The following is a 144,179-nucleotide window of genomic DNA, read 5'->3' as shown; positions in this document are numbered from 1 at the left end:
TAATTTTGCACAGGGGTCAATTGGTGTGTATGGGAGTGTGTGGTTAACACCCGGACAATGGTCCTGAACAATGGCCAGGGTTTGAATACTCTATTACATATTCATGACAAATTCCACTATCACAGCTAGTCTTTATTCATCTTGAAATGTAGTATATGCAAGCACTTGAAAACATGTGCTTACTTTTTTCATGAGCATGCATTTTACTATACACCATGAATTCAGACTAGCAGTGCCCAGGGGAATCCATCATGGATTATTAATAAGGCATTCATGTGCCTCTGAGCAAGAGTCCAGAAGCCTAGCCAGCAGAACTCTGAAAAGGTGGTATTCGTGCATGGTATTCATGTCTATTTTTCAGGGTCATTGTAAGCGCACACTCACATACACATCATTGGTTCCTGTATAAAGTTCAATTTTGTACAGAGGGTATAAAACTTGACGAAAATCTGGAACTTAAATTTAAAATTAATCACCTCCAACTAAATTGTACACTTTTCAGCTACTACTCATATGAATGACAATGTTTTCTGATTTATGGTTTTTGAACTATTGAGAATCAAAAGTTGGAAATGTTTTTTGGTACGCCAAGTACCAATAATCATACCCATTATACGTCCTGTAGGCCTACTCGTGTTAAAAAAAGAGAAGCTAAGGATATAGCCAATTCGGCAAACATCTTTGTATTGATCGTGGATACAATATCTTTACCTTGTTTCTCAAATGAACCACGATCAGATGAAGAGGTTTCGACAGCTGCTTTGACTACAACATCCTCTGAAGGTACGTAAATATAGCATGGTTGGATGACATCTTGACCCCCTGCGCCGTTTACGACTTCGTATGAAAATTACTGTCTAATGTTTGTTGGAATTTTTATTTGTTATTTTTTCAGTGGATTTACAGATTTACCAATACGTTAATGGGCACGGGTCGTTTCAAACTTTGGAATTTATATCCACCATTGCATATCCCCCTTTCCCCCTTTAAATGATATGTTGTGTTTCAAAATTGTGTTTGTAATCTTTTTCTTTTAGGTCTGAAATTATTTTCGTCCGTTGTATTCGTAACTGTGAATGAATTATGTATGTATACTGCATGCATGTTTGCATTTCTAATCTGCATGGATCCATCTGAAACCAGTCTTTGGCTGACGAGGGTGTTCTACCCCATGAGTGGAGAATAAAGCTTGAGTTGAATAAAACTGATGTCGAAAGTCGTCATCCCGACGTTCAGTTATAGCCATTTCTCTCATTGTTATACTTTTTGATACGAAGACGTTACTCAGGCGTTCGATGCTCGGTGGACTTGGCCCAATGAAGGTGTTACTCAAATTTGTAAGCTGGCCATTTTCTCTGATGCATTCAGACGTCACTCATGTGTGTGTGTGTGTGTGTGTGTGTGTGTGTGTGGCGTTAAAGCAAGATTATACTCTGATGTCCTTAAATCTTACATGTGTACTCTGACCTTGGGCACCATATCCACTTTTATACGCAAAGTGAAATCGGGTAAAACTACGTTTAATGACGTCTTCGATATGAAAGTTGGCAACCACGGAAAATCTATTGAAATTATCTTTTTATTGAGAAACCAATGCGTAGTATAGGCTAGACCTTCATAATAGTCAAGGTACTAATGGAAGCGGTAGGTAACCTCTGTCTTCTATCTCAAATATGTAACGAATTCTTTGAGATTTTTGAATTAATATTAAAACAGCGTATGAAACTTTGTTGTTGTTGTTGTTGTTGTTGTTATCAGCTTGTGGTGTCCTCCATACCCCAGATGTGGGAACCACACGCCGGTACACTTTTCCTGGATGGGAAATAACAGATGATATGACGACACTAGACTTCGAAGTCAGCGCCAACAACGATGTGCACGTTGGACTCAGTGAGACCAACATGGCACAGCAGAATATGTATGAAATAGGTACATGTATGGCACAAGCATATACACTCAAACTCAACCGCACACACGCACCAAAGCGTCTCACGTGAACGCCTTTTGTACTACTGTCTATAGCCAAGGAGTTATTAGTCTGATAATTCCTTGGTCTAGCTCTTCTCTCCTTATACCTCACTAAAAATGGCACACACACACACACACACACACACACACAAATCCATTGATATACAATGTATTAGGGAATCAATAAAATCAATAGAATAAAAACTAATGTGGATGTGGGTACATTCCTACCTGTCATGCCGGCTAGGATTTTGTTTGTTTGTTTGTTTGTTTGTTTGTTTGTTTGTTTGTTTGTTTGTTTGCTTGCTTGCTTTTGTGCCATATACATGTACTTATCATCATTATATTTCCCTGTTCTGGCAAACATTTCCACACTATCGACAGATTCTGAGGAAAAGTCACATGATTATGTAACACTAATTATGTACTTGGAAGTCTTTCAAAAACATATTATAGAGAAAAGCGATGAGGTATCAGCATGCCTTCACATTCGAATCTATATTCGATAGAATATATCACGCATTCTCCCTCTCAATATTATAATAATCATTACATAAATACATTATTTCACCAATATGTAACATGATGCTAATAAGATAATTTTGTCATTCGCATTCAGACATCTGTTCAATTTGCATCCGTCCTCTACAGGACAACGTTATGTCGACAATACACTTAATTTTGAAATTTCTATCATTATTAAAGAAGATGCGTAAAATCAGGAAGACAAGAAGAGAACGAATAGGACAATGTACATAGAACTTTTTTTTTTTCTTTAAACACGAGAGTATACAAACAAGTCATCCGGGGAAACGGGCCAGTTTTGTATATTGGAAGTCATATCTTCCTTTTGTTTTCATTTCTTGTTTTTATTTTCTCCAAAGGTCTTCTATAGAGACCTATTCCACCCTCCTCACTATAATCAAGCATTCAAACCTTTGGAATCCAGTTTGTCGGCAGTATTTTTTCTGTTAAATCAGGCAATCTTTGGTTGTCAAGAAGAATGACTTTGCTATAAAGACGTTTATAAAATTTGAAAACGTTTACTATAGCAAGTACAGCGTGCCTACTCCCTTCTTACACTTTTTGTCTCATCAGCTATCGGAGGTTGGGGAAACACTGCTAGCTCTATTCGCAAGTGCCCTGGGGGAAATGATGCTGGTGATTGCGGACAGAAGATAAAAGTTGACACACCAAACGTCCTCTCTCGTATACCACATTACGATCACTTCTGGATATCCTTCGCCGACGGTTACTTGAAGGCGGGCCACTTCAATGCTACGAATGCTTTCTTGAGTTTTAATTTCACAAAGCTCATGGATATTAACTATGTCGGTGTGTGGACTGGCTATGGCTCTGAGGGATGTTGGAAATTCCATTCCTTCTGCTGAGCTAATGATGGCAAATGATGACTAGACGATTATCTGCAAATTTCAGTGTCCCTTGATATGGATGTTTAGTGTTTAAATTTGGCAATATATCCACTTCTTTTGTTTAATAGCTTGTCATGTGTTAGTTTGGGTTTGAAATTTCATGCTTAGCATTTTTGTGTCCTTTTTTCACAAGTAGCTCTTTTTCCTTTTTGCCTGCCGTAAATCATGTTCAAGTTGCCTTTAATTTCTAAATCAAAGTGAAAATGATGAACTATGATAGAGGAGTAGTTATCACCATAATGAGACTTAAAATGATAAATGTATTTTTTTCACAGTTTTCACATCATGTTTGCAATTCATCAATAGTGATTGTTGCAAGTGTTTCGCAATCAAAGCAGGGAGGTAAAAGCACCTCCCTGCTCAAAGTTGTCAATGTCATATTACGGCATAGCAGGTCAATGTAGAGGAACAATCTATTTTTTTATGTCTAAAAGAAGATTCCTTTTAAATGATTTTGCAGATCGAGGGGAAACTTGCAAAACAGCATCATCAATTACTCCGTCTGTTGATTTTGCATAAAATACCATAGCCACTAATTTCATGAGAACAAGCACCATAACTTTGCCTTTCAGAACTTTTTACTTAATCTATTTTAGCTTTTATCTGTAAAAAAAAAAAATAAACAAGCCCCCAAAAATGCCATCATTCTGTACATTTCATTTCTATAAAGCTGAGATCATGAACTGCTGGTCTTGCAGTGGCTGTGACATTGAGCTTTACTCGACACTTGCTCGATATTGGCTGACAATACAGCTGTAATTCTAAGCTTTCACTAAGCGACATACTGGTAACATGGTTACGTAAAACGTGTAAGAAGGCTTAGTAGACCTACTTTGTTGTTTCTACAAATACAGTTTTTATTGTTTGCTTGCTTTAAAAAAAATGCATATATACACTGTATACATTCTAAAGCTCTATATACAGAGACAAATAAAGATATGTTTTTGATATACCGGCGTTTATCAAATCTCCGTAATGCCTCCCTGTTTATACGTGACATCTTTCTCTTCTGTATCAGATTTTAATCATTTTGCAATCACAGAAATCATTTACGTGCTGGAAGTAAAACAATATTTTTCTTGCCTTCATGATGCATGCTATTGCTGAAAAAGTCGCGTTCTTGAGTATTGTCTTTTCCGAAGATGGAATGGTGTTCACATTTCTCACGTGAAAGAATGTTAGAATATGATATCGTGAGCTGGGTTAGTCATGACTGGCATTGTAATGATTTTTTTTTTTTCACAAAGCAACATTCTTTTTGTAAATCACTGTTGGAAGTCTCCAATGTACCTCACTCTATACTCTTTAAAGATTTGAGTGATGTTGTGACAGTAAAATGTTTTTCTAGCAATGTCCTGTGTATTTTCAACTGTGATCATATTTTAAAGTCACAGCGATATCTACTACCAATTTTGTATTTATTACCCTCAGTACTTTAAATTGAATTGGAATTCACGATTATGTAGAAAGAAAAACATGTTTCAGTTTTCACTTTCACTGGATAGAGTTACTTTTCTTTCTTCGAAAGACATTTTGTTGTAAATGAGGACAGTGAGCATTTGGAAACAGCGGGGTGCATAACTATGGTTCTGTAGTTTCCCCTCCAACAATAGATGTGTAGCAAATCTGATCTACAAACACTTTTTCCTATGTATAGAATTGGATTCTCTGTGTAGTTGATCGTAGATGCCATTCGGTTTTATGTGTCAAACGTAACGGCTTTTCACTGACTTTATGAAACATTATACTCCAAACATAACCGCTCATATAAAAACCTATAAACAGTGCTGATTGGTTTACTTTGAAAAGGACCAAGGTATTTCCTTTTGGTTGACCTACTGAATTTGGTTAACTTTGTCTACCTGCGAGAGTAATCTTTTCTCTACCTATACTGTCAATATTTGCCTCCTGAAAACGTTTAGGTTACCGAAATCAAGATAATAGCAGGGTGTTGTTTTTGTTACGACCAAAATCACTCTGAGAATGATCGCACAAAAGAAACAATCAACTAATGTTCAGGCGGTTTATTAACAGTGATATTGTGGGTACAGACTCGTAATCGGCTTTCAAATCAGTACAATAATGATCAATAGAAACAATTACAAATCGGTAATAGAATCACTTACATATTATGTTATCAAGTAGTCCTTTGAAAATGTTCAGATACGATGTTCGATGCACCGATGAATGATCCTTGACGCACCGACGAATGATTCCTCCGACGTAACTCCAAAGGCCCAGGTTGCATTAATTCACAGTATAAATCCGGGGTAAAATCCACGATAGACGTCCACAGCGAAACGCGCAGAATCCACAGGAAACGGGCAGAATCCAAATGTTATGACGACCACGTCCAGTTGATGCGTTGAATGATGATTCACTTTATAATGTCCAGCAAGGAATCCAGCCCGTCACAGCTTTGCCGTAATAATGTCCGTTGACACTAAAATATGGAGTCTATCTCCAATGTAGGCAAATTAATTCTCTGCAGGCAAAATGTCTCCCAGGCCTTATCTCCACAAACACAGTTTGTATAGCAGGTCAGCAGGTAACACAGGACTGACTATAACAAGTCGCTTCAGAGCCAAAAGTGACGTAACTCTCAGAGCAGAGGTGTTGGGTACTCTGCCTACCTCAGAATTTCTCCTGCTTATATACTATCCATTCACCCCTTTCTAGTACATTCTGTAATTTTCTCCAACCTGGGGCCACATACCTGAACATACTAGCAAGTCCAAATTCCAGGAATCCTGGATGACTCACTGCCTAATATGTGCATAACATCATTGCCAAAATTAACAACCAATCACATTGGGTTACAAGGGCAGTGCCTCACTCAGCCAGCACTTCCTAGAATTTTCTGGAATGGGTTAAATCCTTCTAGATTGAGTGAGCTATAATATATTTCCTGTCACATGCATACATGTACTGTAGCTACATTGTATACCACATAGAAAATTCTCCACTGATCTGGTCAGCCTGTATGTACTATATCTATATCATATAGAATGTTCTCCATTAATCTGGTCACCCTGTGTACATACACATTAAACAACCATGCATACAGCCTTGATACATGTACATAACTACTTGTGTGTACATTTGTGACATTTTTTACCACTTTTTTTTTTCGGACAGGGGCGCCTAACCGCTGCTTTCATTGGGAAATAAGACGTATTTTCATTGACCCTTCGGCACAGCACACTTAAATTCTCTTTTCCAGCTCCTTTTTAAAATGGAATTGCACATTGCCAGTCGCTTATTTCATCACTTTTCTGAGAATGGGTTAGGATGGTCCTATTTTCATAAGTTATATATCAATTTAAAGCTTACAGCTTATTCTTCAAGACCGTCTTCAGTGATATTAGGAAAAATTGGAATTCACCGTGGTCTCCATTTTGTGGGTTTTTACCTATAAAGGCGGTCACAAATGAAGATATAGTCCTAATCATCTTATGAAAATATTGCTGGAACAGCATCACAAAACTAAATCATGAGCCTTTAATTGTACAGATAGACATTTAATTCCAGGCACTACTCATAGAATGCTTTGAAAGTTAGAACTTATCGTGGTTTATGCATGTGTTATAACCAATATTGCTTGCAACACAAATTTCTCTAGGTATTCATTCCGATCACTTGATATAGTATTCACATACATTTCAAGAGTCATATACATCCCACGAGTCATGCAGCCCATGAGCTCGACACTTATAGGGAAGTCACGTCCATATGGGTCCGACAGTATATGGACACAATTAGGGCCTACGAATCCGGCATTTGGCAGAAAAAGCAGAATATGAGTCCAACACTATGCAAACAAGGCCCACGAGTCTGACAGTATAGGCAGAAAAGGCCCACGAAACCGACACTGCGTATACTTTAAACCCAGTGATGTAATGAATGTTGGACTCTAAGGCCTTATTTGGCTGTATGATTCGTGGGCTCTATGACCCGTGAGTTGTGTGACTCGTGAGTGTCGGACTCGTGACGAACACAAGGTCAAAGATGCTCACTAACTTTCGTAAGGCCTTTTTTTTTTTTGTTAAGTTGAATGTAGTTTTCTGCAAAATGATGAATTTATTCAGGCGATTAATACACAGAGAATAAGCGAACTTAAGAAAACTGCCAACACTCAACATTGTAGGCGCCTCATCCTAATGTCAGATTGGATGCACCAATGTCAGATTGATATGAAAGGCTTAATTAGATAAGAACATCTTTTAAATTTGGGGATTTTTTTTTAGCATGAATATTGTGAAAAAGTATTATTGTTGGAAATGATTTGACATTAACAATGGATTTTTGACAAACTCTGTCGACAAGTAAAGAGATATTCAGGGCTGTCCTTTTTACCTGATTTTTATTTAAACCATGTTTTTGAAGCCATGGCCTGGCAAGTAGATAAATGATGATATCAAAGGTATTGCAACGGGTGAAACAACTGCGAACTAAGATCCGAAAGGTCATTATTTGTTCTAGTTAAGACGGTTCCATCTAATCCTCCAATATTGTTTTTGAAGTGATAAACTCTTTTATAAATACATAATGGAATTGGGGAACAAAAAGAATCAAAATAAAGTTATATTCTCAGCAACTAATCAGGCGTCCTTATGAAAGATCCTTATGCATATATTTAAATTAGCACCAAAAAAAAAAAAATGTCAAAGACGTAGACCCCTCTATATGGTTTTATAAGTATGAACGGTATTCGTTGTTTGATGGAAATCGTATGCACCTGAAAATATAGTGTGTATTTTTTTTTTTACGTAGTGTAGCTGCAAATTCCTTGACAACGTGACACATTTTTGGAAGAAAATCATGCATAAACGAATTGGGAAATGATTTCTCGTACTGCCGAAAATGTCCCTTTTCCATGGTATGATGGTATCATGGCCTCATTAAGATTGATTACATTTCAACAACAAAATGAATATAATTATATATATATATATATATATATATATATATATATATACATGTATATATATATATACATATATATATATCAACGGCGTAAATCCATACTGAGGAGTGGGGGGGATGGTCACCATCACCACGATTACAAGCCCATAACCGGACGCGATTTTTTTTTTCCGTAACCCTAACGCGTCGAAATTGCCCATTGTGTCACTTGAGCAAAGACTATCAGTGTACCAGTTGGTTTTTGTACGCATGTGCGTGGACGTGGGCGTTGAGTTCGTACTGTTACACAGTATACTACTAGTATACAGAGTACCATTGGCATGGTCGTCTGCTAACCACAGAATCAGATTACAACGTGAGAATGGGACGCCGTCCTTCAACCAGAAACATAACAACGGGTTTGTGTGTATGGGTATTTGTATGCGCGTGTGTGAGTGTTTGTTTGTGTGTGTGTGTGTGAGTGTGAGTGTGTGTGTGTGTGTGTGTGTGCGTGTGTGTGTGTGTGCGTGTGTGTGTGTGTGTGTGTGTTTCCACTTCACATGTCATCGCCATCGCGTTCCGCTTTGCCTTAGGTGGTATTTCTGTAGTTTTGTTCGCCGTCTGCTGACACTTTTCCTGTGTCTCGCGAGACTTGCGCCAGTAAGGATGCATGCAAACTCGACGTCGTCATCAATATCTTACAAAAAGTAAATTGGAAATCTAATTGAAGCTTGGAATAAATCATAATCAAAGTATTATATCTACGTAGCGACACGTAGCGGTAGGTTAATGAAGCAACCTTCTTTGTCAAATTTGTAATCTGCTATTTACATGTAGATTAACGTCTGTATATATTTTCATTTTACTCATGTTTGTATTCCCATATACACTATAATCTTGTATATTGTGTCATGTGTAATCTTTGTGTATTGTATTCACTGGTATATTGTATACTCTTTGTTTGCTACTCTCATACCCCGAGAAGGGGTCGAAAGACTCAATAAAATTCACAAAATTCACAAATATTTAGGTCTGCAGCGATTGCTATTGTTAACATTGATCATGTTTATTAAGCCCCACAAAACCAGATTCGAAGAGGGCACTTGGTCTTGGGTAACACGGATGAACTCCTGGGTTAATTTGGGTTTATCCTCCAACTTCACAGTGATTCAGAAAGGCGTAGTATAGGCTCCTTTTTAGTTCAGGTTCATATATCAACGTATATGGTTACATTCTCATGCAATAACATCCATGATGAAGATGGGGGAGGGAAGAGAAATTGCGGGGGGGGGGGAGCTAGTAATCATCGATTTTGATCGATATCGATGAAATCTCTCTATAAATATTTTAATTCAATCAGCTTTAAAAAGGTATTTTCGATCGGCATTTAAAAATCAAAAGATGTGCTATTTCCATCAAAATCAATTCATTTTCCCAGTCCATACAATAAATGTGCAAAATTGTTCTAGTATCACGGTTTGAATTGCTCTATCAATAATTTTTTGATGTTCACTTTATCATTGCCAACCTATAGTCCTTCTCATCACTTACCATCGTCACCTCTACCATCACGATCATCATTGCAGGAAACCAAAACCCAAAAAGAAATGTGGATTGAGTGAAAGCGGCAACATTAGTAGAACACATCAGTGAAAGTTTAAGGAAAATCGGGCAATCGATGCAAAAGTTATAAATTTTTAACGTTTGGATGTTGGAACCACTGGATGCATGACATCGTGTGGGCAATAACATAAAGAAAATATAAAGAAAACAAACATGTTTTCACTTTTCTTGAGTAATGGAAGAGCATGTGATTAACCACTTTCAGAAAGTATAGGGGGAATGATACCCTTAACATAAGTCAGTATCAATTAAGTTGATGGAATGTATAATTTTATTGATTTTTTTTTTTGGTGGAATTCTCTTCATATTTTCTTTACATTGTTGCCCATCATGGTCTCTAGTAGTCTCTTTATTCAGTGATTACAACACAAAAAATATAAAAATGAAAAACTTTGCATTGATTGTCCGATTTTTCCTCAAACTTTCACTGATGTATAATGCTAATGTTGCTGCGTTCACTCAATCCATATTGGTCTTTGGGTTTTGATTTCCTTTGATATCAACCAATCATCACTACCATCATTGCTTTTATTAGATTACCATGCACGACCATAAACATCATTACTATCATTTCACAACTGGATATCATCTTATCATCATCACCACGATTATCACTCGTATTACCATCGTATACATATCACCACAAGCAATATATCTTCCACCACTATCAATACTTTTTTTCATGTCATCAATCCATCAACAACAACTTCACGAAATCTCTTTCAAAGTTTTCAGCATCATCATCATTATCATAAGTCTAAATAAGAATTGCGACTGGCAATATATTCATACTCGATCCCTCCCTCCAATGCCCACATGGCCTAGCACCCGTAATTGAAATGATGAAGAGAAACGATTGAATATTAAAACACTGATTTGTTGGTTTGTTTGTTTGTTCGTTTGTAAGAACACTAGCCGCATTCACACGTACAAAATAGCTGGTTACCGAGCGCGCTCCAAAACTCGAGAGTTCTTGTTATATTCGCAACTTTTTATAAACTTCATGATCGATATATCATAGAAACAAACACCAGGCTTTAACTGGTATCAGATTCCCAGGTGGGTTCATGACTTTAAATGACATGTATTGTGTATAAACCATTTGTTGTCGACTGACACCCAAAAAGGGAAGCCATGCGTGATTTGTTGTCTCGAAGTCGTGCAGTATCGTACACATAAAAAGTGATGAGATATTAGAGCTGTGATAGAAGTTTACCAGTATATGAAGTTTATCAATATCAGCATAGCCATATGTTTACTAACGATCGTTTTATAATGTGTTATTTGACACAAAATAATTTCACTTATTTTTTATAATATTAATCGATAACCAAATGAAAATCATTTTGCCCGATATTAGCCAAATTTAAGATCTTTTCATTAAGTTGGAGCAACGAGCATTAGTTCAGAGTCACAGAGGCTACTTTCGAGTTTGTATGAAATACATTCATAGGAAACTGATAACTATAAGTTTGAACGATGATAGCACCCAAAATATCATGGTTACAGTTCGTTATTGAGAAGGTTCGTTATTCAGAAGGTTCTTTATTCCGAAGGTTCGTTCTTCCAAAGATTCGTTATTCCGAAGGTTCGTTAATCCGAAAATGAAACAAAGCTCGTTATTCCGAAGGTTCGTTATGGACCCTATTTCATTGTCAGATCAATGAACCTTCGGAATAACGAACCCTATTTTATGTTCGGATTAGCGAACCTTCGGAATAACTAACCCTATTTCATTTTCGAATAAACGAGCCTTCAGAAAGCGAACCCTATTTTTTTCGTATAAACGAACCTTCGGAATAACTAACCTGCGAAATAACGTCACAAATGTTCGGAATAACATACCCTATTTGATTTTCGGATTAACGAACCTTCGGAATAACGAATATCCGAAACACACAAATTCCCTATTTATACTTAGAGGTTTGTTAACCCTAAATTCAAGAAAGGTTCGTTAATCCGAACATTTGTGACGTTATTCCGAAGGTTCGTTAGTCCGGAAATAAAATAGGGTTCGCTATTCCGAGATTCGTTAATCCCAAAATCAAACAAGGTTCTGGAACGGGTCATAAGACTTTTTTTGAACGTTCTTAAAACGTTTTTAAACGATCTAGAGGGTTTTCAAAAGTTATCTGGATGTCTATAACGTCCAAACCTTTTTCAGTCGATCCTTAAAACTTGAGAAAGTTTTTTTTTTTTTTAGTGTTATCTTACCGTTTAAAAGAAAAAAATGTTTATAACGTCCAATTGGAACGTTTAAATACGTCGAAAACCTTCCACCAGAAGACGTTCTGAAAAAGTTTTGACAAAACGTTCAAATAACGAACTTGGAATGTTTCAAGAACGTTTAGAAAACGTCTTTGTGTTTTAAGACCTAAAATTCAAGTCAGTTTTGAGACGTACAGTATTATTCACTTCATATTTACGACGTATTAGTGAAATAAAATTTACTTTGTTTTGCAAGTTATTTACCACGTCATATTAATGACGTGACGTTAAATTTTCGTCAGTTTTGTGACGTCTTTGTGACTTCATATAATAAGGCCTACGAATTATAATTTTATAGAGTTATATCAGTTTGCGACATACTGTCGTCAGAACGACGACAATTTCACGTCAGTCAACTGTCAAAAATGGAACTCAAATGGAACAGACGCTATTTAGACGTCTCAAACTGACGCCAATAAGTCGTATTGTTGTTTGAAGATATCTAAAACACGTCATATTTGTGACGTCTTTCTGACGCCTGGTTGGTTATACGAAGACGTTGTAAAGACGTGTAGATTACTACTATAAAGTCTTATAGACGAAAATAAACACAGATACTTGACATCATATAAACGTTTCAAACTGACGTGAATATGTCGTATGACTTTTCAAACTGACGTCAATATGTCGTATTTTTGCTCAAATAAAAGTTGTCCCAAAGATGTCATTGGTGGTCATTAGATTCGTCTAAATGACGTGTAAATCACAATTCTAAAGACAAGATTTACGTCAGAATAACGTCATGAGCACGTCATCTACACGTTAATTCATGCCTTTTTATGTATATTGGAAAAGAAAAAAGGAAGACGTCTGAAAGACGCCTTTTTCACGAAACTATGTAACCAAGGGAAATGGACGTGATTTTGACATCATTTTTAGATCGCATGGGCTAGGTCTAATAAAGCGCATGTGAGTACCTCAAAGTACAACCATGATACAAATCTGGGTCCTAGCTGACATTTGGACGTTTCTAAACGTTCTTGAAACGTTCCAAGTTCGTTATTTGGACGTTTTGTCAAAACATTTTCAGAACATCATTTTTCTGGAAGGTTTTCGACGTATTCAAAAAGTTTCAATTGGAAGTTATGAAAACGGTTTTTTAATCGTTAAGATAACAAGAAACCTTTCTAATTTTTTAAGGACCGACAGAAAAACGTTAGGACGTTATAGACATCCAAATAACTTTTGAACAAAAAGTCTTATGGCCCATTTCAGAACCCTGTTTGATTTTTGGATTAACGAACCTTCGAAATAACGAACCCTATTTCATTTTCGAATAAACGAGCCTTTGGAATAGAAACCCTATTTTATTTTCGGACTAACGAACCTTCGGAATATGTCACAAATATTCGGATTAACGAACCTTTCTTGAATTAAGGGTTAACAAACCTCTAAGTATAGGGAATTTGTGTGTTTCGGATATTCGTTAATCCGAAGATTCGTTAATCCGAAAATCAAAAAGGGTATGTTGATCCGAACATTTGTGGCGTTATTCCGCAGGTTAGTTATTCCGAAGGTTCGTTTATCTGAAAAAATAGGGTTCACTTTCTGAAGGCTCGTTTATTCGAAAATGAAATAGGGTTCATTATTCCGAAGGTTCGCTAATCCGAAAATAAAATAGGGTTCGTTATTCAGAAGGTTCATTAATCCGACAATGAAATAGGGTCCATAACGAACCTTCGGAATAACGAACCTTTGGAAAACGAAACTTCGGAATAACGAACCTTCGGAATAACGAACCTACGGAATAACGAATTTTTGGAATAACGAACCTCGGAATAAAGAACCTTCTGAATAACGAACCTTCTCAATAATGAACTGTAACCATGATATTTTGGGTGCTATCATCGTTCAAACTTATAGTTATCAGTTTCCTATGAATGTATTTCATACAAACTCGAAAGTAGCCTCTGTGACTCTGAACTAATGCTCGTTGCTCCAACTTAATGAAAAGATCTTAAATTTGGCTAATATCGGGCAAAATGATTTTCATTTGGTTATCGATTACTATTATTAAAAATAAGTGAAATTATTTTGTGCCAAATAACACATTATAAAACGAAAGTTTCAAATCTCTTCTACAAATGTGTTTTACTTGAGAATCGGAGCTGTGGGTTTGATTCTTTCTCTCTCTCTCTCTCTCTCTCTCTCTCTCTCATATAGTAAACATATGGCTATGCTGATATTGATAAACTTCATATACTGGTAAACTTCTATCACAGCTCTAATATCTCATCACTTTTTATGTGTACGATACTGCACGACTTCGAGACAACAAATCACGCATGGCTTCCCTTTTTGGGTGTCAGTCGACAACAAATGGTTTATACACAATACATGTCATTTAAAGTCATGAACCCACCTGGGAATCTGATACCAGTTAAAGCCTGGTGTTTGTTTCTATGATATATCGATCATGAAGTTTATAAAAAGTTGCGAATATAACAAGAACTCTCGAGTTTTGGAGCGCGCTCGGTAACCAGCTATAATTGTACGTGTGAATGCGGCTAGTGTTCTTACAAACGAACAAACAAACAAACCAACAAATCAGTGTTTTAATATTCAATCGTTTCTCTTCATCATTTCAATTACGGGTGCTAGGCCATGTGGGCATTGGAGGGAGGGATCGAGTATGAATATATTGCCAGTCGCAATTCTTATTTAGACTTATGATAATGATGATGATGCTGAAAACTTTGAAAGAGATTTCGTGAAGTTGTTGTTGATGGATTGATGACATGAAAAAAAGTATTGATAGTGGTGGAAGATATATTGCTTGTGGTGATATGTATACGATGGTAATACGAGTGAAAATCGTGGTGATGATGATAAGATGATATCCAGTTGTGAAATGATAGTAATGATGTTTATGGTCGTGCATGGTAATCTAATAAAAGCAATGATGGTAGTGATGATTGGTTGATATCAAAGGAAATCAAAACCCAAAGACCAATATGGATTGAGTGAACGCAGCAACATTAGCATTATACATCAGTGAAAGTTTGAGGAAAAATCGGACAATCAATGCAAAGTTTTTCATTTTTATATTTTTTGTGTTGTAATCACTGAATAAAGAGACTACTAGAGACCATGATGGGCAACAATGTAAAGAAAATATGAAGAGAATTCCACACAAAAAAAAAATCAATAAAATTATACATTCCATCAACTTAATTGATACTGACTTATGTTAAGGGTATCATTCCCCCTGTACTTTCTGAAAGTGGTTAATCAAATGCTCTTCCATTACTCAAGAAAAGTGAAAACATGTTTGTTTTCTTTATATTTTCTTTATGTTATTGCCCACACATGATGTCATGCATCCAGTGGTTCCAACATCCAAACTTTAAAAATTCATAACTTTTGCATCGATTGCCCAATTTTCCTTAAACTTTCACTGATGTGTTCTATGTTGCTGCTTTCACTCAATCCACATTTCTTTTTGGGTTTTGGTTTCCTGCAATGATGGTCGTGATGGTAGAGGTGACGATGGTAAGTGATGAGAAGGACTATAGGGTTGGCAATAATAAAGTGAACATCAAAAAATTATTTATAGAGCAATTCAAACCGTGATACTAGAGCAATTTTGCACATGTATGGACTGGGGAAATGAATTGATTTTGATGGAAATAGCACATCTTTTGATTTTTAAATGCCGATCGAAAATACCTTTTTAAAGCTGATTAAATTAAAATATTTATAGAGAGATTTCATCGATATCGATCAAAATCGATGATTACTAGCTCCCCCCCCCCCCCCCCGCAGTTTCTCTTCCCGGCTTCCCCATCTTCATCATGGATGTTATTGCATGAGAATGTAACCATATACGTTGATATATGAACCTGAACTAAAAAGGAGCCTATACTACGCCTTTCTGAATCATTGTGAAGTTGGAGGATAAACCCAAATTAACCCAGGAGTTCATCCATGTTACCCAAGACCAAGTGCCCTCTTCGAATCTGGTTCAATGTTAACAATATATAGCAATCGCTGCAGACCTAAATATTTGTGAATTTTGTGAATTTTATTGACTCTTTCGACCCCCTCTCGGGGTATGAGAGTAGCAAACAAAGAGTATAAATAACAATATACCAGTAAATACAATACTCAAAGATTACACATGACACAAAAGATACAAGATTATAGTGTATATGGGAATACAAACATGAGTAAAATGAAAATATACAGACGTTAATCTACATGTAAATAGCAGATTACAAATTTGACAAAGAAGGTTGCTTCACTAACCTACCGGTACATGTCGCTACGTAGATATAATACTTTGATTATGATTTATTCCAAGCTTCAATTAGATTTCCAATTTACTCTTTGCAAGATATTGATGACGACGTCGAGTTTGCATGCATCCTTACTGGCGCAAGTCTCGCGAGACACAGGAAAAAGTGTCAGCAGACGGCGAACAAAACTACAGAAATACCACCTAAGGCAAAGCGGAACGCGATGGCGATGACATGTGAAGTGGAAACACACACACACACACACACACGCACTCACACACACACACACACACACACACAAACACTCACACACGCGCATACACATACCCATACACACAAACCCGTTGTTATGTTTCTGGTTGAAGGACGGCGTCCCATTCTCACATTGTCTGATTCTGTGGTTAGCAGACGACCATGCCAATGGTACTCTGTATGTGCGTACTTGATTATACTGTGTAACGGTACGAACTCAACGTCTAACTGTGAAATCCACGCACATGCGTACAAAAACCAACTTGTACACTGATAGTCTTTGCTCAAGTGGCACAATGGGCAATTTCGACGCGTTAGGGTTACGGAAAAAAAAAATCGCGGGGCTGGTGCAGCCTTTTTTTTTGGGGGGGGGGGGTGGGGGGGGTGGGGGGGAGAAGCTTTGTGCCCCCCTCCCCCCCCCCCCACACACACTTTACAGGGATCGGATGCCCCACTCTTTTGCATGAAATATAAAGTGGGAGAAAAGTGGCAGCAAAAATATAAAGACTTTTTGTTCTTTTTGCTTTTTTTTTTTTTTTGCTTGTCAGACGATTTTCGGCGGAAAATCAAACCTTAAAAGTATGAAAACATTTTTTTTTTTGGAAATATCTGTGAGAGGGAGCGGAACGACCGATCGGGGGAAGGGTGTGTGTGGGGGGGGGTATCCCTCTCCCACTCGAGGAAGATTTTGCATTTTCAGACCTGAAATTCAGCGATCTGGTGCTCACTTGTGGTGAAAATTTTGTTTTCTTTTCTTTAAAAAAAAACAATAAGAAAATGAAATATTCACAATATATTATTGAATGACAAAATCGTGGTATTTCAGCTCTTGCTGTGCGACATCACTGTGCAGGCCTATACTAAATAATGGGGCCTATCATCGGCGTAGACAGGATTTGATCTTAGGAGGAGCGGTTATGTGAGGGAACGAATCAAGCGAGGGGGGAGGGTATGGTAGGGGGGTTTCCCCCTCCTACGGTGAAATCTCTTTGCGTTGAAAATTTTGACATTTTTCAGTCCCAAAACTGCCGTTTGTAGCTATATTCTTCGCTTTGGAAATTAAGGGGGGCACACCAGGCGCAACTGCTGTCAATCACTGGCAGCAACATCAGGAGAATGGCATAGCGATTAAATGCGAGCGAGCGGAGCGAGCGAGCATGAGAATTTTAACATTTTACAGTCTAAAAACTGCCGTTTGTAGCTATACTTTTTCGCTTTGGAAATTAAGGGGGGCCGCATCAGGCGCATCTGCTGGCAATTACTGGCAGCAACATCAGGAGAATGGCATAGCAGTTAAATGCGAGCAAAGGGGCGAGCGAGCTTGAAAATTTTGACATGTTACAGTCCAAAGACTGCCGTTTGTGGTTGTATTTTTTCGCTTTGGAAATTATGGGGGCACACCGGGCGCAACTGCCGGCAATCGGGCAGCAACATCAGAATGGCATAGCGATTAAATGCGAGCGAGCGAAGGGAGTGAGCTTGAAAATTTTGATATTTTACAGTCCCACATGTCCTTTGTGGCTGTACTAGTATTTTTTCGCTTTGACATTTTCCAGTCCCCAAAACTGTCGTTTATGGCTGTATTTTTTCGCTTTGGAAATTAAGGGGCGCACCGGGCAAAAACTGTTGGCAATTACTGGCAGCAACATCAGGAGAATGGAATAATAATTAAATGCGAGCGAGCGAAGCGAGCGAGCTTCAAAAATTTTACATTTTACAGTCCCCAAACTGCCGTTTATAGCTATATTTTTTCGCTTTGGAAATTAAGGGGGGCGCACCTGCTCACAATCACTGGCAGCAACATCAGGAGAATGGCATAGCGATTAAATGCGAGCGAGCGGAGCGAGCGAGCTTGAAAATTTTGACATTTCACAGTCTAAAAACTGCCGTTTGTAGCTATACTTTTTCGCTTTGGAAATTTAGGGGGCACACCGAGTGCAACTGCCGGCAATTACTGGCAGCAACATCAGGAGAATGGCATAGCGGTTAAATACGAGCGAGCGAAGCGAGCGAGCTTCAAGATTTTGACATTTGACAGTCCAAAAACTGCCTTTTGTTATAGCTATATTTTTCGCTTTGGAAATCAAGGGGGCGCACCGGGCGAAAACTGCTGGCAATTACTGGCAGCAACATCAGGAGAATGGAATAATAATTAAATGCGAGCGAGCTTCAAAAATTTGACATTTTACAGTCCCCAAACTGCCGTTTGTAGCTATATTTTTCGCTTTGGAAATTAAGGGGGCACACCGAGTGCAACTGCCGGCAATTACTGGCAGCAACATCAGGAGAATGGCATAGCGGTTAAATACGAGCGAGCGAAGCGAGCGAGCTTCAAAATTTTGACATTTGACAGTCCAAAAACTGCCTTTTGTTATAGCTATATTTTTCGCTTTGGAAATCAAGGGGGCGCACCGGGCGAAAACTGCTGGCAATTACTGGCAGCAACATCAGGAGAATGGAATAATAATTAAATGCGAGCGAGCTTCAAAAATTTGACATTTTACAGTCCCCAAACTGCCGTTTGTAGCTATATTTTTCGCTTTGGAAATTAAGGGGGGCGCACCTGCTCACAATCACTGGCAGCAACATCAGGAGAATGGCATAGCGATTAAATGCGAGCGAGCGAGCTTGAAAATTTTTTACATTTCACAGTCTAAAAACTGCCGTTTGTAGCTATACTTTTTCGCTTTGGAAATTTAGGGGGCACACCGAGTGCAACTGCCGGCAATTACTGGCAGCAACATCAGGAGAATGGCATAGCGGTTAAATACGAGCGAGCGAAGCGAGCGAGCTTCAAAATTTTGACATTTGACAGTCCAAAAACTGCCGTTTGTTATAGCTATATTTTTCGCTTTGGAAATCAAGGGGGCGCACCGGGCGAAAACTGCTGGCAATTACTGGCAGCAACATCAGGAGAATGGAATAATAATTAAATGCTAGCGAGCTTCAAAATTTTTTTCATTTTACAGTCCCCAAACTGCCGTTTGTAGCTATATTTTTCGCTTTGGAAATTAAGGGGGGCGTACCTGCTCACAATCACTGGCGGCAACATCAGGAGAATGGCATAGCGATTAAATGCGAGCGAGCGAGCTTGAAAATTTTGACATTTCACAGTCTAAAAACTGCCGTTTGTAGCTATACTTTTTCGCTTTGGAAATTTAGGGGGCACACCGAGTGCAACTGCGGGCAATTACTGGCAGTAACATCAGGAGAATGGCATAGCGGTTAAATACGAGCGAGCGAAGCGAGCGAGCTTCAAAATTTTGACATTTGACAGTCCAAAAACTGCCGTTTGTTATAGCTATATTTTTCGCTTTGGAAATCAAGGGGGCGCACCTGCTCACAATCACTGACAGCAACATCAGAAGAATGGCATAGCGATTAAATGCGAGCGAGCGGAGCGAGCGAGCTTGAAAATTTTGACATTTTACAGTCTAGAAGCTGCCGTTTGTAGCTATACTTTTTCGCTTTGGAAATTTAGGGGGCACACCGAGTGCAACTGCCGGCAATTACTGGCAGTAACATCAGGAAAATGGCATAGCGGTTAAATGCGAGCGAGCGGAGCGAGCGAGCTTGAAAATTTTGACATTTTACAGTCCAAAGACTGCCGTTTGTGGCTGTATTTTTTCACTTTGGAAATTAAGGGGTCACACCGGGCGCAACTGCCGGCAATTACTGGCAGCAACATCAGGAGAATGGCATACTGATTAAATGCTAGCGAGCGAAGCGAGTGAGCTTGAAAATTTTGACATTTTACAGTCCCACATGCCCTTTGTGGCTGTACTAGTATTTTTTCGCTTTGGAAATTAAGGGGGGGGGCGCACCGGGCTATAACTGCTGGCAATTACTGGCAGCAACATCAGGAGAATGGCATAATGATTAAATGCGAGCGAGCGAAGCGAATGAGCTTGAAAATTTTGACATTTTCCAGTCCTTAAAACTGTCGTTTGTAGCTATATTGTCGCTTTGGCAATTAAGGGGGCACATCGGGTGCACCTGCTGTCAATCACTGGCAGCAACATCAGGAGAATGGCATAGCGGTTAAATGCGAGCGAGCGAGCTTTAAAATTTTAACATTTTACACTCCAAAAACTGCCGTTTGTAGCTATATTTTTCGCTTTTGTTTGTCCCACTTTTATTTGAGAACCATCCCCCCCCCCCCCCCATCGACGCCTCTATACATATTAGGTTGCTTTTGTTAAGTGAAAGATCTGCTGCACACTCCTTGATAAAATAGGGAATATACGTCTATGTCAAAAGTGTACAAAGTTTATCCCTTATCCTGTATAGCGGACCTTTTGCATGTTCATGATTGCAATACAACGATCTGGTGCATAGTTCTGGCGATATTTGGACAATTTTTTCCATTAAGAAAGTTCGAGATTTGTCCTCATCTCGGGAATTGCTTGGGGGATAAATGATTTGTCTGTCTAAACACTTCCTTTGGGGCGGGGCAAATGCCCCTTTGCCCCCCATAGATTCGACGTCCCTGATCTTCCCTTGGTATGCCCATAGATGTATCCTGACTGAGTCATCAGTCACTGTCGTTTCTCAGGAATGATTCAGGAAATGGAGGGGATTCAATTATGGCGATAAAGTTGTTGTTGTTTGTTTGTATGTTTTCGTACATATTTTGCAGATGGTCCCCAGTTACTCGCGTCATAACATGTTTACATGTAGACCTATACTATTTGACGTTGTCAACGCCTGAGCCATACCTTACAGTGTATGTCGATGTTACTTTCTTCGCGAGCGAGCGAAGCGAGCGAGCGCTTGAGAAAATTATACATTTTCCTACAAGATAGAATACTGTTCAGCTCTGTTACCTGTCTAAAGGCCGGCGTACAAACGTCATGCAATGTGCCAAAATTGATACAATCACATTTCTGCTTCTTCCATTTTTTCCCCTCAAAATTCAGGGGGGGGGGGATGATTGTACAGGCCATCCCCCCTCCTCCATTTCAGGGGGGATATATCCCCCCCCCCCATCCCCCCCGGGATTTACGCCCATAATATATATATATATATATATATATATATATATATATATATATATATATTTGTGTGTGTGTGTGTGTGTGTATATGTGTAGACAGATAGATAGATATGTGTGTAGAGAAATAATTATGTTTATGCTGTCTTCTGTGATAACGAATGCAAATCATATTTAAAACATGCAACAAAATGAATACAATTATATATTTGTGTGTGTGTGTGTGTGTGTGTGTGTGTGTAGATAGATAGATATATATGTGTGTAGAGAAACAATTATGTTTATGCTGTCTTCTGTGATAACGAATGCAAATCATATTTAAAACATGTAAGAGGGGGAGTAGGCTCAGGGGATTAGGATATGAGTTTACTCTTTGCCAGATGATGCAAATTGGATCAATAAATGGAAGAAAATACAGAGACTAATTCTATGTATATGTACTTAGATACAGTGTACTTGCCATAGCAGTCAGTCCGCAGCACCCGATAATTCGCTCGTATTTATTCAACTCGTATGCAAGCCCGCTTTAGGCTTGCATACGTAATGAGCTGCGTAAGGGGATTTTGTCCTTGGGCTTTCGGCTACAAAAATACACCTTATGTTCACAAATTTGGTATCAAATTCAAGGAAAATATATAAACTATCGTCACATGTTACTCAAATTATTATAAATGAAAAATATCATAGCGTAATTTGAGCTTGAAAAATGATGAAAAAAGTAATTCGTGCAGTACACTTTCAAGACGTCAAAAAAATACCAAATTCACCTTGCGTCTCAATGAAAATGCTTTATTTGGTAGTCCATCTCCTAATCTTTGTATCCATGTAAATATCTTGACAATTTGTTGCTTAATCCGGTCAGGAACCAGTAAAATATACATCGATGTCAGTGCTGATCAGCTTGAAACCGTGCAATCTCAAGAGAAGGCTCTCTCATTGGACAGCGCCTGCACTCAGCGCTTGCATTACGTCGTTACGCTGCTACATGACGGTTTCATGCCACTTGCGGTTTCTTGGCACGCGTGTAGTTCAAGCGCTGAACGCACGCACTGTCCAATGAGAGAGCTCTTTCGCACCACTGTACACTTTGTGCGGAGCATACTTCTGGCTTAGGAGTGAATTTTACAGACATTTCAAAACGGAAAAACTAGTATAAATCATGCTTGCGTCTCCTTGACTCCAATATATGATGAGTATCTAAGTTTCCTCTCTACGAAAAAGCCAAAATCAGAAACAACAGTTTCTTAATCCGGTCAGGAACCAAAAAAGAACTTTAGATGACAAAATCTTCCGTGAAAAGCAGGTAAAATTTACGCAAATTCAACTGATTATATAGTCATGATAAGATCTGATGTTATAGGCAAATTTAGTATCAAAATAAAGATCAAAGTCTGGAAAACAATTTACCGTGACTTGTAGCCATGACGAATGTATGTACAAGTCGCTACACTGTGAAAACCATAGCCCTATCAAAGTCTCGCAAAATCTCGCACGACGAGACACCTTTCGAACGCAAAGATCGTCAACGAGAGTGCTGAATAAATCTTGCCGGATCGGCTCATTAGCATACGTGCTGCGGACTGACTGATAGCGCGTTTCATTTTCAAAGCATTCCCTACAACTGCTTTGAATTATTTCCTGTTCAAACGCAAGAGAAATGTATGCGAACCTATATACATTTTCAGGCACAGGTCATAAAGCACTCATTCTTTTTATGCCTCCGCCACGAAGTGGGGTGCCGGAGGCATTATGTTTTCGGGTTGTTTGTTTGTTTGATTTATTTTTCTTCCAACACAATTTCATACATAAATCAAAATTATTTTCCGTAATATCACATGGAATATCAGTAAGCAGATTACAAGTACATGATTCAGAGAAGGAAAATCGATGTGTAAATTAATTTCATTAACAAATTATAAATCGTATTACCAATTTTCCAAATAATTATCTGAGAAATTATGCGGAAGAAGGACTGCCACTATAAGCAAAAGCTTGAGCACGTGGCAGCCCAGAGACCTATCTATATAATACACAAAAAATTATATTGTTTGCGGAATGGAGAAATACTACAAAATATAAAACACTGTAAATACATTGTTTTTTACATATGTATAGTGCATAGGTACGAATAAGAGTAACGTGAAATATGATGATGATGATGATGATGATGATGGTGATGTATGATGATGTTGACAGGTTAATGATGAAGAAAAATGTGATAATGAAGATGAAAGTGATAGTGGTGATGCTGAAAATAATGAGAATGAAATGAAATGATAGACACAGAAACATTGCGTATATTTATTGTAGTTTTAAATCCAATTTACAGGAAAAGAAATGTGATCATACAAAAAAATATATATATTCAAATGCTATATTCATAGATTGTAATCTGACAGTAATGTAGTTTTCAATCTAGCCTTGAAAGAATATAAAGTTTTACACGATTTAACATAATCTGGGAGTGTATTCCAAAGATTTGGTCCATTGTGTCTTATAGATTTTTGTGCAATTAATAATCTGGGATTTACTAAATGAAAATTTTGCGAATCACGAGTGGGATATGAATGAACGGTATAATTCAGTTTAAAGAAATCGTGAAAAATGTTTGGAAGTAAGTTGTTCAAATACTTATACATAAAAAGCAAAGAATGTAATGTATTTATATCAAATATATTCAGTGTTTTTAACTGATAAAAAAGTGAACTGGTGTGGGCTAAGTATTGTGATCCAGTACAGATGCGAATGGCTTTCTTTTGTAGTAAATAAATAGGGTTGAGTTTAGTTTTTGAACTTGTAGCCCACACTAGATTACAATACATAATATATGGTAGGATTAAAGAATTGTAAAGCATAAAAAGAGTATGTTCAGGAAGATAACTTTTCATCTTTGAAAGAACACCTATATTTCTAGAAATACAGGTTGTAACATAACGTATATGATCATTCCAGGTTAGGTTTTCATCAATAAAAATACCTAAAAACGTAATAGAACTTTTACGTTCAAGAAATACATTATCAATTCTTATATTATTTACAAGATCATCTGTGTGAGTTTTCATATGCTTAAAATAGATATAATTTGTTTTATCAATATTAAGTGATAATTTATTATTCTTAAACCAGTTGGAAACATTTGGTAACTCTGCATTAAGTGTAGATACCAACGTTTCTATATTATCGTGGGAATAAAGAATATTCGTGTCATCGGCATATTATTATAAATGATAATATAGACGACGAATTAACAATATCATTGATATATAACAAAAAGAGAAGGGGACCTAATATTGAGCCCTGGGGCACACCACATTTTATCGGTAAAAAATTTGACGACTTGTCATTATGTATAACATATTGCTGTCTACATGATAAATAATCCCTAAACCATGAGAGTGCAACACCGCGGACACCATAAAACTGTAACTTTTTAAGTAAAATATCATGTTGTAACGTATCAAACGCCTTAGATAAATCCATAAAAACTCCTATAACATGTTTTCTATTTGCCATTGCGTTTGTAATTTGATCATACAACTGGACCAATGCCAAATCTGTAGAATAATTCTTTCGGAAACCATATTGATGTAAATTCAGAACTGCATGATTTTGCAAAAATTTATAAAACCTATCATATATCATTTTTTCAAGAATTTTGGAAATACTAGGAAGAATAGAAATTGGTCTATAATTACTAATTTGGCAAGAATCATCTTTCTTAAACACTGGGTTTACCTTAGCAATTTTTAAAGAATTGGGACATTTTCCAGACTGTATGGAAAGGTTAAATATGTGAGTAAGTGGATCAGCAATTTGATATATAATTTGTTTAAGTACTAATGTGCTTATTCTGTCACATCCACTTGCCTTACTAGAATTCAACTTTTTCGTAATATTAATAATTTCTATGGGATTTGTAGGGTTTAAAAATAACGATGAGGAAATAGGGTCTGGCAAAAATTTCAAAAAATCTTCATTTACATCATCAAATGTTTTTGCCAGATTAGGACCAACATTAACAAAAAAAGAATTAAATGCATCTGCTACATTTTCCTGATCAATAATACAATCGTTTAATTTAAAGTCTGTTTTTGGTAATTGTTGTTCTTTCTTCCCAACCAAATCATTTATAATTTTCCATGTGGCCTTCATATTTGACTTAACTTGACTCAACTTATCAGAATAATATACTTTTCGTGAATCTCTTATCACAGTTGTTAATCTATTTCGGTATATCTTATATTTTCTCAAATTAGAATCAGTAGGATCATTTATATAAATCTTATAAAGCCTATTTCTTGTATGTATTGAACGTAATATCGATTTTGTTATCCAAGGCCTCTTCCCATGTTTATTATTCTTTTTAAACTTTACCAATGGACAATTTTTATCATAATAATATTGTATTTTTCTATTAAAATTATCATAAGAGGTGTTCACATCAAACTCATTGTAAACATCAAACCACTGTTCAGATGCCAAATCTGCTTTAAATGATTCAATATTTTGAGGCGTTTCTTTTCTATACATTACAGGTTTGGATGAGTTTTTAACAAAAGACTCATCATAACATATAACAAATACGGGAAGATGATCAGATATATCAAAATATAATAAACCGCTAACAATTTCTTTATCAGAAATATTAGAAAAAATATTATCTATCAAAGTGGATGAAATATTATTAATTCTTGTTGGTTTGTTTATATGTGGATAACATCCATTTGAATACATCAATTGAAGGAACTTTTCAGAGTTTCTATCTTGGTCATAATCACATATCAAATTAACATTAAAATCACCCATTAGATATATCTGCTTATTTTCACGTGAAAACGCTGCAAAGCATTTTTCCAAATCTTCCAAAAATAATTCACTATGAGTATTCGGGGGTCTATAAATCAAACCGACAATCGTATTTTTATTCTTGGAACGTTCTATTTCTACAAATAATACTTCACATTCTTCAAAACAAATATCAGCTCTTACTTTATATTGCAGATTTTCATGAATGTAAAATGCTACGCCTCCGCCTCTTCTTCCTTCACGGTCTGCTCTAACCATATGATAATTTGTTAAATTATATAGATTTGCTGAAGTAGAATGCAGCCAAGTTTCTGTGATACCAATAACTGAAAAAGGAAAATCATCTACAGTATGAAGAAAGGTTTCAAAAGAATCAAAGTTCTTATTCAAACTCCTAGAGTTAACAATCATGTAACAAACTAAAATTCTTCGAGTTTCTGAAATTCTCAACGAATTCCGTAGTTGTGTAATAATTACTGTCAGAAGTTGAAGTCTTTAACTCAAAACATGATTGCTGTCTTAAATCCATTTACACAGTACGTAGCTGTATTTTGAAATATTTTCAATTTGAATTGAATTCAATATGACGTTAATACACAAGAGGTTTCTGTGCGTGAAGGATGAATGAAAAGAGAAGTGAGTGACAATGATGAAGATGATAATGATGATGGGGATTCATTACGTCCGTCCGTCCGTAATGAATTTTTTGGACAGTGTAACTAAAAAACCTTTTGAGGTATCCTAATGATACTTGGCATGAGTGTGTATTAGGGGGTGAAGTTGTGCCTATCAACTTTTGGGTACACATGCTCAAGGTCAAAGGTCAAAAGGTCAAGGTCAAATACGTAAATTTTCACTATTTCCTCCATATCCATGCAATGCCTGAAGATATTTTCTTAAAACTTAGTGTATACATGTACTACCCAATTAAGATTCTCTGGTGAAAGTTTGGGGTCATGAGTTCAAAGGTCAAAAGGTCAAGTAACAATATCAAAACTTCACTTTTTTTCTCCGTAACTTGGATATTGTTCAAGGTATCTTCATGGAACATAGTATATATACATGTACTGACTGGCAGTGATTATCTAGAGAATTTAGGGCTCATGGGGTCAAAGGTCAGGGGTTAAAGGTCAGGGGGTCAAAGGTCAAGGGAAGCACTTCAACATTTTACTATTTCCCTTGTATTTATGCAATGCCAGCAGGATTATATCTTTTTTACACTTGGTGTATACATGCATGTATAACCTAAACGAGATTCTCGTGAAACTTTTTTTCGTTTTTTTTTTTTGCCTCAAAGGTCAAAAGGTCAAAGATCAAGGGAAAGTGCTGAACTAACTTTTTCCTCCCTATCTCAGAAGTGGCGCAAGTTATCTTGAAACTTTCTAGATATTTATGCATGTTCTGCCTGACAGTGATTATCCTATGAATTTTAGGGTCAAAGGCCAGATGAAAATGGTAACAATGTACTTTTCAATAGAGAAATTGCCCTTTTTCTCCATACCTTGAAAATTACTCAATGCATAAACTTATGAATGGGCAAAGTCAAGTTAAAGTCCTTAAATCCCCAAACGCATGCTCCTATTCATCCAATTAAACCTAGGTCAAGGAAGGTGAACATTCAACACATTTTTGACAAACTTGTCATTTTAATATTTTGCCAATTTTGTGAAAATGTAATCACACATTGTCCACATGTACTATAGACCTATTAGGAGAATCATGCACTTATGGCGGAGGCATACCAGTCGCCTTAGCGACATTTCTAGTTATTATTGTCGTTGTTATTGTTATTATTATTATTAGTAGTAGTAATAGTGTGCGCCCTCATGTAAAAAATTATTTTGAAATGTTATCATAGTGATTACAAGTGAGAAAGGGAATGTTAACATTGCAGATCCCTTCTGTCAAAAATTGCAAGTTTTCATAATGACAAGTTTTTAAATTGAATATTTCTGCTTCAGGGGTATGATAATTATCGTATTACAATGTTTATGTGTATAAATTCAACATTTTTTCTTATTTTATATAATGATCATTAAAATAAACCGAAAAATATCGTAAAATAAGTTACAAAAAAAAATGAACACTGGGTGTAATGCGTAATGGGCGGATATAACATCGTTAGAGGTTCTCCAGGACGCTGGATGAAAGACGTTAATCTTAAGATAAAAGTGGAAAAAAGAAAAAAGCAATGAAAAATTGAAATGTGTCATACACGCTGAAATAATACTGTCACTGCATGCGGTAATGCTATCTCTGACGTCCTTTTCTATGGGAAAGAAAAATGACGAATGCAGTTAACGTATAGTTGCACAATATCTCAGTTTAGAGCAAACGAAAAGATGGGCAGAATGTAAAGAGTTGTCATGAGTATCTTATTGGTGTTTTTCTGCAACAAAAACTCTAACGCCGAATATCAATTTTAAAGCATGCATAACATATACCTTTACAATGCTAGTAACTTTCGACTTTGTCAAAAAATAAATGACTCCTTTAAAAAGAGTATTTTTTGCTGGTTTTTCTGCAACAAAAACTCTAATGCCGAATATCAAATATAAAACATGCATCACATAGGTTTACAAAACAAGTAACTTTCGACTCTGTAAAAAAGATCGACTCCTTAAAAAAAAAAAAAAAAAAAATATCTGATTATTTTCCCCGCTTGCTGTTTCTTCGGATCTGTCACCTTTGCTTTCTCATTACCTTGAAAGAGTGGCGGTCCATTCTGTAATTCTCAAATTTCTGTCGTTATCTTTTTATTCAAAATGGCTTTAATTGACGTGATTGGTTAGAAACAACTTTTGAACCACTTCTTGAATCTTTTGATCAAATTTGTCATTGCATGACGTGGGCAAATTCATTCTTGTGATGTTCTTAGTCCATGTTAACTATCTATCTTCAATTTCGATTTGACATTATATCAGTGGCGGATATAGAGGGGGTGCGTGCGCCCTCTTTACTTTTGCAAAGGCGCCTCCCCTTCACGGAATCCCAGTATTCGCCCCTGTATATGACGGAAGTTAGAAATTGATAACACTGAAACAAGGTGTTTGTGGGGTGTGTGTGTGTGTGTGTGTGTGTGTGTGTATGTATGTGTGTGTTTCCATCAGTTTGACCAGATGAAAGATTTCTCTTATAATTCTTAATCGACAGTACATTTTTCTGATTTTCAAAATTCAAGATTTGTTACGTGGTAAAATTATTTTGTCCAGGAAGAAAGATGTTAAGGGCATGGTTACGTTCTTTGTTTCTGTTAGAAGACAAAAAAGTTGAAGCAAACTCAACTGACAGATCTAAACTGTATATCAGTCCATTATTTTTCAGGAATTTCCAAAGCGTGTAATTATTTCCATTTAGCAGTGATATACCATTTATATCTCCTTTGTGTGCCTGTAAACCTTGATGCTATAATATCTATGTCATGTATGTGCTCCGGATCTCAGCCTAATCACAATTGTATGATAACAACTACAACACCTATATGCAAAATAATGATTTAGTCTGCAAACAATTTATGCCTCTAGAATAGTAAAGTGTACATAGTTATAATGCATGAGATCATTTCGTATCTGCACCATTGATTTCTTTCATGAGTAATGTATTTCAGAGATCTATTCCTGTATATGTCTATACGTGCATTCTTGAAAATCACACAGATGTAAATTGTTTGCTTGACGAATTAATGTGCTTTGCCTTGTTGGTTTATGACAAGATATATATATATTGATATCATTATAATACGATAAGAGCTATTAGCACTTGTTCCAATGATGACCTAGTTCGTACATGTTTCCGTATACCTCTAGAATAAATGTGTTCCTTGTTAATATATTAAAGATCACACAACTGAAGGCTGCTGTCTTCGTATTTGCACCATTATTCCTTTTTCGTGAGTAAAATGTGTAAGAGATCTATTCATGTATTACAATAATTATGTATACATGTATTCGTGAAAATCACATATAGATACAAGTGGATTGCCTGACGAATTGATTTGCTTTGTGTAATCAGTTATTATAATACCATATCAACTATTATTATTATTCTTATTTCGCTGGTAATTTAGTTCGTACACATTTTCTTACCCATACAATATTGAAGGGTTCATGGATAAGATCACGCAACTGAAGATTGCTGTCTTCGTATTTGCACCATTATTTTTTTTGAAAGAGAAATATATTTCACAGCGCTTTTTTATGTATTATAATTTCTATGTCTACATGCGTCTATGAAAATCACATACATGTAATAGGATTGCTTGACAAATTGATTTGCTTAGCCTAATTGGTTTATGACAATAGAGATGAATTAACTTTAATACTGTAACAACGATCAACTCTTATTCCAGTGCTGATTAAGTTCTTTCACATTTTCATACATTTAGAAGTGTTCAGTGTTATTGTATGAAAGCTCACACAGCTGGAGATTGCTGTCATCTTATTTGCACCATTATTTCTTTTTTCGTGAGTAAAAATTTTCAGAGATCTATTATGTATTATGGTGTATGTTTACATATATATACATTTGTGAAAATCACATAGATACAAGGGGATAATTGCTTTTAATAAGTAAATTGCTTTACCTAATTAGTCTATGAAAGATAGATGAACTATACGATAACAACTGTTAACACTTATGTCAATTATTTAGTTCGTACACAATACTCCATTTTCAACTTCTAGAATGCTGCACTGTTCTAATTTCATTTCAAAGATCTATTCTGGTATTATACATCACCATGCATTTGTGAAGTTTACACAGATACAAATGGATTTCTTGGCAATATAGTTGCTTTGCTTGATTGATTTAAGATTGCTTAAATAGATTAGACATAACACGAAATCAACGGTTACCATTTCAATAATTTGTTTGGTTTGTATTATTTTCATACTTCTAGAATATTGCACTGGTTATCATTAATGTTTGGAAGCTCACACATCATGTCAACTAATGGCTAGGCTGCTGTCTTCGTATTTGTACTATTAAACTTTTTCGTTTGTAACAATATTGTAGGCCCTACTTCAGAGCCCATCCAAGCATTATACGTCGACATGCATTTTTGAAGCACATGCAGATACTTGTAAATGTATTGCTTTACAAAGTTTTAATTTATTTGCTTGGCTTGATAGATTCAAGATTGCATGATTAGTCATGACACGAAATCAACAGTTAACATTCCAAAATATTGTTTAGTTTTGATTGATTATATTCATACCTCTAAACTGTTAGTATAGTTATAATGCGTGGAAGCGCACATAGATGTCAAAGATTGCATGCTGTCTTCGTATTTGCACCATTAAATTTCTTTCGAAATAATCATTCATTTCAGAGATCTGTTCATTTATTATGATTATGTCGACACCATGCATTTGTGAAGTTCACGTATAGATAATAATGAATTGCTTGACCAAGTAATTCCCTTTGCCGAACTGGTGAGTCCAGTGAGTAGATGATTGTGATGTATGAAAAATGATACAGCTATATACCCAAGGTCTACCAGAGGTCTCTCAGAGGCTACTGTCGTACCTTGGATTTATAAACACGACCATGCATAATACACGTGTTATTGTTATCAGTATCATGATAACGATCAAAGAGCTGAACAGCGAATTATGAACAGCGAAAACAAGCAATCTATTAGCGTTACCATCAGATGATGATCTCCGTAACCAAAAATGGGGAAATTTGGTGATTTTTGGAAACCCTTGGTGATAAAATTTTTGCTTGGTAACCTAATCGATATTTGCTAATTTTTGGCAATTTTTTTGGTAAGTTCGGAACCAACAATCATAATAAATATAAACTGAAATGCAGGAAAAAAAGTTGAAATGAAAATGATTAAACAAAAAATTATGATTATATATATGCAGCAAACAGCAACATTATTTCACAGCCTAAATCTGATATTCAAGCTAGTTTGACTATTGTTCCGTGGTGTGGGGATTAACAAAACAAATTATTTTAGACACTGATTGCAAATTCTGCAAAATAGATTCCCAAGGGCATGTGCTAAAAGTGAATCAGTGATTCCCTAGTAGATTTGTACTGTCATTGAAATCTTACCCTAGTTATATAACCCGCATCGATGTGTTTGTCATATTCATACTGCCCCTCCCTATTTTAATGATCTCTTTACTGCACTTCAATCACGTATTCCACAAGGTTGGGCGACATGAAATTTAACATTATACGCTCTAGGCCTAAATGGTAAGACATTTTTTGTATAAAGTGCTTCTTCATTATCGAATGATTTGATTAGTTCAATGTGTTTCTTTCGATATCTACCTAGATTGGCCTACATTTAAAAATCAACCACATTGATATAGATATCATAAAATCATTTTGAATGTATGGTGCGTAACCCGACAGACTATACCAACCCTTTTCATTTGCACTCATAAGTCCACATTTGAATTTCATTCTCACATACCCCTTTTTATGTTGCATTTTGAGGCCTTAATTGTTGTTATGTCTTTATTTTTCCTTTTGTGTCTAAAATCAAGCTTACCAGCAGGGTGACTCTTTTTTTCCTGCATGCTCCTTGCGTGTGTTGGGGCCTATGGGTTTGTACATAATTATAACACTACGCCTACTGCATTTGGACCACTCTGAAAACCATTCTTTGGCTGACCTTTTCTGACCCATTCTTTGAGCTCCCTCGTAGAGACGATATGAGCTCCCTTTATAGTGGAGACTGGGTATATTTATTCTTGTTTATAATTATCTCTATAAAATTTATAATGTTTGTTTTATGTTAGGTGCTGCCTGGGTCTGTATAGGGCCCCATTTTCTCTCTCTCTTCTTTCTTTCTTTAAATCAACAACAACTTTGGCTGACGAGGGTGTTACATCCCATGTGTAGAAAATAGAAATTGAGTAGAAGAAACAAAATGCTCCATGCGGGGTTAAATTAAGATCGCGGGACGTATGTTTGTTTGTTTGTTTGTTTGTTTGTTTAAGTTTTTGCGGAGTCCATGGGGGCGAACCCACCCTCAGGGGTCAGGCTGACGCTCATTTTTTGTTTATTTGGGGTTTTTTAAGGATGGCCCAATCAGTGGCGTATCTAGGGAAAACGGCGCCCGGGGCAAGCGCGAAAATTGCGCCCCTAATTTCTGAAAAAGTGTTCAACCCCAACCCCATCCCGGTTGGGACTTTAAACAAAGTCCACATCAGTGATATGCTTTTTCAAGCAAGGGGTCTTTTGAGGATGATTTAAATGTAATGAATTTTGATAAATTTTGGCGAGCGAGCGCAGCGAGCGAGCCGAAAATTTTGGTAATTCAGCTTACAAAACATGGAATTCTTGTCATTTTTTTGCTAATCAAATCTTACAATTCCAATCAAGATATAGTGACGGCCGTATAGGCAACGATTTATACCAACAAACTGCATGAGGAATTTAAAAAGTACTTTAGTACGCGCGAGTTAGCCGAAATTTGTATATTTCCACGTCATCATCACGTTTTGTTCTTATCTCTTTTTTTCTTTTCTTTTTTTTTGGGGGGGGGGGTAAATTATGGCGAGCGAGCGCAGCGAGCGAGCCGAAAATTTTGGTATTTCAGCTTACAAAACATGGAATTCTTGTCATTTTTTGCTTATTGAATCTTACAATTCCAATCAAGATATAGTGACGACCTTATAGATAACGATTTAAACCAACAAACTGAGGACTTATAATACTAGTACTCTAAATTAGTACGAGCGAGTGAGCCGAAATTTGCATATTTCCGCGTCATCATTACGTTTTGTTCTTATCTTTTTTGATTTGTTTATTTTTTTGCGCCCCCCCCCCCATATGTTCGAAACCGTTGGCGTCCTCTCTTGATCCAATCGGCGATCGCTTCAGAATGAATGAAATTGCAGCCGCTGCTCCGTGTAACATTTTTCCTGCTTAATATAAAATGACATGTGTGAACACAATAGACATTGTCATTTTGTGCGCGTCATCGTCACATTTTGTTCTTATCTTCTTCTTTTCTTTTTTCTTTTCTTTTTGATAAATTTTTGCGCGCGAGCGCAGCGAGCGAGCCGAAAATTTTTGTATTTCAGCTTACAAAACAATGAATTCTTGTCATTTTTTGCTTATTTCCTCTTACAATCCTAATCAAGATAATAGTGATGGCCTTATAAATTTTTACCAACAAACTGTGGACTTGAAAAAAAAAATACTCTAAATAATTGTACGAGCGAGTGAGCCGAAATTTGCATATTTCCTCGCCATCATTACGTTTTGTTCTTATCTTACTTAATTTTTTTTTGGCGCCCCCCCCCCCGTATGTTCGAAACCGTTGTCGCATTCTTTTGATCTAATTGGCGATCGCTTCAGAACGAAATTGCAGCCGCTGCTCCGTGAAACATTTTGCTTGCTAAATATAAAATGGCATGTGTGAACACAATAGACATTGTCACTTTGTCCGCGTCATCATCACGTTTTGTTCTTACCTTCTTTAAATTTTGGCGAGCGAACGCAGCGAGCGAGCCGAAAATTTTTTTATTTCAGCTGACAGAACATGGAATTCTTGTGTGAACACAATAAACATTGTCATTTTGTCCGCGTCGTCATCATGTTTTGTTTTTATCTTGTTTGATTTGGTTTTCTGCCCCCCCCCCCCCCATTCTCCCTTCCCCCCCCCCCCCCTTTTCCGGGCGAGTTTTTTTTTTTTCTTCTTCTTCTTCTTTTTTTTTTTCGTTTTTTTTTTTTTCGTTTTTTTTTTTTTTTTTCGTTTTTTGCGCCCCCAAGGAGTGGCGCCCGGGGCACGTGCCCCCCTTGCCCCCCTAGATACGCCACTGGGCCCAATTTTAAAGGGGTCAAACCTTTTATTTATGGGCTTAGTGACTTAAATTGACCAGCAGACAGAAAGATCCGTCTCTCCGGAGGAGACTTTTAAATATTTGTTTATTTATTCATTTATTTATCTTTTTCTTTTTATCTTTATTCATTGTTATTGTTATTTCTTTTTTATGTTATCGATCCGTGAAGCCAGACGCAGTCTCCGCGGAAGAATCCCCAGTGACCGTATACTGTAGTACTGACCGATCTTTCGGCCCCGGCGTACAGCTGCGTATAGCCAGGAGTTGATATTTTTTTTTGGGGGGGGGGGGGTGGTGGAGGGTGTGGGAGGGGGGTTCCCCTCTCCCACAGTGTAAACTTTTTGCACTTTTATGCTGTAAACGGTGAAATTTGAGGCATGTGTTTGCGTGTTTCATCGACTTGAAACAGTCCCACTGGTTTAAGTAAGGTAGCAGTATTTTGATGTAGAATATTATTGAACAATTTGCCTTAGAAATGTTACCATTTAGTGAGTAAATTTTAGTCTGGGTACCAGAGGCTGAACCTTGTTTTACCGTCCACCCAATGTTTTTTTTTATGGTTTTACCCTATTTCGGGGGTGCTGAATCCGAATCTGGATGATGCAACTCTTGCATCCTTGAGGATTTTGAGATATTCAAGATGGCCGCCAAAACGGCCGCCAGAACTGGAAATTCCCACGTATTTCCTTCTAAATGGTGAGATATTGAAAACAATTCATGGTTTTACCCTATTTCGAGGGTGCTGAATCCGAATCTGGATGATGCAACTCTTGCATCCTTGAGGGTTTTGATATATTCAAGATGGCCGCCAAAATGGCCGCCAAAACCGAAAATTCCCACGTATTTCCTTCTAAATGGTGTGAAATTGAAACAATTGATAATTCTATCCTATTTGGAAGGTGCTGAATCCGAATATGGATGATGCAACTCATGCATCCATAAAGTTTTTGAGATATTCAAGATGGCCGCCAAAATGGCCGCGCCAATTAAAACCGGAAATTCCCATGTATTTCCTTCTAAATGGTGAGAAATTGAAAACAATTGATGGTTTTACCCTATTTCGAGGGTGCTGAATCCGAAATTGGATGATGCAACTCTTGCATCCATGAAGTTTTCGAGATATGCAAGATGGCCGCCATAATGGCCGCCAATCAAAACCGGAATTTTCCACGTATTTCCTTCTAAATGGTGAGATATGGAAAACAATTGATGGTTTTACCCTATTTCGAGGGTGCTGAATCCGGATGCAACTCTTGCTTCCTTGAGGATTTTGAGATATTCAATATGGCCGCCAAAATGGCCGCCAAAACCGAAAATTCCCTCGTATTTCCTTCTAAATGGTGAGAAATTGAAAACAATTGATGGTTTTGCCCTATTTCGAGGGTGCTGAATGAGAATCTGGATGATGCAACTCCTGCATTGTTGAAGATTTTGAGATATTCAATATGGCCGCCAGAATGGCTACCCAAAACGGAAGTTCCCATATATTGAATGCCATTGGTGGTTTTTATCTTATTTTGAGTGTGCTGAATCCGAAGCTCAAGATACAACTCTTGCATCCTTAAGGGTTTTGAGATGATAAAGATGGTCGCCAAAAATGACCGCCAAAAACGGAAATTCATATGTAGACCCCCTATTTCCTTCTAACTGGTGTAAAATATAAAACAGTTGGTTTTACACTATTTTGAGTTTGCTGAATTTGAAGCTCCAGGATACAGCTCTTGCTTCCTTGAGGGTTTTGAGATAATAAAGATGGCCGCCAGAATGGCCCCTAAATGGCCGTGAAAAACGAAATGTTCCATGTAAGCCCTCTGTTACCTTCTAAATGGTGTAAAATTGAAAACAATTGGCGGTTTTACTCTATTTCGAGGGTGCTGAGTCCGAACCTGGTTGATGCAACTTTCGTATTCTTTTTGAGGGTTTTTGAGATGTCCAAGATGACCGCCAATATAACTGTCAAAAATTGGAAAATTTTAGACCCTATTCAGCACCCTCGAAACTTGGTTGTTGAAATTCATCCATTCTTTACGGTTTTTAGACGACCAATTAAGATGACAGCCAAAAGTAAGTGGCAGAATTCCAATGTTAATATATTTTTTTCTTAATGGTAAAAGTTTTAAAATAAATTGATGGTCTTACCCTATTTCGAGGGTGCTGAAGGTCTTTGAAGGTTTTGGGACATCTATAATGTCCTGTATGATCGGAAACTCCTTAACATTTTCTTATACTTGAATTATGACCTTCCATGTCGTTTGTTTTTTTTTTTTACTCAATTTTTTTTCGCGTTACCTGTGATATGACCGTCCCCTCGTGTGTGTTTGTAATTATACATACGTATACATATTATACATATTATACACATATATAATGTTACATCATAATTGAAAAAAAATTGAAGCATAACTATAAAAATGTCCCACTCGTGTCTTCAACAATGTCATCAAGACCATCAATATAAACCAAATAACCAATTTGAGTGTTCATGGATGAAGAGATTAAAACTGCTCATGGATTAAGACAGGTAATATTGGGTAATTTCAGTACACTTCTCTACATCACTATCACAATATGATATGTTTTCCATATCTCACCATTAAGAAGGAAATACGTGGGAAATTCCGGTTTTATTTGGCGGCCATTTTGGCGGCCATCTTGAATATCTCAAAAACTTCATGGATGCAAGAGTTGCATCATCCAGATTCGGATTCAGCACCCTCGAAATAGGGCAAAACCATCAATTGTTTTCCATATCTCACAATTTAGAAGGAAATACGTGGGAATTCCCGTTTTTAATTGGCGGCCATTTTGGCGGCCATCTTGAATATCTCAAACACTTCATGGATGCAAGAGCTGCTTGTTTCTTTTCTCTTTTTTACAGAAAACACAGGGATTGAATGTTTGCATCCCCCACTTTTTTTACATGAAATGTAAATGGGAGGAAAGTAGCAGCAAAAAAAAAAAAAAAGACTCTTTGTTCTTGAGTTGTTTCTCTTTTCTTTTCTTTTCTTTTCTTTTTGCTTGAAAGACGATTTTGACACCCCCACTTTTAAAAACATATCGTCGCCCGGCATAATGCAAAAATGAAATCAATAAAATGGCATTATGGATATCCATTTCTTTGTATGTAATGATGTAGCAGATATTTCCCTATAGCTACTATACTAACTACTATTCTTCTAAATTTTCTTGTTTAAGTCAGCTAATAGTAATCATCCCTACATAGGGGCATCCTTCCGTTTAATCGATGGAGGTGGGGCAAAACATGGAAAATATATGCGAGAGAGCGGAGTGACCGAGAGGGGAAGGAAATGGGAGGGGCGTCGATCCGTTTTTAGGATTGGGGGAGGGGAACTGGAGTTGGAATATCTATGCGAGGGGGCGGGGGGGGGGGGTGTGGGGGAACCCCCCCCCCCCACGCCCGTAAGATTTTGCACTTTCAGACCTGAAATTCTGCGATCTGGTGCAATCTTGGGTGATATATGTTGGATATTTTCAATAAAAATGTAAGAAAAAGAAATATTCAAAGATAATAACCCTTATGGAATGACTATAAATTGTGCTATATTCAGCTCTTGTTCCGAGTGTGAACGGGTGCGGCATCACTGTGTGTTCATAGCCAACCAAATGATCGTATACAAGGAAGTTGTCAAGGGAAAGGGAAATGGTACGCCAGTGTGGGAAGGGGTTCTTCCCACGAAGGAGCTTTATAAATTGCATTTTTAGGATTGACATAAAACGATCTGATGCGCACATTTTGTGGAATAGGCCAGAGCTACCAAGTCTCACGCATTCTGCGTGAGACTCAAGCATTTAGGGTCTGTCTCACGATCTCACGCATGGCAATCATTTTTCTCACGCATCTGGTGAAGTCTGCAATTTGGGCCAAAAATAAGGAGCATATCTCGAAGGATTAAAGTGATAGTTGCAATTGAAGGTATATTTCCCTTTTGCCTTTCAAAATTAGTAAAAAATAGTCACTTAAGTATGCACCAGATCGCATCATTAAGAGCTAATACACTGTAATTCAAAAAAGCTCCCTACCACGGAGGGGGACTCCCCCCTTGTTCGCGTGCGCATGCGCGCGAGCGCCGGAACGCCGAGTCATAAAAATCTCACTCATAAAAGTTTTTTGAACTTGGCATCTCTTGTCAATCCCTAAAGTGTGCAGAGCTAGAGTCTGGGTACTCGCGGGGGAAAGGTATATTGAAAGAAGATAAGGGATCACTTTTACATTTACTAGAATTGAAATCAGATGCACACTTAAATGAACATTTTGAAATCTGTTAATTAGTCTTAATGTGGACCACTTACAGTAAGTCTAGAGGAAAAAGGACCGAACGGGGGAGGATGTGGGAGCTAGGGGTACCAAGTATCCCCCTTCCACGCAACAGAGATGTTGCTATTCTAGAATTGAAATTCAACGATCTGGGTCCTGTTTTATGAAGAGTTAAAATTGATTATAAAGTTGATTTCTATGATAAGTCTATGGCAGCCTGTGTGTTGAGGAAATTTAAAATCGATTTTATCTTTTGATAAAACAGGGCCCTGGCCTGTGCACGTAACTTTGAGTGAAATGCATGTATTGAAAAACATCAACTTACTTGATAGCATGTAACAGGTTGAAAGGGAGCGTCTTCATGCACATGCATTACAGTATACACGCAATCTTTCATTTTTTGCCCACCTTCCAAATAGTCCGGGAGCCAGCGGGGGTCAGCCTAGCTGAAAAGGTTACCAATTTTTATGTGTATAGCAATTTAGTACATATGCCCCTGAGTATGGAAATGCACGTCTGGCTGGTCATCGGTGGTGGGTGTGGCCAGGAGGGCCACAAAAAGGACCCCCTAAAATTAGGCTAGCCTAGCTGGAAAAGTAACCCCATGAAAACCACTGGAACTTGTTCGTTACACTTACAGGATAAATGAATGACCATTGCCAGACGTTTTAAGTGGTGGGGGGTAGCCGCCAGACGCTCTTAAAGGCCCAACTCCAGCTAGGCTAGCCTAGCTGAAAAAGTAACCTCATGAAAACCACTGGAACTTGTTCGTTACACTTACAGGATAAATGAATGACCATTGCCAGACGTTTTAAGTGGTGGGGGGTAGCCGCCAGACGCCCTTAAAGACCCAAATTTTTCCAGCTAGGCTAGCCTAGCTGAAAAAGTAACCTCATGAAACCCACTGGAACTTGTTCGTTACACTTACAGGATAAATGAATGACCATTGCCAGACGTTTTAAGTGGTGGGGGGGGGGTAGCCGCCAGACGCCCTTAAAGACCCAAATTTTTCCAGCTAGGCTAGCCTAGCTGAAAAAGTAACCTAATGTAACCCACTGGAACTTATTTGTTACACTTACAGGATAAATGAATGACCATTGCCAGACGTTTTAAGTGGTGGGGGGTAGCCGCCAGACGCCCTTAAAGACCAAACTTTTTCCAGCTAGGCTTGCCTTGCTGAACAAGTAACCTTGTGAAACCCACTGGAACTTGTTCTTTATACTTACAGGATATGCATGACCGTTGCCAGACGTTTTAGATGGTGGTTTTTCCAGCTAGACTAAGCTATAGCCTATATATAGCTGGAAAAATAACCTCCTGAAACCCACTGGAACTTGTTCTTGTGATACACTCAAAGGATAATTGAATGATCGTTGCTAGACAATAGCCGCCAGACGCCCCAAAGACCAAACTCTTACCAGCTAGGCTAGCCTAGCTGAAAATTAGGAAAGTAACCCCATGAAACCCACTGGAACTTGTTCTTACACTTACAGAATAAATGCATGACCGTTGCCAGACGCTTTAAGTGGTGGGGCGTAGCCCCCAGACGCTCTCAAAGACACAATTTTACCAGCTATAAGGTTCACATATTTCAGAAATGATAGCAGTGTAATTCCATAACAATACCGCTAGCTTGCGAGTTCACCTGTCTATAATCTATGCATGCCTTATTGTTTTGTTCTGCTTCCTTGAGCCCCAACTCATGCATTCTTATGGTGACTCTCCCATGTCATCATCCTTGTTCATTGCAATTTGCTCTATTTTTTGAAAATATTCTTATTCCTCATCCCAATTATCACAAATTCTGAAACTCTGTCCTCAGTATAACTAATTCATAGTTGTACAAATGTGAACATCTGATAATCACCCGGAGGTCTCCTTTAATGGGGGAGTTTCTTGAGCGCACATGGAAACATGCTTTGAAATATTAATAGGGCAAGTGTTGAGACAAAATACTGTAGAAATATGAGAATATACAGTGCTGTGGTTTTGGTAGAAGAAATAGGGTATCTGTATTTGTCCTCAGTGATAACCAAAAAACTTATTTGGAAAGAATAATAGACATCAAAAAATAATTACCCAATCAAACATGTCGGGATTTTTCTCAAACATCAGTGTTCTCATTTTCTTTGCAGTGTAAAAAAAACAAAAAAACAAAAAAACAGGGCCGGGTACAGTATCCGGATGGAAATTGGTGGGATGGGCGTAAACCCGCGGGTATTATAACATACTGACGTGAAAAAAAAAACAAGACCAAAAACTACTTTCTTTCTGTGCCCTGGGGAGAAATATTCATCAATTGCATTTTGGAAATGTTGAAAATCACAACTTTTGATGAAATTGTGTCCTACAGTATCTCTTCTTATATGAAGGCTTTTTTTATAATTAAGTTTCTTTCCTCTATGACCATGATAAAACAGACCCCTGATGATTAAAACAAACGACAATCAAAACTTGGCAAATGAACTCTTTGGACATTAGCAAAAGGGAATACATTAACAGTTTTTGCAAACACTTTATACAATTGTCTAATACTCCATCAAGCTCATAAAAAAAATACAATTCTACTGCAACAAGAAATCCATTCAGTAAGACTCGTCCTCGGTGTACATAGCTTAAAATGCCAACTTTTAAAAAAATAATGCCCCAGCTCTTAAATTTACTTTGAAAAGGGGAAGTAAAGCTCAACACCTTTGGCCTATGACTTTCTAGGTACCATATCACCTTACGGTTGAGGAGATGGGTAAAGAAAAATTATTAACGAAATAAAACTTATAGGAACATGCTTCACATTACCTCACCGTGTTCTTCTCTTAAGAAAGAAACGAAATCTGATAATTGTTCAAGAGTGTTTTTGAACATAGTACACTGCAAAAGCAGAAAAAATCAGTGTTTTTAAGAAACATAACTCACAACAACAAGGAATTCCTGTCGTGTCTAGTATTGCACGTTTTTGGTTTGGAGGGTTTTGGATGCTAATATTTCAAGACAAGTTTATGCTCCGGCACTTCAATGAGCTTAAATGTAAAGTAATGATCAACCTCTCTTGCCAATAAACTCAACATTTGCTGTTCTTCAGTAAAGCATATGACAGAAACATATGAGAAACATGTCTAAAATTCATATGAATAAGCTCAGTCACAGCAACAACAAAAATATTATGTTTTCTATAAACTAATACTGCATGTACTTTAATAGTTTCGAGGGATTAAGATGCAAAATGTTATGACAAAAGCCCCTACGTGGCTACCAGCAATTAAACATCCTTCAACTTCTTTAGCAAATGAGCTCATGTGTATCATCTTCTTGTTGAGAAGACGAAGATGAGTAATGATAAAATAACCAAACTATCAACTTTCCTTAACATATTTTACATGAAATCATTATTGCCTTCTCGTAACGAAATTGAAAAAAACTGAACATCTGAAATTGTTCAAAATTGCTTCTTGATAACGATGAAAGCAAAAGAAACTTAGTGTTTGTAACCACTATGACACGTGTCTACAGATCTGTCATGCTCATAAGAAACGTAACTCACAGAAATATAATTTTATACAGTAAGTACTTGGTTTGGAGGACATTTAGATGCCAACTTTTCAAGAATAATACACCAGCACTGACATTAACTGATGAAAAAAAAAAGGAATGCTCAGCTTCTTTATCCAATTAGCTCATATATAGGTAATTCCTTGTAGTTGAAAAAAAAACCGAGTAGACATAAAAATATAGACTTCCCGTAACATGTATCACAGGTCATGATCTCCACATTTCCTCCTCTTAACTTAAAAGAAATAAATATATATTTAAATTTGTTTTAAATGACCTTTAAAGAATATGAAAAAAAAATTCTGTGTCTGCAAAGGCTTGACACGTGTCTAATATTGGGTCACGCTCATATTAAACGTAGCTCACAGGAACAAGGAATTCACGTGTGTATAAAATAATACTGCAGAGAGGGTGCAAAGTTGAACCCTTTATTGAGGGTGCGAAAATGTTCCCTTGGGTACATCTTTCCACCCACACAAAGTGGTGCTAGATTGCACCTCTTCGTGAGGGTGCATCTTTCCACCCACATTAAGTGGTGCTAAGTTGCACCTTTCTTGAGGATGCTTTCTTGCACCCTTTACCTTTCGGCGCACCTTTGCACCCCGTGTAGCCTTTACATCTTGGTGCAACTTTACATCCTTTCGTGAGGGTGCAAAGAAACAACCAAAGTTCCAAGATTGTGCCTTGTTTTGAGGGTGCAATCTTGGAACTTTGGATGCTACTTTGTACCCGCAAGAAAGGGTGAAAGTTACACCCTCGGGAGCAACTTTGCCCCCTTGAAAAAGGCGCAACCTCGTACCTTTAGGTGCAACTCTATGCCCGAAGGATGCAAGAATGTACCCTCTCTTGAGGGTGCAACCTTGTGCCTTATTGGTATGATGTTGCACCTATGTGGTGCTTATTTGCTCCATGACTGCTGCAAAATTGCTCCTTCAAAGGAGCAAGTCAGTGTCACTGCCTGCTCCTTTACAGGGGCAATATTGCCCATCATCTCAAGGTGCAACTTAGCATCACAAAATCGGGTACGATTTAGTTCCTTAACTACTCTAAACCTTGAATAGTGCGAACTGATGTAAGCCTATTTGCTCAGCATATAACTTATGTTGTTGTTGCACTCTGCAAAGTAAATAGGATTAGTGTAACTTGGATCTTGTGAATCATGAAATGTGTGCGCGTGCAGAATTTGTGAGTTGTGAAAATGTTAATGTAAAAGTTAACTTAGTTGTGTTTGAATAATATACTGAAACCAAAAATTTACCCAATTACCTTTTCAATAAGGTGAGCACTATATCTATCAAACAGTTAACCTTCTCGGCAAGAGTATACATCTGCATGTATAAGGAAGAGGTGAAAATATGATATGCAGTTGTCTGGATACGTTTTATTCAAAACGTTCTTGAATGCGTACTTATTCACATAATCTATAAGAATAACATATGCTTCTTACCAGTACTCAAAGCCTCTAAAACAAGAGCATGCTTCTTACACTTCTAAAGTATACACCATATCTTAAAAACAAAATGTAAGAGGATTTAAGAAGCTGTTTGTATGCATTCAAACGAATCCATATTTCTATCTAAAATCTAAAACGTGTCTTGTAAAAGGGGAATTCGTTTTATAATGACGATGCCAATTGTCTTAAAGTCCTTATCACGACATGTCTTGGAGTTCACGCTTATTGAAAACATGAGATTCTTGGCACGTAGATTACAACTATGGTTTAAAGAGTTAACTGCGAGATACGCATACCGTATACGGGCATTTCGATGAAAACAATTAAATACAACTTCGGTACTGTAAATAATATGAAAATCAAACTTGATACCAGCCCTTATCGACAACCAATACAGACTATGGAGGACTGCAGTTATAATTGTGTTCAGATATTGTTTTGGGTGATACACGCATGCCGACTGATTTAGGATCAATTCGAGTCCCTCGAGCTGAGATTCCGGAACTGCAATGAGCAAATCATCATGATGCATAACAAAGTGACTGAGATAATGCATGCACCAGTTTCTGTTTCGTTGTTCTATACACAGAAAGTTGTTTCGTTTTCCAATCCTGTGCAGGCACACAGAGATTTACAGAATTCAATCATCTTTGGCTATAACGCCATGGTCGCGTGCAAAATGAATGCAGCTTATCTAACTTAACCTGTAGTTACTGAATAGGGGACTACTGTATATTCAATTTATACATTATTAATCGGATGATAGAACCTGTCAAAGAGTAAGTTGCGGATATGATATACCATTGTCAAATTCACTTTCTGTTCTATACATAGTATCAATGGAATGTTATGAACCACTTCAGCATTACCAATCATTATCATAATTATTTCCCTGAAACGGCTGCATTTGTATGAGCGGGAAGAGTTTGGCATCATTCATAGCAAGAGTCGTGACTACAAAACTAAATACATGTATTAAAATACAAGGTTTTAGGACACTTTGAATCATCCCCCCCCAAAAAAAAACAACAACTTAGTGAAATGTTGTACAATGTATGCCCTACTTCCATTAACCTATGATCTTTGACCTTTGAATACATGGCCCGCATTTTTTCAACGAATAGGCATTTGGATGCAACGTAGGTATTATATAAAAGAAAAAATGTTTTAGGAAAATACATTTAACCACTTCAGAAATAGTTATGGAACAAATAGCAAAATATTGACACGTTCACTTCTTCCGTAATGACATGACAGAAAACTTTCCTCACGGAATCGTTCTGCCGTAATTCATGAGCAAGTCATGGATATAATTATACTTAGTTCGATTAAAAGTATACATTGAGTCATTGCAAAAGCATCTAATGAAAAGTATGCTTCAGAACTACATCATTGTCATTTATTCTATAACACTAATAATATAGAGCTATTGGTCCGCCATATTGCCTAACAGGTCGTTGTCCTCCTACCACGTTTGTTTAGCAAATAAGGCACAGAATTTAATTTTGCACTTGTTGCCAAAGACTCTAATCTTCTTTACCGCTATTCTCAGACATGTATGCTGGTGCTGTATGAATTAGAAACGGAAGCTTACAAATTAATTTAATATTCACCATTTAACAAGGCAAAAGCGAAGTGATGTCTCGTCCACATATCGACTTTGTGATTACAGAGATTTTCAAATGGCATAGGCCTAGTTCATTGACTTTTTGACTGTTGACGTAGTCGGACGTCACCAATATTAACACTTGACAGCAATCATTAGATGATCTGAGGAGTGAATTTGGTGATCATATAGCTCAAAAGTGTGGAAAGTTATTGAAAGAACACCGGAATACTATGTCGACAGTGTTTATCAGGTGAGATACAAACATAGAACAAGTTCCAGTGGGTTTCAGAAGGTTACTTTTCCAGCCAGGGTTATAGTCTAGCTGGTAAAATTGGGTCTTTGAGGGCATCTGGCGGCTACACCCCCCCCCCCCCTCCCCCACTTCTTAAAACGTCTGGCAACGACCATGCATATATCCTGTAAGTGTAAATAACACGTTCCAGTGGGTTTCATTAGGTTATATTTTCAGCTATAGGCTAGCCTATATAGCTGGAAAAAGTTTGATCTTTAAGGGCGTCTGGCGGCTACCCCCCACCACTTAAAACATCTGGCAATGGTCATGCATTTATCCTGTAAGTGTAACGAACAAGTTCCAGTGGGTTTCATTAGGTTACTTTTTCAGCTGGGCTAGCCTAGCTGGAAAATTTTGGGTCTTTAAGGGCGTCTGGCGGCTGCCCCCCACCACTTAAAACGTCTGGCAATGGTCATTCATTTATCCTGTAAGTGTAACGAACAAGTTCCAGTGGGTTTCATGAGGTTACTTTTTCAGCTAGGCTAGCCTAGCTGGAAAAATTTGGGTCTTTAAGGGCGTCTGGCGGCTACCCCCCACCACTTAAAACGTCTGGCAATGGTCATTCATTTATCCTGTAAGTGTAACGAACAAGTTCCAGTGGGTTTCATGAGGTTACTTTTTCAGCTAGGCTAGCCTAGCTGGAAAAATTTGGGTCTTTAAGGGCGTCTGGCGGCTACCCCCCACCACTTAAAACGTCTGGCAATGGTCATTCATTTATCCTGTAAGTGTAACGAACAAGTTCCAGTGGTTTTCATGAGGTTACTTTTTCAGCTAGGCTAGCCTAGCTGGAGTTGGGCCTTTAAGAGCGTCTGGCGGCTACCCCCCACCACTTAAAACGTCTGGCAATGGTCATTCATTTATCCCGTAAGTGTAACGAACAAGTTCCAGTGGTTTTCATGGGGTTACTTTTCCAGCTAGGCTAGCCTAATTTTGAGGGGTCCTTTTTTTGGCCCTCCTGGCCACACCCACCACCGATGACCAGCCAGACGTGCATTTCCATACTTAGGGGCATATGTACTAAATTGCTATATACATAAAAATTGGTAACCTTTTCAGCTAGGCTGACCCCCGCTGGCTCCCGGACTAAAATCCCCGGTCAAATCTGGTCAACCCCCCCCCCCCCCCCCCCCCCCCCCCCCCCGCTTGGCTCCGCCGCGGCGTACTTCGGCTCCACCTCCCTGGTCAAATAGGTCTGTGTATGTAGCTCATAGAGCTGTATTATACATATACAGCTCTATGGATCTGCGACGAATGCCGATACAAGCTGTTCAGAGTGATCAGTGTGGGCATCATGTAAACGAACCGGTGGGACTACACCTCGGCTGACTTCATTATTGCAATTCATTGCGTGCAAGACCGCGGCGTGGGAGACAAGCTGTAAGGGAAATCGGAATCAAATGTACCGTATCCGCACATTGCACCGAGTTTTAAGCACGTCAGGAAAGCCGACAGGGAGGTAAGTACGGTGTCAGGAAAATCCACATGTTATTTTGAACTTTTGTGTGTTTATGTGCTCGAGAATGAATTGGACCAGAGTTTAGGAACGAAATTTAATTCACAGATCATGCAGAGTAGTTACGGTTTAAATCGTAGCATGTGCCGCCTTGTTGGTTCACACCTACCCGGTATCCACCCGCTAGCTGGCTGGGAATGTACTGTAACCGTGTTTGCTTGACTTGCCCTGTCGTACTACATGTAGTATTTCAGCAGCTGTTGATTTACAGGTAGGCCTACGAGGTGTAGATCAGAGAGACAGAAAAATCCGTCTGTCCGGAGGTGTTCTTTTTATCATTGATAGGCCTACACTGTATGTTTCGGCTGTCCTACGAGTAGGCACCCTACAGTGTATGGTTGGACCTACTACTAATCGACCGCCTAATGTTTATTTGCTTGGTAAGAATATTTAACACTGAAATTCACGTAAAAAACTTGACCTACGTGATTGAGAAAATCCAGCTCTATCAAATGCCGTTGTTCCCTTTTCGATTCGAAGTTTCAGTGCAAAACTATCGCCCACACCATCCTCATCTTGTACATTCAAAGCCAATCCATTTTTATGTGCTTTGCGCGCAGAGAAGTGCGTACTAAGTGTTCAGTGCGCGAATTATACGCGGTCGGTTTCAATAAGGGTGGTCGATATGTAGTAGGGCTACCATACTACATGTACCGGTACACTATAAAAGGTATTTAAGGCCCAAGGGGATTCCGTGAAGCCAGACACGGCGCAGTCTCCGCTGGACTATCTCCGTAGCTCCGGCAAGATAGATGGGCAAGTCCAAGCTATTTTGCACCAGTGACGCATGGGACATCACAAACAAATTAGACAAATTAAGCCCTATATTTCACAGTTAGTTATGAAAGATCAATTGTTTGGTTGTATCTGGTAGTAGGTATCTACGCACAAAACAACAGAAATAATGAGGATTACTCATTCCGTAATTTATGCATTGATGAATGATGTTTCAAAATTTCACATTGATCTGTAATCACTGTAATAACACATTTTCTCAGCTTATCATATATTCCTCATTTTAAACATGAAACATTTCAAACATCTGCCTAAGAATTCCTCGTTCAATTCTCATTTTCAATATTGATTTCATAAACTTAAATTAAGCCCTCCAATGTACAATGTATATATAAATGCATTACATTGTATCCATTGTGCAGATACATGTATGTTTATAATGTGTTTGCATTATGTGTGTGTATGATTTACCATGTCAAGATCCACATAATAGTATTAATACAAAGGTTGACTGACTGGAGAAAAGGTGTAGTCTTACAATGAGGGACAGTAAATGTACCAATGTATTTGTACATTTATAGCATGAAGATACTTCAAGAGTTGATTTAAACATTAAATCTCTACACTGAACAAAAGAGATTAAGATAACATCCTTCTTTTTGGTAGTTCAAGCAGGACAGTCCACAATCTTTCAGCAACAGCCATGACTGCTCCATCCAACCCCGCCATAGCACGTTGCTATGACAATGTGGTCAAGTCGGCTGAAGACAAGCGTGCCTACCGAGGGCTTCAGCTGACCAATGGCATGAAGATCATCCTCATTAGCGACCCAACAACAGAGAAAGCAGCTGCTGCCCTTGACGTTCACGTTGGTAAGACAATCATCCTGGTTTCAAGCAAAATGGCGTCAGAATTAAACTACTTTGTATACTGCATGGGAGCACATTCATATTGTATTATGTTATCAAGTGCTCCAAAGTTTCTAGAATTGTTAGGAACATAAGTATGTATGCACTTTTTTCTCTCTTATACACCATACATTTAGGGAGTCTAAATTTTTGCGAATCGGGACTTCCCAACGATTTCGCAAGTGGTTAAATTTGTGATTGTGGAGTACTGTACTGAACAGAGAATGATATACATGTACAGTGTATGTGCATCACATTCATATCGGGATCAGAGTCATTGTTTTCAAGTGTCTTTACTTTCGTGAATGGCACCCGGCTTGCGAAATTTACGAAAATAAAAACCTCACAAAGTATGTGGCGTATACAGTTAGTATAAAAAATATACTGATGTTCATTGTCAACGTTCATTATACGTAAAGCAATGTCATGTTCAGTGTCATCAGTGCTATAAAACATGTACTTTTGTCAGAGACTCCAACCCCAAGCACTTTCTGATCTGGAGATTCTCCCGCCTGAAATCCATAGCAAACGGGAGACTCCAACTTGCGCACATCAGGAGCGCAAAGCCCCTTGCGGTCTAGGGTTCTATATGCTCTCTCACGCTATTTAAGGCTTATTTTTCAACACACAATGAAATGAAGTAAATCATTTCAAGCGGGAGAAATTAAATCTCAAGTGGGAGAACGGGAGATGGCTCTGTTTTTTATGCTTGTGTGATAGGCACTTAAGGAGATTATGCTACAACCCCACCCCCCCCCCCAAAAAAAAGAATAATAATAATAATAATAAATAAATAAATAACAAATCTATTTGAAGATATCACATTTGTGGTCTAGTGATGGTAGGGTATGTGAAGCAAACATTGTTTAACCTTCACAAATGTTTGGAGGAAAATTTAACTTTATTGACAAGGTGACAGTAGTGCAGTAAATCGTAATAAAACTTTCATTTAAATCAGACAACAAATAACAGGGAGTTGTAGAATTCAAAAGTGTTAGTGTGCATTAGAAGGAAAAATGGTATCAGCCAAAATTAGAATTTTAATGGTAGATAAGGTGTTGAAGTTGAATTAATGACCATAAGTTTTGCTTTGGTTTGAACAGCAAAGATATGTACACGTAACAGAGATACTTCAGTACTGTACAGTACCGGTATATCTTTAAAGTCATTAAAACTATATAGTAGAACAATCTGATTCATACCGTATAAGTTCTTGTTGAACAAATGTCAAAAGAAAAAATTTAGCAAGGATTTGTGTGCAAGGTTATGGGGGTCTTACAAGGTCATGACATCATCCCTTGATGTATGTGATCATGGCAATTATCACCGACTTTTGTAAACATTTAAAAAATTCAACCCTTTTATTTCATCAATTTCCTTTTTTTTTATGCCTCCGCCACGAAGTGGTGCCGGAGGCATTATGTTTTCGGGTTGTCCGTCCGTCCGTCCTTCCGTCCGTCCGTCCGTCCTTCCGTCCGTCCGTAATGAATTTTGTGGACAAGGTAACTGGGCAATTCCATAAATTCGGACGTACATTTTGAACACATTAATAAGCTGCCAAAGATACAAAGATTGAGAATATGAAACTTTTTTCTGGCCATGATATGACAAGTGGTTAGTAGCAGACAATTAACTATGAAAAAATTATGTCAAGACCTCAGTGACCTTGGAATGATTAAAAAATAGCATGTGTTCGGACGTACACAGAAAAAGTGAATTTTCTGACTTCATAAGTTCAGTCACAAAGTTCTGTGAAGTATGCAATATTTTTCTAAAAATTCACATTATATCAGTTAAAGTAGATGTGAAATGATGTAGAAATGTAAAAGGAATTAGCAATTTAAACAATTAACATGGAAATTATCATGTTTGCTTTTTGTTTCGGACGTACAGTTTCGGACGTACACGACCGCCGTTTCGGACGTACACTATGTACACCCTCAACAACACTTATAATAAATGCAAAAAGAAATTTGTTACATAACTATTATTCATCCTAGGCCCTTCTCAGATGATAGCACTTGTCTATCATGTCAGCATTACCAGTGTAAATGAATAAAACCTCTTCAGAACATGAAAAATACTGTATACATAGTGTCTGTGCATTATCAGCTGCCTTAATACATGTAACAATATTCAGGCATGATAAGTACATCATTGATTATGTACTTGTATTACAGAACCAGAATTCTAATATCAAACTTTGTGATTATAACACAAAATACAGCCTAAAAACTTACTGGCCAGAGCAACAGAAACACATGTGTTGCAATCTGTAGGTAACCAATTACTATATTAACTATAGACACATTATATTTCTGTTTATTATCTTTTTTTTTTCACAATGTGATAAAGGTACAAAATAATGTACGGTCAACCAACATACCAGATGCATTTATTTACAAACAGAAAGAAAAATAAAATTTGTGGAAAATCAAAAGATTTACATGAAGTAGCCAATAACTGTTTGTAACATACTGACTAGATATATGTTACATTTCCTATGTATACCATGGTGGCAAAACAATACATTTTTTACAGACAACAGTAGAGTAATCCTAACACAATGGATATTGTTCATGGGCAAGTCAAAGCTATTTGATTTTGCCATCTTAAATGGGAAATAAGAGTAAAAAATAGGCCTGTTTTGCCAATATTAGAATTAAACCCTAGTCTATATTAAAGCATATTGCAGTTAGTAAACAACGACCTTTACAAATATGGAAAAAAAAAATAAACAAAAGAAACCATTTGCTGATTACTTTATGTTGATTCAACAGTAAGTACATGTATTGGACCAGAACATTTTACATGAATTTTTACTCTGTTCTCAAGACTCTCTGAACTTACAATGAAAAGAGCAAAGCAAAAATTGCATGGTCACATCCAATTTATGAGTGATTTATGTATTAAACACAACATTCAGTGTAATTTAAACATTATGGGTTCCTTTTTGTGAGACAAGCTAACAGAAACATGCATGGTAATGTACAAAATGTATGAAGAAAGTAACATATGGGACAGTTTTGCATTAGGCTTTGAATATTCTGATAATCAAAGGCCTTTTGATGTTGTTTTTTTTATATAGAATATTAGATTGAGTGAAATGTTATTGAGTACCTGCTAAACAATGGGCTCTATGCAGTGTACTTTTGTTGCATAATTTATTTCATGGAAAAATCTTATTCACTCTGAAATACTTATTATCATAAATCACTAACACTATAATAACCATTTTTATGGCATGACCTGCTCCAGTACTCCTTCGGCAGCAACATCAGTCTGTAATTTTCAAATGAATGGTTAAAGCGCATGAAGGTAAATCACAAATCAGACAGGGCTGCACACTAACCCATTTTTTCTACTGGTCGGACTGGTCTGTCAGACCAGAAGGTACCCAGTTTTTCCATCTTTTACTGGTTCATTCCTTTAAAAAATTACTGGTCCTACAGTAATTTTTACTTGTCCTGGAGACCATCGGACCAGTGCCAGTGTGCAGCATTGAATTAAATCATTAAATTAAAAAAAATATATGACATAGATACAGTAGACCATGAAACCGATTTTGAAAGAAGACAGGATATACATCATAGCTTTGTCAAGAAAATTGATAAAAGGTTTAGGAACTAACCGAAGTGAATTGAACATTGTATGTCTATGAGGTCTTAGGTCATAACGATCATATTGTTGTCTAAATTGCAGGCTGTGTGTCCATTAATCTGTAATCAAAATGCATGAAGATGCAGATGATAACTTTAAGTTTAAAATAAAAGATTGGGATTGTAAACACCAGCTGACAAAAATGGTAGGAAACTACATTGTAGTATTGCAATGTGAACGCAAGGTGATAAGAAGCTGAAATACTCTTGGCCAAAATAGGAGGGTATTTCATACAACAAGCCACCTTCTCTGCTCTATGTCCCACAAGTAAGCAAGTAATCAATATCTGTCCTTGTAAAGACACATTGCCTAAACAATGTTCTCAGAATTTTGATATATGACCATTCCCTACTGTTGGTGGTTTTCATACATTCCACAGTATCAACTTCAAATCACGCTTTCCGTTCAGCCTAACTTGTTTGTGTGCACACATACATGGACAGAATTTGTTTATTTAATAAATAATTACAATTTTATTGAATATTAATTATAAACCTACTTATACAAGAGGATTAGACACAGAAATGTATTCCTTAAACATTTAAGCTCAATAGGATTGTTTTCAATGGGTTCCAGAGCACAGTAAGAAGTCAACATGAAAAGTGTTTCGGACGTACATAAAAGTTGTTTCGGACGTACATAAAAAAGTGTACGTCCGAACACATATTTTTTCATTAATTAGAGATAATTACAAAATTCTAAAGTTACACATTTGAAAAGCAACAAAAACTTGCTTTGCACTGAGATTTTGTAGTTTACTAGCATTCAAGTTTTTATGTAAGATTAAAAAAAGGTGTTTTTTGTTTCGGACGTACATTGAAATAATGCATAAAATAAGAGTAAAGAAGACAACATAAATTGTCACTTTCACATTCTCTACCCTATGGATATGAAAAAAGTGATTCATTACCTTCATATTTAATGATGTAGTGAGTTGAAAAGTTTTCTTTTCCTTCACAAAAAATATCAAATGAAATAGTGGATTATAAAAGTGGTTCCAGAGCAGTTGTTAAATGGCTGCATTGAAATCACTCCTGTGACCTTGACCTTGGTTAAGTGCATTTCTAATTTACATTTTTGAACAGTTTAAACAATTCCCATCAAAATGATATATAATTTGTGGTGATAATTTCATTTTGAAAAATTGACCCTCTGGTTGACAAATTTATGGAATTGCCCAACTATCAAAACCTGCTGAGGTATCCTAATGAAACTTGGCATGTATGTGTATTACACTATTAGGGGGTGAAGTTGTGCCTATCAACTTTTGGGTGCACATGCTCAAGGTCAAAGGTCAAAAGGTCAAGGTCAAATACATAAAATTTCACTATTTCCACCATATCTATTGAATGCCTGAAGATATTTTCTTGAAACTTAGTGTATACATGTATTACCCAATTAAGATTCTCTGGTGAAAGTTTGGGTCATGAGGTCAAAGGTCAAAAGGTCAAGTAAAAATATTAAAACTTCTTTTTTTTCTCCATACCTTGGAAAATTGTTCAAGGTATCTTCATGGAACATAGTATATACATATACTGACTGGAAGTGATTATCTAGAGAATGTAGGGTTCATGGGGTCAAAGGTCAGGGGTCAAAGGTCAAGTGCAACACTTCAAAATTTTACTATTTCCCTCCTATCATGCAATGCCAGCAGGGTTATTTTTTTTACACTTGGTGTATGCATACATGTGTAACCTAATAGAAATTCTCTGGAAAGTTTTTTTTTTCTTCTTTTTTTGCCTCAAAGGTCAAAAGGTCAAAGATCAAGTGAAAGTGCTGAACTAACTTTTTCCTCCATATCTCGGAAGTGGCTCAAGTTATCTTGAAACATAGTACATATTATGCATGTTCTACCTGAAAGTGATTATCTTATGAATTTTAGGGTCAAGGGCCAGATGAAAATGGTAACAATTTATTATTCAATTCAGAAATTGCACTTTTTCTCCACACCTGTACCTTGAAAATTACTCAGTGCCTAAATGTATGAATGAGTCAAAGTCAAGTTAAAGTCCTTAAATCCCTAGATACATGCTCTCCTATTCATCCAATTAAACCTAGGTCAAGGAAGGTGAACATTCAACACATTTGTGACAAACTTGTCATTTCAATATTTTGCCAATTTTGTGAAAATGTAATCACACATTGTCCACATGTACTATCTAGAACTATTGGGAAAATCATGCATTATGGCGGAGGCATACCAGTCGCCAAAGCAACATTTCTAGTTTTTATGTGTGGTACTGTGTTAAAATCCAATAGAAATTTCTTCCATATATCCTGTTTATGTTAATTGCTTGCTATTTGCACAAAAGGCAGGGGTGGTCTGAAGAGAAAATATGACTCCTCACTAATTATGAAAAACAGAAGATTACCCTTGGCTCTCGTATATGATATGTACAGCCTCTTATCGCTAATTAGTTGCATTTCAAAGCTGCTGTGGCAATCTCATGGTCATGAAGTGAGCTGTCCTTTCCTGTGCCTCTTGGTAATTCTAACTTCTGGTGATCATGAGGGATGATAGCAGGAAAAATGATTGGTTGGTGTTTTCTATGAATTTGTATTTCATTACTTAAGTGTACATCATGTAATGTGAATTGTACATGTACACAGTATTGTAGCTACACGTACAGATGGTAATTTAATCTGTTGAAGACGAGTCCTGAGTATGCTCGGGCAGGTGTCTGTGGGAAATGCTTGTCGTAGCAAAATCAGCCCATTCTAAGGGGGTTAAAAACACTAACAATGTTTTCAGTCTTAAAGTGAGCCACCACAATAGGATCATCATTATTTAACTCTCACAACCATGTTTTGTTTTCTGTCTTTTACATTTCGCTAAGGCTCACTGTCAGATCCGTGGGATGTTCCTGGCCTTGCCCATTTCTTGGAGCACATGCTCTTTCTTGGAACAGCAAAGGTTAGTACAGAGAGATGAAGTTTACTCCTGCATGGCTGCAAATTAATGTGAAGAAATCTTTTTAAAAGGAGTCTTACCACATAACTGTGTGGATTTAGTGTATGCAGAAATATTACATGTAGTAGAGCACATGAGTGATATTTGAGAAAATCACATATTCCACTCAGTTTTGGTTAAAAATGTATTCAGAAGAGGCTCGAGCTTTCGGTCCAGGCAGAATCTTCATCGAGAGCAAAATGACAAGCATGTACAGTTGAACCTCTCTTATCCGGCCTCCCTTTATCCGAATCTCTCTATTATACGGACACAATCTCGCAGTGATTTTTTTTAATAATTACGGGAGGAAAGGGGGATTCCCAACTCCTTGAGAACTCCTACACGAACACACATGAATTACATATTACTTCCAACTTGATTAACATACATTACATCAAATTTCCTCCCAAATTGCTTACCTTCAGACATTTTAACATCCCCAAATGTAACAATGAAAAGGTTGCAGTATACACATTACTACATGTGATACAACAGTGGGCTACATCAGTACATGTGTATGTATGTACATGTATAAAGCATTGAGTCTCCAGTATCCGGCCAAATCCCTTATCCGGATGAGCCCCGGTCCTGACTTGTCCGGATACGAGAGGTTCAACTGTAGTTAAAGCAATGACATTATAAAGACTGCACTCAACAAGCACAATAAGGGGAGGGCTCAGGACACAGAACAAAGAAAACAAAAGAGTTGATTTAGAAGTCAAAGGCAGGGAGCTCAACATGAACAAGTGTATCAAAAGGGAGTGGGATTAAAGCAAGGGAGTGAACAGACAAAAGGCAGAAGTGGGCCAGTAGTGAACCCAAGGATTAACCCGTTGAGGACGAGTCCCGAGTATACTGGGGCAGGTGTCTATGGGAAATGCGTGTTGTAGCAAAATCAAACCGTCCTCAACGGGTTAATAAGGGGAGGGGGGGGGGGGGGGAGGGGGAACCTGTGAAGAATAAGATGAATAGGTAGGCAATTTCGAACAAGATAGAACATGATTAGCAATAGGAAAAGACAGGAATAGCAAGAGCATGAGTGAAGGGGGGGGGGGTGGGGAGGGAGGTCTGAACAGGTAGTGAAGCCTAACCTGGTGTACAAAGATGCTTAGTCATCTCGTGATATAAAGGCTACAAGTATCCTCAATGTCACAGTAAACTAGTAGTAATGATTCAAAGGAATGTGAAAAATATATGATTGTAAATTAATGCATTCCCTGAATTATCATATTGGAGTTGAATTTTCCTTAAATTTACATTTCATAAAGACAGTCAACCTTGCTTTTAAAAGTCGATGTTGCGGAGGTTGAATGATTGAGTCGAAAGTCTTTTTATGTCCTCTTGTCTTAAGATTCTATCGATTTCAATCTCTCTTAAGTTGAATTTTTCCAAGCTGAAATTATTTCTCTAGTTCAAATAGATTTGACTTAAGCAAGGTTGACTGTACATTAATTTAGAACTACAACAGTTTAACCTGTATTCTTCGCATAACTTGATGCTTATTTTGTACTTACGTGTATCTTACCATTTGACATTCATGTCCTTAGATATAATCACAATTTTTTTTAAACCTTTGTGCTGTAGAATGCCATTGAGGCATCTGAAATGTTTTATCTTCCTTTCAAAGAATTTGGGTCAATGCACTGTTTTCTTAAAATCTAGCTAATAAGCTCTTGTATGCCAATTAATGTCCAATTGATAGTTATTGGCCTGATTTATTTTCTACAATACCTCTCATTGTTTTTAAGCTTTTGGCCAGCTGAGTGATATGAGAAGATGAAGTTGTTTGTATATCATGTCACACTTTGTATGTATGACAGATATATGTTATTTATTTACATTGTATGTACACACTAGGTGAGCATGTTGAAAAAAAAAATCCTTGCTTTGCCCATCTTCTATCCACGAGTTATGTAATGATGAATTGTGTCTTTTTGCCCTGCATCTCATCTGGACAGTATCCATCGGAAAATGCCTACACTCAGGTACGTCATAATTTTTACTGTAAAATTCTTTTCTTTTTCTTTTTTTTTTTTTTTTTTGGATTGGTAGGAGATGAGTTGTTTTCACAAATGTGCATAGAAATCAGAGAATATGTGATGTACTGGTCATATCTTATAATAGTTTGAATATGAATAATGAAAAAAAAAGATACTAAAATCTTTATTGATTTAAAGAGACTTACATGTAGTATCCTGGTCAAATTACAAATTCGTGATTTTTGAAAGGTGCATACCCTGTATGAATTTTATTTAGCTTGCAATGCTCTTGGAATACAATGTACATTGTCTCTTTTTCACGGTACATGTACCCTTACTGCTCAAAAGGCACACAATGCAGCTTTTAAGTCTATGTCAGTACGTTCGTACTAAGTTTCCAACTTGTATCTCTCTTCTAGTTTCTCAATGAGCATGGAGGATTTGCGAATGCATACACAAGTGGCGAGCACACCAACTTCTACTTCGATATTTCACATGAACATGTAGAGGGTGCCCTGGATAGGTGAGTAGTACTTTGTGCTTCAAAACTGTTGTGAAATGTAGAGAGCAATTCTATCCTCTTTTGAGAGGACAACACTGTTTTTGAGCAGGTATTTTCATAATTTGTTAATTTACGTATTCCATTGGTACTTATTCATGAAGCCATAAACCCACGTCGTTGATATGGTTAGTGCTAAACATCAGTGAGAATGTCTAAATATCGATTTTACTTACATGTAGTTTCATACCACTTTTGTGTTTCGTCACACCAGGTTTGCCCAGTTCTTCCACGCCCCGCTCTTCAACCAGGACTCCCAAGACAGGGAGGTCAACGCGGTGGACTCAGAGAATGACAAGAACCTCAAGGCGGACTCGTGGCGGCTGTTCCAGCTTGAAAAGTCCACGGTCATTCCGACACACCCTTACAGCAAGTTTAACACAGGTGGGTCATGCAGCATACATTTGTACAGCCAAGATAAGCATGCCAGACTATTAAACTGGAAAATGAACATACTGACTGTTTGTATTGAGTTTACAGGGACCTTTAACCTTTTCATAATGGCATTACAAGCCTTGGTTTCAAAACAGCATAAATACCGTAGATACATCTATATAAATTGTAAGTTATGCTTAACAAAAAACATTTTACAGAAACATGTACCAGTAAGTTATGCTCAGTTTAGGTGAATGTGCATTCCAATGTCTTTTGTTAAAAATATTGATTAGTAATTAAGTAGTGATGGACAAATGATGTCATCTGCAGAATCTCAATTTGAAAGCATGTTTGTTTTTTGTTTTTTCTGAGTAATCAGAAGAAAAAAACAGGAAAACTATGATGAAACTAAATACATATGGCTCATATCCATTTGGCCAGATAAGTGATGTTGAGGGATACAGTGTAAATTAACACAAGTCAACATGCATTTGCATTGCATACTGTAGGTCCTTGAAGTAGGAAGAAAGGTATTAGCTATGCTTTAGGCCATAATCAGGATTTTGAATAGATTTGTATTGACCAATCAGTGGAAGAGGCATGAGATAAGGATGTTATCACTTCTTGCATTTACATTGTATGGTTACATACACCTATTATTGCTCTTTTGTATAAAAACAAACGACAACCAAAAACCCACCTGTGAAACTTTAAGATTGTTATTACTTTATGCGTGATGTTTGTGTCAATTTGTCATGGCATGTCAACCATTCTGTAGTGACAAAAGTTGTCCTGAAAATGGAGAGGTGTTTTGCTGAAGTACTTTCAATAACTGCCACTATCTTACTTGCAGGAAACAAAGAGACACTCGTGACCATCCCACAGACAAAGAACATCGATGTGCGCGAACAGCTGCTCAAGTTCCACGACGACTTTTACTCTTCAAACATCATGGGGCTGGCACTACTGGGCAGAGGTGAGGCCAAACATTGGTGCTTAGGAAATACCTTCACAGATACGTAAAGCGAGAGACACATGGGAAAGAAAAACTTTGAAACAGTGCACTCGCATCAAAAGAAATACATGTGTAACGATTTCAAGGAAGTTAAAATTCAGGTCCCAAAGTTATCTTCTATGTACTGTATTAGCTGTTATTTTTGCAAGGGTTTAATTTTCGCTAATTTCGCGAATCACAGCTGGATCGTGTAATTAACAATGTCCCAGGTTAATAGTGCATTTATGATAGCGTTGGTGTCAATTCGCAAAAACAACATCTTGCGAAAATGTCTGTGACATCCTCATTCACGAAAATATCTGTACGCAAAAATAACAGCTTAAATACAATATATCTTTATATATTCTACTGTTCAGCCATAACAAAATTTCGATATAATAACGAAAGAAAACTGGCAGTCCCGAGGACTTTGTTTATAACAGGAGTTGCCTGTACTATACATGCATTGATCATCAGCGATCTGAAGAGTAACATGTCACCCTTTATAAGGCAGCGTTTTAACAGTTTTTTGTCGAGCCCACCGGCGGTGAGGGGAGACTAAGGGATCGCCTGCTGCGTCTGTCCGTCCGTCGTCCGTCCGTCCGTCTGTCGTCTGTCCGTAACGCTACAAAAACTTCAATAACTCTTTACTCTGGGCTTCAATTGCAATCAAACTTCGAGGAAAGAGGGGTTATACAAAGTTTCACATTTTACCATATATGAAGGTCACCTCAAGGTCAAAGCTCACAGGCAGGGGTCAATGAACTTTTAGGGCCCAATGTTAAGTTTTTATGGCGTGTTTCTATTATGGGTCATAACTTTTGATCCATAGGTCCATTTGTGACCAAACTTGGATGGTAGATGTCCCTTGGGGAGTGGATGGTCACCACAAGGTCAGAGGTCACAAGCATGGGTCAACAAACTTTTAGAGCCCAATGTTAAGTTTTTATGGCGCGTTTCTATTATGGGTCATAACTTTTGTTCCATAAGTCCGTTTGTGACCAAACTTGGATGGTAGATGTCCCTTGGGAGTGGATGATCACCACAAGGTCAAAGGTCACAAGCATTGGTCAACGAACTTTTAGAGCCCAATGTTAAGTTTTTATGGCATGTTTCTATTGTGGGTCATAACTTTTGATCCATAACTCCATTTGTGACCAAACTTGAATGGTAGATGTCCCTTGGAGAGTGGATGATCACCACAAGGTCAAAGGTCACAAGCAGGGGTCAACGAACTTTTAGAGCCCAATGTTAATTTTTTATGGCGTGTTTCTATCATGGGTCATAACTTTTGATCCATTGGTCCGTTTGTGACTAAACTTAGATGGTAGATGTCCTTTGGGGAGTGGATGATCACCACAAGGTCAAAGGTCACAAGCAGGAGTCAACAAACTTTTAGAGCCCAATGTTAAGTTTTTATGGCGCGTTTCTATCATGGGTCATAACTTTTGATCCATTGGTCCGTTTGTGACTAAACTTAGATGGTAGATGTCCTTTGGGGAGTGGATGATCACCACAAGGTCAAAGGTCACAAGCAGGGGTCAACAAACTTTTAGAGCCCAATGTTAAGTTTTTATGGCGCGTTTCTATCATGGGTCATAACTTTTGATCCATAACTCCATTTGTGACTAAACTTGGATGGTAGGTGTCCCTTGGGGAGTGGATGGTCACCACAATGTCAATGGTCACAAGCATGGGTCAACGAACTTTTAGAGCCCAATGTTAAGTTTTTATGGCGCGTTTCTATTATGGGTCATAACTTTTGATCCATAACTCCATTTGTGACCAAACTTGAATGGTAGATGTCCCTTGGAGAGTGGATGATCACCACAAGGTCAAAGGTCACAAGCAGGGGTCAACGAACTTTTAGAGCCCAATGTTAAGTTTTTATGGCGTGTTTCTATCATGGGTCATAACTTTTGATCCATTGGTCCGTTTGTGACTAAACTTAGATGGTAGATGTCCTTTGGGGAGTGGATGATCCCCACAAGGTCAAAGGTCACAAGCATGGGTCAACAAACTTTTAGAGCCCAATGTTAAGTTTTTATGGCGCGTTTCTATCATGGGTCATAACTTTTGATCCATTGGTCCGTTTGTGACTAAACTTAGATGGTAGATGTCCTTTGGGGAGTGGATGATCACCACAAGGTCAAAGGTCACAAGCAGGGGTCAACAAACTTTTAGAGCCCAATGTTAAGTTTTTATGGTGCGTTTCTATCATGGGTCATAACTTTTGATCCATAACTCCATTTGTGACTAAACTTGGATGGTAGGTGTCCCTTGGGGAGTGGATGGTCACCACAAGGTCAATGGTCACAAGCCTGGGTCAACGAACTTTTAGAGCCCAATGTTAAGTTTTTATGGCGCGTTTCTATTATGGGTCATAACTTTTGATCCATAACTCCGTTTGTGACCAAACTTGGATGGTAGATGTCCCTTGGGGAGTGGATGGTCACCACAAGGTCAAAGGTCACAGGCAGGGGGTCAACAAACTTTTAGAGCCCAATGTTAAATTTTTATGGCACGTTTCTTTTTTGCCATAAATTTTTGCCCTTTTATATTTCTCTTTATATCTGTTATATCTCTTTTTTTATCTGTTATATCCCATTTGCGTACAATTTCTTGTATGCGAATGGGCGAGACATATTATGGCACTTGCCTTGTGTTTTTTGTTGAGACAAATGCAATACAACAGAGATGTATTGTTTTGTAGATGTTTTGTAGATGTATTGTAGATGTATTGTTTTGTAGACAACAGAGATGTATTGTTTTGTAGATATTCTTTAGTTTCACCGGAAAGATAACAGTGGTGGAAAAAATTTTACAGCAAAGGAAGTCAGCAGTAGTAGAGCATATTATTTCTTGAGGGTATTCAGGGGAAATGGGAAGAGTTACCAGGTGTTGGCTAATCATTTCTGTTCTAGACATTTGCTTTTACTGATTTGCAGTGTGACACCAAATTTTGCACGAGCTGGTATGATATGATCCATATCGAGACCCAGATCTTACAGTGCAGAGAGACTTTTCCACAGCACTCTAGACTTTTTTGTGGTGATTCATGCACACTCAGATGCTGCCAGCCATAAATACCTAGCAGCAGCAGCATGGTAGCCATGCATGAACAGCGATGGCAGGCTAGAAGTCATTGCATTATTTTAGGCCACTTCAGGACACATACTGAATAACGTTGTAGCTACATTTCTAGCACAATCTATGTAACACTATCTTTACAAGTGTTATGCCACTTCATGTCAATAGCTACATTTCTAGCACAATCTATATATTACACTAGCTTTACTGGTGTTTTTGCACTTCATGTCAATAGCTACATTTCTAGCACAATCTATATTACACTAGCTTTACTGGTGTTTTTCCACTTCATGTCAATAGCTACATTTCCAGCACAATCTATATTACACTACCGGTGTTATGCCACTTAATATCAATAGCTACATTTCTAGCACAATTTATATTACACTAGGTTTACCAGTGTTAAACCACTTCGTGTCAATAGCTACACTTCTAACACAGTGTATATCACACTTACAGCTTTGCCGGTGATATGCCACTTTATGTCGTCTCTCCTGATCATCTCTCTTCCAGAAAGTCTTGATGAACTGACATCCACAGTCACAGAGCTGTTTGCAAATGTGGAAAACAAGGATGTCAAGGTACCAGAGTGGCAGCAACATCCCTATGGAGAGGAGCAGCTTCAGGTGACTATCACAAATGCCAAGTCCTTGTTGGACACTTATTTTGTGTGTGTATAATTCTCCAGTTGTGTGCAGTGTATGTCCTGATCATTCACTTTGCAAGCAGTCAGTATATTTGTTGAGATATCCTTGATTTTTACTTTTTACATGGACTTTGGAATGTTTTTAATAATAGACCAAATGAATGTAGGCCATGAAATCAGAAATGAAATGGGGTTGCAAGGTTCTGAACACACTTTTCAGAGATTGTGACAAATAGTGTGTAACAGTGGAAATGTTAATAGAGCAGCATTGTCTGATAGTAATCAAAGTTACCATCAGATGAAGTCTTACATTTGTAATCCGAAGTGCTACATAAGTGTTTAGATTATAAATCATTAATGCCAAGTTGCCAGCCATTATTGCCTGATCGGGCCAACAAAAAAATAACCTTTTCGGAAATTTGGTGGCCTAACATCAATTTTTAATGGCCCTGGACCACTGTTATTGTCAAGTGCTGTCATAGGTATAAGAATAATCATGTAGGATGTGTGAATTATTTTTGCTTTGAATATGATGGTTCCATAAGAATGGTCACAAGATATTACTTACCCTCCCAACGAAGCAAAAAAGAAAAAAAAAACACTAAGCACACAAGCCAAGAAATGTGCAGTCAGATAGACAAACAATAGTTACAACTTATGCTTTAGAAAGGCAAAACCAAACCAAATTGTTTGAAGGTGTGTATCTTGTTGTTCGTTTTGTTTTTCAGGAATTTGAACAGCAAACAGAAATCTGTTGTGGATATTTATTTGTCTGTATTGTATGTCATTTGCATCCAGACTTGTTTGAGTATCATACCAGTTCCTGTCCCATGCAGTGCTGTGTGACAGCAGTATGTAGAATGTGCGTAAATGCTGATGTTATGCATTTTTATCATTATTATTTTTATTCTTTACATCATGCTTCCTCTGTGTCTACAGGTCAGGTTTGATGTTGTTCCCGTCAAAGATCTGAGGCAGCTCAATGTCAGTTTTCCCATTCCTGACCTCAGTGAGCATTACAAGTCAAAGGTAAGTTTGCAAAGCAAAGACCCCCAATCTCACGTTGTCTCTATCATGCATATGTCTGCTACTTGCAATTAGGTTTTACCATGTATACACCTATTTTGCTCTTAAATCAATGATCATTATTTCTATTCAGTAACATTTTCTTCGTTTTTCTTTACAGCGCATGACCTGCTGACTCGCAGTTCAATTGTAATTTCATATCAACACATCTTTGACCTTCGTTTCTATTCATTGCTGGGCAAATGGAATGTTAGGTGTGCTGAGCTTCTGGTGGAAAATGGATGGGTCATTTATTGAATATCTCATGCGGAAAAGTCAAGCTGAAAACAAACGGTATCATCATATTATACACTGTATCTCAACGTATAGTTACCTGCATTCATTGTTAATATAACCCAGGAGCTTGAAATTTATAGCAAAATAATTTTGGGTTTTTATACCCCGTCAAACGAAGTTTGAAGGGGGTATAGGAATCAGCGGACGGTCGGGCGGTCGGTCCGTTGCAAATCTTGCGTCGCGAACTACTTCCTCAGTTTTCAACCGATTCCCATAAAACTTGGCACATATGTGTGCCTTGGGTTGTAGATGTGCAAGACGTATTTTTTGACAGTACCCAAAAGTACGTTGCCATGGTAACGGCATATTATGGGCAAAAATGGGTACAAATCTTGCGTCGCGAACTCCTCCCACAGTTTTTAATCAATTTTTATGAAATTAGGTACAGATGTTCATCTGAATATGTTAATGTGCAAGACACATATTTCTGCAGTGGCAAAAAGTGCGTTGCCATGGTAACGGCATGTTATTCGTAAAATGTAGGGCAAAATGCTTCATGGCAAAACTGCTTCATCAGTGTTCTTCCAATTCTCATGGAATTCATATTGAATGTTTGTCTTAGGATATAGGTCAGCATGACACATTTCTTGACAGTGACAAAAAGTATGTTGCCATGGTTAACAGCTCACATATTATGAGCCAAAATGATGGAAAATTTTGTGTTGCAAACTACTTCCTCAGTTTTTGCCCAATTTCCATGAAACTTGGTACAGATATGTGCCTTTGGTTGTAGATGTGCAAGACGCATTTTTTGACAGTACCCGAAAGTACGTTGCCATGGTAACGGCATATTAATGGCAGAAGATCAAGGAAAGATCTTGCAGATTTAACTACTTCCTCAGTTTTTTGACCAAAGCTTATGAAATGTGGCACACACCTTGATCTTGGTTGGAAGATGTGGAAGACATATTTTTCGGACGTGTCGGAAGCTGCGTTGCCATGGTAACGGCATATAAATGGCAGAAGATCAAGGAAAGATCTTGCGGATTGAACTACTTCCTCTGTATTCGACTGAAGCTCATGAAATGTGGCACACACATTGGTCTTGGTGGGAAGATGTGCAAGACATATTTTTTGGACGTGTCGGAAGCTGCGTTGCCATGGTAACGGCATATTAATGGCGGAAGATCAAGGAAAGATCTTGTGGATTGAACTACTTCCTCAGTTTTTGACAAAAGCTTATGAAATGTGGCACACACAATAGTCTTGGTGGGAAGATGTGCAAGACATATTTTTCGGACGTGTCGGAAGCTGCATTGCCATGGTAACGGCATTTAAATGGCAGAAGATCAAGGAAAGATCATTCCTTGGGTAAGACTGTCGTCACGGGGTGGGGGTATTAATCACCTTCAGTGATATTTCTAGTTTTTGTTTTTGTTCTTTTGTCACTTTTGTCTATAGACTACAAAGACTTGTCATCGATACATCAATGAATAGAGGTGATAAGTGTGATGTTAGCAAGAGAGGACAACATTTGTCTTTATCAGCAGCTCAGCAATTACGTTAACTTGATATTTAAAAAATCAAGGCTTCAAAAACCTAGATGACCGTGCCTTCTTTATTGAAAATGTGAGATCAGTGCTAATAGGAAACAGTGCTGCCATTTCTCTTGCATCTCTCTTTTATGCAGCCGGCCCATTATCTGGGCCACCTGGTCGGGCACGAGGGCCCTGGGAGCCTCCTGTCGGAGCTGAAGGCCCGGGGATGGGTCAACACACTCTGTGGAGGAGAGAAGGATGGTGCCAAGGGATTTGCCTTCTTTATCATCAATGTGGACCTGAGCGAGGAGGGCCTAGGTGAGTAGAAGTTGGGAGGGAGGCATGGTCTAGAGATTGGCAACATGAGATCATGATCCCATTTCATAAAACTTATTGTCAGTAACAACTGACACATTTCTGTGACAAATTTGCTCTCGGCCATTCAGATGCAAGGATTTCAGTAAACTTATATCAAGTATCATAACTTGTTTTTGATAACAAGTTTTATGAAACGGAGCCCAGTTCTGTGAGGAGAGCTTGGATGAATTAAGTTTTTTGTGCAGTCTAGAGATGGGTGACAAAATAAAATCGTGTCTTTGGGGAGAGCTGGGGAGAATTAAGGTTTTGATGGGGTCAAGAGATTGAGAGCTGAGATGAGTTGAGGATGGGGTGGGGCCTAGAGAGAGAATATATGGTGAGACTATGAGGAGAACGTCGATGAGTTAAAGCTTGGATGGGGTGAAGAGATGGATGACATGATGAGATTGTGTTTGTGATAAGAGCTCAGATGAGTTGAGGCTTGGATGGGATCAAGAGCTGATATGGTGAAAGTGTGTCTATGAAGAGAGGTTGGATGAGTGGAGGGCAAGGTGGGGCAAAGCAATTCAGATTTAGTTTAACGTTTGCGACGCCAACTCTTAAGGCCACCACAGACTTATACGACTTTTTGTCACATGACCAACTGACTGTGGATCTGAAATAAGCAAGGCAGCGTATTTACTCTGAGGCTATTGTGATTTATTTTGGATCCAAAGTCGGTCAGTCATGCGACAAAAAGTCTTATAGTGTGTGGTGGCCTTTAGACAATGCAGCCTCCTGGATTGGACAACAGAAACAGCTGTCTCGCACATGTGCAGAACACCATATTTTTTTTTTGTCCAATTAGCATCGTCTTAGCATCGTCCCAGCATTTGCGTCACAGATCTAGAGCTTCCTATGGCAACAGTTATTAAGACCTTGGTGAGATAAGGGGGAGGCATGCCTTGGAGGGCAGTGACCCTGTAAGATTATCAGCGCCAGAATGAGGAAATAACTTCTCACGTCCCACATCTCACACATTGTTTTGTCTCCAAAGGTATTGAATTACAGTTGAATGTTCCATTGTATTACATTGTCACTGTGATGTATTAAAGCACCATACTTCTTCATAGAGTTTGCATATAAATGTCTGAAACAAGTGAACTTATAGTTATTTATGCATAATTGAGATACATGCATTGCTAAGGAAACAGAGAAAAATTTTTGATGCAAAAGGCTGACTTGATAGATTTTTTTGACAAAGTAAAGACAGTGTGATTTCTCATGTTTTATATAGCAGTATAATTGACTTGACTGCAACAACTATTCCTTCTGTTTTGAGGTTTGGGGTAAACACAAAGGGTTTACTAATAACAGTACTAATAACAGTACCCATACTTGCATATAAGGAGACATCTCCACTTAATTCAAAACTACACAAACATGGAAAAGGAGGCTGAATATTCAAAACTATTGTTTAACCCTATTCTAAGGGGGGGGGGGGGGGGCTCAAATTGACCCCCCCCCCCCCCCGACATTTCGCGCCACGATTCCGCAGCGCGCAAAGATTTTGCCGCGTCATTTCATGACTTTTTTCATTGAAGTCTCCCGCATATTTTGAGACCAAATTTGCGACGTCCGGGTATACCGTTCTGAAGTTACGTAATGTTTTGCATATGCATGTCAACCTGAAAACAGCTCAAATTCATGAGATTGTGTGCAAATTGACCCCCCCCCCCCCCCAGTAAAAACTTGGTCTCAAATAGCCCAGTTAGAATAAGGTTAAGATTTGACATACACAACATATTGTATCTACTCATATTTCTCATGTTCTCTGGATGTTTCAGACCACGTAGATGATATCATCACCCACATGTTCCAGTATCTGAACATGCTGAGGAAGGAGGGACCACAGAGGTGGGTCCACGAAGAGTGCCGAGACCTGGACGCCATGAGGTTCAGGTTCAAGGACAAGGAGAGACCGGCAGGCTACGTCACCAAGATCGCTCACCTTTTGCATGTGAGGCTCTTCCTTTGAACACAATATATTGAGATCAATACCAGTAGCAGTAGCAATACATACACATTGCTGGTAACTTTCAGTGATGATAGGCAAATTAACTCCTTCAATTTTCCATCAACTCCTTCAACTCTGCAAGTTATGTTCACATGGCACTTAAAGGTCCTGTTTACCTTTGGGAGCAGTAGTTTAAAAAATGTTCAAAATGTCACATTTGATGCATATGTGTAGGTCTGTAGGTCACAAAACATCCTACCATATAAATTTTTTATGCAATAAAGCCTAAAATATAAAGGAGATATCAGTATTTTTCTTATTCAACCATAACTGTAGACGGTTTAGTCTGGAAACATTTTTATTATAACTATTTTTCACATTTTGTGTATTTAACAATGCTTAACATCGATCATTCCGGTTCAAATTTTTACAATGGTTGTTTCTATCCCAAACTCGCATTTTTGAACTATTTTAAAGCACTAATGCTTTGTTTTTTATTCATCTGCAAATGATAAATTATGCCTTTAATATCAATAACAGGACTCGTAGTAAGCTAACAGTCAGAGTACCATTTTTAATTCTGGCCTATGAATTTTATTCATGATATGAATAATTATATGTATGATATATTGATATCAATACCAGTATCAGTAGCCTGGCTATACACATTGCTGATAGCTGTCAGTGATGATATGCAAATTATATAGCTCCTATCTTCAAGTTATGTTCACACAGCACTGAATATCAATTACAGGATTTGTAGTTACAGTAGCTCACAGTGAGCTGCACTCATTGATAAAAGTGCAGTTTGCTGCATACAATGACCCCCATCATTTCACACGTACAAGCACTTGCGTGCAGATGTCCATATGCCAGAAATAATTCAGAGCTCACAGGGGTCAAGCCTAACCACAAGCTCATCGTTAAAAACAAAAAACAAACTGTGTTCTTTTGGGTACGCTAACTGTGGCGCTCTGTGGGGGCTGCTCATATAATCCATCTTTGCTAGTACAGACAAAGCACAAGATTTCTTGTTGCTAACTTTAGTCAGTTAACTGTTAATTTCATTGACATAGTCCCTAAACTTAGAGGTAGTCCTTGGGACACTGCCATCATCAAAGTTGCATGTGCTGCATGTACCTGTAAGGGTCTAGGGCAATTACCCCCTGGGCAACTACCCCGGACCCTTCCCCTGGCCCTAATCCTAATCCTAATCCTAATCCTAATCCTGAACCTAATCCTAACCCTAAACCTAACCCTAACCCTAATCTTTACTCTAACCTTACCACTAACCAGTATTTAGCCGGGGGGTAATTGTCCTTGGGGGATAACTGCCCTGACACAAACTATAAGTTTACCTAAAGTTAGGACAGCACCATGTGATCCTAACTAGTGCCACTTACTGGTGATATTCACATTTGGTCCAGGAATACCCAATGGAGGAAGTCCTCAGTGCTCCTTACCTGATGCCTGACTTCAGACCAGACCTCATCGACATGGTCCTCCACAAACTCACTCCGGAAAACATAAGGTGAGAGTGACTGTCATCAGTGTACAAAAGCAGCCCCACTTCAATCGACTTCTTTTTCTCTGTCGTGTGTAGGGAATGAGAATGAAACCAACTGCTGTCCATCTATCCATATTCATATTTCTACTCACTTTCTCTTTGAAAACATTTTTGAATGATTCATGAAATTCTTCTGTCGAGATGTTTTTCATTGCAACTGATTGGCAAATTGCCCTACGTCGACGTAAATAAGCACTGAATTGATCAGTGTTTAATTCAGTGCTTATTTACGTCGATGTAGAGCAATTTATCAATCAGTTTGTGAATGAGTTGCTCAAATATTCATGAAGGGCTATCACCGATCATTACATGAGGTCCAAGAATCAAACTAGCTGTGCAAGAATATAGAGTACATTTGGAAAATAATGATACTTCTAGTGTCCAGTGGACCCTGCTGTCTCATATCCAGCTGAAATCACACCAATGAAGTGCAGGAGGCTGAAGTACTGATGCAAGAATAAAACAGTAGAGCATCACTCTGCCTGTCATACTGCCTGGTTTGTTTCCATTTCAGAGTAGCAGTTGTATCGAAGTCATTTGAGGGACAGACGGAAAACACAGAGAAATGGTATCAGACACAGTACAACGTTAGGAGAATCGAACCAGCCGTCATTCAGGTAACAAGATGCATCCCTTGGTAAAGAGAAAACCCCAGAAAAACAAACTAGCACGCAGACAGGTTCAGTACAAAATGGCATGTAGGTGACAAAGTCATTGAAGCTGTTCAAATTGAGGTCTTATGTCTCATCACTTCTGAAATTCATTAGGTTGGCAAGTATGTATCAAAGCATTGACTGCCTTCTGTGTTGATTCTCATATGTGTTTAAGCCTGTATGTTTTGTTTTTGTTTTTGTTTTTTGTTTTTTTCACTGTCACAAATCATAATCAGATTGTAAATCGCCCAACAAACAAACAAAAACTGCTACAGACAGTATTCCAGAGTGTTCAATCGATAATGCCTCATAGGGTACACACCTCGTTAGTATGGTGAAATGAATTATGGTATTCAGTTTAGTCACTCAAATGTACGGAAATGGCTTAGCATACTTACCAAGGTGGTGTCACTTTGTTAATACTATGAGTGTTTACTAGCCATCCATATAGTCCTTGTTTAGCACTTCAAGAACTTTTAGACAGAGTTGTAGTTGAAGGCTCTCTTTTCACCCGCAATAACTCTGTAGAGAATATGCTATCACTGTCACAGTAGAGTGATTTAAGTTTCTGCAGTACATCTGTGAGGGGATGTATCAGAAAGTGATTACCCTCTTCATATTTGTTAATTTCAGGAGATGTGGACTTTGCACTTTGAAAATAAAAGAATTGTAACTGCAACTTCATTTATGTTTCTGATTTTAGTCCAAAGATATGACACGGTTAATGGATAATGAATGAGAGTTTCTTGTGTGTCTCTGTTCTTATGATGGAAATTATTTTTTGTTGTTGCTTTGATGTATGAATTTAAAGATTACCGTTGTCTTTTGTGCTGCAGAGGTGGAAAGACGCCGGTCTAAATGAGAAGTTCGGCCTACCACCGAGGAACGAATTCATTCCCACAAACTTTGATGTTGCGCCAAAGGACGTAGACCGTGGCCCCATTCCCACCAGCGTTCGGACGACACCGTTGAGCAAGCTCTGGTTCAAACAGGACGACACGTTCCTGCTGCCCAAGGCATGCATGCTTCTAGAAATGACCAGGTCAGTGTACTTTTTTAGTTGACTTGGCATGGCATGCTCCTGCTATGGTTCTTACTATCATCATAATCATATTCATTACCCCTGCCAAGGGGGGAGGTTATGTTTTCGTTATCATTGGTTTGTTTGTTAGTTATTAGTTCGTTTGTCTGTGTGCAAAATAACTCAAAAAATAGTTAACGGATTGGGATGAAACTTGCAGGAAAGGTTGAGAATGACACGAGTAACAAACGATTAACTTTTGGTAGTGATCCGAGAATTTGGGGGGAATTTATGAAGGATTTTGATATTTTTTCAGGTTGGGTCAATGAACTTGGGAGTTCAGGCTGCGCGTACTTGAGGTTTTACTTGAGGTTTGCACGCACTAAAGTGCGTACTCTACAATGTAGTTTCTGCTAGGGCGAGGCGCGCCGCGCAGCTAAGGGTTTATGACGTAACGAAGGCTTCTATATTGGGAAATCGGGCAATTTTTTTTTTTTGCACGTATACCTATGGGTGGAAATCACTGATCTCTATGGAAGAGCCCAAAGAGCCTTTGGAGAGGAGAAAAAAAAAATCTCTTTGGGAAGAGCAAGATCATCGGTGGAAAGTAACTGCTTGGCAGAGGTCTGCGCTCTCAGAGTGCTTTTTCTAGTTATTGTTGTGACAATTATTAATGCTGATTGTTATTATTCTTATTACTATTTAAGCGTTATTTATTATTACTCCCCTCACCCCCTCCCCCTTGATAAGGCATGGTAGAAAAAAAAAAGTTATCAAATTTTGAAAGAAGCATTGATTATTAGTAAAAGACTTGCATATTGATAGAATTTACTTTTATTCTGAAGTTGGGTTCATATATGTGCATTCTCCTTCAAGCCAATCGTTTGAGGAATACTTCTGTAAAAGCTGGGAGACATGCTCACTGAAGTGATTAAATTGTCTGAAGGTCTTGTGAGAAAAAGCCTGATAACCTAATCTACAAGTGCTGTAATGCTTGAGAATCAAAGAACTTGTTCTTCGAGAAAAAGCAACTGCTACACATGCAGTCTTGATGGTAAAAGCAAGCAGATTGGATTGTACTTGCACGTGTGCTTAGTCATGAATGTAAGAGAATATCTGACATGCCATTTCTGACCTGAGCCCTATGTTATCCAACCTATGACTTTTCCAGCCCTTTGGCCTACATGGACCCACTCCACTGCAACATGACGGCCATTTTCTGCATTCTCCTCCAGGACGCCCTGAACGAGTACGCCTACGCCGCCGAGATCGCAGGCATCAATTACTCAATAGACAGCACGATATACGGCTTGGAGGTGAGTCTCACTGCCCATCAGCAAAGTCTCATTTACTTATTAAACACGATGCCACCGGCATCCTTTTAGAGCAAGGACTTGAAAGTGTAGCATCCCAAGTTGTTTGCAGTTCCTGGACAGATACAAAGTAGTTTCCTTTGATTTTCATGAGATGGGTGCCAATTATCACTGGCTAACCATGTTATAGGGATTGTATAGTTTTGGTTCAGATGGGGGATTCAGATTTTATCTTTTTGTGATACAGTGGAAACATGATATAACGAGATGGTCGGGACCGAGTCATTTTTCTCGTTATAGCCGATATCTCGTTATATCAGTAGGCATAAAAGAAAGCATAACATAAAGACATTAATTTGCACATGTGGGACTACCCATCATCTTTCAAGATCAATACTGATAAGTGATAACTTGATAATGTGTGTGAGGGAATCACTCACCTTTATGGGTAAGAAGATGTTTTTCGCCAATGAAATCCAATATCAAGAATGTGTTTCTTATAAATTGTAGATGTTTGAATTTGTAAATTTATATAGCTTGCGATTGTGTCAAGATCGTCTGTGGATTGGTATGTGGTTACCGTTATGGTATGGGTGTGTGCATGTGTGGAATAATTATGGTCTGCACAATGCTGTGTGTGTATGTGACACATTCTGTATGTACATTATGACTGCGTGTGTGTGAAGAAGGGGAATTCCGTAATTATAAAGCCAATCACAGCATCAGATTGCCTCACACCTGCTAAACGTCATGATGATGTCATGTATACATGGCCGTCCCACCACATTTTCTGCATGTATCAGTGTGCGCGCACACACACACATGTACAGCAAGCGATGCTAGCTAGAGTGCACTGAAGAAAATACATGTATGTGTGTACAAGACAGTTTTTGGCGCATCGAGCTTTACAATCTGGGATGGTGATAGCACAGGCGAAGTAAAGCCTTACCCGAAGACATTTTGCTTTACCTCGCTATAACAGGTTTGATTGGCTATGTTTTTCTTTGTTTGGAAGTCACAAAATTTATCTTGTTATAGCAGTTATTTCGTTATAGCCGATCTCGCTATAAGAGTAGCATTTTACATAGACTTGTGTGGAAGGAAATTTGGGACCGGGAAAATTTCCTCGTAATAACCGATATCTCGTTATAGCAGTGTTCGTTATACCGAGTTTCCCCTGTATAATGAGAAACCTCTTATAAGATATTAACGAGCATACAATTCTAAGAAGAAATTCAAAGTTTATCTGATGGAAAGATTGGCTTTGAAATGGCTGACATATCCAAAAACAAAGTAAAACAAAGTGGCCCTAATACGTAAAAGATGGGTCCCATTTTTTTGTAGAGCCCACAGGAGGTGTGGGGAGACACAATTTGGCACTTGCCTTGTGATTAGGACTTCTTTTGTTTTGGATATCTTGGCCATTTCAAAACCAATTCTCATCAAATAAAATTCCTCTTTCAAATGTATGTGCTTCAATATTTCATAACAGGTTTCTAAGTATTTCACAAAAAGTTGGAAACCTGAAGCTCCATACCAACCTATATTATACCATCCCTTTTAAAGGTACACGTATCATAATGTTTCTAATTTCATCTCTTCACCATATTGTAGGGACAGCATAAAGTGACTTATACAGTGAAACCCCATTATAACAAGGTCCGTGGGACCGGCAATATTATCTCGTTATAACCGGTACCTAGTTATAACCGTATGCATAAAAAACAAAGAGAAACATAAGCATGAAATCATATACCTATCAATCAGACTTTAGAACAATCTTTGCGTTGTTATTACATAAGTATGGATCGTTATCATTGAGAGCATATAGGTGGAATTATTTGTGAATTGATACAAAAAAAAAAAGGAGATAAAAAAGTAGGGGTTGAAATACATTCTTTATTTTTCTTCCAAAAATCTCTTCGCATATTAGTTGTACAAACGTTCTTGAGAAGTATGCGTTGTTTACGTAACTTGCAAGGTATTTTACGCTGTTGGTGCCCAGCAGGATGCGATGATTTCATGAATTATTTCGGCTGTAATATCTATACATGTGTGATGTTTGCGCCCGAAAGGATTAAAGATGCATTTTTTATTTTCTTACGAAAATCTCTTCGCGTTTTGTACATCTGTTCTAGGAAAAATATGTGATAGGGTTGAATTGGAAGATTGTGATCCTTTTTACACAAATCTCTACCTCATAGACCATTCTGAAAGAAAGAAAATCTTAATTGTGAAATGCAGTGTTAAATGTTAATGAACAAATCCAGATCTATTCAAAATGTTAAATGCATTTGTTTCTTTATCCGAACACCGACTCAAGGAGATTAACACGCGTTATGCAACAATTTTACGCTACTGTCTTCCACCGGCGGGATCGCGATGATTTCATTAATTATCTCGGTATTTATTATTTATGTACTATACACACTAATATTTACTAACCAACTAAATAACTGCAAGTTGACAATGACAATGAACAAAATCAGATTGTATAAATGTGTTTTTGTAAAGTTTTTTAAAACACCAGCGTAAATAGAGTTACACACATGTGCTGTTTACCGTAACTTGCTAGGTATTTTACGCTGTTGGTGTCCAGCGGGAATGCGATGATTTCATGAATCATTTTCGTCTGTAATATCTTACACATGTATGATGTTTGCACCTGAAAGGATTAAAGATGCATTTTTCATTTTCTTCCGAAAATCTCTTTACGTTTTGTACATCCTTTCTTGGAAAAATATGTGACAGGGTTGAATTTGGAAGATTGTGATCCTTTTTACGCAAATCTCTACCTCATATGCCATTCTGAAAGAAAGAAAATCTTCATTTTGAAATGCAGAGTTAAATGTTAATGAACAAACCTAGATCTATTCAAAATGCTAAATGCGTTTGATTCTTTATCTGAACACCGACTCAAGGTGATTAACACATGTTATTCAACTATTTTACGCGACTGTCACCCGGCAGGATTACGATGATTTCAATAATTATCTCGGCATTAATCATTATGTACTATACACCCTAATATTTACTAACCAGCAAAACAACTGGAAGTAGGAGCTGATAATGGAAAGGATATAATGATGGGTTACACACGCATTCCAAAAACATATTTGTCCATTTTTGGCCGCGAGTGTCGCTATATGAAAAGTTTTTGAATGCGTAATTTTTTTTCTCTCGTTGCGGTGTGGTCTGACCTAATATCACGCACATGTATCTCGTGAAAAAAAAAAAATTGAAAGATTATGTTAAGTAACTTAGTAGGAACATCGGGAGGTATTCCTGTCGCTTATTGCATGGTTTAGAAGAAAACATGGAAGAAACGGTACTCGGCTATTCGTCAATTCAGTAATGGACTAACGGCGGGACTGAAACATGTTTGTTTCCGAGTCTTCCGGCTTCAGATGTACATGTAGAGAGACGGCACGGGGACCGTATGCATCCACAGTGCTGGTGTGTATGCACATTTACTGCGTTCAGCACAAACTCTGTGAGTTGGCTCAGTCGGTAGCGCGTCTGCCTCACGATCACGCGGCCCGGGTTCGAACCCGAGTCTGGACTGAGCAATCAATGTTGTGTGTAAACATACCGTCCCCTCTAGTAAGAGGCAAAACACTCTGTTCCTCGGATAGGACATAAAATGGAGGTCCCGTGTATGAGAGAGTCACAGCTCATGCACGTAAAAGATCCCGCTTCATTCATTCATCGCAAAGAGCAGGGTGTCTAACCCGGTGAAGTGGTCGTACCCCACATTCAACTGGACCCCATGGAAGACCAGCTTAGTGTAGCTGAATATGGGCTATCCAGCCATCTTCACAGATGGAAAATGAACAACAACAACAACAACAACAACTCTGCAAAACGGGGATAGCGTGAATTCAGTTTTCAATGTTTCGTCTTTCGTGTGTTTGAAAGCGGTAGGTCAAGAAATGGAACCTTGTTGTATCCGATCAAATTGCTTATGTTTTTTATGCCTCCGCCACGAAGTGGTGCCGGAGACATTATGTTTTCGGGTTGTCCGTCCGTCCGTCCTTCCGTCCGTCCGTAATGAATTTTGTGGACAAGGTAACTATCGAAACCTGTTGAGGTATCCTAATGAAACTTGGCATGTATGTGTATTAGGGGGTGAAGTTGTGCCTATCAACTTTTGGGTGCACATGCTCAAGGTCAAAGGTCAAAAGGTCATGGTCAAATACATAAAATTTCACTATTTCCACCATATCTATTGAATGCCTAAAGATATTTTCTTGAAACTTAGTGTATACATGTATTACCCAATTAAGATTCTGTGGTGAAAGTTTGGGTCATGAGGTCAAAGGTCAAAGGTCAAAAGGTCAGGGTCAAATACATAAAATTTCACTATTTCCACCATATCTATTGAATGCCTAAAGAGATGTTCTTGAAACTTAGTGTATACATGTATTACCCAATTAAGATTCTCTGGTGAAAGTTTGGGTCATGAAGTCAAAGGTCAAAGGTCAAAAGGTCAGGGTCAAATACATAAAATTTCACTATTTCCACCATATCTATTGAATGCCTGAAGATATTTTCTTGAAACTTAGTGTATACATGTATTACCCAATTAAGATTCTCTGGTGAAAGTTTGGGTCATGAGGTCAAAGGTCAAAAGGTCAAGTAAAAATATTAAAACTTCTTTTTTTTTCTCCGTACCTTGGAAAATTGTTCAAGGTATCTTCATGGAACATAGTATATACATGTACTGACTGGAAGTGATTATCTAGAGAATGTAGGGTTCATGGGGTCAAAGGTCAGGGGTCAAAGGTCAAGTGCAAGACTTCAAAATTTTACTATTACCCTCATATTTATGCAATGCCAGCAGGGTTATTTTTTTACACTTGTTGTATGCGTGTGTAACCTAATAGAAATTCTCTGGAAAGTTTTTTTTTTCTCTTTTTGCCTCAAAGGTCAAAAGGTCAAAGATCAAGTGAAAGTGCTGAACTAACTTTTTCCTCCATATCTCGGAAGTGGCTCAAGTTACCTTGAAACTTAGTACATATTATGCATGTTCTACCTGAAAGTAATTATCTTATGAATTTTAGGGTCAAGGGCCAGATGAAAATGGTAACAATTTACTATTCAATTCAGAAATTGCACTTTTTCTCCACACCTGTACCTTGAAAATTACTCAATGCCTAAATGTATGAATGGGTCACAGTCAAGTTAAAGTCCTTAAATCCCTAGATACATGCTCTCTTATTCATCCAATTAAACCTACGTCAAGGAAGGTGAACATTCAACACATTTGTGACAAACTTGTCATTCCAATATTTTGCCAATTTTGTGAAAATGTAATCACACAGTGTCCACATGTACTATCTAGACCTATTGGGAAAATCATGCATTATGGCGGAGGCGTACCAGTCGCCAAAGCGACATTTCTAGTCTTTATCATGATGCACCAAAAATGTCCTCGTTATAACCGGAATCTCGGTATAACCGAACTCGTTATAACTGATTCGTTCTGCCATAAGTTTACACGCAAAGGAAAACAGGACCGACTCGATCACCTCGTTAAAAGCGGTTCCTCATTATAACCGAACTCGTTATAACAGGGTTTCACTGTATATGTACACCAGATATGGTGCACTGTTACAAAAAGTCCAGTGAATTGAAGTAATAGGTATTTCTGTCATGAATGGAAATAGGAATGAAGATACATGCATAATGTATGGCTTTAGAAACACTAGCACATAGAAATGGTGAGACCTTTTGCAATAGAGTCAGAATGATGTAGCAAATGGCATGTACTTGTATACTCCTATGTACATTTTGCTGTACTGCTAATTCCCTACATCTCATCTTTTGAGCAGGCTAGTAGCAAGTTGTTATAATGAAGTACTCCACGTAGGTTAGTGAGGCATTATTTTTGTTTTCTTGCATGCTTTTTTTTTTTGTTCAGACCAATTAGCTTGTATTTATTTGTACTCATTTATGGGAAGACAGATTATCGCATGGTATTTCCAGCACACGAAATGAAATCAGTCAAACCTGCCTCAACGGCCACATGTCTATAGCAGCCACCTGTCTATAATAGCCCCTTTTCTTTGTCTCTCTTGGTTTGCCACTACAGACAGGTTTGACTGTGTATTGAATCAATGGTTTGAAAAGAAAACCATATTGGTGGTTACTAGTATATGTGTATGGACAGCTCTTGCACAACCTGAATTGAACAGCAGCACATGATGCAATGTGTTTGGTGGCTGACCAAACAAGTGATTTTTTACCCCCACAGGTCAGTGTGAGCGGCTACAGCGACAAGATGTCTCTCTTGCTGCAGAGGATATTTGAGAAAATGACGACATTTGTCATCGATGAGAAGCGCTTTGATGTCATCAGGGAGACGGTAAGATGAAGTCTGAATGCTGTAGACTACCATTCATGCTGTAACAAACAATTCCAGGATAATTAGAAGCAGTTCAGTGTCATTAGGGAGACAGTATAGATAAAGTCTGAATGCTGTAGACTACCATTCGCAAAAAATGATGAGAAGTGGTCCAGTGTCATCAAGGAGAAAGTATCAAAGATAAAATCTGAATGCTGTTTACTACCAAATATATTGTAATGAAGATTCGCACCCTGAATGTTCAGAGAGGTCTTAACACCTGCAGGGTTTATTATCATGAAGATGATCTAGAGTAATTCAAGAGATGATACAAGTGTTGCCAAAGTTATGTCATGCAATTCCAATCAGCAAATTGTATTTCTTCAATTAAACTTCAGAAAGAGAGGTACCATCAAAAAGGCGCCACCAGTAATAACAGTTTGATTTCCTATGTGACAGTATCTATGTTTTACTTTGCAATCATCTTCATGCCAAATATCAAAGACTTCCAAGATCCTGTTACTATTCTGTCAATGAGACCATGGCACTTGACCTTTGCACTACCTGTTAGATAATTAACGCACCTTCACTTTTGCATGAAGATGCTTGAATGTTATATTTTTCACTTTTACATTCTCAAATGTAATGGAAGAGCTGATCATGTTTCTCCTCATGTTTGTGTGTTTTTCCCCACAGTACTCGCGAATGCTGAACAATTTCCATGCGGAGCAGCCCCATCGGCATGCTGTGTACTACACCTCTATCCTGATGGCAGAGTACGCTTGGACCAAGGCAGAGATGGCACAATGCATGGATGGTAAGTAGGAAACACAGATGCCTACCTTTTTTTCTTTTTTTTCTTTGTTACACTGGATGAGAGAAGTCTTTTTTATGCCTCCGCCATGAAGTGTTGCCGGAGGCATTATGTTTTTGGGTTGTCCGTCCTTCCGTCCATCCGTCCGTCCGTAATCAATTTTGTGGACATCATAACTAAAAAAAATTGTTTGAGGTATCCTAATGAAACTTGGCAGGTATATGTATGAGGGGGTGAAGTTGTACTTAAAATGTCACTATTTTCCCCATATTTATGCAATGCGTGAAGGTATTTTCTTGAAACTTAGTGTATACATGTATTACCCAATAAAGATTCTCTAGTGAGAGTTTTAGGTCATGAGGTCAAAGGTCAAGTGAAAATGTTAAAATTTCACTTTTTTCTCCATATCTGGGAAATGGTTCAAGGTGCCTTCATGGAACATAGTACATATGCATGTACTTTCTGGTAGTGATTATCTGAGGAACTTTGGGGTCATCAGGTCAATGATCGGGGGTCAAAGGTCAAGGTCAATCATTAAATTTCACTTTTTCCATCATATTTATGCAGTGCCTGCAGGATTTTTCTTGAAACTTGGTGTATACGTACATGTATTATCCAATAGAGATTCTCTGGAAAGTTTTTGGCCAAAAGAGTCAAAGGTCAAAAGGTCAAAGGTCAAGTGAAAGTGCTAAATTTCACTTTTTCCTCCATATCTTGGAAGTGGCTCAAGGTATCATCATGAAACTAATATGTAAATGCATGTTCATGCCTGGCAGTGAAGGGAATTTTAAGGTCATAGGGTCAAGGTTCAAAGGTCAAGGGTCAAAGGCCAGACCAAGATGCTAACAATGTACTATTTATTACAGAAATTACACTTTTTCTCTGTACCTTGAAAATTATTCAATGCATAGACTTTAATATAAAAGGGTCAAAAGTCAAGTAAAAGTCCCCAAATCCCCAAATACATGCTGTCTTAAGGCCCGGTCACACAGCTCAAAAGTCGCATAAGGTCAGTTTTACAGTAAAGGGTGTAACTTTGATGTGGCAAGGGTCAAAAATTAAAGTTGTGTTTCCATTTTTATCTTTGCCTTTATTTTATATAGGAATGTCTATATTTTCAATATTTTGTCATTCCAGAGCTTAATTCTTAGGCTAAATATGAAAAATGAAGTGACTATTATGGAATTTTAGATAAATTTAGGTAAAAACAACAAGAATGTTTTGATCACCCACAGCAACCAAATGAAGATAAATGGTGGAGGTAATGCAACTTTTCATTTGCTGTGAACATATATTTAAAATATCAAAACACTTTTCCCCCAACAGATATTCGCTCTTGCAATTATTTGGATGTGAACTTAAAATTCCAAGGTAAAAATGGTACCTGACAAACTATTTTTAAGTTAAAAGAATGTTCTAGAAGCAAGAGCCACTCTAAACATAGCCCTAAATTATCTCTTGGTAACAAACATTCATCAACCCAAATCCCAAAGAAATTTGATTATTTTTGACAAAGTTGAAATTTTCAGACTTGTGAGTTTCGGAGGCTTCAGTTAACAAACTAGTGCGTTTCGGAGGCTTCAAAACTGCTAACACAAAGTTCTAGTCCTGTATTCACTTAAAATAATAAAACTACAGTAAGCAACTATCACTACATGCTAGAATAACAACAAGGCATCAATAAAATGTGAATAACACTAGTATACAGATGTACATTTTATGGCAGTGCATAATGTTTACCCTTCATACAAATTGTACTTATTATTATAAGGAATTTGTTTTCCACAAAAGTGAATAACAAACTGTGTACATGTACACTTTGAGCAATGCTCAGTTCGAATTTATGACATTACATGAAGCAATATGATTCTAAAGGAAATTGCAACAGTAGCAATAAAAGTACTCTGATTAGGAACATCTTTTTCTTTTCTTTTTTCGGCTTAAAGTTAGCAGCAACGCATGTTTCGGAGGCTTCATCATGACTGTTAACATGCAAAAATGGTCCATTTCAAGGTGATATGAAGTACATTAATGCAGCTGATTGTTTCCAAATAACTAACAATGTTGTAACATGTAAAATAGTATTTATTTGTATGCAGAAAAAAGACTTTCCAACATATATGTTGAGAGACAAAGAAAAATATTTTAAATCTTTATGCTCAGTTGTATACATACACTGTATTTGCATATCCATGACTTTGGCAATGCAGAACATGATTAGGCTACACACATGTACAGCTGTATGCATTTGTCAAACTTTTCATCATAATGCAGTAAGAATTACTTTCAATGAGTTAGAACTGTAGCTATAGACTTTATGCAAAGATTATGTTTGCTTGCTTTATAAGTGCAGTTTGTGGGATGTATATTGACATAAATCACCCATCATGATTGTTTTATATACATGTGAAATCAATTTCAACTGTTGTTGAGAAAGGGATAGAAAATAGACTATGTGATGGCATGACGGTTAGATTACAACATAGCATTGTAAAATATAGAAAGGGGAAAAAAGGCTTATAAACATTCTTTTGCATGTGACCATGCCTGATATCCCCTACTACAGCTATCAAATGCAGTGATCATGGTCATAGAACAGCAATCTTAAGCACCGATCAGCCATTCTGTGTAAGGGTCATCATCAAACTGTCATCATCAAAATGGAGTTGGAATAATCAATATATTGGTGATATTATCATGGAGCTCAATAGAAATTGAAATGGTCAAGATCCCATTCATCTTTTTGAATCGCCTGTTGAAAAGATAAATGTACATACCCTACCCATGACTGTGTACGAATTTGAATAAAAAAAAAAAAATGTTGACCAAATGTATAGTTCCCTATAATATATGATAGTTAGAATTTTACTGTCTTTTTCTGTGGTATACAAGTCACCTCTGTTTCATATCATTTTATTTTTCATTTTTTTAATTCTTCACAGGCTTCTTTTTGTATAGTTATTTTATAAAATTCCAGTTTGTGTGACTCCTGTGACAGCTAGGAGGCCTGTTTTTGAAGGTACGCATTGAGAAATTGCTAACAGAACTTTTACTGTTTCTAAAAATGACAACCTTTTTAGCAAAAAAATTAAAAAGCAGCAAATGTGTTTAAATATCTAAGTTTGTTAGAAACCCATAAGTTTGTTCTAAATAGTATATAAACCCACGGACTACTGTTTTAACCCTTTGAATTTCAAAATAGTTAGGGGCTTGTAACTTTTTCCAGAAAAGCCAGGACTAAACAGATTATAAAGATTTCAATCATTTCAATATTGTTCTTCATGAACATAACTTCTCCAGTCACCCACCCATGCAAACTACATGTACCCCATGGCAACAGGCTATTTATACTGTAAGTAGAGGTCTATTATATATCCGTCATTTATAAACAATCCTATCCCAACCATTACTGTCCATTTACTGCACTGAGAACAACATCCGCAAACATGTCATAAGAGTCTCACACATGTATGCGAAGAGATGTTTCGTAACACAAGTTACATTTTGTGTAATCAAAAATAGTCAAGTGGTCACTGCCAGCATGATAAAGTATGGAAAATAGGGTATAGTATCAAGATTGTGTTGCACCTTGCGTGCATCAAATCTGACATACAGATTGATATGAAAACCTGTCTGAATGAAGTAATCAAATGTCAAAATTCCAAAACAGTACCCTGTGATCCAAGTCACACCAGAGAAATGATAATCTGCAAGATGTAAGCTATTTTCAAATCCAATCACAAATTTATTGATTAATTACTTTCCTCCAAATAAGTATTGGAAATGAAAGTCAAAGAACTTGTTAAGAAATGGAAAGCTGAAAAAGTCAAGATTTTAGTATGGCAAAAACAAATGCCATGTGAGTAACAATGGAATGGATTTGTCAATGGGTTATAAATGGACATGTAAAAGATTGTGTTTCGAAACTATTACACTCAGATGATAGTGAGTCGAAAGTGTAAAAATCCAAAAAGTATTTTCCACCATTTGCTCTGGATCATGCATAAAAGATACAACCTTAAATTCAAAAGTAATATATTTCTTAGTTAAGTGTATGCTTCCTTCTTGAATAACCATCTATTAAAGTCCTTGAATCTTCAGGACAGGAATAGTGTTCAGTTCTTTTTTTTAAAAAAAAAGTGTATTTAACACTAAATAATCAAGTAATTGTTTGGTCTTCATTTTATCAAAGTCTAACCAGTCAAAAGAGTGATACAAATATGGTCACAACACTTCAACTTCTCTCAAGAGTAAAAATGAGTTATCCAACTTAAGAACATTGATGTATCCACAACTACTTGCTTTGTTGCAATACTGTTGCATGATGTGGGCATGAACGCAAGCTGGAAGTCACTTTCATTACTCACAATATCTAGCCTGTTCCATTGTTTCCAAAGGGAACCTACAAAATAAATGCTTTTCATACATTTAAACAACTATCTACACCTTGCTTGAGGAATCATTAAGTCTCATTCAGTCCAAACAGTTATGTGATAGACTTAGAATTACAAAATTGTAATCAAAACATTCCATTTACATGCTGTTAACATAAAATGAAGCCTCCGAAACATCTGGAAAATTAATTTGGTATGCCTTATGTTTTTATAAAAATCATGTATGTTATGTAGAAAGTGATGGGTATATTGTGTCTTTTTTGGTTGATATACACTGTTTAAACATATTTGTGAGGCAACATCCTCATCTGCTAATATCTTATTGCTGAATGAAAAGGTGAGTTATGTGTGACACGTCTGCACTGTTAAAGAAAAATAGGTAAATCGTATAGTAAATCTATATTGGTGAGTAAACAAAGCAGCCAGAAAACTGAATGTGATTAAATATCTTTAGATACGTCATAAGCGATCATTGGGTGGGTGAACAATAAATCTAATTTGATTTTGTCCAGAGAAAATCACAAAAATGCAGTGTTAACATCCTTTTGAAGCCTCCGAAACCACTTTTTCTCTATAAAGTGTATTAGCTCAAAAAATTATTGCAGTATCATAATGTTTTTATTATTTTTGTTGTCTGTCCATGTCTGTTGATGATTTCATGGCATAATTTGGGGCAGACACTCAAAGAATTTATCAGAAATGTCAAATTAGACGTTTTTGCTGTTTCGGAGGGTTCAATGCGTCTCGGAGGCTTCACGTGTTAACGGAAAATTTGTATTGTCTCCTATTTTCAGAGAGTTTGGCGGATTTTAACTATTTTTGGTCTATTAGGTTAGGGCCCTATATCCTACATTTTGACATATAGATTAGGTCGCTTCTCTTATCTATATTCATATTATTTGACTAAACACTTTGTTTCGGAGGCTTCAAAACTGCTAACGGAAATTTCACTTGATGGAATAAAATTATCACAAAATTTCAAATAGCCCTAGAATCAAGTAAACTTTGATGTAAGTCTAAAGTTTAGCTGTACCCTACTATTTTCAGCATAAAAGAAAGTAACCAAAACACATCCACTGATCATTACTGTCCATCAAAGTTTGTAAACAATTGTTAACGGAAAATGAAGCCTCCGAAACCTCAAATTTGAAGTCATAGTATTCTAAAATAAAGGGCCAGATACAAACCAAACTAATTTGGTCATTTCAATTGACCATACAACTATGCTTTTAACATAAAAAATTAGATCTCTGCAGTTGCTGTAGAAAATTATTAACATTTCAAAAATGTTATATGAATTTCAATGCAACAAAATAGTCATTTTTAGGGCACATATGTGACTGTCAAAACAAAACGCATCAATACCTGGACCTGATTATGCTACCCAAGGTGGCTACTCATAAGGTGACTCACATGGGAAAAAATCTTTGAGATCTGTAAATCTATGTGTTCAGGGTGGGCCAAAAGGCTAAAAATTGAAAGTTACACCCTTTACCGTAAAACTGACCATAAACGAAAAAATTTGAGCCTTACGCGATACGTGCGGGATTTGCGCATTTCATGAGTTTGTCTGGCATGGAACCTCCGTAGTTGTCCGCCGGATCGGCGCTTTACGCGATTCCAGGTTTTGAGCAGCTCAAATCTCGGCTTTGCGTAAAAGCTTACACAGTATTGCACTGTTTTACATAATTTTTGGCGTAGTTTGCGTGTTCTTACGCGGACAATGCGCAAAATTTGTGTGGAATATCAGTGATAGTTCGCGAAAATGTTGACGCTATCGCGTTCATGCGCGAATCGTGCACCATTCTTACGCATTTCATTAGTGATAATGCGCAGAATATGCGTTGTTTTCCGTGGACCTCAGTCGTCGCGCACAACCACGTATTCGCCCTATTTGGGACCTTTGCGTGCCTATGCGCTGAAACTGCGTGGTTTGTTAGTGATTTTTGCATGATATTTCCGTAATTCTTGTGCAATTCATAGCTGATTTTCATCGCGTAAATCGGCGATGAATTCTTGACAGACAAGCACGCACAACCAAATTTCATTCGTGATTCATGCGTTCACGCGACTTTTGGGCTGTGTGACTGAGCCCTTAGAAAATTTAGCCATTCATCCAATTACGCTTAGTTCAAGGAAAGTGAACACTCAACACATTATAAAATGTCATCTTAATATCTTGCCAATTAGATGAAACTGTCATCACACATTGTCGAGACGTACTGTAGACCTATTAGGAGAATCATTATGGCGGAGGCATACCAGTCGTCATAGCCACATTTCTGTGGGGTTTTTTTCAAGAAGTGAAAAAGAATGCGAGTGTTATTGTGCACAGTGAACCTTTAATAGTACCATATGAATGAATGGACATCGCCAAGCCAGTAGATGTGGTTTACCGTACTGTCATTATCATCAGAGATGTACTGTACATTGAAAGTGTTTAAGCTGTTTCAACCAATTCAGAGTTTTGATCTTTAACATTGAAGTTTAGCAACAACAGAGAAAAGAAAAGAAAAAAAAATCTACCTTCACAAATATATTCAAGGAACTGTAAGGAAACTATCATAGGTACTCTAAACTGTCTTGACGTGTCACCACACAGTTTCCACAAAATTCCTGTCGTTGTATCTTTGATTTTTGAGTAGAATGGTCATATTAGATTAAAGGGATCGTATAGTTTTGATTGAGACCTAATTTCAGGTTTTAACATTTTTTGGTGAGAAAATGAGAAACCTCTTATGAAATATGAATGGGCATGTAATTCTATGAGAAATTCAACATTTATTTGATGAAAATTGGTTTTGAAATGGCTGAGATATCCAAAAAAGAGCGATTCTAATAAAGTGTGGGACCCACACTTTATTACGATCGCTTTGTTTTACTTTGTTTTTTGGATGTTTCAGTCATTCCAAACCCGATTTTCATCAAATAACCTTTGAATTCCTCTTAAAATGGTATGCTCTATACTATATCATAAGTGTTTTCTTGGTATCTTGCAAAAAGTTAGAAGCCCAATTCTCATCTCCACCAATACTGTACCCATCCCTTTAAGAAATGTACCCTGTATCATGTTTTAAGCTTTTTAGCTCGCCTGAGCCAAAGGCTCAAGTGAGCTATTGCGATCGCCCTTCGTCCGGCGTCCGGCGTGCGTCGTCCGTCGTCCGTCGTGCGTAAACTTTTTACATTTCCATCTTCTTCTTGAAAACCCCAAGACCAAGGTAGCATCCCTAGGGGGTTAGGAACTCAATTTGTTAAAATGGGCACCATGCCCCACCCAGAGGGCCCCAGGGGGCCCCAATCCCCCCAAATTAGGGAATCTTTAAAAATTTGGGCCCTTATTGTACATTTTCATCTTCTACTTGAGAATGCCTGGTCAAATTTTAGTAGAGCTGTGAATAATTTAGATTAGTGACTGCGTGAAAGGTGAACTTGCGATACTCAGGTGAGTGCCAGACCCGCGGGTCTCTTGTTTTTTCTGTTGCAGTTTCGAAATCCAGCATGATTGGCGATTTCCATTCCAATAACGATAACAAAAACAAAATTGAGCAAAATGTTCTATCCAGCACATTTTTCTTAATATCATGTATGTAAAAGTTGGCTTCATTGAAGAGATTTTGGAGTGATTTAGTTTTTGTTAGTTTGTTGCCTGCCAAATGAGAAAGTTTGGTCCACATCCCTGTGTACACACGCGCACAGATCTAAACACGACTTTCTCTTCCACTGTTGCCCTGTTCACAGAGGTGACCATTGAGAGGATGCAGAGCTACATCCCCCAGCTCCTTTCCAAGATCCACATTGAGGCCCTCTTCCATGGCAACATGACCCAGGAGATGGCATCATCGAGCATGGAGACGCTGGAAGGCATCCTCAAGGCCAACACTGGGAGCAGGCCCCTGCTCCCCGGCCAGCTGAAGAGGCACCGGGAGATACAGCTACCAGACGGTGAGGTTCCGTTCGTTGGAATGCCCAGTCACAGTCTCGCAGCCGAAAGTTGTGAAATCGAAATTATGAGGTCATAGTATGTAACCAATGAGATTGTGTGGCCATTATGCAAATAGGGCACTCTTTATAAGGCACTCTATTCAGCGAGGCACCCAGTTGAATAGAGCACCTCGTCCCTCACCTTTCACATCTTGAAAAAACAAACAAACAAACAAACAAATGGGCACAATGCACATGTGAATCACAATGTATAGAAGATAGTATGTCCAGTCCATGGTCCAGATGTAAAAATTGCTGGAATTAGTGGCAAGGATCCCTACGCCTGCTTACAATTATGACTGACTATCAGTCAGTTGGCAGCTATTGCTGCAGCAGGATATAATAATGTGAAATGACTTCAGAGCATTGTGATAAATTTTGTCTTATATCCTGTGCTGATGATGATTTTGATGATGATAATGAATCTGATAATAGTGATAGTGATAATGATCATTATGAGATGAAAAAGCAAAACAAAACTACTACAACATGAGATGAAAAATTAGTCCAATTAAAATAGAATATTGTGTAGTGCTGGTCTTATCCTGTTATGACTATTTTAGTCCATACTGAACCCAGATAACATTTTTGCTTCCTCTAATCATACACATAATTCTGAAAATCGTCAGGATGCTACTATACCTATCACCGCAATAATGAGGTGCACAACAGCTCCGGCATTGAGATCTACTACCAGACTGACATCCAGGCGACCAAGAATAACATGCTACTTGAGCTCTTCTGCCAGATCGTCAGTGAGCCCTGCTTCAACATGCTACGTACAAAGGAACAACTAGGTATGTCTCTTGCTCCCGATTTTGAGACTTTATCAGTGAGCAGTGTAATGCCTCAAGGAAATGACAACTTGTCTTTTAATATAAGTTCTTGATGTAAAGTCACAAGGAAGTGAATCTCTGCTTCTGCTTGTGTACTTTATGTGGGCCTATATTGATTCTTTCTTTTTTTTATTCTGTTATTGCTATATTGATTTATATCCAGATGTTCAAAGATACATCAAAGTAGGGAGATGTAAGGAGAATCAACCTTTTTTTTTTCATTTTTTTAACGACCTCACTGGACCTATATTGTTTTTGTTTCTCCTGTTATGATTTATTGATTATCTAGATTTTCAAAAGATATATAGAAGTAGGTAGATATAAGAGAATCTACCATTGTTATTTTAATTTTTTTTTTCTTAACAACCTCACTGGAATGATCAAGCCCAAATAAGGAAATAATTATCATCTGGATGTACTCTTGTTGTGGAATGATTACATTATGCACAGAAATGTATAAAGTACAGTCAAACTTGTCTATAGCGGCCACCCAAGGGAGACAAAAAGTGACCATTATAGACAGGTGGCCACTATTGACAAGGTCTATAACATGCTTTTTCTCTCGGAGGGAACTGTCTTTTGTCGCTGTATACGGCAGGTGGCTGCGATAGGTGGTCGCTAACGAAAGACAGCTTTGACTGTATTTGAATTGTTTCTTTCCGACATAGCAATCGTATTTAAACAATGAAGTAAACTGCACTAATTTATCTCAGGCTACCTGGTGTTCAGTGGTGTGAGGCGGTCCAACGGGGTGCAGGGTCTTCGGTTTATCATCCAGTCTGAGAGAGCTCCGGCCTACCTGGACTCCAGGATAGAGGCTTTCCTTGCCAGCATGGAGGTGAGGCTGTAGAAAGTTGTCCTAGTCACTCCCATTATGAAAGCAAGTTTGGATGTTAAATTAATGTTTAACAATATTTTGGACTGTGGAACATTTTCTCCCCAAGTAGTTGTGGATATTGCATGACCACACTGATAGAAAAGGAGAGATGGAAAAGATTCGTGAAAGTTTGAGCAGTATCCTGCATGAGTGAAGACAGCCCGAGCTACAGGAGAAACTCGATATAATGAGAAGATCGGGACCAAGCAGTTTTATTCAGTATAGCCGATATCTCATTGTTTCAGCAGACATGAAAAAAGCATAAATAAAGACACCAGTTTGTACATGTGGAGCTACTGATATCGTTCTAGCAGTTATTTTTTAACAGTTAATCTCGTCATAAGAGTAGCGTTTTACATAGACTTGTGTAGAAGGAAAGTTTGGACCGCGTAAGTTTCCTCGTTATAACCGATATCTTGTCATAGCAGTGTTTGTTATATTGAGTTTCCCCTGTACTTTGATATACCAGAATTATTGGACATACTATGTTCAAAAGGGACCTTGAACTATAAGTCATTATGGTCACATTATTGTGATGTTGCTTGCATGATATATCTGATTTATAATGTTTGTGGAATGTCTGAAAGCACTGAAGCACAAGTTTGAGGTCACTGTGGCAGGTTACAGTATGATAATTATGCAAAAACAATTTTGTGTGTCTCATTAGTCTTACCTAGAAGAGATGTCAGAGGAGGCGTACCAGAAGCATGTGACTGCACTGGCGGTCAAGCGGTCAGAGAAGCCGAAACAGCTGAGGGAGGAGGCCTTCAGACACTGGACAGAGGTGACCAGTAAGCAGTACAACTTTGAGAGAGGTGAGTACAGCGATGCAAGATAGAACTCTTTTGAACTGTGAAGATCAATTGGGCTATCCCGGAGAACCAAAGAATATGCATTAAATCTTATGATATCCTTGTTGGGAATTGTGAAATAATTATGATGATGAAAAAAAAAGGTAGAAAAGCACTCATGGAGGGCAGACCTCTGCCTAGCAGAAAAAGAAGAAGCAGAAGCCATGGAAGCAGCTCATTTCCACCCACTATTATACTTTGTACTCACATGCTGAAGATTGCCCCATTTCCCAATATAGAAGCCTTTTGTTTATGTCATCAACTTCCAGCTTTGCGGTGCCTCGCCAAAGCAGAGCACGCGCTTTAGAGCGAGTATGTATACCTCAAATATGCGTTTCTTGAACTCCCAAGTTTATTCACCCTATCTGCAAAAAGATTTTTTTTTTAACCTTCAGAAATCCATAAAAAATTGCCAGATTATTTCAAAAATTTATTATCAACTTTTCCTGCAGGTGTCATTTAAATCCATTTGCAACTTTTTGAGTTTTTATGCAAACAGACTAACCAACATTGATGATGACTTTAACCTCCTCCTTCAGTGGCGGAGGTAAAAGTAGTGACCTCACATAACACCCATGTTTTTTTAGCTGATACTGGGAAACCCACATGTATTGAGCTCACTCACCTCAAGGCACCAGGAAGGAAAATTACCAGTCTTTAAAGAGGACTGCATTATAACAAGGTGTCACCGTACTGCCGTCCTATAAAACTATAGTGAACTCCCATTATACTGAAGTCCTCAAGACCAGCAATTTTCTTTCGTTATTTGAAATTTTGTTGTAACTGAACAAATAAGCAATAAAAAACAAGCAGATAATGTTGTGGCCTGAATTTTTAATTCGTTGTAACTGGAATTTCATTATAGCCATGTTCGTTATAACAGGAGTGCACTGTACACTGTACATACAATTTGTACAAGGCCACATAGACAAAGGCGTGGTAGCGTTTGGAGACATGGGTGGCCTGATTCATTCGTCGCCCACAGGGGTACATTAGAAAACTATGAATAGCGCCCATCAGTGAATATGTGCATCAAAGTTTACGCTCATTGGTGACGGTCTACTGCAGTGAAGAGTCTTCAGCTGTGAGTGTACTAAGTAGAGGTCGGTAATAAAGCTATACACGATATTAGTAACTTGGATTCGCAAAAACAGTCAGCCTTGCTTAAGTGGACCTCGCATAAGTCGAATAGTCGCCTATGTTGAAGGTCTTTTAAAGTCCTCTTCTCTTTATGTTCTATTGATCGATTTTATTCCCTCATAAGTCCAACTTTAACCCTAACTAGGCTGGGCTATTTAGGTAGATCATACAGCCGGGGGGGGCCTCCCAGGCCCCCCCTCCAGATCTCGGCCGTTGACCGCGCAATCGCGACGAAAATTGGCACACACATTGCCTATGATGTAATCTAAAGTACTACGAAGTTAGATTTAAAAAAAATTGTCATTTATGCTAAATATGCTAATTTATGCATAATGATGCATGAAATCGGACAATTTGGTATAAATCACTAAATAAAGCTCAAAATGGGCACATTTTTTTGTGTAAATGTTCTTTTTGGTGTCCTAAGCAAATATAAGAGAAAAAAATTGAGCTATCCGATAAAATTTCTTAAGTATTTTATTGTTTTTTTAATTTCTTATGTATTTCTTTGTTTTTTCGACTTTATGTTTTTCATTGTTTTTTCGATGAAACTTGTCCGCGACATTGTTCCGAACAAGAAAATATGTTATTCAATGATTTTAATCAATAAAACCCCAAAATAATCATGCTTTTATGAAATTTGACAGTAAGCACAGTTTCCATTGAAATTGTACATGAATTCACGTTTTTGAGCAATTTTTGGTCTGACATGCCTGTACATATTTATGCGAAACTTCGGAACCGCGCGCCCGGGCATCGCAAATTTGGTGTCAAAAGATGCGGGAGACTTGACAGAAAAAAGTCATGAAACGTCGCGGCGATAGCTTTTCACGTGAGCGATACATCGCGCGGAACGTCGAGGGGGGGGCCTCGGAGGCCCCCCCCCCCCGGCCTAGTTAGGGTTAAGTCAAAGCTATTTCTTCAGACCAAATAGATTCAACTTTACTAGGCAAGGGTGAATGTTTATCCAAGCCAGGGCAGCCTTCCAACTTCATGGTATCCCCACACTAGCTTTTCTTTCTTGAATACTATTTTGTTCTGAGTATGAAGTGTTTTGTCATTTTTGCAGTGGAGACTGAAGTGTCCTTCCTGAAGTCCATCACCAAGGATGACCTCCTGACCTTCTACCGCACCCTGCTGGGCGTGTCGGCGCCACGGAGACACAAGCTGGCCGTCTACGTCTACCCGCCTGCCCCAGAGGGCGTGCCGCAGGCTGCCGATGGAGTGAACGTCCCAGGGAGGGGCGATGGGGCGGACCAGCCAGACGCTGCCACCAAGGACAAGATGGACCTCGCGGAGGCGCCCCAGCTTCCCGAGGTGGGTTGGCGTCCTTCACGCTCTCTTGAGTCTATAGTTTCTTGTGGTTCATTGATGTCTATGGTTAAGTTTTAATTTCTACTCTGCTCAAAAAAATAAAAAAGCATGACATTAAATGTTACAAGTTGTTGATGAAAGTACCAATCCTGCCAAATGCATCAGAAGTAAGCAAAAAACTGATTTAAAGCAATTTTTAAAAAATAAATAAATAAAACTAGGATGCCATACAGTCTTCTAAAGAGCCAAGTTTGAAGCTCTCTGAAGGCTTTCAGTATCTTTTTCTGTTACTAGCAGAATCTTTGCCAGTCACAGCTGCCAAATAGAACTTCCTTGTGCAGAAAACATCCTATGGAAATAATCTCATAAATGCCCCCCCCCCCAATAAAAAACAAAAAACAAAAACAAAAACAAAAACAAAACCAAGGATACTTCATGGACTGGATGAGCTAAAGCATTTTTCGCCACGTTGCAACCACTTGAGCAAACATTGTGCAAGTCAAATTGTTAAGAATGTGGGATATGAAAGGCTTCTGAAATTCATGTCACTGTCCTCCAAAGTTTAAATAATCCCTATGGATTTATTATTAAGATGAGATTTCCATGCTCTTTCTTTGTCTTTGTTACAGCCGCAGAGCATCAATGATGTCACCATGTTCAAGAGTGGCCTTCCCCTGTTCCCCAGGCCGCCTCCATGTACCAACAGTGCCAAGTCGAAGCTCTGATATACGGCATCATTTTATCATGACATGATCAGTAGGGGGCAGTGGTTACCGACACAGGTATTCCTTTGTAGCAATCATATCTGTTGGGAGATGAGAAAGCAATAGTGCAACATGGACTGACAGCCTGCAGTCTTGCAGGTAGCAGGATGTGTATTTATATTGTTATAAGAAGATTATTTCTATGGCTGTAAGTTGATAGGTCACATTTACAAGTTGATGTACAAATGCTTCACAATATATATTCTTAAGAGGAATATTTATATTCTTAATGTTGTATAGTAAATAGAAGTGATGCATACTGTGTGTCGAAATGGGGCAATCAAACTGATTTATAGTGGAAGCCCCCCAAAATATGAGCATGCACTCTACAAGCATTTGCACCGTCTGCTACACATATTCAGATAGTGCAAAGCTGACATCAGCCTGTTCTGGACAAGCCAGCCAGTATCACCTTACTGGTAGGTTTTCAGTGTCACTTTGTTTTGCAGTTAACTATTACATTCTATATCTAAATTGATTCACAGAGGCTGTCAAGTGCCGATAAGACGGTCATTCTACAGACCTTGACTGCATTATGGGGTGTATGCCTACTGAGCAGCATTTTTAGATCATATGTGAAAATATTCATTACAAATCCTCTCATTAACATTAGATACTACTAAGTGTGCTGTAAAGGGGAATTTCCCATGTTGATGTGGGGAATACTAGTTTGTTTTAATACTAGTATTTTACGGAAATGATGATGATTGCTTTTTAAGCTTTTTAATAATGAAGACTACAATGTTTTTGCTTTTGATTCCCAATTTGCTGATCAAGATATTTTTGTTTCTAAACCTTGTATGTGTACCAGCAAACATGTATGGTACCCATACGGATCTGCTCTTGCAGTCTTTTTTGGGGCATGTACATGTAATTTTGAATTGCAACAAATGTGATTCTCAAGTGAATTTTGTTACATGCCGAGCAGCAACGGTTGTTATTTACAATTCCAATTTTGCCTCACTCTCTCGGCATGTTTTAAGAGACTGTAGATGTTTACTACGTCATACTAGACACAGTTGGACATATTATTCTGCTGGTCTCAGAATGAAATAAAGCCCATGGTTTAAATTGGCAGCTTCTCTCACTGAGCAGAGACTATATAGAGTGAAAATAATGTGATCATATGTCTGAGGTATAAGTAATTGTAGGAAAAAAAAAAATCATGGCATGGCTACTTCAGTTGTGAATTTATAGGCTCTTGCTCTTTTCCTTTTTTTTTTTTTTCCTTTTTTTTTTGGGGGGGGGGGGTGTTGATTTTTGGATGTCTGTGTATAGAATGGAAACAATAGTGCCATCATATTATTAGAGATTACTGTGAGATATATCCTTACTTGTGTGCCATAGAGAACATTTCTGAATCAGTGATTGTGTGATTGTAAGTTCTGTACATGTATTGTTATGCATTGGTGAAATAAAAGATGTAATACCCACTTCCTCAAAAAAAAAAAAAAAAAAAAAAAAGAAAGAAATCCAGTCAATCAAATTTGATAATTGGGTACCATTTATCCCTCTTTTCCTTTTTTTTTTTTTTTTTTCTTTTTCAACTTCTGGGGGTTGGGTATCACTTATTGGCCCTGTCCAGAAAGATCCTTTTCAAAAGCTGTCTGTTGTCCATTTGAATCTACTCACCAGCAGTTCCCATCATTCCCAGACCAAACAATGCAAATAATTTTTGCAAAAGTGATACATTTGTCAGTTCATTACAGAGATTCCATGCCTTCATAAATGAGCAGATGGGACAACTTAAAATTACTTTGAGAAGAGTTTAGCCCAAAATGAATAAGCTGTTTTAGTTTAGTGATTTTGTTTGTTTTTAAGAGAGATTGAACACTTTGCATGCAGATGATGTCATACCCCACTTTTAGCAGCCAATGACCAGCTTTCCTGCAGATTTTTTCTTCATACAAGTAACTAAAATTACTTTGAGAAGAGTTTAGCCCAAAATGAATAAGCTGTTTTAGTTTAGTGATTTTGTTTGTTTTTAAGAGAGATTGAACACTTTGCATGCAGATCATGTCATACCCCACTTTTAGCAGCCAATGACCAGCTTTCCTGCAGATTTCTTCTTCATACAAGTACTTTGACTTTTACAGTGCAACCTTCTAATCACGTGGTCAGATCTAGCAAGTAAACCTGTAATTTTGGAGGTCCCGTTCCTTTTTTATTTCTCATTGTTTTTTATCCCTGTTATAATGACGAAATTTAAAGTGCAACATTTTTTATATGATGTATATACACAATATTCTTGATTTCATGAAAAAAGTGTATTCAGTGAAGATTTATGTGCAGGTCAATGAGATATTTCTGAGGGCATGACATCATCACACCTGTGTAAGGTGTTATTACAGCTGCACAATGGTGACTGATATTTTACTGTTTTGTGAAACATATGAAAGTTTAAATGCCATATTTCTTGTAATTTATGTCCAGTACATTTCAACATTGGCTACTCGATTTTTTTTTTTTTTATTTAACTCTGTCTTCTAGAGTCAACTTTCTGTTTTGTGGAACAAACAGTATGGAAGTTTAAATGCCATATTTCCCGTAACTTATGTCCAGTATATTTCAACATTAGCTAACTTGGGTTGTTTTGAATTAACTCCTGTCATCTAGAGTCAACTTAAATATAGAGTGGGGTTTTTTGTTGTGGTCTTGTTAGCTCACCTGAGCCAAAGGCTCAAGTGAGCTATTGCGATCGCCCTTCGTCTGGCTTCCGTCGTGCGTCGTCCGACGTGCGTCGTGCGTAAACTTTTTACATTTTCATCTTCTTCTTGAAAACCCCAGGACCGATTTTCATCAAACTTGGCAGGTAGCATCCCTATGGGGTTAGGAACTCAATTTGTTAAAATGGGCACCATGCCCCACCCAGGGGGCCCCCAGGGGGGCCCAAACCTCCCAAAATTAAGGAATCTGTAAAAATCTTCTTCTCTAGAACCAGAAGTGATAGAGCTAAATTAATACTATGAGTTAGTACATTGATGACTGTAGTTTCAAGTTTGTTCATGGCAGGATCAGGGGTGCCCCCCTTGGGACCCAGGGGAGGGGGTGGGGAGGGGTTCTAATGGGGCCTAAATTGTACATTTTCATCTTCTTGCGAACCCCATGACCCATTTTCACCAAACTTGGCAGGTAGCATCCCTGGGGGGTTAGGAACTCAATTTGTTAAAATGGGCACCATGCCCCACCCAGGGGGCCCCCAGGGGGGCAAAACCCCCCAAAATTAAGGAATCTTTAAAAATGTTCTTCTCTAGAACCAGAAGTGATTGAGCTACGTTAATACTATGAGTTAGGTGGTTGGGAAGGTCCAAATGGGGGCCTGAATTGTACATTTTCATCTTCTTCCTGAAAACCTCATGATGGATTTTTGTCAAACTTGGCAGGTAGCATCCCTAGGGGGTCAGGATCTAAATTTATCAAAATGGGCACTATGCCCCACCCAGAGGGCCCCAATCCCCAATAATTAAGGAATCTTAAAAAATTTGGGCCCTTATTGTACATTTTCATCTTCTACTTGAGAATGCCTGGTCAAATTTTGGTAGAGCTGTGAATAATTTAGATTAGTGACTGCGTGAAAGGTGAACTTGCGATACTCTGGTGAGCGCTAGACCCGTGGGTCTCTTGTTTTGGTTTGGTTTGGGTTTTTTTTTTTTTTCTTTTTTTTTCTATTGCTTTGATTAAATTACACTAAACAGCCTTTATACAAACTCTGTTCAATGTGACCTTGCAAATATAAACTGTAGTTCTTTCTTTATACATGCATTAACCTTATCCATGGCTACAATACGTAACTCTTGTTCTTTTATAAACCTTCATGGGACCATCATTTCAAAATGCAGATATTTTACACAAATATTGTCTCATCAGTGGTAACAACAGAATTCAAAGCCGCCTACACCCTTCGCTAGAAGATTTGCATTCAAGATATCCTTTCTGTAACAGCAGAGCACCAGTGGGGAAAACATCTGTTCTAAGTAGAATCTAATACCTTTATCAAAGTCAGCTGTAAAAATCTGATGTGGTATGATACAATTAATGAGGGCATTGCAAGATGTTTAAATGATGTGAATCTAAGTGTGTTTTTATCCTCTCAAATTATCTTTGGAGATTTTTTTGTTGTCATTTTTGTGAAAAGAGAAAAGATAAAAGACCTCTGCATTCATGTCCACAAATTTGCCAAACTTTGTCAATGTTTTATATGTTCAGTATTCTGCTCTGGGGTGAGGATTTGCATCTTGCTGTGAAGAGCGTGAAAAAGAGACAATGTTTCCCCATCTATTTTCACAAAATACAACCGTAATGTCTGTACACATATCAAAAGTTGTTCATCATACAGAACAGTATACCAGTATGTGACCTCAAATTCATGAAATTCTTCCATAGTTTTTTATTGTAACTGATTAACAAAGCACTGAATTGATCGAGTATGTATGCCCATGATTTCTTTGTCATGGCTACTACTAAAACACTGATCAATTCAGTGTTTTCGTCAATGTAGGGCAATTTGTTATTCATCAGTTGCAATAAAAACTACTACGTTGTAAATGGAAGAATTTCATGAATTTAATAACCCTTGCAAACTGCAGGGATTAGAACCAGCACTGGCTGTCGGGCGGAAGCTTGGTGGTCTAGTGGAGAAGATGTGTGCCCAAGTATGTATGCCTGTGATTTCTTCTGTCATGGCTACTACAGTGTACTAAACCAGGAACACTGATCAGTTCAGTGCTTATTTATGTCAATGTAGGATAATTTGTTAATCAGTTGCAGTAAAAAGTATGTGAACTTTTAGCCGGGTAAATGTGGCATGAACCTTTGTGGAACCTCCCACACATTACGTAATTTTGTGCAAGCTTGAATAGATTGCTGAAAATTGGGTGCAGGAGTTGGAATAGTACGGAATGGTTTCAGACTGCTTTGGAAGTTTATGAGTGCATCAAATTTTACTGAAATAAAACTCTGACTCGTACCTCTGATAAAACTGGCAGATGAAAGGTCAAAAGGGGCAAAAACCAAGCCCCTTTTTTTGACATAATTTCACGTATACATTGAGTCATGCATCCAGAGCAAAGAATTACCTGGATTAAATACATTGCACATGGACACATGAACATGCACAAATTTACCATTGGAAAAAAAAGAAAGAAAGAAGGAAATTACCAGAATTTTATGAACAGATGACTCATCATTACATGTTGTACAATGTATATAAATGAATGTGGACTGTGGGTTGCAACTCTACAAAGATGTATGCGTAATACTCTGATTCTGAGACCCATTTCATGAATGAGTAAACCACCCTAAAAGTCTCAATTGTCCCCACCTCCATCTAAAACTCACTGTAAGTAAAGCCTCAGAGACTTCAAAGTTTGAATTAAAGGACAAGTTCACCTTCATAAACATAAGGATTGAGAGAATGCAGCAATATTTGTAGAACACATCAGTGAAAGTTTGAGGAAAATTGGACAATCGATGCAAAAGTCATGAATTTTAAAAATTTTTGTGTTGGAACCGCTGGATGAGGAGACTACTAAGGCTCCTGATGTCATATGAGTACAAAAGTATACAGAAAATGTAAAGAAAATTCAACATATTTTCACTTTTTTCGCATAATAAAAGAGCGCCTGACTTGCCTCTTTCTAAGGGCAATGGGAATAATATTACCCATAACTAAGTCATTAACGAGTCAAGGGAATGTGTACTTTTTTCAAAAGATGAAATTTTGTGAAATTCTCTTTATATTTTCCTTATATTGTTGTACGCATGTGACATCATACACTGCAGTAGTCTTCTCATCCAGCGGTGACTGCACAAAAACTTCAAAAATTCATAACTTTTGAACAGATTGTCCGATTTTCCTCAAACTTTCAATGATGTGTTCTACTAATATTGCTACATTCTCTCAATCCTTATGTTAATGAAGGTGAACTTGTCCTTTAAATTCAAAGTGCAATTTCTACAACTTAATCAAGTTGGACTTATTTCCACTCACTGCAATGATGTAATTGGGCAATTTATCTACTGATTGATAATAACAATAAACTTCAGTTCTTTCCCACAACAGCAACCCAGTCAAAAATGTCTTGTTGACTACTATTTGAAGCTGACACATTTGCATAAAATTTATTGATAAAACCAGTAAAAAGAAATGTACATACAAATAACACACTTTAATCCATGACACAATTCTAAAACCAGTGCATCTTTTGGCCTCTACAACTGCACAAGTGTTCTGTGTGGAAAATATGTAGATGGCATAATTACGGCCATCAACAAATGTGGTCAGACAGGGTAAAAGAAAAATGAAATTGACCACTGCTTGCAACCAGAGCTGACCCTACATGCAATTTCATGACACATGAATTTCCATGCAAACAAATGAGACCTCGTCAGATGGTAGCAATCTGAGTTAACACATTTGTTTCCATTAAAATTTTAACTTTTGATGCACCTTGTAATGAGGGTGGGTGATTTATACTTGAGATTAACACAGTCTTACTGTATATGCCAAATATTTCGCTAGCTTTATATATTCGCGAATTTCGCAAGTCAGATGCTATTTGTGAAATTAAAGGGACTGTACAGTACTGGTTGAGGTGGGAATTCATGTTTTGAACATTCCTAAGTGAGATAATGAAAAGCCTCTTATGAAATATGAAAGAGCAAGTAATTTTAAGATGGATTCAACGTTTATTTGATGAAAATTGGTTTTCAAATGGCTGAGATATAAAAAAAAGTGCTAATAATAAAGGTGACATGCCACAACTTTATTAGGATCTCTTTGTTTCACCTTGTTTTTGGATATCTCAGCCATTTCAAAACCGATTTTCATGTAATAAACTTTTGATACCCCTTAGAACTGCATGCTCTTTGACATCTCATAGAGTGGTTTCTGAATATCTCGCAAAACCTTAAAAGCTAAATCCTCACCTCGACCAGAACTGTACACACCCTTTAAAGACACGCAAAAATATCGACTCTGATCCCGATGTGAATGTGACGTACGGGCACATATATTTCTCCGTTCAGTACAGGACTCCATGATCGCGAATTTAACCACTCGCGAAATCGTCGAGAATTCCCGATTTGCAGAAATTTAGACTTGCGAAAATATATGGCATATACAGTATTCATTGGTTGTGGGGGTTGTTCCATGACATTCTTTCTCTACACTGAACAAGTGTAGTATTGACTACTAAAATGGTAGTATACATGTAATGGTTCATTCAAGTTATGTGCAATGTACTACCTTCAGCATCATCAGAGCGTAACAATTGGTTGACTTCTCTTAACCCTAACTTCTCTTAACCCTGACTGAGCGATCGCGATGAAAATTGGCACACACGTTGCCTATGAAGTAATCTAAAGTACCATGAAGTTAATTTTTTTAAGAATTATCATTTATGCTAAATTATGCTAATTTATGCATAACGATGCATGGAATCAGACAATTTGGTATAAATCACTATATAAAGCTCAAAACAGGCACATTTTTTGTGTAAATATTCTTTTTAGTGTCCTTAGCAAACGTAAGAGAAAAAAATTGTGCTATCAGAAAAAATTTCTTAAGTATTTTGTTTTTTTGATTTCTTATGTATTTCTGTTTTTTTTTACTTTATGTTTTTCATTGTTTTTTCGATGAAATTTGTCCGCGACATTGTTCCGAACAAGAAAATATGTTATTAATTGATTTTAATCAATAAAACCCCAAAATAATCATGCTTTTATGAAATTTGCCTGTAAGCACAGTTTGCATTGAAATTGTCCACGAATTCATGTATTTGAGCAATTTTTGGTCTGACATGCACGTACATATTTATGCGCAACTTCGGAACCGTGCACCCGGGCATCGCAAATTTGGTGTCAAAAGATGCGGGAGACTTGAAAGAAAAAAGTCATGAAACGTCGCGCCGATAGCTTTTCGCGAGAGCGATACATCGCGCGGAACATCGAAGGGGGGGCCTCGGAGGCCACCCCCCAGCCTAGTTAGGGTTAATACAAATCGATATACTTGTATTTCAAATGAAGGCTAGTACTTTAATGCATTTACTTTACCGTGAAACATTCATTTAGTTGTCTTTTTTTTAAATAAATACATTTTTCAGCTGACATATGAAGAGTGATTGGGCTATCTAAAGTGGCCATACAAAGGTCAGTTAACAACAAACCGCAGCTTGTGGACACCAGGATGGTTTGCAGCTTGGGGGGAAGAGGCAACGTCCTTGAATGCTGATAATACGTGTACAGCGCACTCCCGTTATAACGAACATGGTTACAACGAAATTCCAAATACAACAAAGTAAAAATTCAGGCCACAACATTATCCTCTAGCTATGTATTTTTATTGTTTATTTGTTCGGTTATAACAAATTTTCGATATAATGAAAGAAAACTGCCGGTTCCAAGGACTTTGTTATAATGGGAGTCCACTGTAGCAAGTACTAACCACATCAAAGCCATAGTAAACAATCTGAGAGAATGCACTTCAACATCGTCTGGAATGAACACTCTTTTTTTAATTAATATCTTTCACACAAGCACTATCATCCCATCACTGGAGCAAGCAGAAATTACAAGGTCTATCACCTCAACTGCATGGCTGCATTTATCAAGTGCTTGTTGCTAGCATGTCTTCAACAAACCTATGAGGATGACCAGAAAGATTTGAAGGCAATGAAAGACAATACAGGTACCAAACATTAGGTTAGTCCTAAACTTGGACATTTTAGCATGTCTGATGTTCCATGCAGGGGAAAAGAAAAACAATCTCGAGATCAAATGAAAAATGAATTTGTCTAAACTACAGTAAAAAACATGTCCCTTGTTGCAAGGGTTCATGGCCTTGATATCAATATATACATATTTCTTTAACGCGTCAGGACAGTTTGATTTTGCCACAACACGCATTTCCCATAGACACCTGAACAAGTATACTCTGGACTCGTCTTTAACGGGTTAACTTACGTAGCAGATAACATTGACCGGAAGATTGGTCTGTATCTGGTCGTTGGGGATATGTTCCGTGGAGACTACGTCTGCCTTCACGGAATCTCTTCCTATAGCCGTAAATGTCCAAAAATGATAAAAGACTCCTCCGGACAAACGGACTTTTCTGTCTACAGACAACAGTACTTCACAAGTTTCTTAGTGTCAGCAGGGTCAGCAGGTCATCAATTTTTGGCATGACATTTTGATATGGAGCATTTCTTCAGGATGTCGTGAAATATTAAAAAGAAAAAAAAAATGCATGCTGCTGTGGCATGATTAAACCCCTCATGGACGACCTGGACACGATATACTGTCTGTCAAAAGATGTCGCCGGGTACATATCCTGTTTCATTTAGGGGCCTGATTCAAGAATTCATCATGACAGCACGTAACATGCTCGGGCAAAAAAGAATTGTGCATGCTGCTGCAGCATGTTAAAATAACTTGTGTTCCATCCTGGACATGATGTGCTTGCGGCCAAAGGATGACTTGGTATATCCTGTTTCATTTGCGATCCAATCCAAGAATTCCGCACATCCAACGATTGCATGCTCTCCAGCAGTGGGTAGTTCCTTCAAGGCTACTCAAAACGCTAGCTGGGTGAGCACTCCATGTCTCCTTCACGACTACTTTTGACCTTCTCCAGTTCCTTCTGAACTTGTTTCTCCATGTCCAAGATTTCAGCCGGCTTTTTGTACTGCAGCATGGAAAATGGATGGACCGGGACAAGAAGGAGGGATTCAGTTTGCTAAGACGTGCGCAAGTATTTTGAGGTTTGAGGGATTGGTGGTTCAATAATAATCTGCACTTTGACTTTCAGCTACATGTACATGTACTATAGTGTTCACATCAATGCCAAGTTTACCTTTTCAAGGATGTAGAATATTGGTAAATCTCTACACATAATTCTTCATTAGTACCAACAGTAACTTTACTTCATCAAGACGTAAAACTTATTTGTTGCACTCGTAATGTGCAAATAATGTGAATTTTTTCTGTAATATTTTAATATAACACACTAGTGTTGAAAACTGAAAACTTCTAGTGAGTATTAAAGAGATCGTATAGTTTTGGTTGAGACCTAATTTCAGGTTTCTAGCATTTTTTGGTGAGATAATGAGAAACCTCTTACAAAATATGACAGAACATGTAATTCTATGAGGAATTCAACATTTATTTGATGAAAAATGGTTTTGAAATGGCTGAGATATCCAAAAAGAGCGTTTCTAATAAAGTGTGGGACCCACACTTTTTTACGATCGCTTTGTTTTATTTTGTTTTTGGATGTTTCAGTCTGTCCAAACCCGATATTAATCAAATAAACTTTGAATTCCTCTTAAAATGGTATGCTCTGTACTATATCATAAGTGTTTTCTTGGTATCTTGCAAAAAGTTAAAAGCCCAATTCTCATCTCCACCAATACTTTACCATCCCTTTAAATAGCCATTCTCATGAAGTGTAACCACCCCTTTCACAGTTGTGTACATGAAATGATTAGTAGATGTATACTATATTTGTATTGAAGTGCAGTTGCAGTGCGGACACCTGAAAATGCTGCTTTAACCCATTGGCCCAAATTCTCAAAGGTGGAATAACTTTATTACACCGGTTATTCCGCCGATTTATTACGCCTCTTATGCAAATCAGGCCCTCGTGACGTAAATTGACGCAATTTCTTCCCCGGAATCTATTGTCAAAGGTGGAATAACTTATTCCCCGGAATAGCTATTCCGCGGAATAGTTATTCCAGCTTTGAGAATTCGGGCCAGTGAGGATGGGCTAATTTTGCTACAACATGCATTTCCTATAGACCCCTGGCTGAGTATACTCGGGACTAGTTGGAAGAGATAATTTACGCTACTTGAACAAATCATGATACAGAAAATAGTACAGCATCAGAATGGCACGTTATATTGCACCACTGACTTGTGAAACAAATTTCATTGCATTAGCACTAATCAAATACATTGTATTGCATACCTATGATTATTTAATCCTTCCTAATGCCTAGTTGTTGATATTGGTATACACGTAACATATATATGTGCATCTGTTGCACATTAAAGTTAGATGCTGTCCGTAATTACAGCATACGACACTGGACTTACTGAAATGATAAGAGTGTTGTTACTGTGAGCAAAAGTGATGGCAGCTTGCTGCAGGGGAAGGTTTGCACGGTCCATGTCAGGTATTGTAAATTTCTTGTAGTACCTTGGAAACACATCAGAAAAAAAAAAAAAAAAAAAAAACCCATGAGGAAAACAAGTAAGGTTAATTAGCATTGCACATGAGGAAAACAAGTAAGGTTAATAAGAATTGTCAGGACACATAAAAAGTATATTTCATGAAAACTGATTAAATTTAACAACTCATCATGACATGCTTTCTTTTCACAAGGATTCCAGGCCATGTTTGGGAGCATGCTTGACTCTACCATGCAAAAGATGTGAAATTCCCTAAAGCCAAAAGTCACTGACATAGTCATTTCAAACAAAGAAAATGTAACTAAATAAACAGGTATGCAATTGCCACCACAGCACTTCGTACATAACTGAAGTTACTATGCATCATCCGTTGAAAGCGTGATCTTTAAGGTCTACATGTACCTTTTTTTTAAAAAACAAACGTATTAAAGAAAAAACTCACATGCAGTGGAAAACTACTGAACATGAGGGCAAAATGTGCTCATTTTACTTAGTTCCAGAACAAACAAACAAAAAAACACTAACAGACTTAAAAACAACAGCAAAATCTACCACTACCATCATGATTAGGACTGTTGACAAGTCATATACTCACTTTTTGTTGGACGTCCGGATGATGCAGCATCTGTTCTCCTGGTCCGCGGTGATGCTGTATGTTGCGAGGGGATACGGCAGGTTCCTGATCCTCCACTGGAAAGACTTGCTGTTGTCTTTTCTCGTGAAAACAGGCTGATAAATTGGGTAGAAAACAGACAAGAGTTGTATCATTCTATCAACAAGGCAAACTCACAGCAAACTGCTAACTCACTCTTGGCATTCGTCTATTGAACCACTGACAAAATCAATGTTTGCAACAACTTGATTGAAGAGCATGCAGCTTGGAAATTACAATGTCTCTGATGCCCGGAATGCCCGGAATTGTGAGACACGAGATCAGCACCCTATCATCATGTGCCAGGATCATGAGAATTTTGGCAAATTGTCTATTCTTAAGTGCTGAGAAACTTCCTGTTGCTAAATTATTCATGAACCACAGTGATAGAGATGGGCATGATTGGAGGAAAAAAAAAAACACTTCTGTTTCTTTACTCAAAGCATACAAATTGTACATCACAGTTATGCGACTAGCACTGCTATACAATGTACCTGAGGTGCCAATTTCCATCCGGTTCCATACTGAATTCTGAAATCTCCGTAAACTTAATACACAGGCCACAACGTTCCGGTATGGAACGGGCTATATACTGTCAATGAGGAAATTGGCCGTGTTGGAATTTTTGCGCATTTCCCACAACCAAAAAACTAGTGTGAAAATAAAAGTATGTGAATATTTTTGCTTGCCGTATCTTCTAGTAGTTGATGTCTTGATTCTGTGCAATTCAAAAAACGTGAAACTCATCTTACCCAGCCGAACGCGAAAGATAAGTTGAGCGAAAATATTCACTTTTACAGTACTCCCCGTACATACATAACATTACTTTCTGATCATACATGTATGCCTCATTGGGGTTCAGTGTCTCTTGTAAAGTTCATCAGGGACATAGCCTATAAAAGAGCTTACATTTGAACTGCTTTCTCTCAGATGCTCTGCTTCCGCGGACACAGTTGGACGGCAAAACTGTTCTCCAACCTCAATCTCCCACTTGCCTTCCCGGCCTAGTATGCTCTTTGTTCTCCATTTCCGCACTATGGATTGAAAATCATTAAACACTTTATGACTTATGAATATCAGTAACATAGTTGTCTTTTTGTCTGTAACAAGAATCAAAAAGAGAAAAAAAAAATGGAAAGAAGAAATGCTTATGTCGGGACAAAACACAAAACACGATGTAATAAGAATTCTACATGTAAATCTACACTGTTTGTTTCATTGGAAATTTTGTTCTAGAAATCCATTATACAATAATAATAATAATAATAAAAATTATGATAATAATAGAAATAACATTTCAAGGCTACAATATACTTATATGGATGTATTATTTAAAGCAGACAAATGGGAAACTTAAGAACCAATTTCCTTACCAAGAAGATCATTTGTTTTCACATCATACTCCTCAACCAGCTCCTTGCCATCTGGCAAAATAAAATGAATCTTCCTCCGCCCTGCAGTAAAAAAAAAAAATAAATAAATAGGCCCTAAATGATAATATATATATATATATATATATATATATATATACATTGTATATATACATATACCTCTATATATACGTACATGTATACAAATAAATTTTTTTAAAAAGGATAAACTCAAACATTAAAACAAGTTTAAATGAGGTAATGGTCATGGAAGGATAAAATCAAACATATAAAACAAGTTTAAATGAGATAGATTAATCTAGATTTTAATGGCCATGAAAGCTTCTGATAATGAAAATGCATGTACATGTATGCAAGTAGGCCAACATGTAGATAGTAATGAGTTAGACGTCCTCAAACCTGGATTTCATGATCCCTAATAAGACCTGTGGTCGTCATTTTGCCAGTGCCACTGCCCAAGTTGCATTTGTAATTAGATCTAGTAAAGGATCCAATTTTCAATAACATTGTTTTTACAAACCATGACTCATGAGGCATGAATTGTGACACAATCAAGTCACATTCTCTTGAAAAAGTAAAGGCAAACCTCTCTCATATACATGTAGGCTATGAATGATTCTACCTGCGTAATGAAATCTTGTTCTCTTAAACATTTTCGAAAACATCACCAAATAATGGCAATGACCACTTTCAACTTATTTACAGACCGCATTAGGGTGTTCCTATAACCCCGGAGTGCTGTAACCAGTAACAGCCCAGTGCCGTATACAGAGAGTCTGGCCAACTCGGTTTTCGGCTTATGAATTTTGAAGCTTGTCCTGTGATTGTTAAAAAAAAAAACTGGTCCTGTGTGTGAACTTCGAGGAGCCATGTCGTTACCAAAGTGTGCTCATACTTGTACGTATTGCCCATTGTTCACTACCCCTTATTTGACTTGCTTTCATTATTACACAGCGTCCAATTTAGCAGTTGTCCAGACTCTCTGTCTTGATATAGAATCTACGCGTACAGCAAGCCAGACACGAACATGTTGGGGTCGCATATAGGACGGACGCGGACGGTGACCGACGACATCAACATCGACCATCGACAGACAGCCGGTAATTTACTTCAAAATATGTGACAAATGTGGGTGATTGGAAACAGAATATAACACCCATCACATTTCATGTGATTTTGGTGGAGTTTGGGGGCATTTCCAAAATTTAAGATATTGATATGGATACGAAGGTAGTATAAAGTTTAGGCCCACTGACTACTGTACATCGACGTCATCAGCGCCAAAAAGCAGAGCCTACTGACTGCATGCACATGCACGTTACTTCTTACTGTACAGTCTGTAGTCCTATCTATTCACACTCGTGTTTGTGCATGCTAACAGTTAACCTTTACGGTACGTATTTGTCCGTATGGGGTCGCTGCTGCGGTTAGTTAACTGGCTACAATTACGGGAGAAATCCATAGATATACATAAACTGTCAGCATTGTAACATCGAAAAGTATAGGCGGCCGCGGTTTATGATAAAGCCTGAAAATCAATGACCTCACCATCTTGGACTAAGGCGGTCTTCCTTGATTTCCTGAGAGTATCCAACCAAGCTGAAGTGTCCGCCATCCTTGGCAACGATTCCGATGTCTTCGGGTTTTCTGACGTAGATGGCTCTGGTGCACTCCACTCGAACTGGCAGTGACTGGTCTGAGTGAACTCTGCTCTATATAGTGCTCCAACAGGGAGGTGGGAAGAGCAGTTACACCATGGAGCTAACTTTGGTAGCTCCATGGTTACACCTCCCTGGTATGCAAAATGCCAGTAATACCAGCAGGGGCCTTTTTCACAAAGCAGCCAAATCAATCTTAAGATTTAAGATTGACTAAAAATTATGTTATGCTGTGTGTGTCTTCAATATTGCTCAGCTTTCTAATGAAAATGAAGATTTTGGAGACTTTTTTTTTTTCATGTAGCCATTGAAACACTCAACAAAAAAAGAAAGTAAACACTTTTTTCAAGTTCATCTTTCTCACAGATAGTTTGACTGATAGAAATGTTTTATATACCATTTTAAAGGTAATTTGATAAGCTATCAACCTAGTAGGTCAATGAAAATGAAAACTTTACGCATGAGTGAACACATCCATTTTCTCTTCCAAGGCACAAAAGTGAACATTGCAAAAGTTGTTATTCAAGCGTACGTGCTCTTCCATAAAACAATGAGAACAAAAGACAAATTCATCACAATAGGAAATGTAAATTAATTTGCAAAAATCATCCTATGATCTCTATAATGTCTCTGCAACATTCCAAAGATAAAGAAAGGCAACAGATAATGGAATAAAATGAAGAATCGTCAGTCAAATCCATAGTTAAAACACATAAGAGAATTAGAAGTAATGGTAACAAAGATGGTAGAAATTTGAAATGTTATTCCAAATTAAGAAAATTTGAAATATTTTTTCTTGAATTTGTCTCATGCATTCTTAAATCCCTTAATTAAAAAGTGAAATGAAGAAATTCTGTCCATTTTATCACCTTTGCGGCTTACTCCCTATGTCATTTAAAGTTTGAGCTGACAGAAAATTTCAATGTTCTCCCATCAGTTTTCCCACTATGGATTTGTTTGAGAATATAAAGAGAAACAAGGAAATGGAAACTAATTTCTGCTATTTCACTCATGTCTCTCATTGCGTTTGAGTTGAGTTGAGTTTATTAACAACATATATGTTCAAGTTCAAGTTCAATCATAGTTTATTTCCAATCAAAGAAAATCAAAACGTAATGCAAAGTATACATATCATAAAATGATATTGTCTACACTTTTACAAAAGGTTCATGTAATATACGAAATAAATTATATACATCAACATATGTACAATAATCAGAAGGAACGATGCGTATACATGTATACTTCGCGAGCTTTCAGAAAATAACTTCAATTTTGGAAAATAGCGATCCACAAAAAAGCAAAGCTTGTAGGACGTGGATCCCTAGATAATTGATGAGAATATGATAACATGATACAATAACATGAAAATCTTTTATAAGAATACAATGATATACAAGGTTCTTACAGCTATGCAAGCATATGTTTTACATACTTATATTTATCTTACATAAGAATACATGTGGTATACATACGTGCAATTGATCTAGTTTCATTGTGATATATTAATCACTGAAAAGGCAAAGAGAATGAATAAGTATGTAACAATGCCATATATGCATAGGCAAAGGTTCTGAAAAAAAGAAAAGAAAATAGAAAACAGAAGGTAATGTTGTTAAAGGGGGAACCAAAAGTTAGCACAAGTGCTAGTCGAGAATGGTTCTCCCATTATAGCTACATGTATATCTAAGATCTAAATCTTCTATGAAAAATATGAACTGGAAAAAGTGTTTACTTTCTTTTTTTGCTGAGTGTAATACAAGATGAAATCAATATAGGTTACAAATCTGAATCTTGAATCTTGAATCTAGGTTTTCCTGCCCACTTCATCAGATCATTCATTTTCGAGCGAATTTGAATGATCACCGGGATCAACATTCAAAAATCTAAGTAGGTTATTCAATTTGATTTCAGCAGCATTCGAATTCCTGACTTTGTCACATAAACATGTGAACAGCGCGTTCAAATTAAAAATGCACATGAAACGCATTCAAATTCGCACCAGCACAGCTGCGATGAACAAGGACAAGTTCACCTTCATTAACATAAGGATTAAGAAAATGAAGCAATATTAGTAGAACACATCATTGAAAGTTTGAGGAAAATTGGACAATCCGTTCAAAAGTTATGAATTTCTGCATTTTTTGTGCAGTCACCGCTGGATGAGAAGACTACTGCAGTGTTTGATGTCACATGCGTACAACAATATAATGAAAATATAAAGAGAATTTCACAAAATTTCCTCTTTTGAAATAAGTACAGATACCCTTGACTTGTTACTGACATACAATGTATGTTATGGGTAATATTATTCCTAATGCCTTTAGAAAGAGGCAAGTCAAGTGCTCTTTTATTATGCGAAAAAAGTGAAAATATGTAAAATTTTCTTTACATTTTCTTTATACTGTTGTACTCATATGACATCACAAGCCTTAGTAGTCTCCTCATCCAGCGGTTCCAACACAAAAATTCAAAAAATTCATAACTTTTGCATCGATTGTCCAATTTTCCTGAAACTTTCACTGATGTGTTCTACTAATATTGCTGCATTCTCTCAATCCTTATGTCTATGAAGGTGAACTTGTCCTTTAAGGCATTCAAATGAACGAATAAGCCAGTTCGTAATTAGCTCATGGGCACGTTGGTACAAATGACCTTTCTTTTTTCTCAGTTGGTTAGGCACTTCAATCGTTTTCAAAGAGACATTATGGGTACCGGTAAACTTGCCCGACGTAATAATTAATGGAATTCGTGTTCAAACAATGAATGAACTTGCATAGACCAGGTGACCAGAATGGTCCGTCAATCAACCGTCGGGGAAGCATCCATTTCATTGTTTTGCATTGAATGCATTAAAAAACTGTTTTATTCTTATTGCCAAATACCAGGTTTGCTGTCAGGTGGATGTACTGGCAAGCAACATTTACAAGGATTGCATGAATAATCATTGTATGACAGATGCTTATCTCAGTGAATTTAAAAACCAACCTGCCCCTTGGTACAAATGACCTTTTTCTGCTCATGCGCAAAGTGGAACTACAGCATCTGGGCAGTGTTTTCATTGCTGCTCATATTCTTGGTATATTCTCCATCTGTTTGAATAATGGTTCAACCACTCTCAGACGTACATGCCAAGGTGCCTGGCGCGTCAACAGATCGACGGCTGAGGGACTGAGAGAATGAACATCGACATTATGAATCATGTAAAAAAAAAAGAATGTCCTAATGCAATGTATCTCACACACATTTCAAACATCAAACGCGACTGAAAACAAAATCTATAATCACACTTGACATATCGATGTTCTCGTGTGATCTCTCATTATGTCAGCAAAGCCAGAGTTTAACCATTCTGTAAAAATAATAATGTGATACCCATTTTGATGAGGAAATAAAGTGAAACTAGCCGAATAAACAAAAACACATGAAAAAGAGATGTTGAAATTGAAATGATAACACTGAATGTTGATAAATTTGCCATTCATCAACGTAATAATATTCATATAAAGAATTGCATAGAATTACGGGACTTAGTTATGCTAATTGAATTTGAACGTTCAAAGGTCGAAGTTGTGTGCCTATAATGGAATTGAAACTGGTATTTGGTGCAATTTGAACGTCTATCCAGCTGGCACGAAATTGAATGCTAACTTTGAGCCGTTAAATTGAATGAATTTCTCTCTAAATTGAATGAAATAAAATCTAAAAGGAATGACATGAAATGAAATTGAATACTCAAAGAATTTAAATGAACCGTGAGAGTAGAGCAGTGACCAAAATCCCTTGAATTTGAACGCCTTGTCTTTAATTCGAATGCAAATCTGATGAAATTGGGCGGGAAAATCTATAATAAAGGAATTGATCTGTAGATAATATTATTAATAACAATTTGAAGTGGATGGTGAAAAGCTAATAAAATTGAACAGGGAAACCAGTGGCATACCATATTTTTAGTCAATATTAAATTTTAAGGATCGACTTATGTTCTATGAACAGGCCCCTGGCCTGAGAGGTTTTGGTTGAAACTATAATGTGTATGAGGGGCGCAGCTCCGAAGAAAATACTGAAGTCACCAAAGGCACATGGTTTAACCAGAACCTCGAACAATGGCGTGGTATATTTGTTATATATCCCTCCCAATGAATTTTAAGAGTATACAGCAAAGTAAAGTGGATGGTTGACTGATCTAAGCTGATCTTCTTCTCTTTTTTTTTCACGCACAAAATTACAATGTGAACGTGTATGCATCGGCTGTGCGATGCCCTTTATCTCGCGGGAGTCGAGGCTCCTCATATTCTAGCGTCTAGTGAGATAGGCCCTTATGTCCTAAGTAAAACCAGGGAGGTGAGAAACGACCAGTGTCGTGCTGGACTCTTGCATGTTGCAAGGTGAGACATCCGTGACCATTCACATTCCCCCCTGTCTTTAGCAAAAAGTGTGCTTTTAATCAATAAGATAAACTTATTACTCACAAGATGCTCATGTAGGACTCGCAGCACGACCCTGGCCAAAGAAACTTGAAACAAATATTCCATAGTATACCTCACATTTTGAAAAGGGATTCTGAAAACAAAATTGATAGTACGATAATTTCGGGGCTGTTGGATTTAATTGCAACTCGCCATTGAGGAGCTAGTCAGCTAGTGCGTATAACTACTGAGACGTGAAATGTTTTGATCAGATGATAATAGACTCATTAACATTCTTGTATCGTAAAGTTTCTGATTTTTCCCGCAGTCTTCAGTTTCCTTCCGTTTCAGATCCAATCGAAGTTAGCCTTAATCTGGACAGAGCTTTCAGTAGTCATAGCGCCCTCTGCGCTGCATACCAACTCTACCTACCACGCATAATCCCTCCGAGTGTGTATCCTGATCCTGAGAAGGGGTATAATTATTGAATAAATGAATAGTCTCTCCATACGAGCATGGACTCATGGAAAATTACCTAACCATTGCACTGCATCGCCATGAGCAAGTTTATGGCGTTCCTGGGGTTGACAGATGGTATGCTGTACTCAATGATAACTATGAGTCAAGCTTGAATTAAAGACAAATTAATGTAACAGTAATTTGCAATATTTCATAATCATGCGCTTTAAGGCGCGAAAAAGGAATCAAAACAACTACAAATATCCAAATCTGACATGATTTAAGAATAAGATTTCAAGCATATTTCATCATTTCAATTTTCTTGAGTCGAATTTTCGTTGTCAAAGTCCTAATGTTTTGATGCCCCGGTGCAAAAACGCGACGTTTTTCGGTGCAACTAGAATTAGTGCAACAACACTACACGACGCCCTCTAACGGAAGACCAGGTGCGAACGTTGTTTGTATCTCTTGACGGTCGCATGTTGTTCAGCAATTGAATGCGCCACGAAATACGTGGCCCTGGGGAATATTTCCCTTTATTAGGAGCCGAAATGGCTGCTCCGCCGAAAAACAAGAAATAATTTCATTTTCTCGTAAAACCTACCCACTCACCTTATTACGGTCGTCTGAGCAATGAATCAGGCATTGTCTTATAAACGAGAGAACCTTACCTCGACAGTGCGTAGCTTTCTTCCGAAATTTCGAGCTTCAAAACATTGCTCGATTTCTTTAAGAATCCCAAATGTTTAAGGAGATATTCTGATCATTAAAAAGCGGCAAAATGCAATAATAATGTATTAATAAAGATGCAGCCTTTTTCAATCTGCAAATCAGATGAATTGTTCCTTAGGTTACCATGTCACCTTGAATAATAAAAGAAATTTCAGTACATAAAAAAAACAACATGTATATTATATCACTATGTAAGCGTGTGGGGTTTTGGTGATGAGATGTGATGTGTGTGTGACTGTGTGTGTGTGTGTGTGTGTGTGTGACTCTGTGTGTGTGTGTATGTGTGTGTGTGTGTGTGTGTGTGTCGGTTTTTATATACATGTACTGCCTTCCCACACCAACGTGAAGCAGTTGCTCACAGTGCTTTGCAACGTAATACTACACAAGTCACTATTTCATAAGTTGCTGGAATCAAGCCTATACACTACACTTTAATAGTCACTCCCAGGGGATCTATGGAGTCATACACACTGCCATTATGCTGGGGAGTGTTCATGCACAGTGTGTGCTGCAATTTCTTCATAACATTCATCCATTTGTACACTTGGTTATAACATAAGCACTTTATTAATTGTATTCATATTATTATGAACGAGAGCAGGAGGAACCCATCGGGACTCGACCCCTTCTGCTCCTCATTGAAAGAGTTTTAAATGCACGTTACACTAGATCGGGGGGGGGGGCATTTCATGAAGCATTTTTTTTTTTTTTACAAACTGTAATAAGCTACTGAAATCCTTGCATCTGATTGGCTGAGAGCAAATTTGTATCACAATTTTTTTTGTCCGACAAAACACTTCATGACATGCCCCCCAGTACATATCCATCACAACACGATTACATGATCACAGTGGTGATCAAACTCGAATCAAGAAATCACGGTTTGATCAACAATTAATTCTAACATAGGAAGAAAATTGAAGCAGTGATCCGAGGTGCTATGAATTATCTCCCATTAGAGATCTTGATTAAACCTAATTAGAATAGATGTTGATAAACCCGGGCGCTTCGAAATGGGCAAGGAAAGGACATTTTCATCATAGTGTGTTATAAAGTTCAATCTGTATGTCCAGTTCAGGTCAGTCCAGTTATTTCTGCAAATTTTCATGATACCAAACCGAAAGTTAATTAACAACCAAAATATATAGCGAAAATGTATGCATATTATTGAATGATTTAAATACGTAATATTTTTTAATGTTTAATCATCTTTTTAAGATTTCTTTGCACTGTTCAATGTATTTTGTGAAAAATGCGGATATAAGATCAAGTTAATTCAAACGAAATAGAACAATGTCTGTCTGATTTAAGTGATCTATCGCTGTATTCACTTTGCAGTGTTATCATGGTTATAAAGAAATTAACCGCTTCCCCCCTCATTCATGATAGAACTCGTTTGTGTGGCTGACAGACAAGCAGAGATAATGTTTTTACCTGTTGTTGTTGTTCTTTTAAAGAAAGAAGAGAAAGAGAGAAAAATTGGGGCCCTACACATCAAAGCAACTGCTCCTGTAATTCAAAAGAAGCAAACTAATAGACCCGTCTGAGCAACAGGTATACAAGTGAAATAAATCTTCATTTGTGTATTACCAAATGATTTTACCTCAGTTCCCACGTTCCCTTCTTCCCGCAAAGCGTTGTTTTTAGTTCGTGCTATTTTTTCTTAGAAGTATCTTGTATTTGGTAAGAAAAAAAATCACTCCTTCATCCTTCTGCTTTCTCTCCTTCCTCATTCCTACCACTATCTTCTTCCTTCCCATCTCTGTCCTTCTCTCCCTTCCTCCTCCAACTTCTTCCACCTCTATTCCAACACCTTCAACCTGTTCTCTCCTTCCGTCCTCTCTCGGTCCCTTCATTTCCCTCTCTCCTCCTTTCCTATTCCTATCCCTCTCTCAAATGTCTCTCCTTTATTCCTTCCCTCTTTCCCCCTTTGTTAACTTTCTGCACCCTATTACGATCTCCAGTGTCTCGGTGGTGATAGCATTCCGTTTCTCCGTCGCACTTTTACATCACCTCTGATTTGACTTTTAGCCTCACCACAATCAGATTTCTCGAGGATTCTCTCTTGAAAACTCTCAAAAATGTATATCAACATAATAATCTAATCTGACCTGACCGTCTTATCATTGATTTAGCTATATAATGTATATAGCGACTCGTCAGATTAAAAAGGGCATCGCGCCCCTCATTTGGTAATACACACATGAAGATTTATTTCACTTGTACCTGTTGCTCAGACTCTATTAGTTTGCTTCTTTTTAATTACAGGTAGCAGTTGCTTTGATTGTGGGTAATGATGGGCATATAGCAGAGCACTATTATGTGCTTGCCTTTTGTTTCTTTTGGCCGCATTCATTTTTTTCCTAAAGAGAAACATTTATAACAAAGAAAAGTAAACGCATTTAGTTGTGTTTTTTAACACATGTTAAGAGTTGGTTTGAAAACATATTGAACCTGCAATCTATGTTATTACCTATGTTTCCGCTTTTATAGATTTTTTTTTTTATTTGTCTTGCTGTCAATGTCATTTCATGCGGTTTAAGATATTTTCTGTTTACCAGGATGACAGTTCGATGTCAGCCAAAGTCGGAATAACAAAAAGTTGCATAATAAAACTTTCATTGAAAATGCGTGGCAAATATCACCATCATTTTAGTTATCAAATTTTTAAAAGCTGTGGATCACAGTTCAGATGTGGCGATTCTTACGAATATCATTATAGACAAAATCTGTTTTAGCTGTGCAGAGATCTTTCCTGTGGAAAAGGCTTTACTCTGGCCTTTTTCTTTTTGGAGAAGTTTAAAATGCCTCTGGGGGTTGATTTTGACTTATAACAATCGTATAATGATAAAAATTAAAGTCATTAAAAACAACCACAACATCGCAAAATTTAAGGGAAGTTTAATGCCAAAAGATGCATGTTTTTTTTTTTGTAACACTGTCAAAAACTTCAAGGTCTAAAATATAATTGCATATAATTATATATCTTCTCCAAAAGTAATCATCATGACACTGTAATTGTCACGTAACTAGCCCGAATTCACAAGCTACTTACCCAAATCTCATGGTTGGTCGCATCTTTTGGTTTGTTTGATTTTGTTACTTTCATTTCTACCCTAGAAGATGCTGGATAGCCCAAATTCAGCTGCACCAGCTGGTCTTCCACGGAGTCCAGCTTGATGTGAGTCAGGACCACTTCACCGCTGGTTGTGCACCCTGCTCTTTGCGATGAATGAGTAAAACGGGATATTTTACGTGCATGAGTTGTGACTCTCTCATACACGGGACCTCCATTTTATGTCCTATCCGAGGGGCTTATTAGTGTTTTGCCTCTTTCAAGAGGGGACGACGGTGCGATCCTGGAGCAGTCGGGAACCGAACCCGGATTATACGGAATGAGCTGCCGACGAGATACCGACTGAGCCATATTACATCCCACAGAGCAATTCACTCGAGTTTGTATCTATCAGGTCGTCTGGTTTCTCGCCATTTTTGTCTCGGATCTGGAAAGTCAAGGGGTACAAATTGTTTGTTACTGGGAATCTTCGAGGATAACGAATTAATCAATTAACCCTAGCTTACCTGGGGGGGGGGTATAATGCCCCCCCCCCCCCCCCCTCGATGAATTAGGCGACCATTCCGGCGCGCAAAATTTTTTGACCGCGCCGTTCGCTGACTTTTTAATTTCAAGTCTCGCGAAACTTTTGAGACCAAATTTGTCGCGCTCGGGCATACCGTTCTGAAGCCACGCCCCTTCAAAAAAACTTTCGTTAACCCCAAAATTGCTCAAAAACGTGATTTTGTGTACAAAGTCAATACAAATTGTGTTTTTTCAATTAATTCATATAAAGATTCATATTTTTAATTTTAATGGCTGAAATCAATTTACTTTAGTATAATTTTGCTTCAAAAAATGTGTGTGACAAATTCTGCTGAAAAAACAACAAAAACAAAAGTTCGAAAAAACAGAGAAATACATAAAGAATTGATAAAACAATAAAAAACATACGAAACTAATTTCGATACTGAAATTTTTTTACGCACAAATGTTTGGAATGTCACTAGGAATATTTACACCAAAAATCAGCATTCCATAAGCTTTTATAAGCCAATTACAGATGAAAATATTTTTTTTGCATATATTTGCATAATTAATTGATTTAAAATAGAAAATACAATCTTTTTGAAAATTAAACAGTCTTGTAGATTACATCCGGCTTTATGTTCATGCAAAATTTTGCGGCGATCGCGCGATCAACGGCCGAGATCTGAAGGGGGCCATAATGCCCCCCCCCCCCCCCAGGAATTCAAGCTCGCTAAATAGCCCAGGTAAGTTAGGGTTAATCCTTAAAACGCCCGAAACCGCCAGTTCGCGTTTGTTTGTTGTTGCTTTTTAACATAGTTTCATGCTTCAACATTTTCTTCATAGGTAAAAATGTAAAGGTCAAAGGTCAACGATGTATGTCAGAATTACTTCTGTGATAAGCCATTCTCGACTTCTCTTGGCAAAGTCTTACTCTTATTCAAATTAACATAACTTATAATATATCTAGACAAAAATAAACATGCGGTAAGCTATTTCATATCATTTATAACGTTGTCGAAATGAGAGCAGTATTGCTGTACCTTCAGTCAGTGAACCATAGGCCATTAAAGAATCTTCAGTGGCTAAAGGGTCAAAATAAGTCATATGAGACAACCGATGCTTGCCATTTCGATCAGTTTTTTTTTTTAATGTCTTGTCCCCCATGTCAGACGTTTGAAAGTTTTGAAAGTTTGCTAGTACGTTATCGTGGTTATAATGATTTTACTCAAACAAATTCTTTTTGTATTCACTAATTCAGGTTGATCACTTTCTTCACGAGAACACATAATTCATCAGATTTAAGTGTTACGGACGTACTAGTAGCTAAATTATGCTTTACATTAGTCTACTCTGACTAATCCCTTTTCTTTTGATAGTTCTAATACTTTGCTCCGTACTTCATAGACAATGTCAAAAGATCACTTCCAAATCGCTTTAACGAATAATCTAGAGCCTCTTAATAACACAGTAAAAAAAAAAAAACAGGTATTTTTTTTTTTTTTTTTTTTTTTTGTCAAAGCCCTTGGTCTTCGGGGTCGTCCAATAATCTGACAAATAGCTGGCGGGTATGTCATACATTAACCGCAGCTTGGAGAGGATGCCCGAGGCATCTCTCATTGATCTGTGAAATGGAGTGGGGACGATTATCATCTTCCACACCTCCTTCAGAGCAGGCTAGTAAGGAGCTGATCGCCTGCTGATGGCATAGTGTTTGGGATCTCAGAGATAGCATCCACCTATACAAGAGTCCTGCTTGCTTCCTAACGTCTGCCGATGGAGTGGAAATTGGTGACAGGACTAAACTTTAAAAAAAAAAAAAAAAAAAGGTTCCAGAGGAATACTCATACGCCTTGATGTATTTATTTATTTCCATAAGATTTCCCTTACTTAATCATTCAGTAATTTACTCATTTGTTTTACATCTTTATATATCTGTATATCTATCTATCTCTATTTATTTGTTAACCTTTGCGCTGATTTAGAAAACTATCAAAGTTTGATGTTTTTCTTTTCGATAAATTCAGGCGAAATGTTCTTATATCACTTGTTTACCCAACGAATGGACATCCCTATATGAAGTTTTATTACAATATATCAATTGAATGTATTCTAGGTGATTCATGAAAATATGAATTAAGAAGGTATCAGGCTTTGGAAGGTCTGATATGATAATATGCAACATAATGAAAATATTTACACGTATGATAAAATTATATTACAGTTGGGAACACTTCCATGCACTTCTCTGACTTTAGAGTACCGAAGAAAATTCAACATGTTTAGAAGACATGCTTACAAAGTCTGATATGTTTGTAGGAATACTCTTAATAGCTTTGTAGAATCTCTTATTTTCACAGTATTTAGGAGATTGGAGATTTCAAGACTTAATCTCACTGGGTTTGAGACAAACTACGCCCTTACAACATCACAAGTTCATTTACCTGCCACGTAGTGTAAAAATTTCGTACTCCATTGTCCAATTGACTTCGGTGTCAAAAGTATGAGTTACTGATCTTGCTCTTTAAACAGCCAGCAAATCTGCTTTTGAAGATTTGATTGCTATTTCAGCAAACATTCGTACGGCGTCCATGAAGACTTCCATCTCCTCAGCTTTCCATCGACGTCGGATTCATTTCGCCTCCTGCAAGCTCGCCCACTCGCTGGCCGGCAATTGCATCACTGGTCGCATTTTGTCTGCTTTCTCTCCGACGGAGTTAAACGCACCCTCGGTTGGGGAGCCTGCACTACGCAGCATGTCATCCTTAAAGATTTAGATCGAATTTCAGGATTTTCCGTTGAATATTGACTTTCTGAAAAGCCGACGACGGCCGGGAATCCTGAGAAATTGCAAGCCTTTCGGATCGAAATGAGAATGCACAGCGGAGTAGCGCAGAGATGGATCGTCAAAAGCCGTAAATATGAAGAGGTTTATCGTAATAAAGTGATCATTCTCCAGCAGATATCCCTTCCACTTGTGCACCACAAACCCTTGAAGATGCGAGCCAATGAATGTAGATACTAGCTTTTCCTCGTGGTTGTAGATAAACAGGACACTCGAAAAGAAAGAGGACAAATGACCCCCTTTTTTAATCAGAGAAATTGCCCAAATATTCATTTTCTTTCACTGAAGTAAAGCCAGTAATTTTGTTTGCTGCTGTAACGAAAACACTAAGTCTTTCAAGAGAAGTAACTACGCACAAAAACATATGCTTACACACGAAAGAAGGAAGATACCGATAAATAAACCGTGAGATCTTTCTTGCATTTTGTTATCGATAGGCTGTTCATTTTAGATTTGAACGACAGTTTCATGTACGCCTACCAAGGTTCTTCATTTCCCCCTTTTTCTCAAGTTTCGATTTCTGTCAATTTTGAAAATGCACCATCATAAACAATAGAATTGCCCCCTTCGTGCAGAAGGTTTTTTTTTCATCTCTACAGCGACGAAGAGTATACCGCGACTCATGGGAATGATGACTAAATCAAAAGGACAAGAAACGAACGATTTTTACCACGAGCCTGTCATTGATCAATGTCTTAATCATGCCATTCTTGTTTCTTTAGAAGTAATCGTGAATGTTCAGTTTTAGCTTTTTTTTTTATTCTGATTTTGTTTTAGGCAATGGATATCAAAACAATTTCTTTTATTTTCTGTAGGTTTCACAATTTTTCTTCGAGTGAATGCTATTCATAATGTAACACTTTATTTCACTTTAACTTTGATTTGATTTATTTATTCTCTCTATAGCATCATTTACATTTTTTTAGCAATATAATCAATCATAATATAACCAAATAAGATACTCATTATAACTAGTTTCTACAATTTCAACAATTTCCATTATACATGTGCTTTGCATGTGTTCTATACTTTAAAACGAGTACTATACAATGTGTTCTTATTTGACCTGCAACACGGATAGCGGTTATCTAATGCTCTAACTCTAAAAAGATAAGTTTGGATATATACGATGTTGGCAAACTGTGTTTCGAGTGATTCATCTTTTACAAGCTCCTCTTTTCAGCAGATACCTCCTTTCCATCGCTTTATATTAAATTACTTTTTGACACCGTTGTGAGGTACGCATTAAATCTATTAATTCGTTCACATATTTTCTGTTACACTTTATGATTTGTGTTTCTTTACAAATTGTTAACAATAGGACTTATCAAATGTATCTATGTATTTGTATTACCTTTTCTTGGATGGAAATTAAGTACAATTGAATTGGAAATTGAAATGTATATATATATGTATATGGTGTTACAAATTTGATCCATATTTTACAAAATTTTCTTCGCTGTTATGTAATGATGATTAAAAATTACAAAGTGTTGGCAGTGTGAAACATTGGATACGCTTTTCTCATTAGCCGAACGGTATAAATGATTCACTTCGCTTGTTTTCTGCACTGTAATAGTGCTAAAAATCAAGTAAGCTTGCAACAAATAGAAACTGCGCTTTGGTGTTGTTATGAGTGAATTATATAATCAACTCGTCTTTAGAATCACCGTTCCATGTAGTTTTGTTATAGATCAAAATGAATGTACATGAATATTATGTGCTTAGAAATACACACACACACACACACATATATTGAAGAGTTTGTTCGCAAAAACCGATACGTCCATATTTGCCAAATGGAGATATTTGCGATTAAAGGTCAAGAAAAATAAAGAGAATAATAAGAAAATTTTTGCTTCTTTCGACCATAACTTCAAAATTGTACCTTTATATGTAGTGACCAATATATCAATTAAAAGGTTTTATCTTGTACTTTATGACGGAGACTGTACTTCAAAATCTTCAAAAATGGACTTATCGGTTTTTGCGAACAAACTCTTCTATATATATATATATATATATATATATATATATATATATATATATGTGTGTGTGTGTGTGTAAGGCTTACCTGAACGAGGCTTCGTGATCTGGTGTTATTTTGAGTATAATGACTGTGATAAGAAAGTGGAAACTGTGTTCGCTATTTGTAAATCGTTCATAATATATTTAAAATCGATTAAAGTTTTGTTATCAAAGGATCACTATTTGCAGGCATTCACATCAAACCAAGTTTTGATGAAACTGAAATGTCAGTATGAAAGTCAAAGACTCATCTACTAACAAAAGGGTAAGTGTAAATGTTCCTCCATCCATTAAACTGTCCCCATTTGAAATGTGTGAATTGAAAACATGATGTCCCGAGGCCCCTGTCTGTGTTAAAGCCCAGTGCTTGCCGCTCTACACCGTTATGCCTATCGACCCAATTTTCTCCTTTCACAATCCCACGGAAATTGGCAAATCATGCCCTGCCCGATATGATTAAAAGGCGATGCTCTAGACGGCGTGAAATGCTGTTATCGTAGTATAAATTGCCGCGGGCGCTCAAATCCGTTCCATGGGGATGATATATTGGAATTTGAAAAAGCGACCAGGATTTATACTGATTTCTCGCGGCACGTGGTGTCGGCAGCCCGATAACACTGCAGATCACGTTCGTCGGTGAAAGGAGAGAGACACAAAGAGAAACAGAGAGATAAAGATGGAAAACCGTTAAATGATTATCGCTTGTTTTGGGATGAAAGATAACAACACGATATCCTGGCAGCAGCAAAATTCCAAAGAATGTCCTCTGAAAGTAACTTGATGCCTACAAAAAAAAAAGAAAAGAAAAAAGATCTCTCTCAGCGCTGATGTTAACTTTTTCCTGATTCCTCACTCGTTACGCTATATTATGCGCATCGACAAAAAGACATTGCACATGCACACATACATTGGCATAATTATATTTTCTATGAAGAGTTCGGATGGAAAAAAAACAGATAAACGTCATTTTCAATTTTTTTGGTAAGGTCATCATAAAGTAGAAAAGAATCAATTTTTTCAATGATACTGCTCTCGTTACATAACAAGATATATTTCTAAAGATATTGTTATGATCATCAATATCTCGAGTTGAAAAAAAAAACATTTTTTTTTGCATTTAAACTCTTCATATTTATTCATGATTGATTATATATATATATATATATATATATATATATATATATATATATATATGTATATATATATATATATATGTATATATATATATATATATATATGAAGAGTTTGTTCGCAAAAACAGATAAGTCCATTTTTTAAGATTTTGAAGTATGGTCTCTGTCATAAAGTACAAAATAATACCTTTAAAATGATATATTGGTCACTAAATATAAAGGTACATTTTTAAAGTTGTGGTCAAAAGAAGCAAAAATTTTCTTATTATTCTCTTTATTTTTCTTGACCTTTAATCACAAATATCTCAGTTTGGCAAATATGGACTTATCGGTTTTTGCAAACAAACTCTTCATATATATATACATATACTATTCATAATATATACATTAGACTATATTATGAAAATGCTGTTTTGAATGATACTATGTGCAGATGAGTTTGCTGTTGCATAATATCATACACATATATGCATTTGACACATATTTTCGAAGTGTGCACAAAAGAGTGTATCGTCTAACACGACGAAACACGCAACCAATGAATAACAAACAAAATGAGGAATCAAGAGAATGCAGAGGAACTTTCTGGAAATCAAAACAATGCTTCCATACATTTATTCAAGTTACTACATTTTAACTTGGTGTCTTTTTCTTTTTAAAAACAGACCAGGAAAATATGCGCGAAATACTGAAATTAAACAGGTCACATGGGTAATGCTCTAATTTCAGAATTTAATTTGCGCAACACTACGCTTTTTCGTTCTGGTGGAATGCACAATTTTACTTTTGAATTTAGTAACCGGCAGCAAAGTGTTCATTGATTTTCTTTTCTATTTTTGAATCATAATCACATTCGGTACGTTAACCAAATGATGACAGAGCATCAAACATTCAAACGTCTCATTACATAAATCAGTGCGAAATATGTATATATATATATATATATATATATATATATATATATATATATATATATATATATATATATATATATATATATATATATATATATATATATATATATATATATATACCTTCATGCACGTGTTTGAGTGTGTTGGTGACGAGTCACATATGTTCCAGTCATGCAACTCCCCAACAAGATGTAAGTCTTTCATTTAAGTGATGATGTGGAGAATATGACAGTATCATTAACTATTGTTGATGTGTGTTCTGTCAAACTATAACATTTTAAATCAAAAGGCTTGTTCGTCTATGCCATCTACTATCCGCATAGAAGCACTAGCTATATGGTAATGAGACTACATCCCTAGAAACGCTGCAATCTTATTGACGCGAAATAACCGCTGAGAAATCAAAAATTGAGAACGTGTCAGAGGTATATTAAAAACCGAAAAAGTCAAGTATATTTACGATAATATGCTGCAAATGAGCAAGGCATTTTCTGCACCTAAATTAGAAAAGGCCAATTACCTACTAATGCCTACAAGAAAAAGAAATTAAATGTTTTTAAAGTATTTTTTCTTTCTTCAAGATAAGGGCATCTCAGTGCATTATTTCTATGCCTAGAATTAATTTAATACTCCCAGCAATGACAAAATGTGATGTTATGTATGCCTGCGGCCCACACAAGGCAACTTTGCTTATTTTCTTTTTCTAATGGAAAATTGAGCAAAGAAACTGGGATTCCATCGGAATTCGAACCCGAGACCTCCGGATTGCTAGCCCGGTGCTCTACCGACTGAGCTATAGAAAGCCCTCGTTCGGTGTTCGTCCCAGAAACCCTAAGTTCTCAATGCTTTTTCATTTCTATTTCTGCTTCAGATCATCATGTGCGAGATTCGTTGTTTTCTGACCACATAGTGTGTGCATATATTTCAACTACATATTTGGAACAGATCAAATAGTTTAAGAAACGCTTTCCCACTCTCATAATTACAGTACCAAACAAATGATTCAATATGATAAAACAAAAATCATGCAAACATGTATACAATCTTGACGTCTCGATTGTTTTACACAATTGCTAAACAGGGAATGTTTTGTACGATTTGTTGAGTCACTTTACATCATGCGATCGTAAACACCGGTGATACATAAGTTACGTTTTCTACAATGCAAAGTGATTTCATCAAAGTACTCTTAAAGTAAAAAATGCAGAGGTTGCTGTTGCAATATTTTCTCCTAACGTTAAAGAATATGCATAAAAGTTGGTTAGAGTACGTAGCCAAACGCAGATTTTTTTCGTTTTTTTTTAACAGTAAATGAGTTGCTTTACTGCACTTATTTCGTACACAGTGATTTTCTTTTAGTGCTGCAGAATTAAAGTGTATACAATTATACGAAGGTCTAGTTCACTCAATAAAAATAAGTTTGACAGGTAACTGTGGTTTAAAGTAATCGAATGGAACACACTCCTGAAAGATTTGCTGCCTTTCCCATGTTTGCAATCATGAGTATTGGTTCAGTTGAATCTTACATCAAATTAAACAGTAATATTCATTACCACTTTAATAATATCAATAAACATCAGTGCTTATACAAACATTTCTGTGACACCTTTTTATTTCTTCGTGTCCTTGAATAGTATTCATTAAGTAAGTTTGGCTCGGAAACCACCCAGTATGCAATGCATGCTTAGGCTATACGTCTTCTGTTGGTTTGCGGCTTAAAAATTCTTGAATTGCCTTTCTTATTCTCTCTCTCTGTGTTCTCTCTCTCTCTCTTTCTCTTTCTCCCCTCTCTTTCTCTCTAGAAGAAATTGAATGGAAATCCTATTTTCCTAGTTTGTGGCACATATATTTTTTAGTGGAAAAATTAGCAAAGAAAATGGGATTCCATCGGGATTCGAACCCGAGACTTCCGGATTGCAAGCCCGGTGCTCTACCGACTGAGCTATATAAACCCCAATTCAGTGTTTGTCCAAGAAACCCTAAATTCCCAATGCTCGGATGGTCAGAAGCAGTGTGTTTCTGTGTGACACACACGCACACACCTGGCATAGACCCGAAGGACAATAAAAACTTATTCAACTTGGGGATAAATGCGAGGGATCACCGAAGCGATGCAGCTTTTTGAGTATGTAACAAACTCAAACAGAAGAAAACTGACCAGAAATGAATATGATTTATTAGTGGAAAAATAAGCAAAGAAAATAGGATTCCATCGGGATTCGAACCATATGTATTAAATATTTTTTATATGACATATATATATATATATTTTTGTCAGCTGCACCGTGTACATGATGCTGTGTTTTGAGTTAGAAGATAGATAATATTATCGATGGATAAACAAGAGAAGTGGAACAAGGAGAAAACTCTTAATGAAGATTTACATTTTACTCTCATTGCTGACAAAAAAAAAAAAAAACCAAGAAACTTTTACAGGTATTGAGCCCATATAGATATACATTTGTTTTCGTTTTTAGGAATAAAAATCATCCAGATACATCCAGACATCTGATACGAATTGCATTTAATTTTGGTTACTGCCAAATCGATGACTCATGGAGACATACGTGAGCATCAAATAGAAATACTCAAAATGCACTTAACATTTGCAACATAGGTCGATAGACCTAGAGCATAGATACGGACGACGTAAATCTGTATTCACAACACCACCCATGTTGTGAATTTTTTTTTTTTTTTTTTACAGACACATACATGAAACTTTGCACAAAAAGAAATCATCATTTTGATTAGCATTGCATTTACTTTTGACATTACAAACTAAAAGAACAGTGATTATACTAAGCATTACCTTAAATATAGTTCTGATTATTTACAAAATTGCACAGCAGTTATTTGTTGAGTCTTAAAACACACTTCTTCTTTCATTTATTTTTCTTTTAGATACATCACTGGGTGTCTCAGCAGTGCCAATATAATACGGTTGATTCTGCCACTGTTACACAAGCAAAGTTAACAAGACTTTTCTGTCAGTTGCATCATGTAGGTAAATGACGGATTCTAGAAATTCTTGAAATTCGTTTCTCTCACCAACTTCTCTCAAAATTTCTTCCCACTCAAATCGAACCTTCCTAAATGAAGAATATTGTAATTGGGAATCAAATTGCCAGAGGGGGAAAAAATCAAATTCATATCTTATGTCTTTGCAAAATACATATTGAACAAATATTTACCTCTTGAAAAGGGACCTGGGAGGTTGAAATTAACTTTTTTATTTGTGTGTTGTTATTATTCCTCTATTTTTTTTTTTTACTTGACTTTTTCTTCAGAGTTCGTGAGATAAATAAGAGTTCCCCGAGTTGTTATTGATCCTGCATATTGAGAAGTAAATCAAGAAGTTTAACTCGCAAGTCTTTCCTTGTCGACGCGGACTCCTCCCGACTCAAATCGCCTACTCTGCTGATGCTTTGCCCTTCCTCTACGAGCAGGCAAGATGCGTCTTCTGAGCAAGAATCTAAACAAAATGAGACGAGAAATGAAAACATAGATGTAGGATATGCGTATACATTATGAAGGAACCGCGAAAGCAAAGCTTGTAAAAACCGGTTCCAGGAAACAAATGCCAATGTGAAATGGAAATAGGACACAAGGTACTGATGACATAACATAACTTTAATATGAATAGCTAAAATTAGGTTCAAAGGGCAGAAAAAATAAAGGAAAAGAGAAAGAAAAGGAAGGAGAATAAGAAAAAGAATAAGAACTAGGTGCAGAAGTACATGACATAACAGGTACACAAGTATACAATTTGGATTCTCTGAGTACTCAGAAAATATGTTCTTAGAGCAATTGAATTGTGAAGTACGTTAAATTAAATTATACCTTGGAGAAATTTTACATGTGGACATTTTCAAAGGTGTTTGCAAACGTTTTAACACATTAGGTAACAATACTTGTGTTATAACGTGGAATATGGAACAATAAAACAAAACAATGAAAGCAATCTTACTTACCACTATTACAGCACACACCCATGGCGACACACGTGCCGCTGGCTACGGTCTGGCACGGACTTCCCCTGAGGTCGCACGGGGTTGGAATCTCGTTTTCTCGCATACAGGAGAGAGTGTGCTGCGTGTTAATGTGGCAACCTATGGATGGACCGCAGCAGATACCTGGTCCTACGCACCGCCCAACACCGCCTGGACCACATTCGAGGCACTGGAGAAATAGCAAATAAAGAAGCCAATAAACATAAGAGATAGATGATATTAATGTTTCCAAATAGGCCTATATGTTCTTAAAGAATATGAACCTAAAAGCTATACCTTTCATGTAAATGTAACCTTTATCTAAACAACAAAAGAAGGAAAAATACTCTTGAATGAATTCATAATGCATGTTGCGTGTGTGGGTCGCAATGTTTCTTTCCTATCAAACACATAACATTCGCCAAATGCGTACCAGCGTTGCTGAGAGACGAAGTATCCAAATCATTTAGTAGAGAACCGTTGGATTAACCCCCATCCAATTATGCATATCTGCGCGTTATGATTTCCCAGGTTGTTGTTAAATTGCTTCCTTAAACAACAACAACAACAACAACAAACCAGAAAAGAGCTTACGTGGCCATACATCGAATAATGTCAGTTCATAATATGCATACCCCCCCCCCCTTCTCCTGCATGGAAAAGGACACCGTCCTCTCGAGTTAATCACGCTCCATATATAATGGGTTAGTGGGACGTGTCAGGCATCATTTACCCGCCACTCACACCACGAGAATGAAGCCTCATAAATCAAAGGCCACAACATCGGTCAACGTTGACGACCGGAATAACGTTGTCGTTGTAGTAATTTGCTCTTCGCCGCTCCACCCAATTATTCCTCATTCACCATGGTCAGTAAGGATCAGGGAAGTTATTTTCACAGCGTGGCGGGGACGGTAAACGGCACGAATTGGTTGGGGGATCGTGTCAGGACGGAATCCGGCATATTATTTTCTTCCACTTCTGTTTTCCTGCGTGGGTCTGTTGTTCTGCGCGTGGAGCCTCGTGCAAACAAAGACATCAGTAGGAACATAGGAACTTCATACGTCATGAACGACTAATGGTTGGAGCCAACTTCAGAGTGGTGGAAATAAGATTAAAGATAAATAGGGCTAATCGCTCTCGCCCTCAGTATGTCCACCAGAAGTCATCATAGAAAAGTGAAAAAGATTTTGTTGACTATCGATCATGTTGTTTCTATCCTTAGCAGCCTACCGCATGTTTTGTGCTATATCATTATAATGATGACTAAATATCCGGGTATATGACACCAAATTTCGCAATCTAATACTCCACAGGGCGATTTTGTTTATATTTTTGTTTTTGCTAAAGGAGTTAATCACTAATTATTCCTATGACGTCAACACATTAAAAAAAAATTTCTTTTCCTTCATCGTTTTGGCTCGATATCAGATAAAACGTAGGAAGAAAGCAGCTGTTAAGAAAAAAGAATCAGCATATTCAATGATGACGTGAATGCTAAATCAATAGGCCTACTGTTAGTTAGTGAGCCATCCTACGCCACCCTTTTTGATTATTACAACTTTTCTTGATTTTTTCCCCTTCACCTTGCTATCGACAATGTTTCTCGAGAAATTATTATGTAAATATTGCATGTACAGAAAAAAAAAAAAGAACTGAAGAAGGTGTAGCACGTATAGTGGCTTTTTATGGTTGACAAGTCAATCGTTTGCTTTCAAATGCTGTATTTTTTATTTTTTTAATTTTTTTTTTTACTCAGTTTCGATCTTTGAAGTTTATTTGATAGACAACTTTGGTCCTGCGTTTACTTCTTTGCATCCTTACGTTCTGTTACTGTGATCCACGAGATTTTTTTCTTTTAATGCAGTATATCAATTCCGGGAGCCATTTTCGTCTGTTTGAGATTATTACGAATGCTACGCGTACGTTCATGCCTATTGCATCTCAATTATCGGATCCACGGTGTTGAAAATAGTACAGCACCGTCACGTAGTGTAGGTGTAGACCAAGCTGTATCACGAATGCACGAGTGGTGGTTGTGCCTGGTAGGTTGCATGCAAAGGCCAGCGTTACATCACTCTACATGTCACATCGATTGCATCAAGTAACGTATCATCCATGTCATCACAGAGCGTCAACCCGGGTAGAAATTGCACAAAATTTTATTGCCAGAAGCTTTGCAATTGGAAAAAAAAAAAGATTTCGGCACATAGAATAAGAATAGCAGAGATTAGGATTAAATATAATCAGAAAATTATTGTTTGAATTGAGAAGTAAAATATTCCCTTCCTTTTATCTTCACCCCGTACTCCTATGCAATAATACACGTTTTCTCTTCGTCTTTACCAGAGAAGGTCCAATAAGTATAATGACAGCTTTTGCATACGGCAGCTATAAAGAATCATGTCGAGCCAAAATTGGGTCGTCATTTCAAGCTAACTCTCCATCCCTGTTGTATTATTGGTCATCATATTGACCAGTGCCTTCAAGGTTTTACGGAATGAGGTGAAATGGCAAGAAATTCCTCAGTGCATTCGCTGTTTAATCTGTTGAAAAGCAATCGCCAATGAACCTTGAAATGCATCGCATGGGGGGTCATAACTCTAGGGTCACCACGTGACTTGCCTGGAGGGAAATTATAAGAAGGATAGACTTTTTATTTCCACTTTCCAGAGGTCCATCGAGTATTTTGAGCAAGCAAAGCATGAATTTTGCTCCCTGACTGGGTAACATCGGAATCACTATGCACTTTCAGCCTCGAAGATTAAACGAAGAAATGCGGACGTGGCATAGGTAGCTGCCAAGTTCTTACTCATCCCACGCCAGTAGATAAATGTGGACTCATCTTGTTTCTCTCCGTTGAAGAAGGACCACGTTTTTGTTTTTGTTTTTTGCTTAAATTTTATTTCCTGTCAAGTCACATCAAGCTGTCCCAAAGGTCTTTGCATGGATGGCACACCCATCACCTCTGATCATGATTCTCATTGTTGTGTAAAACGTGTAACGCGTCTTTTCTTTTCGACCCCAGGCAAGGAGGCACTATCATCAAGTAAGATCTCTCAATCCCGATGTTATTGAGGTAGAAGACTCACAAGTCCCCTTCTTGGACTAAGTAACTGGTGCGTCGCATCTTTTTCTTTCTTTCAGGAAGCTTGTCAAAGTAATCCAGTAATGTCAGTTTCTGTTCTTATCTATCTGTGTCTATAATTTGATTCGTTTATTTTCAAAACGCGCAGCCGGAGATATTCCGGTCAGAACGGCCCCCTTTTCGTGATTTCACTTTAGTACGATGCGCCATTTGTCAGTGTTAATTTGTACTGTTTAGCGTCACACGACGTAGCATTTTCTTTTGAAACCTTAAAGTCCATTTGTTTGCAGGTGTTCTTTTTTTAAAGTTTTACCCCATATATTATGCTATTTCCATCCATCTAATTTATGAAAGGAAACACAACTTTTCTGATATCGTTTCGGCAACTAGCAAAATAACAGTGTTTTTTTTAATACCTGAGACAAACAGCCTAAAAAAAAAAGACAAAATTAGTAACAGTGACTCTAAAAGAATCGCATAAAGTTGGAAAAACAGTTTGGGAAGGATGTAAATGAGAGGGTCAATGAATTGACGAGCGTATCATCACTTCATTACCATTTTTGGAGCTGGAGTTAGGTTTAATGCGATTGAGGGAAGATGACACTCGCTCAGTGATGTCTTAAAGGCCTTATACACTCATCTTGAAGACGCCATGACCACAGAGAGCCCGGTTTCTATGGACTGAGGCTAAAAACGCTAATGATTGAATTAAGTCAACTTAATTGCTCATATTAAGCCCGTCCTAATACTACGCTGGGATTTGCTTTCAGCTTTGCCCAGTGCCGCAGGCCATAACAAGGTGATTTTTTAGTATGAGTTTCTCTCCTTTTCTTTCCTTTCTTTTTTTTTCGAGATAGAAGTCGCCCTGTTGATCCGTTGGTAATGGAGACAACGTTTTCACCTTTGTTGTGTGAAAGAAAGCGGGCGATGAGTTTTAGGTCATACTATCTCTTAATTATATAGTTGCTTCAATAATGAAGTATTATAACATCAACGTTCAAATCAATCGTCACAGGCGAGGATGAATGAAATACCTAGGTTTATTATCATCGAGATATTTACGTTCATTCTGGTTGATTGCGAATAGATGTCGTAGAGCACTGTACATCAATAACTCAATAAAATCACCCAATGCATAATTATGTCTGCATATATACATACATACATATTCATATGATATTATTATATGTATGTATATGACTATGTACATGCATGATTATGCATATATAATTCTTTGCCAGTATCATTTTCACATCTTCTTTAGATATCCGCACATAACCGAATCGATATGTGTGTTATTACAGGAAAAAAGTTGTCTTTTCTCTGCTTGTGTAGAGTCGGAGATCACTTTTACACCACAAAAAGGGGTCCCACTGGTAGCGACCAACTTCGGCTTTTGATGCAATATTTCGCCCGACTAAGCAGGTTGATTAACAATCACCGTTGTGCTATCACCTAATCCTCACGAGCCATGACACTAAATAAGGCACGCATGAGGCGTACGACTTAATTTGTCATCTTGAACAAATTGTGTTCCGCACACTTTGTGTCATTTGAAAAATACTGAAAACAACGAAAAACACGACTGCGAATGGTACTGGATTGCTAGCACCCTTTACCCTTATACTTATATTATACTTTCCCCTCCTTTGCAGTCTCTCTCTCTCTCTCTCTCTCACCATGGAATATGGGCCATTTTTCCCCCACTGAACTCTTCAATCCATCTAGACTCAGATATCTGACATCTATCCTTATCAGAGGATTTCAGAGACTTAAGACAATGCCGGGTTGTCTTCTTATTTACATAAAATTGAAGAACCTAATCTTATCGTGTCTGGTAAGGAAGGTCGGGTAACCTCTTTCTCGATAGTATTAAAAGCATATATATATATATGTATATATATATATATATATATATATATATATATATATATATATATATTATATATATATATATATATATATATATATATATATATATATATATATATATATATATATATATATATATATATATATATATATATATATATATATATATATATATATATGTATATATATATATATACACATGTATATATATATATATATATATATATATATATATATATATATATATATATATATATATGTATATATTTAAACATGTTTATATATTCAGGTGCCGATTACACATACATGTGTTCCCTGATTAATTGCCAAAGCACATGTTCCTAAAAACCCCGATGTCGTGAGAATCCCATGTCTTGGAGCGTATTGGCCCCTCTGGTATCTCAAAAGTCCGATGACTTATATCAACGCAATCCTGCTGGGTGTCAAACACTCCTTGTGGAATAACTAGTATCGGCATCAAGCGTGCCTATATCGTAATCAAGGTCAGATGAAATTATGAACCGGTATTTTTTTCCTCATTCCTCCCCCCCCCCCCCCCCTCCCCCTTCATAGTACTGGTAAGTTTTGTTCAACTTGATATGAGTGATTATAGTGCGTACTATATTTGTGTGTGTGCGTGTGTGTGTGTGACAGAATGTGTGCGTAGAGGCGGCATAGGGGCAAGTGGGGGTGCATGTTGGCGCGTGTGGTGTGTGGTGTGTGTGCGTGTGCGTGTGTGTTCTCGCAAGTGACCTCGATTTCTTTTTTTTTTCTTTCGAGAAACAATGGAATATGCTCAGTTGCTTTGAGCAAACTATCATTTCCCCGTGTGGCGGGCATTTTGCGAGAATATTATGTGTGTTAAAAAAAAAGAAGAAAAAATGGATTTTGTTTCTTTGGTTAAAAAAAAAGAGTCGCAATGTAAGTTTGACATTATTTTGCACAATGTTTGTGTGTAGTGCATTTTTTGTCTATGTATAATATAAGATTGACATCATTTTGTACAATGTTTGTGTATAATGCAGTTTGTCTTTGTATAATGTTTTGTTTTTGTTTCTGTGAACGTGAATTTTGTGATATGAAATTGAACGAAATTCGAATGAAGAATTTTAAAAAAAAGTCTATTTTTGTCCATTGCTTTTGATCCATGGCTGCAAGAAATGTAAGACACCACAGTTGCATAAAAGAGACTGCTCTAAAAATTGTCTGGCCGAATGTGGCTTGAAGTTAGCCCAGGGGCACGAACAGAAATAAGGCTATAACGACAGACCCATGAATTTACAGTCAATGCTATACACTGTGCTTAAAAGAGTAGTGCTCTACATTTCACTATTACATGATTGTATGCAGTTTTCCATGGGTTGTGTGAGTGTGTGTGAGTGCGTGTTTTTAATACTGCCCGGACGGATTTCAAATTTTGTGCTGAAAATGGGTTACTTTTTGAAATTCGTCTGAAAAGGAGCAGACGTAACCTAATGCGTATGTCTGCTCTATGAAACGGATTTCAAAAAAGTTTCAACATGAATGTCGTATCCTAGTGGAAGAAACCATCCTGTTAGCTACTATACATTCTAACCGAATGTGTGAAAAAAAAAATTCTCACAATGCAATTCTCTGAGTTCTCTGAAAATTCGTTCTTGTGATCAAAGAAAACGAAATCAGTGCTGACTGCACCGAATAGTAGTGAGCGTGACAGAAAAAAAAAAAAATCCGGGCCAAAGTCTGTATGACGTCAGAAGTGTCATCGCACTGCTGTTCGAGCTTGCGTCACCTCTTATTTTCAAATTTGTCTTAGGAGTGTCATGTCCTATCTGACTAACGGCTCGGGCGTGATCTTGACAGGAGTGTCTATGGTTTTGACAGAGCAAACACACTTATGGGACGCTGTCGTAAAATGTGCCTTTGCTGTGAAGACTACTGCTCCTGATTAGCATGACGTTTGGAGGTTATGGCGCCTTCGGTTCAAGCTAACGAGGTACCAAGTAACTAACTAAAGACAAGTCAGGCGCCATATTGTAAGTTGGTACATGGCCATGTTGGTGACGCGTTCGTTTATTCTACTCCTGTCGCAATTTTACTGGACAGTTTGGAGCCAAGAAAAAACTATTTTACTCAAACTTTGCCAAACCATTACGTGCAAAGCACTGCGTACATGTCTGCATCATCCACAAGCTCCTTTTAACAACATGAGTTGACAGTGTCTTTTCGCGTTTTTCTCTTTCATTTTCCTCTATCTATTTTCCTATCTCTTACCAAATGTTGTCTCTTTGGTTGAATGAGAAAAAACAAGATTAACACTGGATTATTATAAGAGTGTGATTTTTAGGTTTGCAAATAATAGAGTCGCAGGGAGTATACATAGCCCTGAGGTACATAAGTATCCCTTACATAATCCATTAGAAGATAAGGCATTTAGTAATGCATGAGTTGATTTATGATAGAGTGGGCCGGGACAGTGATATTAGACAGCTGTAAGTTGCGGCACATACCACTTCAATCAGAAAGAAAAATAATGATGATGTTTTTTTTTTCTGACTTTCCGCTCAGATAACTTTGATTGCTTACTAGTGATGCAACCAACTTAAGATTTTCCTGTACGGACTATGGTATAAATATACCATAGAGAAAGAGATACATATTATGTATCTCTTTCTTTCTCTCTCTCTCTCTCTCTCTGTCTTACTTTCCCTATCCTATGAGCATCATATTGGACCCCTTTGCTTTATTGTATTAATGCTATGTATTATCGGCTACCAAAGAGTCGAACTTTTTGCTAATTATGTTGACAAGCATTCTATATGGAAATTTAGAATGCATGACGTAATTATGTTTCTGATGTATAACTATGTGTAATGAAAAATTGTGAAATTAGCCATATTGAGCAGTATATCTTACAAAGTTTTTGTGATACTGCTGGAAAGAAAAAGGAATTGTAAAGTAATGTCATACAGAGAATGAATGAATAAATCAAATCTACTCAGATCAAATCGAATCAAATCGTGTATTGTGTGTTTTTTCAGTCACGTTTTATTTATAAGAATCGAACCCATCATAAATAACACTCGATAAAAAAAAAAAATGATCCAAGAGTCGTCTGTCTCTGTTTCAATTCTTTTCTACACCCGCCCGATGAATCATGGCACTGAATTGGCGACGAAGGGCGTAGACTCTTCGATAAGAAAGTGATAAATGATCCTTAATTACTTGAAATATTTTGCACAGCATTAATTTTAGTATACATCAGTCATGTCCCAGAGAGGCACACAACTGTAACATTTAAACAGAAAAAAAAATCGACAGCCGTGATGACTTTATGTAAATGAAATTACTCGGTATGAAATATTCAGGACAAGAACCTCATTATTGCATCATTTGGGGTAAAAGTCGCAGAAATAAAGACAACTATAAAAGTATGCGTGATTTTTTTCTTAAATTGATCTCAAATTACTCTCTTTGGCAATAAATTTCACATTTCCAATTTGATCAGTTTGATTGATCCATTTCTCTGTTGAAAATTCGTAAGTAAGATCTTGTTCAGACTGAGAGGGCGTCGTCAGAAGTAACGCAAAAAGAGTTCGAAAAAACGATGACCTCTATCGCCCCACGGAAAATTAAGAACTCGGTGATTTTCAAATTTATCGCCCATGCTTGTTAATGATGAGGTGACAAGGTGTGGCAGATGTTTTAGTTGATGGAGCTTAAGAAAAAGCAATTGTAAAAAAAAAAAGTAGTAATAACAATTTCATTTGCACACCATTTTGATTATTCGGTAAAGAAAGTTATATATATATATATATTATATATATATATATATATATATATATATATATATATATATATATATATATATAAAGATAAATACATACATACATACATATATGAATATTTATTTACTTATTTATTTATTCATTCATTTATAATGATAATAAAACCGTTTCATTTCTGTCTGGTATTTGATGTCATACAAATATTTTAGCATGTCTTGTTATGACTTTTTTTTTCTGAAGAGACAAATATCATAATGAAAGAATGGGATCAATATCAGATCTGTAAACTTACTCCATATATTCAGTGAAATCTCTGTTTTTGTTTTTTGACTGCGTTTACTCACCTCGTCTCGACAAGGATAGACATGAGGAAGTGCCTGAAAGACGCTACGTCTCTTCACCTGGATTGTTCTGTGATCTTTCGAAATATTGTGACACAAATTTAGCTCTATGAATCTTTCATGAAATGCATTGTTAAATTAGACGGAAAGGGACAGAAACCCAATTTGTTGAACGAACACATGTCATTTCTCATAATTGCATCTCTAATTCATCGGAGAAAACTATGAATCTTGGCAAATTGGGAATCTTCAGGATTTTTCCCCCTCAAAGTTATGTCTGTCATCACGTCGCAACCTGCCTACGCGATGCGAAATCTGCTAACTCTCCACCGTCACTGTTACGTAATATTTCGTGCGTTTTGAATCGGGCACCAGACTATTCAATGCAACTTTATTATTTTAATGCATTATATTTGGAATAGGTGTCGTTGACAAGCGATCATTTTTTTAATTTAGTATATACGTTTTGCTTGTTTGCTTCTTCGAAATATGCATTGAATACAAATCCGATACGGACGTAAAAGGAGAATGAAACCCAAACTTTTATGTACATTGTGAGAATAGCAATATCAGGAGAACACATCAGTGAAGTTTGAGAAAAGTGAGACAATCCGTTATGAGTTTCTCAAGTGCCAGCATTGCGTTTTCATTGTTTTTACTTATACATGTATATGCATATATATATACTCTATATATATATATATATATATATATATATATAGAGAGAGAGAGAGAGAGAGAGAGAGAGAGATCGAGATCGATCCACGGATATTTTGTGCAATACTTATCGTGTTTAGAATATCGAATCCTGGAAAAGGTAAGCTTTTGTGTTGGTTTCATTGTCTGTTTGTGTTAAGGTGATCGTTGACAATATTTTGCATTTTGCATGTCGAAAATTGAATTTCAAAATCTGTTCTTTGGTGAACATCTCAAAAAGAACATGGCCTATCGCCCGAAATCATAGATTAAATGGGTCATATAATTTGTAAGTCTTTACAAGTAAGTCTATTCATTATGCTTCATATCTTCACGTGCCTCGGGCAAGCAAGCAAGCACTGCTGTAGAGCTCTGCTTAACATGTGTCGTTCATGTTGCTCAATGCATGAACGTCTACTTATGTGTATCAACCAAAGAGCAGCATCTTTCTCTACCTTTACTGAAGAGTGTTACATCTCTGGAATACTGACTTTTGGACTGTCTTACGTTTTATACGGAAGTTGCAGAGTCACGTTATTCAGGTATGATGATATGCAATTACCCGTTACAGTGCATGACGAGCAATCGAATGACAAATGATTGCCACGTAATTGTATTAATATCTTCATCTACGCAAACATATCCTGGAAATACATGAATTCAGAATGGAGAAGGATTGATTATCGATAATTCGCAAAGTAGCCATGTTTCTAACCGCACCACGCTCCTCCCACGCACATGGCATGTCAATAGCAGACATGACATCTGAACAAGACCATGTTTTCACATCTACCATAGATCGAGGTCGTTGCTGGGCAACTATTCATGCGGTCTGAACAGTCAGAATGCGAAGGGTATAACGTCAGCATCGCAGCACTGATTCCTTTAACAAAACGGGTGGGTATTTTAGAATAGGACCCACTACGTCCATCAAAGAAGTTTCGACAGCACTGATCTAAGCAAAGTGACTATACAATCGCGCTCAAGCACTCGACTAAAAAATTGACTGAGGAGGAGTATAAGAGAACAGCAAGAACAACAACATCAACAAAAAGTTTTATCAGAGTCTAAAATTCCCCGCTGAATCAACAGCTGAACTTGACCTGTGTGAAGTGGACCCCAAGGCGATGTGTCATTCCCCCGATAGTGATTACGCACAGGACATCACAGCCGCACGGTTGAATAAAGTGTTACTTGCAGGATGCGGACTGCTTTCTCATTTTATTTTGACTGTTGCCGTTTGTGATCCACTAAACAGTATGCGGTTTAATGGTTGGATGAGTGTACTATTTGTTTACTGAATGTAGATGTTCTAATGATAAACAGAAATATGACCTCGAAAGTAGCATTAAAAAAAGGTTTCGAAGGAATGTTGATTCTATCAGTCCGAACGGCCGTGATTTATCAATGTTCCCTTCATTCAGTCAGTCACGTAAAAAGCGTACAAGCGTTCGTAATTAGGAGTCAAAATCTTTAACCAGCAAACTTCCACTCGATAATACAGAGGGGATAATTCCTTCCCTTCATCACATCCTTACCAGCACATTGCACATATACTTTTGTTTCCCACCTCAATTTCCTGTCTCGTGCAAGTCATTAACATGCACCTAATATTCTAATTCAATTTATTGTCGTTAGGTTTGCAATCCAATGAAATCTAGCCTAAGCTGAGACCCCTAACATGCTTTTTATAATCAATTAAATCGTCCTTTCTTAAATATTTACACGTGCTTTTTGTAAATTATGTTATGATATTGACAATTCCTAATGCAGAAACCATTTATAGATTGAACGTTATACGAAATGAAATTACTTAAATTGGTCCGCGAACAGTACGCTTTCTTTGCTTTTTCTTTCTTATTATACACTCATCTCAAACATAGACCAGTGGGTTTTTAATATTTCAGATACTTTGTACAGTGAGTTCCCATGGACAGTTGAGTTGTAGAATGTATATATGATTCAATGATTCATACTCTCACGAAATAACAAAAGTGTGCTCCATCAAGGACGATATCATCTGATCATGGACCCTTGTAGGGTCCATGATCTGATCAACCGAAGCAACTGATTCTTAACAGAGACCATTTTCCAGAGAGAGAGAGAGAGGGGGGGGGGGGGAGCTCTATAGACTTATAGTGGGGAGGATCAGAGGTGATCCAAACGGATCGGTATTGCGTTGTCGAAATAATCGACCTGCGGCCCTCTCAGTGAGGGGTACAGTGGTAATTGTAGGAGACGATCAGCTGTCATCGCCGCCTTTCTAAGCGGTCAAGATACCAATGAGTGCTCTTTCCTTCTCCCCTACTTCCCCACCCCCCTCACTTTGGGGGTTTCTTGGAGTTTATCATGGTCACGGAAGCACAACGCGGTGCGTTTTTATTCCCCCTTTTTTTCGTGTTTTATTTTTCTTTCCCTTCCCCTTCTTGTCCCCCGCTTTCTTTACGGGGTGGGACAAAACAGCGTCAAGATGACCGAACAGTGCATTCAGGCTCTCAGTTGCGAGAAATACAGCTGGTGCATGGGCTTGGATATAATACTGTCTGATCGGTGGAAAGCAGCACCTTCACACGCACCCCCATCCTAATCCTACAACCATGTCCTAGTAAAATGTTAACCGCTTGGTACGTAACACTCTCTGGTAAGTCAACGTGAGAGAGAACTTGCGAAATTACCTCTCGTATCTTTTTCACCCATTCTAAGGAAAGGATACTTTGTATTTCTGTTGTTATTGCTATTCTTGCCTTGCGAGGGTTGAGTAAATAATAAAATATGATCTATTTCCCTGTTTCCCCGTCCAAGTCACAGACCATCGAGAGATAATGATCTTTGCGTGAAGACTTTATCATTACTATCGTATATTAAAGGAAAAACGGCGATAAGACAAGAAACGGTGTTTTTTTTTTCAGTGAAAAACACAACAACCATGACAACAACAACAACAACAAAATAAGGTACAAAAATATGAAGTGCTGCAGCATATGTGTGTTTCATTTTTTTTTTTTTATGTGCATAATCATCAGGTATTCTGTCAAACAGTAATGCGATCTTCCCTGGAGGAATCAATACATGGTCTGATATTTGAGTTGCTGTAATAGCATTGAATTCTTTATTTTACCACATTCCTCTAAACTACCAACGGTCTATCATTTAGATACAACTCCCTATAACCATTACCTGTGGAGCAATATGATGGGGAAAGTTCCCCTGCCCAAATGGAATACTAAAGGTCCAAGAAAGAGGTATTGGGTCCAAGCCCATGATATGTAGGCCAATGTCCAAGTGCTAAGCAATTTTATCCACAGTGTCCCTTCTTACGCAGACGTATAGATGGCTAGTATAGTCGATGGGAAGTTCAAAGCTTCAACGTTAAGTTCAACACTTGGCACGCTCTGAGCTATGATCAGCGCTTGCGCAGGAAAGTTGTCGTCTCGGCTGATATATTTCCCTTGCAAGGACGGAGTGCACTGTATAGATATCGATCACATTTCAGAGACCGGGGATAGTGTGGAGAATGTAGGCCTGTCACTTTAAAAAAAATGTAGCTATCTTCGTTGCTGTTATCAAGATCACCATTTCTGATATCACCCACACCATACTCCTTGGTGACGCTGTTAATTTTGATGCTATGGTGATTTCCTGCCATTATTATCATGATCATTATGATCATCATTACCGCCATCACCATCATTCTCACTTAATCCAGTACAGCATATAGTATCCCGACTGGCACTCCCATTATAGAAGAAAGTCGTCTCTTCTTTCAACTTTCATTTTTGATCACATCTTTTTTTTTTTTCCAGCAAATACTCTTGAACACTAACCGTAAAACCCAAGGGTTTGTTCCTCGTATATCGTTGAGGGTATTTATTTTCTCCGGTCTCGTAATCTACAGATTAGATTCTGTCATGATCTTACAGCACTGTGAATCCTTTTCAAGGATCATTGCTCATGCACGGCGGCAACTCATGTCCTTGTTTACCTCGCTCACATGAATAAATGTGAGTGATTTGCTGACTTGATAGCATTCATCTCTGCATACTTTGATGGGTCTCTATTTTCACTGCGTTCAGATAAAAAGTGTCTATAATACAAGTGGGATTTGTGTGTATGTTTTGTGCGTGTCCATGAGTGTGTGTGTGTGCGTGTGCGTGTGCGTGTGTATTTGTGTCTTAAAGTTGTTGTGTTTTATATATTTGTATATTTACTTATTCATTTTAGTTTGTGTGTGTTTTTTCGACACTCCTACTTCCCTACCTGCTCAGAAAGTATTTGGTTGTAACAGCTACTAAACGAGGGGAGGGGGTGTCCACTATGATTATGTATGTAAATGAGTGTTTTTTCCCAACGGGAGGCTAATGTTTCTAGAAGAGACTGATACAGATCCAGCGCCGCTTTCATTTCTGGTGACTGGCTGGCCAATCCTCAGCTTTCTCGGTGTCCCTGGAAAGATTAAGCGGTCTTTGTGTAAGATCCAAGGCCTTGATGTGTCACGATTTCCCATTACGATTCCCAACCACATT

The 144,179-nt window shown here is 37.5% G+C and overlaps 3 protein-coding genes and 1 non-coding gene across 4 annotated transcripts in view; 1 reads left to right on the top strand and 3 right to left on the bottom strand.

Annotated features, from left to right (window-relative positions):
* Positions 1-47,837: 47,837 nt before the first annotated feature.
* On the top strand, positions 47,838-95,331 carry LOC140241923 (insulin-degrading enzyme-like). Its single transcript, XM_072321670.1, has 23 exons — positions 47,838-47,928; positions 49,387-49,592; positions 56,126-56,202; positions 58,197-58,223; positions 58,637-58,740; positions 58,991-59,160; positions 60,005-60,127; positions 63,749-63,861; positions 64,821-64,910; positions 66,874-67,039; positions 68,866-69,038; positions 70,463-70,566; positions 71,117-71,219; positions 72,092-72,297; positions 73,448-73,592; positions 79,846-79,956; positions 80,632-80,752; positions 88,882-89,085; positions 89,754-89,921; positions 90,674-90,798; positions 91,505-91,652; positions 93,898-94,145; positions 94,772-95,331. Exons 1-23 carry the CDS (start codon positions 47,870-47,872, stop codon positions 94,865-94,867), a joined length of 3,087 nt encoding a protein of 1,028 aa, XP_072177771.1. The 5' UTR covers positions 47,838-47,869; the 3' UTR covers positions 94,868-95,331.
* Positions 95,332-100,999: 5,668 nt separating this feature from the next.
* Positions 101,000-109,754, bottom strand: LOC140241665 (protein DPCD-like). Its single transcript, XM_072321409.1, has 6 exons — positions 109,688-109,754; positions 108,122-108,202; positions 107,658-107,782; positions 106,692-106,825; positions 106,001-106,103; positions 101,000-104,588 (listed from the first exon to the last, which is right to left on the bottom strand). The coding sequence occupies exons 1-6, from the start codon at positions 109,752-109,754 to the stop codon at positions 104,484-104,486; spliced, it is 615 nt and encodes a 204-aa protein (XP_072177510.1). The 3' UTR covers positions 101,000-104,483.
* Positions 109,755-127,779: 18,025 nt separating this feature from the next.
* Trnaa-ugc (transfer RNA alanine (anticodon UGC)) lies at positions 127,780-127,853 on the bottom strand. The gene has a single exon. It is a non-coding gene; the product is annotated as a tRNA-Ala (tRNA).
* Positions 127,854-128,661: 808 nt separating this feature from the next.
* The window catches only part of LOC140242106 (oxytocin-neurophysin 1-like), a 28,457-nt gene continuing 12,939 nt past the window's right edge, over positions 128,662-144,179 (bottom strand). The window contains exons 2-3 of the mRNA XM_072321868.1: positions 129,875-130,082; positions 128,662-129,375 (exon numbers count right to left, since the gene is read on the bottom strand). Of these exons, the coding sequence (XP_072177969.1) occupies positions 129,224-129,375; positions 129,875-130,082 (360 nt within the window). The 3' untranslated portion in view covers positions 128,662-129,223. The remainder of the gene's footprint in view (positions 129,376-129,874; positions 130,083-144,179) is intronic.

The sequence above is a fragment of the Diadema setosum genome, chromosome 18 (genome assembly GCF_964275005.1).
Source record: "Diadema setosum chromosome 18, eeDiaSeto1, whole genome shotgun sequence".
Lineage (NCBI taxonomy): Eukaryota > Metazoa > Echinodermata > Echinoidea > Diadematoida > Diadematidae > Diadema > Diadema setosum.
The sequence above is the reverse complement of the archived record's forward strand: the minus strand, read 5'-3'. Positions and strand labels throughout refer to the sequence as shown.

Coding starts and splice junctions, on each gene's coding strand:
- LOC140241923 (XM_072321670.1), top strand. CDS start 47,870: ATGTACCGTATCCGCACATTGCACCGAGTTTTAAGCACGTCAGGAAAG. Junction 71,220..72,091: donor TCGAACCAGCCGTCATTCAG/GTAACAAGATGC, acceptor TTTGTGCTGCAG/AGGTGGAAAGACGCCGGTCT. Junction 72,298..73,447: donor ATGCTTCTAGAAATGACCAG/GTCAGTGTACTT, acceptor TGACTTTTCCAG/CCCTTTGGCCTACATGGACC.
- LOC140241665 (XM_072321409.1), bottom strand. CDS start 109,754: ATGGCGGACACTTCAGCTTGGTTGGATACTCTCAGGAAATCAAGGAAG. Junction 108,203..109,687: donor GACCGCCTTAGTCCAAGATG/GTGAGGTCATTG, acceptor TTTTTACTGCAG/GGCGGAGGAAGATTCATTTT. Junction 107,783..108,121: donor GAAAACAAATGATCTTCTTG/GTAAGGAAATTG, acceptor TTCAATCCATAG/TGCGGAAATGGAGAACAAAG.